Genomic DNA, 135,205 nt, shown 5'->3' on the forward strand with positions numbered 1-135,205 from the left:
GTTCCTACAGGAACAGGAGGAGGCCATTCAGTCCTTCCAGCCTGTTCCACTATTTAATTAGACCATGGCTGATCTGTACCTTAACTCCATCTACCCACCTTGGTTCCGTAACCCTTAAGACCCTGGCCTAACAAAAATCTATCAACTTCAGTTTTGAAATTTTCAATTGACCCCCAGCCTCGCAGCTTTTTTGTTTTGGGAGGGGAGGGGGAGGGGGGAAGAAAGAGTTCCAGATTTCCACCACCCTTTGTGTGAAGAAGTGCTTCCTGACATCACCCTAGCTCTAATTTTAAGGTTATGCCCCCTTGTCCTGGACTCCCCCACCAGAGGAAATAGTTTCTCTCTATGTACCCACTCAAATCCTTTGATCATCTCAAACACCTCAGTTAGGATATCACTGACTCGGTTACCGGTGGGGGAAGCGAGGTTTGGTCCACTTGGGAGGAGGGGGGGGGTCGATCTAGAGATTCGACCGACTTGGCAGGAGTGGGAAAGAGCTGGGAATTGAGGAATGTTGACTTACCTGGTCTGAAGGCTCGGCTGGGATCCACAGACTAGCAGGCCGAACCTGGAGGCTGAAGGTGGGGTGACAGAGGGTCCCAGGTGCGAGATGGAGCTGGATCTCCAAAGCCTCGTTGGCCGACCTCAAAATGATTTGGGTGGGGGGTGGGGCATGACTCCCTCTCTCCCCCCACCCCACTGGCTCTGGCACTCTAGGTTACATATAATATTTAGTTTATTTATATTACAAAGCCCCCTGCCACATTATTCAACTGCAAAAGGCCTCACCATCTTCCATTTATATAGTACCTGTAAGGTAAAAAGGCAAGGTGCTTTAGGGAGGAGAAAAGGGGCAAGCAGGCACCGAGAAGGCTAGGAGAGATGAACACAAACTTAGTCTAAATTGATTTTAAGAAATGATGTGGAGATGCCGGTGATGGACTGGGGTTGACAATTGTAAACAATTTTACAACACCAAGTTATAGTCCAGCAATTTTATTTTAAATTCACAAGCTTTCGGAGGCTACCTCCTTCCTCAGGTGAACGATGTGGAAAATTTTTCCACATCGTTCACCTGAGGAAGGAGGTAGCCTCCGAAAGCTTGTGAATTTAAAATAAAATTGCTGGACTATAACTTGGTGTTGTAAAATTGTTTACGATTTTAAGAAAGGTGGCGAGGGAGATCGAGAGCAGAGGGGCTTGGGGAGGGAATTCAGGCAATAGGGCCCAGGTAGCGAAAGGCTCAGCATCAAAGGTGGTGGAGGGAAGGGGTGACACACAGGAGGCTAGTGTCAGATAACATGGAAGGGTACGCAGGCTGGAGCAGGTTACAGAGGTAGGGTAGGCTGAGGCCGCGGAGCAAGGTGTGGATCAGGATTTTAAATTTGATTCATTGGGTACAGGCTGTTAATGTAAGTCAGGGGTGATGGGCAAGGAAGGGTTTTTGCGGGACAGGGTGCAGTCACATGGTTTGGATGCTTTGAAGTTTTGTGGAGATTGGAAGGCCGGCAAGGAAGATGCTGGAAAAGTCAATTCCAGAGGTGGCAAAGGAACAGATAAAGAGTTCTGGCAGCTGAGGGAGTAAGGTAGTGGCAGAGCATTGCAATGTCGCAAAGGTGAAGTAAGTAGTGGATCAGATATGATGTTTAAGCTTAACTCTGGGTCAAACGCAATACTGAGGTTACATGCAATCGGCCTCAGCCTGAGTGAGCAGGCAGCGAGGGGGATGGCGTTGATGGCAGGGTATGGAGGTTTGGGACATTTTTGCTACATTAAAGGTGCTATATAAATGCAAGTTGTTGTTTCGTGGGTCCAAAAACAATGACCTGTCTTCAAAGTGCTTAACTGCAGGAAATTCTGGCTGATCCACAATTTAGTGTCAGACAGGCAGTACTGAAGTAACACACCCTAATACTAAAATAACACACTCCTGATACTGAAGGGGACCTTGTGGATTCCATAGGTTAAAAAGCTGGTTGACATTCCCGCTCTCCACAATGAGGCTTCCTGCTCCAGATTGTTACCCTACGACTGTTATTTTAAAGTGCATTAATGTGCACGTCAGCTGAGGACAGGCATTGGATGGACCATGATGGCTCCCACAGTGGAACAGCCGACCAACAGTCACTGTCTACGCTCACACCTGGATGGAGTACTGGACAGCACCTGGTTCTTGTGCAATTGAAGGCCAGCAGCTCATTCAGTGCAAGTATTTTCATTGCTTTCCTTTGATTGATCAGTCGGTTTTAACTTTGTGGCTTTGTCTACTTTCTCTTCCAGCTCTTTTCCCTCTCATTCCCCTCTCCTAATTTCTCTAGGGTTTTACCAGGCTTTTTTCTGTCTCTTTTACAGAGATGTTCCAGTAGAATACACTTCAGTGGGCCAGAGAATGCCTTTGAGGAATTTCCAGTGGGCTTCAGATGGAATATTGTGTGCAACAGTCCATCCGAACTCAGCTCCACCCAAACACGGTGCTGTATCACATCAATCTCATCCAAGAAAACAAACACTCGTGGAATTTCACTCTCAGCTTCCCTCTTGCCTCAGTGAGGTTTTCCACTGAGTAGCTGGGCCCTAGAGCAGGGCGGCCAATACCCGTGGAAACGGAAACCAGCAACGGCTTACGAAGAGCAGGGGATGAAAACTTCGAAGGGGGGGGGAGGAAGGAATTTCAGGAATGCCATTTAAAGATGTGCCTCTCAGATGTTAACAAGCTGCTGGTTCAGTATTGGTAAACCACCATTATCATGCCAAGGATCTGGCCAGCTTTACAGGCCAAATCCGTGCAACTGATGAAAATTACAAGTTAGAGTAATGTTGAAATCCTACTGTGCTACAGGTATGAGTGCCAGAACCATTACACACTATCCACCAGGATAACACACACTGTCCACCACCCCAAAACACACACACACTGTCCACCACCCCAAAACACACACTCGCGCACTGTCCATCACCCCAAAACACACACTCGCGCACTGTCCATCACCCCAAAACACACACACACTGTCCACCACCCCAAAACACACACTCGCGCACTGTCCACCACCCCAAAACACACTCGCACACTGTCCATCACCCCAAAACACACACCCACTGTCCATCACCCCAAAACACACACTCGCGCACTGTCCACCACCCCAAAACACACACTCGCGCACTGTCCATCACCTCAAAACACACACGCACTGTCCATCACCCCAAAACACACACTCGCGCACTGTCCATCACCCCAAAACACACACTCGCGCACTCTCCACCACCCCAAAACACACACTCGCGCACTGTCCATCACCCCAAAACACACTCGCACTGTCCGTCACCCCAAAACACACACTCGCACTGTCCATCACCCCAAAACACACACTCGCGCACTGTCCTTCACCCCAAAACACACACTCGCGCACTGTCCATCACCCCAAAACACACACTCGCGCACTGTCCATCACCCCAAAACACACACTCGCGCACTGTCCATCACCCCAAAACACACACTCGCGCACTGTCCACCACCCCAAAACACACACTCGCGCACTGTCCATCACCCCAAAACACACTCGCACTGTCCGTCACCCCAAAACACACACGCACTGTCCGTCACCCCAAAACACACTCGCACTGTCCGTCACCCCAAAACACACTCGCACTGTCCTTCACCCCAAAACACACACTCGCGCACTGTCCATCACCTCAAAACACACTCGCACTGTCCACCACCCCAAAACACACACTCGCGCACTGTCCACCACCCCAAAACACACACTCGCGCACTGTCCACCACCCCAAAACACACACTCGCGCACTGTCCACCACCCCAAAACACACTCGCACTGTCCATCACCCCAAAACACACACTCGCACACTGTCCATCACCCCAAAACACACAAGCACTGTCCATCACCCCAAAACACACACTCGCACACTGTCCATCACCCCAAAACACACAAGCACTGTCCATCACCCCAAAACTCACACTCGCACACTGTCCATCACCCCAAAACACACACTCGCACACTGTCCATCACCCCAAAACACACAAGCACTGTCCATCACCCCAAAACACACACTCGCACACTGTCCATCACCCCAAAACACACACTCGCACACTGTCCATCACCCCAAAACACACAAGCACTGTCCATCACCCCAAAACACACACTCGCACACTGTCCATCACCCCAAAACACACACTCGCGCACTGTCCATCACCCCAAAACACACACTCGCGCACTGTCCATCACCCCAAAACACACACTCGCGCACTGTCCATCACCCCAAAACACACACTCGCGCACTGTCCATCACCCCAAAACACACACTCGCGCACTGTCCATCACCCCAAAACACACACTCGCACACTGTCCATCACCCCAAAACACACAAGCACTGTCCATCACCCCAAAACACACACTCGCGCACTGTCCTTCACCCCAAAACACACACTCGCGCACTGTCCATCACCCCAAAACACACACTCGCGCACTGTCCATCACCCCAAAACACACACTCGCGCACTGTCCACCACCCCAAAACACACTCGCACTGTCCATCACCCCAAAACACACAAGCACTGTCCATCACCCCAAAACACACACTCGCACACTGTCCATCACCCCAAAACACACACTCGCACACTGTCCATCACCCCAAAACACACAAGCACTGTCCATCACCCCAAAACACACACTCGCACACTGTCCATCACCCCAAAACACACACTCGCACACTGTCCATCACCCCAAAACACACAAGCACTGTCCATCACCCCAAAACACACACTCGCGCACTGTCCATCACCCCAAAACACACACTCGCGCACTGTCCATCACCCCAAAACACACACTCGCGCACTGTCCATCACCCCAAAACACACACTCGCGCACTGTCCATCACCCCAAAACACACACTCGCGCACTGTCCATCACCCCAAAACACACACTCGCGCACTGTCCATCACCCCAAAACACACACTCGCGCACTGTCCATCACCCCAAAACACACACTCGCACACTGTCCATCACCCCAAAACACACACTCGCGCACTGTCCTTCACCCCAAAACACACACTCGCGCACTGTCCATCACCCCAAAACACACACTCGCGCACTGTCCATCACCCCAAAACACACACTCGCACACTGTCCATCACCCCAAAACACACAAGCACTGTCCACACCCCAAAACACACTCGCGCACTGTCCATCACCCCAAAACACACACTCGCGCACTGTCCACCACCCCAAAACACACACTCGCGCACTGTCCACCACCCCAAAACACAAACTCGCGCACTGTCCACCACCCCAAAACACACACTCGCGCACTGTCCACCACCCCAAAACACACACTCGCGCACTGTCCACCACCCCAAAACACACACTCGCGCACTGTCCATCACCCCAAAACACACACTCGCGCACTGTCCATCACCCCAAAACACACACTCGCGCACTGTCCATCACCCCAAAACACACACTCGCACACTGTCCATCACCCCAAAACACACACTCGCGCACTGTCCTTCACCCCAAAACACACACTCGCGCACTGTCCATCACCCCAAAACACACACTCGCGCACTGTCCATCACCCCAAAACACACACTCGCACACTGTCCATCACCCCAAAACACACAAGCACTGTCCACACCCCAAAACACACTCGCGCACTGTCCATCACCCCAAAACACACACTCGCGCACTGTCCACCACCCCAAAACACACACTCGCGCACTGTCCACCACCCCAAAACACACACTCGCGCACTGTCCACCACCCCAAAACACACACTCGCGCACTGTCCACCACCCCAAAACACACACTCGCGCACTGTCCACCACCCCAAAACACACACTCGCGCACTGTCCACCACCCCAAAACACACTCGCACTGTCCATCACCCCAAAACACACACTCGCACACTGTCCATCACCCCAAAACACACACTCGCACACTGTCCATCACCCCAAAACACACACTCGCGCACTGTCCATCACCCCAAAACACACACTCGCGCACTGTCCATCACCCCAAAACACACACTCGCGCACTGTCCATCACCCCAAAACACACACTCGCCCACTGTCCATCACCCCAAAACACACAGTCGCACACTGTCCATCACCCCAAAACACACACTCGCACACTGTCCATCACCCCAAAACACACAAGCACTGTCCATCACCCCAAAACACACACTCGCACACTGTCCATCACCCCAAAACACACACTCGCACACTGTCCATCACCCCAAAACACACAAGCACTGTCCATCACCCCAAAACACACACTCGCACACTGTCCATCACCCCAAAACACACACTCGCGCACTGTCCATCACCCCAAAACACACACTCGCGCACTGTCCATCACCCCAAAACACACACTCGCGCACTGTCCATCACCCCAAAACACACACTCGCGCACTGTCCATCACCCCAAAACACACACTCGCACACTGTCCATCACCCCAAAACACACACTCGCACACTGTCCATCACCCCAAAACACACACTCACGCACTGTCCATCACCCCAAAACACACACTCGCGCACTGTCCATCACCCCAAAACACACACTCGCACACTGTCCATCACCCCAAAACACACAAGCACTGTCCATCACCCCAAAACACACACTCGCGCACTGTCCTTCACCCCAAAACACACACTCGCGCACTGTCCATCACCCCAAAACACACACTCGCGCACTGTCCATCACCCCAAAACACACACTCGCGCACTGTCCACCACCCCAAAACACACTCGCACTGTCCATCACCCCAAAACACACACTCGCACACTGTCCATCACCCCAAAACACACAAGCACTGTCCATCACCCCAAAACACACACTCGCACACTGTCCATCACCCCAAAACACACACTCGCACACTGTCCATCACCCCAAAACACACAAGCACTGTCCATCACCCCAAAACACACACTCGCACACTGTCCATCACCCCAAAACACACACTCGCACACTGTCCATCACCCCAAAACACACAAGCACTGTCCATCACCCCAAAACACACACTCGCGCACTGTCCATCACCCCAAAACACACACTCGCGCACTGTCCATCACCCCAAAACACACACTCGCGCACTGTCCATCACCCCAAAACACACACTCGCGCACTGTCCATCACCCCAAAACACACACTCGCACTGTCCATCACCCCAAAACACACACTCGCGCACTGTCCATCACCCCAAAACACACACTCGCACACTGTCCATCACCCCAAAACACACACTCGCGCACTGTCCTTCACCCCAAAACACACACTCGCGCACTGTCCATCACCCCAAAACACACACTCGCGCACTGTCCATCACCCCAAAACACACACTCGCACACTGTCCATCACCCCAAAACACACAAGCACTGTCCATCACCCCAAAACACACACTCGCACACTGTCCATCACCCCAAAACACACACTCGCGCACTGTCCATCACCCCAAAACACACACTCGCGCACTGTCCATCACCCCAAAACACACACTCGCACACTGTCCATCACCCCAAAACACACACTCGCGCACTGTCCTTCACCCCAAAACACACACTCGCGCACTGTCCATCACCCCAAAACACACACTCGCGCACTGTCCATCACCCCAAAACACACACTCGCGCACTGTCCATCACCCCAAAACACACACTCGCACACTGTCCATCACCCCAAAACACACAAGCACTGTCCACACCCCAAAACACACTCGCGCACTGTCCATCACCCCAAAACACACACTCGCGCACTGTCCACCACCCCAAAACACACACTCGCGCACTGTCCACCACCCCAAAACACACACTCGCGCACTGTCCACCACCCCAAAACACACACTCGCGCACTGTCCACCACCCCAAAACACACTCGCACTGTCCATCACCCCAAAACACACACTCGCACACTGTCCATCACCCCAAAACACACAAGCACTGTCCATCACCCCAAAACACACACTCGCACACTGTCCATCACCCCAAAACACACAAGCACTGTCCATCACCCCAAAACACACACTCGCACACTGTCCATCACCCCAAAACACACACTCGCACACTGTCCATCACCCCAAAACACACAAGCACTGTCCATCACCCCAAAACACACACTCGCACACTGTCCATCACCCCAAAACACACACTCGCACACTGTCCATCACCCCAAAACACACAAGCACTGTCCATCACCCCAAAACACACACTCGCACACTGTCCATCACCCCAAAACACACACTCGCACACTGTCCATCACCCCAAAACACACAAGCACTGTCCATCACCCCAAAACACACACTCGCACACTGTCCATCACCCCAAAACACACAAGCACTGTCCATCACCCCAAAACACACACTCGCACACTGTCCATCACCCCAAAACACACACTCGCGCACTGTCCATCACCCCAAAACACACACTCGCGCACTGTCCATCACCCCAAAACACACACTCGCGCACTGTCCATCACCCCAAAACACACACTCGCGCACTGTCCATCACCCCAAAACACACACTCGCACACTGTCCATCACCCCAAAACACACACTCACGCACTGTCCATCACCCCAAAACACACACTCGCGCACTGTCCATCACCCCAAAACACACACTCGCACACTGTCCATCACCCCAAAACACACAAGCACTGTCCATCACCCCAAAACACACACTCGCGCACTGTCCTTCACCCCAAAACACACACTCGCGCACTGTCCATCACCCCAAAACACACACTCGCACTGTCCATCACCCCAAAACACACACTCGCGCACTGTCCATCACCCCAAAACACACACTCGCACACTGTCCATCACCCCAAAACACACACTCGCGCACTGTCCTTCACCCCAAAACACACACTCGCGCACTGTCCATCACCCCAAAACACACACTCGCGCACTGTCCATCACCCCAAAACACACACTCGCACACTGTCCATCACCCCAAAACACACAAGCACTGTCCATCACCCCAAAACACACACTCGCACACTGTCCATCACCCCAAAACACACACTCGCGCACTGTCCATCACCCCAAAACACACACTCGCGCACTGTCCATCACCCCAAAACACACACTCGCACACTGTCCATCACCCCAAAACACACACTCGCGCACTGTCCTTCACCCCAAAACACACACTCGCGCACTGTCCATCACCCCAAAACACACACTCGCGCACTGTCCATCACCCCAAAACACACACTCGCACACTGTCCATCACCCCAAAACACACAAGCACTGTCCACACCCCAAAACACACTCGCGCACTGTCCATCACCCCAAAACACACACTCGCGCACTGTCCACCACCCCAAAACACACACTCGCGCACTGTCCACCACCCCAAAACACACACTCGCGCACTGTCCACCACCCCAAAACACACACTCGCGCACTGTCCACCACCCCAAAACACACTCGCACTGTCCATCACCCCAAAACACACACTCGCACACTGTCCATCACCCCAAAACACACAAGCACTGTCCATCACCCCAAAACACACACTCGCACACTGTCCATCACCCCAAAACACACAAGCACTGTCCATCACCCCAAAACACACACTCGCACACTGTCCATCACCCCAAAACACACACTCGCACACTGTCCATCACCCCAAAACACACAAGCACTGTCCATCACCCCAAAACACACACTCGCACACTGTCCATCACCCCAAAACACACACTCGCACACTGTCCATCACCCCAAAACACACAAGCACTGTCCATCACCCCAAAACACACACTCGCACACTGTCCATCACCCCAAAACACACACTCGCACACTGTCCATCACCCCAAAACACACAAGCACTGTCCATCACCCCAAAACACACACTCGCACACTGTCCATCACCCCAAAACACACAAGCACTGTCCATCACCCCAAAACACACACTCGCACACTGTCCATCACCCCAAAACACACACTCGCGCACTGTCCATCACCCCAAAACACACACTCGCGCACTGTCCATCACCCCAAAACACACACTCGCGCACTGTCCATCACCCCAAAACACACACTCGCGCACTGTCCATCACCCCAAAACACACACTCGCACACTGTCCATCACCCCAAAACACACACTCACGCACTGTCCATCACCCCAAAACACACACTCGCGCACTGTCCATCACCCCAAAACACACACTCGCACACTGTCCATCACCCCAAAACACACAAGCACTGTCCATCACCCCAAAACACACACTCGCGCACTGTCCTTCACCCCAAAACACACACTCGCGCACTGTCCATCACCCCAAAACACACACTCGCGCACTGTCCATCACCCCAAAACACACACTCGCGCACTGTCCACCACCCCAAAACACACTCGCACTGTCCATCACCCCAAAACACACACTCGCACACTGTCCATCACCCCAAAACACACAAGCACTGTCCATCACCCCAAAACACACACTCGCACACTGTCCATCACCCCAAAACACACAAGCACTGTCCATCACCCCAAAACACACACTCGCACACTGTCCATCACCCCAAAACACACACTCGCACACTGTCCATCACCCCAAAACACACACTCGCACACTGTCCATCACCCCAAAACACACAAGCACTGTCCATCACCCCAAAACACACACTCGCGCACTGTCCATCACCCCAAAACACACACTCGCGCACTGTCCATCACCCCAAAACACACACTCGCGCACTGTCCATCACCCCAAAACACACACTCGCGCACTGTCCATCACCCCAAAACACACACTCGCACTGTCCATCACCCCAAAACACACACTCGCGCACTGTCCATCACCCCAAAACACACACTCGCACACTGTCCATCACCCCAAAACACACACTCGCGCACTGTCCTTCACCCCAAAACACACACTCGCGCACTGTCCATCACCCCAAAACACACACTCGCGCACTGTCCATCACCCCAAAACACACACTCGCACACTGTCCATCACCCCAAAACACACAAGCACTGTCCATCACCCCAAAACACACACTCGCACACTGTCCATCACCCCAAAACACACACTCGCGCACTGTCCTTCACCCCAAAACACACACTCGCGCACTGTCCTTCACCCCAAAACACACACTCGCGCACTGTCGACCACCCCAAAACACACACTCGCGCACTGTCCACCACCCCAAAACACACACTCGCGCACTGTCCACCACCCCAAAACACACACTCGCGCACTGTCCACCACCCCAAAACACACACTCGCGCACTGTCCATCACCCCAAAACACACACTCGCGCACTGTCCATCACCCCAAAACACACACTTGCGCACTGTCCATCACCCCAAAACACACACTCGCGCACTGTCCACACCCCAAAACACACTCGCGCGCTGTCCATCACCCCAAAACACACACTCGCGCACTGTCCACCACCCCAAAACACACACTCGCGCACTGTCCACCACCCCAAAACACACACTCGCGCACTGTCCACCACCCCAAAACACACACTCGCGCACTGTCCACCACCCCAAAACACACTCGCACTGTCCATCACCCCAAAACACACACTCGCGCACTGTCCTTCACCCCAAAACACACACTCGCGCACTGTCCTTCACCCCAAAACACACACTCGCGCACTGTCCATCACCCCAAAACACACACTCGCGCACTGTCCATCACCCCAAAACACACACTCGCGCACTGTCCATCACCCCAAAACACACACTCGCGCACTGTCCTTCACCCCAAAACACACACTCGCGCACTGTCCTTCACCCCAAAACACACACTCGCGCACTGTCCATCACCCCAAAACACACACTCGCGCACTGTCCATCACCCCAAAACACACACTCGCGCACTGTCCATCACCCCAAAACACACACTCGCGCACTGTCCATCACCCCAAAACACACACGCGCGCACTGTCCATCACCCCAAAACACACACTCGCGCACTGTCCATCACCCCAAAACACACACTCGCGCACTGTCCATCACCCCAAAACACACACGCGCGCACTGTGCATCACCCCAAAACACACACTCGCGCACTGTCCATCACCCCAAATCACACACTCGCGCACTGTCCATCACCCCAAAACACACTCGCACTGTCCATCACCCCAAAACACACACTCGCGCACTGTCCGTCACCCCAAAACACACACTCGCGCACTGTCCTTCACCCCAAAACACACACTCGCGCACTGTCCATCACCCCAAAACACACACTCGCGCACTGTCCTTCACCCCAAAACACACACTCGCGCACTGTCCTTCACCCCAAAACACACACTCGCGCACTGTCCATCACCCCAAAACACACACTCGCGCACTGTCCACCACCCCAAAACACACACTCGCGCACTGTCCACCACCCCAAAACACACACTCGCGCACTGTCCACCACCCCAAAACACACACTCGCGCACTGTCCATCACCCCAAAACACACACTCGCGCACTGTCCATCACCCCAAAACACACACTTGCGCACTGTCCATCACCCCAAAACACACACTCGCGCACTGTCCACACCCCAAAACACACTCGCGCGCTGTCCATCACCCCAAAACACACTCGCGCGTTGTCCACCACCCCAAAACACACACTCGCGCACTGTCCACCACCCCAAAACACACACTCGCGCACTGTCCACCACCCCAAAACACACACTCGCGCACTGTCCACCACCCCAAAACACACACTCGCGCACTGTCCACCACCCCAAAACACACACTCGCGCACTGTCCACCACCCCAAAACACACTCGCACTGTCCATCACCCCAAAACACACACTCGCGCACTGTCCTTCACCCCAAAACACACACTCGCGCACTGTCCATCACCCCAAAACACACACTCGCGCACTGTCCATCACCCCAAAACACACACTCGCGCACTGTCCACCACCCCAAAACACACACTCGCGCACTGTCCGTCACCCCAAAACACACTCGCACTGTCCGTCACCCCAAAACACACACGCACTGTCCGTCACCCCAAAACACACTCGCACTGTCCGTCACCCCAAAACACACTCGCACTGTCCTTCACCCCAAAACACACACTCGCGCACTGTCCACCACCCCAAAACACACTCGCACTGTCCATCACCCCAAAACACACACTCGCGCACTGTCCTTCACCCCAAAACACACACTCGCGCACTGTCCATCACCCCAAAACACACACTCGCGCACTGTCCATCACCCCAAAACACACACTCGCGCACTGTCCATCACCCCAAAACACACACTCGCGCACTGTCCATCACCCCAAAACACACACTCGCGCACTGTCCACCACCCCAAAACACACACTCGCGCACTGTCCGTCACCCCAAAACACACTCGCACTGTCCGTCACCCCAAAACACACACGCACTGTCCGTCACCCCAAAACACACTCGCACTGTCCGTCACCCCAAAACACACTCGCACTGTCCTTCACCCCAAAACACACACTCGCGCACTGTCCATCACCCCAAAACACACACTCGCGCACTGTCCATCACCCCAAAACACACACTTGCGCACTGTCCATCACCCCAAAACACACTCGCGCACTGTCCACACCCCAAAACACACTCGCGCACTGTCCACACCCCAAAACACACTCGCGCACTGTCCATCACCCCAAAACACACACTCGCGCACTGTCCACCACCCCAAAACACACACTCGCGCACTGTCCACCACCCCAAAACACACACTCGCGCACTGTCCACCACCCCAAAACACACACTCGCGCACTGTCCACCACCCCAAAACACACTCGCACTGTCCATCACCCCAAAACACACACTCGCACACTGTCCATCACCCCAAAACACACAAGCACTGTCCATCACCCCAAAACACACACTCGCACACTGTCCATCACCCCAAAACACACACTCGCACACTGTCCATCACCCCAAAACACACAAGCACTGTCCATCACCCCAAAACACACACTCGCACACTGTCCATCACCCCAAAACACACACTCGCACACTGTCCATCACCCCAAAACACACAAGCACTGTCCATCACCCCAAAACACACACTCGCACACTGTCCATCACCCCAAAACACACACTCGCACACTGTCCATCACCCCAAAACACACACTCGCACACTGTCCATCACCCCAAAACACACACTCGCGCACTGTCCATCACCCCAAAACACACACTCGCGCACTGTCCATCACCCCAAAACACACACTCGCGCACTGTCCATCACCCCAAAACACACACTCGCGCACTGTCCATCACCCCAAAACACACACTCGCGCACTGTCCATCACCCCAAAACACACACTCGCGCACTGTCCATCACCCCAAAACACACACTCGCGCACTGTCCATCACCCCAAAACACACACTCGCGCACTGTCCATCACCCCAAAACACACACTCGCGCACTGTCCATCACCCCAAAACACACACTCGCGCACTGTCCATCACCCCAAAACACACACTCGCACACTGTCCATCACCCCAAAACATACACTCGTGCACTGTCCTTCACCCCAAAACACACACTCGCGCACTGTCCATCACCCCAAAACACACACTTGCGCACTGTCCATCACCCCAAAACACACACTCGCACACTGTCCATCACCCCAAAACACACAAGCACTGTCCATCACCCCAAAACACACACTCGCACACTGTCCATCACCCCAAAACACACACTCGCGCACTGTCCTTCACCCCAAAACACACACTCGCGCACTGTCCTTCACCCCAAAACACACACTCGCGCACTGTCCATCACCCCAAAACACACACTCGCGCACTGTCCATCACCCCAAAACACACACTCGCGCACTGTCCACCACCCCAAAACACACACTCGCGCACTGTCCACCACCCCAAAACACACACTCGCGCACTGTCCACCACCCCAAAACACACACTCGCGCACTGTCCATCACCCCAAAACACACTCGCGCACTGTCCATCACCCCAAAACACACACTTGCGCACTGTCCATCACCCCAAAAAACACACTCGCGCACTGTCCATCACCCCAAAACACACACTCGCGCACTCTCCACCACCCCAAAACACACACTCGCGCACTGTCCATCACCCCAAAACACACTCGCACTGTCCGTCACCCCAAAACACACACTCGCGCACTGTCCATCACCCCAAAACACACACTCGCGCACTGTCCACCACCCCAAAACACACACTCGCGCACTGTCCATCACCCCAAAACACACTCGCACTGTCCGTCACCCCAAAACACACACTCGCGCACTGTCCGTCACCCCAAAACACACACTCGCGCACTGTCCTTCACCCCAAAACACACACGCGCGCACTGTCCATCACCCCAAAACACACACTCGCGCACTGTCCATCACCCCAAAACACACACTTGCGCACTGTCCATCACCCCAAAACACACACTCGCGCACTGTCCATCACCCCAAAACACACACTTGCGCACTGTTCATCACCCCAAAACACACACTCGCGCACTGTCCATCACCCCAAAACACACACGCGCGCACTGTCCATCACCCCAAAACACACACTCGCGCACTGTCCATCACCCCAAAACACACACTCGCGCACTGTCCATCACCCCAAAACACACACGCGCGCACTGTCCATCACCCCAAAACACACACTCGCGCACTGTCCATCACCCCAAAACACACACTCGCGCACTGTCCATCACCCCAAAACACACTCGCACTGTCCATCACCCCAAAACACACACTCGCGCACTGTCCGTCACCCCAAAACACACACTCGCGCACTGTCCTTCACCCCAAAACACACACTCGCGCACTGTCCATCACCCCAAAACACACACTCGCGCACTGTCCATCACCCCAAAACACACACTCGCGCACTGTCCATCACCCCAAAACACACACTCGCGCACTGTCCATCACCCCAAAACACACACTCGCGCACTGTCCATCACCCCAAAACACACACTCGCGCACTGTCCACCACCCCAAAACACACACTCGCGCACTGTCCACCACCCCAAAACACACACTCGCGCACTGTCCATCACCCCAAAACACACACTCGCGCACTGTCCTTCACCCCAAAACACACACTCGCGCACTGTCCATCACCCCAAAACACACACTCGCGCACTGTCCATCACCCCAAAACACACACTCGCGCACTGTCCATCACCCCAAAACACACACTCGCGCACTGTCCATCACCCCAAAACACACACTCGCGCACTGTCCATCACCCCAAAACACACACTCGCGCACTGTCCACCACCCCAAAACACACACTCGCGCACTGTCCACCACCCCAAAACACACACTCGCGCACTGTCCATCACCCCAAAACACACACTCGCGCACTGTCCATCACCCCAAAACACACACTCGCGCACTGTCCACCACCCCAAAACACACACTCGCGCACTGTCCATCACCCCAAAACACACACTCGCACTGTCCATCACCCCAAAACACACACTCGCACTGTCCATCACCCCAAAACACACTCGCGCACTGTCCACCACCCCAAAACATACACTCGCGCACTGTCCTTCACCCCAAAACACACACTCGCGCACTGTCCATCACCCCAAAACACACACTTGCGCACTGTCCATCACCCCAAAACACACACTCGCACTGTCCATCACCCCAAAACACACACTCGCGCACTGTCCACCACCCCAAAACACACACTCGCGCACTGTCCATCACCCCAAAACACACACTTGCGCACTGTCCATCACCCCAAAACACACACTCGCGCACTGTCCACCACCCCAAAACACACTCGCACTGTCCATCACCCCAAAACACACACTCGCGCACTGTCCATCACCCCAAAACACACACTCGCACACTGTCCATCACCCCAAAACACACTCGCACTGTCCATCACCCCAAAACACACACTCGCGCACTGTCCACCACCCCAAAACACACTCGCACTGTCCATCACCCCAAAACACACACTCGCGCACTGTCCATCACCCCAAAACACACACTCGCGCACTGTCCACCACCCCAAAACACACTCGCACTGTCCATCACCCCAAAACACACACTCGCGCACTGTCCATCACCCCAAAACACACACTCGCACACTGTCCACCACCCCAAAACACACACTCGCACACTGTCCATCACCCCAAAACACACACTCGCGCACTGTCCATCACCCCAAAACACGCACTCGCGCACTGTCCATCACCCCAAAACACACACTCGCACACTGTCCATCACCCCAAAACACACACTCGCACTGTCCATCACCCCAAAACACACACTCGCACTGTCCATCACCCCAAAACACACACTCGCACTGTCCACCACCCCAAAACACACACTCGCACTGTCCATCACCCCAAAACACACACTCGCACTGTCCATCACCCCAAAACACACACTCGCACTGTCCATCACCCCAAAACACACACTCGCACTGTCCACCACCCCAAAACACACACTCGCACTGTCCACCACCCCAAAACACACACTCGCACTGTCCATCACCCCAAAACACACACTCGCACTGTCCACCACCCCAAAACACACACTCGCGCACTGTCCACCACCCCAAAACACACACTCGCGCACTGTCCACCACCCCAAAACACACACTCGCACTGTCCATCACCCCAAAACACACACGCACTGTCCATCACCCCAAAACACACACGCACTGTCCATCACCCCAAAACACACACTCGCACTGTCCATCACCCCAAAACACACTCGCACTGTCCATCACCCCAAAACACACTCGCACTGTCCATCACCCCAAAACACACACTCGCGCACTGTCCATCACCCCAAAACACACACTCGCACTGTCCATCACCCCAAAACACACTCGCACTGTCCATCACCCCAAAACACACACTCACGCACTGTCCGTCACCCCAAAACACACACTCACGCACTGTCCGTCACCCCAAAACACACTCGCGCACTGTCCATCACCCCAAAACACACACTCGCGCACTGTCCACCACCCCAAAACACACACTCGCACACTGTCCATCACCCCAAAACACACACCCGCGCACTGTCCATCACCCCAAAACACACACTCGCACACTGTCCATCACCCCAAAACACACACCCGCGCACTGTCCATCACCCCAAAACACACACTCGCACACTGTCCATCACCCCAAAACACACACTCGCGCACTGTCCACACCCCAAAACACACACTCGCGCACTGTCCATCACCCCAAAACACACACTCGCGCACTGTCCACCACCCCAAAACACACTCGCACTGTCCATCACCCCAAAACACACACTCGTGCACTGTCCATCACCCCAAAACACACAAGCACTGTCCACCACCCCAAAACACACACTCGCGCACTGTCCACACCCCAAAACACACTCGCGCACTGTCCATCACCCCAAAACACACACTCGCGCACTGTCCATCACCCCAAAACACACACTCGCGCACTGTCCATCACCCCAAAACACACACTCGCGCACTGTCCATCACCCCAAAACACACACTCGCACACTGTCCATCACCCCAAAACACACACTCGCACACTGTCCATCACCCCAAAACACACACTCGCACACTGTCCATCATCCCAAAACACACACTCGCACACTGTCCATCACCCCAAAACACACACTCGCACTGTCCATCACCCCAAAACACACACTCGCACTGTCCATCACCCCAAAACACACTCGCACTGTCCATCACCCCAAAACACACACTCGCACACTGTCCATCACCCCAAAACACACACTCGCACACTGTCCATCATCCCAAAACACACACTCGCACACTGTCCATCACCCCAAAACACACACTCGCACTGTCCATCACCCCAAAACACACTCGCACTGTCCATCACCCCAAAACACACACGCACTGTCCATCACCCCAAAACAGACACGCACTGTCCATCACAATTGATTATTGCTCTGTAACAGACATAATTTTATATATAAAAATATACATGTTTGTGAAAGGCAATATTAAGAGTTTTCTAATCGAGGCTCCGTCTTAAGGCCTGGTGGGCATGGATTTTCTTTTTCTGGATAAATTCCGACCTTCCTGTTTCTTTAGGTTCATTGGTGTTTCCTCTTCTTTTCATCCTGTGTAAAAAAATGTTATAAACTTAATACTGACAATGTCATCAAAATACAGACTGAATTACAAGGTGCTGGACTAACAGTCTCATCCCACAGACGGGCTGGTTTTACACCCGAGCTACAAACCCACTTTAGTTACCAAATCCGCCCAACTGATGAATATCGTGAGCTACAGTAACAGCATCATCTGATTATGGTATGAATGAAAGTGCCAGCGCCGTCCACAGCTGGCCAGTCAGTACAGTCCCCACCACAGAATATTTCTTAAATGGTGAAAAACTATTAAATGTTGTGTTCAGTGAGATTTGGATGTCCTTGTCCACGAAACACTGAAAGTTAACACGCGTACAGCAAGCAATTAGGAAGGCTAATGGTATGTTACCTTTATTGCAAGGGGGTTGGGATATAAGAGTAAGAAAATCTTGCTACAATTGTACAGGGCTTTGGTGAGACCACACCTGGAGTGCTGTGTACAGTTTTGGTCTCCTTACCTAAGAAAGGATATACTTGCCTTAGAGGCGGTGCAACGAAGGTTCACTAGATTGATTCTTGGGATGAGAAGGTTGTCCTATGAGGAGAGATTGTGTAAAATGGGCCTATACTCTCTGGAGTTTAGAAGAATGAGAGGTGATCTTATTGAAATGTATAAAATTCTTAGCGGGCTTGACAGGATAAATGCTGAGAGGCTGTTTCCCCCACTGGAGAGTCTAGAACTAGGAGGCATAGTCGCAGGACTGAGATGAGGAGAAATTTCTTCACTCAGAGGGTTGTGAATCTTTGGAATTCTCTCCCCCAGAGGACTGTGGATGCTCAGTCGTTGATTATATTCAAGGCTGAGGGTAGATTTTTGGACTCTAAGGGAATCAAGGGATATGGGGATCGGGCAGGAAAGTGGAGTTGAGGCCAAAGGTCAACCATGATCTTATTAAATGGCGGAGCAGACTTGAGGGGCTGTCTGGCCTACTCCTGCTCCTATTTCTTATGTTCTTATGTTACACCGTCCATAGCTGGCCAGTCAGTACAGGCCCTACCACTTACACTGTCCACAGCTGGCCAGTCAATATCTGAAGAGAGGACTCAAGTAAATGAATTGTTAACTTGGCTTCTCCCCATTCAAATGCTGACACACCTGTTGCGTATTTCCAGTTTCTTGTTTTTATTTCAGATTTCCATAATTCAAGGTTTTTCTTTTCATCAGTATTTTGTGCATCAATTCAATCCCCTTTATTTTTGAGGAAAAGACTCTCCTTTTAAAGTTAATTTTTTCTTATTTCCTTTTCTGCTGGTTTCTCTGTGCTACAGAGCGATCAGTTCTGAGATTTCCGCCACTTTCATGTGGATGAGTCAAAATTTCCTCCAACTAACAGCAGGAAGATGCAACGATTGTTTTCAGCCTCTGCCACAAATCCTGCTCCCTCGCCACTAACTTCACACCTTCTCCTGTCCGGACACGAGAAACCTCAGTGTTCTGTTTGACCCAGCGCTCAGCTTCAACTCTTGCATTAGTCAGCAACTCTCCCACTGTGGCTTGGGGGCTGCTCTTTTTTTTTTCAAAACTCATTTTGTCTTTCCCCACCCTTTGTAAAGCACCTTTGGATCTATTCGACCTCCTTATACAGTCTCCACCACTTACACCGTCCCCGCTTATCCCAGACAGCCGACTATATCGGGCAAATGGCACTAACCATTTGTCATTACCACAGGCATCAATTGCAACGGCGCTGCTTAAGTCGTATTAAGTCGACCCGGCTATTTCAAGCAGCTGTTTGCACCTCGTTAAAGTGCAATTATCTGTCATTAAGTCCTCTCTTACCCATTATTTCTCTCTCGCTTGCTTTGATTTATGCAGTACAATTAGGATTACTGTATATTTGGTTCCAGATCGTCGCTGGCATTAGATTTACCTTTGCAGATGTAGAGTAATAAATATATCATGTCCCACAACAAAGAACGCTTACGCATCTCCGCCATGCCAAACCTTTAACACTGTACAAACCAGGAGATGAGCAACTTGAAGAAGAAAATGCAGTACACAGTAACTTTTGTTTGCCTATAATAAAAACTTGGAAAATACATAGAAAGACATGCAACCTGGTTTAATAATTGAACTGTTGGTATTTTGTTTGTGCACACATTAAGTGATCCTGAATATCACGAAGGAATGCCAACACCACTTCATGTACCGAAGATCTTACTTTTAATTTTTTGGGGTGGGGGGTTGGGGGGAAGTAAACTTATTTGCTAGAGATTGAGATATGATCTAAATTTAAAATATAATTAACAGGCTTTCATTTGATTTCTTAAGTGTTCTGGATCTAACTGCTATTATTTGTTAGCTCTAAACTCGATGCCTCAATCAGGGTATTTGCTGCTTATCTGCAGATGTTTCGCATTGGTTTCCGTGCTGATCATCATTAATGAACTTCAGGAAGCTGCCCTTCTTATATTGGTGTTGCTCAGTACCTGGATCCCTTGTGGAAATTATTGGGGCGTCTGATGGATTTATCGTCCACTGCGTATAGCGAGCAAGTCGTGTTAGCACGAACGTGCCCCCTATATGCGGTGGGGACTGTACTGTATACAAGTGGTGTGAGTGTACCTCCTTATACTGTATACAAGTGGTATGCAAGTACCTCCTTATACGGTATACAAGTGGTATGTGAATACCTCCTTATACTGTAAACAAGTGTTGTGAGAACCTCCTTATACTGTGTACAAGTGGGGGGCACCACATCTCAGGAAGGTTATACTGGGCTTGGCGGGGATGCAGCTCAGATTCACCTGACTGATACCGGAGCTAGAAATTGTGAGGACACGTTACATAGACTAGGCTTGTATTGCCTTGAGTATAGAAGATGAAGGGGTGATCTAATTGAGGTGTTTAAGATGATTAAACGAGTTGATAGGGTAGATAGAAAGAAAATATTTTCTCTGGTGGGAGAGTCCAGAACAAGGGGGCATAACCTTAAAATTAGAGCTAGGCCGTTCAGGGGTGATGTCAGAAAGCACTTCTTCACACAAAGGGTAGTGGAAATCTGGAACTCTCTCTCCCCAAAAAGCTGTTGAGGCTGGGGGTCAATTGAAAATTTCAAAACTGAGATTGATAGATTTTTGTTAAACAAGGGTATTAAGAGTTACGGAACCAAAGAGGGTAAATGGAGTTAAGATACAGATCAGCCATGATCTAACTGAATAGCAGAACAGGCTCGAACGGCTGAATGGCCTCCTCCTGTTCCTATGACGGGAGAGTATCTCCTCCAGGTGGCCGTACGCGGTTGAGTGTCAAACCAGACCCCTCAGTATTATACTGCCACCTTCCAGTCGGTGCTCACCCAAGCCAATTACATTGACCCCGAAAGTGGCAGTAAAACTGCAGCCAGTAAAGCGGAGGGACACTAGAGGTACTTACCTACACGGAGTCTGAGTTACATTTTAACCCATTAATTGAGCTTGAAATAATACATAAGAAATAGGCGCAGGAGTGGGCCACATGGCCCCTCGAGCCTGCTCCATCATTCAATAAGATCATGGCTGATCTTTGGTCTCAACTCCACTTTCTTGCCCGATTCCCATATCCTTTGATTCCCTAGAGTCCAAAAATCTATCGATCTCAGTCTTGAATATACTCAATGACTCCGCATCCATAGCCCTCTGGGGTAGAGAATTCCAAAGATTCACAACCCTCTAAGTGAAGAAATTCCTCCTCATCTCAGTCTTAAATGGCCGACCCATTATCCTGTGACTATGCCTCCTAGTTCTAAACTCTCCAGCCAGGGGAAACAACAACATCTCAGTATCTACCATGTCAAGCCCTCTCGTAATTTTATATGTTTCAATGAGATCACCACTCATTCTTCTAAACTCTGGAGAGGATAGGCCCATTCTACTCTACCTCTCCTCATAGGACAGTCCTCTTATCCCAGGAATTAATCTAGTGAACCTTTGTTGCAACACCTCTAAGGCAAGTATATCCTTCCTCAGGTAAGGAGACCAAAACAGTACACAGTACTCCAGGTGTGGTCTCACCAAAGCCCTGTACAATTGTAGTAAGACTTCCCTACTCTTGTACTTCAACCTCCTTGCAATAAAGGCCAACACACCATTTGCTTTCCTAATTGCTTGCTGTACCTGCATGCTAACTTTTTGTGTTTCTTGTACGAGGACACCCAAGCCTCTCTGAACACCAACATTTAATAGTTTCTCACCATTTAAAAAATATTCTGCTTTTCTATTCTTCCTAACAAAGTGAATTACCTCACATTTCTCCACATTATACTCAATCTGCCATCTTCTTGCCCACTCACTTAACCTGTCTGTATCCCTTTGCAGCCTCTTTGCATCCTCCTCACAGCTTACTTTCCCACCTTGCTTTGTATCGCCAGCAAACTTGGATACATTACACTCGGTCCCTTCATCTAAGTCATTGATATAGATTGTAAACAGCTGAGGCCCAAGCACCAATCCTTGCGGTACCCCACTTGTTACAGCCTGCCAGCCTGAAAATGACCCGTTTATCCCTACTCTCTGATAAGATCCCATGTGCGCCCGATTTACCTTAAGGACCTGCTGAAGCTCTTGCAAAGCCCCCTCGTAGCGCTGGATGAGTGAGGTCAAGTATTCCTGTTTTACCAACTGCTTCTTCAGCTCTTTACTGCCTGCGTCTCTGAGCATCTGAAGAAACCTTTGTTCCTGCAAATACAACATCTGAACGTTCAACCCCTACAAGCCAGTAAAACACAGATAACTTCCACAGGCATGAATGGCAAGGCCGTATTGACACAAGGCCCCCTTTAAAACACAGAAAACAGAAACAGTGATTAGCTTTCACAGCCCCTTCAGCAGTTTGTTACAATATTTTTGATTTAAACTACATCCTACAACCAGGACCACAGTATTGATGTCACCGTGTGACCGGGAGCAGTGTACTGATGTCACCGTGTGACCGGGAGCAGTGTACTGATGTCACCGTGTGACCGGGAGCAGTGTACTGATGTCACCGTGTGACCGGGAGCAGTGTACTGATGTCACCGTGTGACCGGGAGCAGTGTACTGATGTCACCGTGTGACCGGGAGCAGTGTACTGATGTCACCGTGTGACCGGGAGCAGTGTACTGATGTCACCGTGTGACCGGGAGCAGTGTACTGATGTCACCGTGTGACCGGGAGCAGTGTACTGATGTCACCGTGTGACCGGGAGCAGTGTACTGATGTCACCGTGTGACCGGGAGCAGTGTACTGATGTCACCGTGTGACCGGGAGCAGTGTACTGATGTCACCGTGTGACCGGGAGCAGTGTACTGATGTCACCGTGTGACCGGGAGCAGTGTACTGATGTCACCGTGTGACCGGGAGCAGTGTACTGATGTCACCGTGTGACCGGGAGCAGTGTACTGACATCAGAGTGACCTGGAACGAAACGCTCTTACAGAAGGAAAAGTAAACCGGCCACATATCCGAGGAAAGTCGATAGCATTCAAAGGAGTCCGATAAATGAACTGTCTGTGGTAGGGAATCTAGGGACAGAATTCAGGGAGAGGAAATAAATGATGAAGTAAGCATGGATACAAAAGCGACATGGTCCATACCAGAGTAAAAGGGAAACCCGTTTATCCACCATTCCCTAAAAACCATGTACTGTTATCCCGGATATCACTTGCTGTCTCTAGCCCCTTCCTCCAACAGCTTTCCTTAAATTACGACTGATTATTCAGCATTGATTTTTCCTGCAGTTTATTTAACAGTGTAAGTAAACAGAGCGAACAACAAGAATGTGGATTTATTCCAGGACATGATTACTCTATTAACAAGTATAATCACATCTAAATCTCTCCCCAGCGTGACCTGTGTCGATCCTTGCCTGAGCTGGTGGCGTGGTTGCCAACCCTTCCAGATTGTCCAGGAGTCTCCAGGAATGAAGGATTAATCTCCCAGGCACTGCTGTGAGCAACCCGGGAGTTTAATGTACTTTGCACCTCAAGCATTCGCGGATCGCGTGCTGCTGTGGACTTTCTTCACCCGCTCGCGGTCGCCCACCCGTTCTCGGGGCAACAGCACCAGGCTCCAGCAAACGGACAAGGGCCGAGCAAGCACCTCCAGTCTGGCTGTGTTCAGGTAATCAAGTTCAGAGAGGAGAGAGGGGAGAACTGGAAGGGTGAGGATCCAGCGGAAAGAGAGGCAGCCTCAGAGTGTCATCTCGCAATGTCAGGGGAATCAGCGAGGGAGGGAGTGAACTGGCGAGAGTTTGAAGTGCTCGGAGAGCTGGTTATCCCTGTAGGAGGCTGCAATCGTCATGCTGAATCAGAGTCTATGCATCGCGCTGGGTATGTACATTGTACATGATACCAGGGAGTGGCACATAACTTTGAGTCAGAATCAGCAGAGCTAGACACTTCCTCGGGAATTAGGGGATGGGGAGGGAGGAGAGGGAGTTGGGATTAAAGCAATCCAGCACAGCCATGGCTAACAAGAAGCCAACTTAAGTACAGGCTGAAAGAAACTGCAAGCAAAGACACTCAACTACCGGGGACGGGGGTGGGGGGGCAACTTTTATAAGGTAAAAGCAATAACATTTGCAAACTGGGCAAATCATGTTACGTGATCAGATGAGACATTCGATCACTTATCAAACCTCCAGGAATAGGTTCAAAGTTGGCAAACCTAGCAGGTAGGCAGATCCGCTCCCAGTTATTTGGTGACACCATTTTTGACCTGACTTGAGTTTTCTGTCTGGCCTCCATTCAGCATCCTCTTCCCCAGTCTGAGCACATGTAATAGTAGCTCACCATGTGGCGCACAGTCCATCTCGCCCCCTCTTCACTGCCCCCCCTGCATCCCTCTCCTCACCCACCCACCCCACCCCCCCTCTCCTCACCGCCCCAAATGCAAACATTTTAAAGACTCGTCTGAATAAGTAAGCCCGGCGCTGTCATCTTAGTACAATTATACTCCCTCGTCCAGCACTGAATTATCCAGTTGCTGCTCAGAACAGATAACCCAGTGACTATAACTAGCTATAGGAACATAGGAACAGGAGTAGGCCATTCAGCCCCTCGTGCCTGCTCCGCCATTTGATAAGATCATGGCTGATCTGTGATCTAACTCCATATACCTGTCTTTGGCCCATATCCCTTAATACCTTTGATTGCAAAAAAGCTATCTATCTCAGATTTAAATTTAGCAATTGAGCTAGTATCAATTGCCGTTTGTGGAAGAGAGTTCCAAACTTCTACAACCCTTTGTGTGTAGAAATGTTTTCTAATCTCGCTCCTGAAAGGTCTGGCTCTAATTTTTAGACTGTGCCCCCTACTCCTAGAATCCCCAACCAGCGGAAATAGTTTCTCTCTATCCACCCTATCTGTTCCCCTTAATATCTTATAAACTTCATTCAGATCACCCCTTAACCTTCTAAACTCCAGAAAATACAACCCCAATTTTTGTAATCTCTCCTCGTAACTTAACCCTTGAAGTTCAGGTATCATTCTAGTAAACCTAGGCTGCACTCCCTCCAAGGCCAATATGTCCTTCCGAAGGTGCGGTGCCCAGAACTGCTCACAGTACTCCAGGTGCGGTCTAACCTTGTACTGTAGTCCTCTAGATATAAAGGCCAGCATTCCATTAGTTTTATTGATTATTTTCTGCACCTGTTCATGACACTTCAATGATCTATGTATCTGAACCCCTAGGTCCCTTTGGACATCCACTGTTTTTAACTTTTTACCATTTAGAAAGTACCCCGTTCTATCCTTTTTTGATCCAAAGTGGATGACCTCACATTTGTCTACATTGAATTCCATTTGCCACAGTTTTGCCCATTCACCTAATCTATCAATATCGCTTTGTAATTTTATGTTTTCATCTACACTGCTTACAATGCCACCAATCTTTGTGTCATCGGCAAACTTAGATATGAGACTTTCTATGCCTTCATCTAAGTCGTTAATAAATAGTGAATAATTGAGGCCCCAAGACAGATCCCTGCGGGACTCCACTAGTCACATCCTGCTAATGCGAGTACCTACCCATTATCCCTACTCTCTGTCGCCTTTTGCTCAGCCAACTTCCTAACCGAGTCCGTACTTTCCCCTCGATTCCATTGGCTTCTATAACTAGCTATAACTGTAAGAGGCTGATGAAAGGGTTAAAGGTTCATCAGTGACAACTTTAATAAAATGGGAAGCACAAGCAGCGAGCATGGCTCCCAGTAACTCACCTGCACTTTTAGGAGGAGTGTGAACGCCAGCCCAGCTTTCCCAGCTCGAGCAGTTCTACCAACTCTGAAAAACACAAGTCAGTGCAGAAACTTACAAGGAGCACAGGGAATACACAGCAGGATACAACGAGCACAGGACCAAATATGAACACAGGGAATACACAGCAGGATACAACGAGCACAGGACCAAATTTGAACACAGGGAATACACAGCAGGATACAACGAGCACAGGACCAAATTTGAACACAGGGAATACACAGCAGGATACAACGAGCAAAGGACCAAATATGAACACAGGAAATACACAGCAGGACCAGCAACATCTGAAAAGAAACGGGCCGAGACTGTCCAAAGCTCAAATTCGATCCAATTTGTCCAGCGTTCTGTCGATTCCTTTACCCCGCAATTATTTCAGGCAAAGACGAGGGCCTTCAAATTAAAGGCTTTCTGCAGGTAGCCATCAAAAGAACTTATGTCTCAATTATACGGCAGCCCAGAAGCACAGTATCAGCGACATCCTAGACAGCACTGTGAACTGCTTGCAACACTGCCTGCAGCTCCAAACTGCTTGTGATAGAAGGAATGTGACAGCGTGTTGTTCAAATTTAAAGCTGGTTTAGCACAGCACCTACATTCTTAAAATCCCCATATACTAACAATTTTCTCACCTGTTCTTTCTGAAAGCGCTGACTCTTACTGGGGTTCAGTTTCACATTTAATTTAATGTGAAATGCCTCACCCACATAGCCATTCTTTCTCCTTAACCCTTGAGACTGAAAACAGTCAGGCTATTTGACTGTAGGGTTTCACAGCTGAAACTGATTCTGGTGGCACCCAAAGTCCACACCCATGCACTTTCCAGCAGGGGTCACTGAACAGTGACCAGCGGTGCGACCTTTGCTGATTTGTTTTCTCTCCTCCCCCCAGCTATGGCAGTTGCCTCAAAAGTTTTAAGTTTAACTTTAGATTACTGCTCATTTCTGTGAAATCAGCAGCACTAATCAGCAGTGGCTCAGTAATGCAATGCAATACATTGCACTGCACTAACCCAAACAGGCAGTAAAACTGGAGCATCCAACAATTCCAGTTGTGGGGACTGGCACATACAGGAACTGTACCACATCCACTGTACTACTAAAGCTAATTTAGAGCTGTGAGCAGTTCTGAGTGTATCAGTGTTATAGAGGGGCTTGCTATATAGAAGATGCTTTATATCACTTCTATATTAGAGAGGGAGCCAGAAATATGGTCTGGGGAAGTCTGCACGACAACTTTCTGCCTTACAACCCCACCCCCCCACCCTTCGAACTCTCTGTGCCTCCAACCCTAGGTGGCTGTGCCTTCAGCTGCCTAGGTCCCACACTCTGGAATTCCCTCACTTAACCCCTCCACCTCCTTTCTCTTCCTTTAAAGCCCTCTTTAAAAAACCACTTCTTTTGACCAGGTTTATTATCAGCCCTCCTAATCTCTCCTCCTCTGGCATGATGTCCGTTTTCCTCAAATCCACATGAAGTGCCTTGGAATTTTTCCACATGAAAGTTGCCACAAGTTGTTATTTAAGTGAAATTACACATTAACGAAATATCTGCTCAATAATAAAAGTCAATTTAAATACTTGACTTGTGAACTGAAGGGCCGACAGCTTCTGGTACGGTCAGATTTAGGCACAAAAACAGATTTAGTGGTGCCCTGGGTTCATTACTGGATTCCAAAGGGTGAGAATATAAATTTAGGCACCTGCTGCATGATACAAGTTTACAATGTTCCATAACAACATCCTTTCAAAAGAATTTCCCAATTAAACAATTAGTGGCTAAAATGTAAACTACATCCTGCACAGTGCAAGGAACCAGGCCTATTGGAGCACTGACATCGAGGGGGGGGGGGGGCGACGCGGTGGGGGGGGGGGGGGGCCGACGCGGCGAGTGGGGGGGGGGGCCGACGCGGCGGGGGGGGGGGGGGGGGGCCGACGCGGCGAGGGGGGGGGGGGGCCGACGCGGCGAGGGGGGGGGGGGCCGACGCGGCGAGGGGGGGGGGGGCCGACGCGGCGAGGGGGGGGGGGGCCGACGCGGCGAGGGGGGGGGGGGCCGACGCGGCGAGGGGGGGGGGGGGCCGACGCGGCGAGGGGGGGGGGGGCCGACGCGGCGAGGGGGGGGGGGGGCCGACGCGGCGAGGGGGGGGGGGGCCGACGCGGCGAGGGGGGGGGGGGGCCGACGCGGCGAGGGGGGGGGGGGGCCGACGCGGCGAGGGGGGGGGGGGCCGACGCGGCGAGGGGGGGGGGGGGCCGACGCGGCGAGGGGGGGGGGGGGCCGACGCGGCGAGGGGGGGGGGGGGCCGACGCGGCGAGGGGGGGGGGGGCCGACGCGGCGAGGGGGGGGGGGGCCGACGCGGCGAGGGGGGGGGGGGCCGACGCGGCGAGGGGGGGGGGGGCCGACGCGGCGAGGGGGGGGGGGGCCGACGCGGCGAGGGGGGGGGGGGCCGACGCGGCGAGGGGGGGGGGCCGACGCGGCGAGGGGGGGGGGGCCGACGCGGCGAGGGGGGGGGGCCGACGCGGCGAGGCGGGGGGGGGGACTGACGCGGCGAGGGGGGGGGGGCGATGCGGCGAGGTGGGGGGGTTTCAGGCTGGACTGCTGCTTACCTGTGGACGTACGTCCTGATGAACTGTGGGGCATCATAATTAACCACGCACGTGACACCTTTAACATCAATTCCTCTGGCTGTTGCATCAGTGCTGATCAGTCTGTGAGAAAAATTATTCAAAACTGCGTGACTGCAATTGTTTGCACACATATACATTCAGTGTGGGTGACCGCAACAGCAAACATGTGACTGCAACAGCACGTGACTGCGAGAGCATAACAGTGTGTGAGTAACAGCTTGTGACACATAACTACAACAGCGTATGACTGCAACACATGTGACTACAACACCACGTGAGACAGGCTCAAAGAGAACGATTAGTTATTTTAGTGGCGAGACACAGAATTCCAGTAAACAAAAATCACACAATGATTCTTCGCACATCAGCATGTGAGATGAGCTAACCCACCCTCAACCCCTCTGTCCTCACAAACTACCACTCCATCTCCAACCTCTCATTCCTCTCCAAAGTCCTCGAATGCCCCAGATCCGGGCCCATCTCTTCAACACCTCCCTGTTTGAATCCCTCCAATCAGATTTCCGCCCCTGCCACAGCAATGAAACGGCCATTACCGAAGTCACAAACAACATTCTCTGTGACTGTGACCATAGTAAACTATCCCTCCTCATCCACTCTGCAGCGCTTTGACATGGTCGCCCACTCCATCCTCCTTAAACGTCTCTCTTCCATTGTCCAGCTCCGCGGGACTGCCCTCGCTTGGTTCCACTCTCGCCTATCAAATCCTCGGCAGAGCATTTCCAACAATGGCTTCTTTTCCCATCCCCACCCACCTTGTGAGTTTCCCAAGGTTCTATCCTTGGCCCCCATCTACATGCTGTCCCGTGCTGACATCATTCACAGACATAGGGTCAGTTTCACATGTACACTGATCACACTTAGCACTACCTCTCTCGACCCCTCCACTATTTATGCTGTCAGACTGTTTGTCCAACATCCAGTCTTGGATGAGCTGCAATTTCCTCCCGTTAAACATTGGGAAGATCAACGGTATTGTCTTTGATCCCCACCATAAACTCTGTACTCTTGCCACTGACTCCATTCCCTTACCACTGTCTCATGCTGTACCTGATTGCTCGCAATCTCGGCATCGTATTCAACCCAAGCTGAGCTTCTAACTCAGTTTCCTCCCCCATCACAAAGAAAGCCCACTTTCACCTCCATAACCTCGGCCGTCCCCAACCCTGCCTCAGCCCATCTGCTCCTGAAACCCTCATTGATGCCGTTGTCACTTACAGACTTGACTATTCCAATGCTCTCCTGGCCGGCCTCCCATCTTTCACCCTCTATAAACTTCAGCTCATCCAAAACTCTGCTGTCTATATCCTAACTCGCACCAAGTCCCATTCACCCATCACCTGTGTGCTCACTGGCCTACATCGGCTCAAATTTAAACTCATCATCCTCGTGTTTAGAACCCTTAATAGCCTTGCCCGTCCCTTTCTCTGTAATCACCTTCAGCCCTACAAAATCCCCTGAACTCGTTCCTCTGACTCTGGCCTCTTGTGCATCCTGCTCCCTTCATCTCACCATTGGCAGCTATGCTTTCAGTGACCTAGGACACATGCTCTGGAATTCCCGCCCTAAACTCTTCCACCTCTCGCTCATGCGTTAAGACCCTCCCTTAAAACCCAACTTTTTGACCAAACCACTGGTCACAGCTCATTATCGTTCCTTCATTGTCAAGCATCCTTTTTTTCTCACCATTCGCCTCTGTGAATCACCTTGGGATGTTATTCCACGTTAAAGTCGCTACATAAATGCAAACTGTGGTTGTGTCCTAAAGCATCCTTAATCCCAACCATATAAGCAATCAGTACAAAGGCACACGCACACAAACCACACAGACACACGCACACAAACTTACATTTGGAGCTTTCCTTGTTCAAACTCTTTCAGTATTTTTTGTCTTTCATTGGGGGAAAGTCTGGAAGAAAATTCTGCCACTTGGATACCACCAAAGGCACGGAGTAACAGGTACATCCTACGAAACATAAGAAACAGCTCACTGTCACATTGTTCATCCTGTGTAACACAGAGACCGTTTAATGGGAACCAAAATAAATAACTCACAAAAGTTACCAGGAGCTAGAACCTTAGCACAGACTGGTTACCTGTGAGATGCATCCCTGGAGTTAGTGAAACACAGGATACGACTGAATTTCATTCTCAGGACAAAGTAGAGGATTATCAGGGGCTTCTTGTTGAGGTGACACGGGACATAGAATTCCTGCACAAGTCAAAGAGAAATAACTTTTTTTTGGGACGATTTTACTTGTAACACATGTGAATACAAACAGGTTTGAAATACCAGCTGTACAGTAGCCCCATGGCCCATTACTTAGTCTAGCATATCTGTGGCAGGGAGGGAAGGAAAGTGGATTCAGAGTAAAGTTCTCCTACATTGGTTAAGTACAAAGAACTCCATAAAGGAATGCCTTAAAAACTAACTGGTAGCCCAACTCCAGGGGATCATAACAGAAACGCTGTCTCCCCACAGAACCCCTTGCTGGGCATATTGTCAAAAACTGCTCAACTATATCTCTGTGGCCACATCTCCTCTTCGATGGCATGTAACATTGATAGTTACAAAGCAAATGGGAACAAACGTGAGTTCCTCACGATGAAAAGCTCAAGAAGAACAGGGAGAAGTGGTGGTGGTGGGGGGGGGGGGGGGGTCGGGTGGTCAGCCTTGCCTCAGTAGTAGCACTCTTGCCTCTGAGTCAGAAGGTCGCGGATTCAAGTCCCACTCCAGACACTTGAGAACACAATTCAGGCCGACATTCCCAGTGCAGTACTGAGGGAGTGCTGCACTGTCGGAGGTGGTGCCTTTCAGATGAGACATTAAACCGAGGCCCCGTCTGACCTCTCAGATGGAAGTAAATGATCCCATGTCACTATTCTAAGAGGAGCAGGGGAATTCTCCCAGTGTCCTGGCCAACATTTATCCCTCAACCAATACCTAAAACAGATTATCTGGTTATTTATTTCATTGCTGCTTGTGGGATCTTACTGGCTGCTGCGTTTTCCACAATACAACAGTGACTACACTTCTAAAAATACTTAATTGGCTGGAAAGGGCAGTGGGATATCCTGAGGTTGTGAAACACAAGTTCTTTCTTTTTCTTTAGGGAGCCTAATTGCCACAACCTGCTCTTGCAGCAAAGATCAGCTCAAAATCACATATCTCACTCCGGTAAAACTCTACCCCCACGCTGACACACAGGAACTTCGGTTCAAAGGGCACGTGATTGTCCAGTTTCTGGTCCCTACCCCCACTCAAGCTCTTCTGGACCACAAGAGTCGAACCACCCCCACCCTACCCCACCCTGCCCCCAAGACACTGCTATGTTCACACATTTTACTGTGGAACAGGTTGGAGCTGTTTGCAGCACATAAACCCATACATTTCACAGCGCTCACAGCAACAAACTACATGTCCCAACTGTGATGCAACTCAAACACTCCCACTACAAGTGCTGGCAAAACACTAATGGGACATACATCAGTCTGAATGAGCAATACCCGGGCTGTGCCTGGAGCTGAAGAGGCTCCTTTTCTACAGGATCACTGTCCCCTACTTTGCTCCAACCCACCTCTGTTACAGGAAGTTCAAGAGTGAGACACCATGAACTACTCCCTTATCCAAGTACAATCCAAAGCCGTAGTGTATTAACACCAGCATTCATCCCCCCACTCCCCGATTTGTCCTGTGGTACCTACTAAGGAGAGACCTCAACTCTGCCTATGTGTTGTCCGTGTACAGAACTATCCATACACCTGCCGTTACTATACGTGCCACATGATCTGGCTCTACTGGCTGTCAATAATGACAGACACAGGGGATCCTGACATACTGACCTCCTGATCCATGCTGTGTTACCATAGAGAGGCCCTGAGTCTAGTGCCATCTCGCAGAGGGAGAGAGAAAACTGGAGACGAGTGCCTCCAGCCAGCCTCATCCCTCTAGATTGTCGGAGGCTGGGGCTAGGCATTCTGTCCTCCACCACCACCACCCCCCCCCCACCTCGCTTGCCCCTCATCTGCAGAGGCTCTGGAATTCCATCCCTAAACCTCTGCGCCTCTCCATCTCCCTTAAGACGGTCCTCAAAACCCACCTCTGACCCCTCCTAATGTAAATGTAAGCCGCGGCTCATTAAGTAGCACTCTCCCCTCTGAGTCAGAGGTTGTGGGTTCAAGTCCCACTCCAGAGACTTGAGCACATAATCCAGGCTGACAGTCCCAGTGCTGTACTGAGGGAGTGCTGCATTGTTGGAGGTGCCATCTTTCGGATGAGATGTTAAACCGAGGCTCTGTCTGCCCTCTCAGGTGGACATAAAAGGGACATCTTGAGCTCATGAAAGGCGCTGTATAAATGCAAGTTCTTTCTTTCCATGGCAAGAAAGAGGAAATTAGTCTGAACTTGTCAGTACGCACCGTCAGGCCCTCGGGCAAGGTGTACTTGTTTTCGATGGTGCCCGCTGGTTGTTGATGTTCAGTCTGGGTCACATGTTGCTTGCGCTGCAGCGATGTGTAATTGGAGGTGAAGAGCTGGGGCTGGTGCAGGGCCAACTGCTGCAGCTTCTCGGAATCCTGGGTGAGGGTGGCAGAGAACAGCAGCTTCTGCAGGGGCATCTGCAGGCGGGAGTGGCTGTGGAACAAAGCTCGAGGTTAATGCGCCACTCGATACTGACCGTAAATTTAATAGCAGTGCTAATATAGATACAGTGCTATAGATACGGAGTGAAGAGACAACAATTAGATGATAGGTGTACAAATCAACAAACCCTCCTGTAAAAAATAAAGTGACGCTGCAGAAGCCCATTAACAGTGACGTGTAGCTACACTATTAACGTCTAAACAAATTAAGGTTCCTGCTTTATCACACCGAGACACATTTTCATCTTCAAACAGAAACACAGCACCGAAAAAGTAGGAAACACTAGTTTAAAGTAGCTCACATCTGAAAGTTAGTCACAGTAACAATGGTTCACTGTTAAGTTCATACAGACTTAATCCTAGGGATCAGGCAGTGAGACTGCCCTTTCACTTTAATCAGAATCTGTCAAAGTGATTCTGGCCTGGTATTTCAGACAGCCATCCACTAGGTCCAAAGTGTCTCTACTTATACAAGGAATGTTGAAAGGCTTCTCTCTTGATTCAGAAACAAAAGCCAATTGTTCTGCATTGTATGGAACCAGCAAAAAAACTGAATTTGAAGAATTAAAATTTGATGGAGTCAGCCGTGGCTCAGTGGGTAACACTCTCACCTCAGAGTCAGAAGATTGTGAGTTCAAGTCCCACTCCAGAGACTTGAGCACATCATCTATGCTAACACTTCAGCATAGTATTGAGGGAGTGCTGCACTGTCGGAGGTGCTGTCTTTTGGATGAGACGTTAAACCGAGGCCCCGTCTGCCCTCTCAGGTGGACACGAAAGATCTCATGGCACCATTTTGAAGAAATGCAGGGGAGTTCTCCCTGGTGTCCTGGCCAATATTTATCCCTCAGCCAACATCACTAGCACAGATTATCTGGTAATCATCTCATTGCTGTTTGTGGGACCTTGCTGTGCGCAAACTGGCTGCCATGTTTCCTACATTACAACAGTGACCACACTTCATAAAAGAAGTACTTAATTGGCTGTAAAGCGCATTGGGACATCCTGAAAGATGCTGAATAAATGCAAGTTCTTTCTTTTTAAGGGAGGAAGTTGTTGTACATACCCCTCTGTCTGTATACTGCAGACACTGTGAACAGATCTGATGCATCTCATTAGTAAGGATGTCTGAACAGGAGGAAGTGTAATTGCTGCAGCATAAATTGCAGACCTTCGGAAACTGGCAAACTGTCTACGAGGGAGCCCATCTCAGCTTTCTTTTATTGTTCATGTTCTACTATCAAATTTGACCAGAACTGTCTGAATATCCAATCAGGAACAGTGAAGTCCACAAACGCTCAGATTCAATGGAATGTTGTGCGATCAGTTCCAGGAACATTTAACTAAAACAAGCTTTTAATTTTGTACAGATTATTGACAAGGCCACATTTGGAATACTGTGTAGAATTTTGGGCAACGTGCCTTTAAAAGGTCACTTACGCACTAGATAAGATTCAGAGGGGAGCAGCAGGGAATGATTCCAGAATTTGGGGATTCAAGTTATAAGGAGACTTAGGGAGTGGAATTTGTTTTCACTGCAATGAAGAAGTTTGTGTGCAGACGTGATCCAGGTCTTTAAAACGCTCAGAGGTAGGTGAAGATGGTCAACCTTAGTTTGTGAGGGCAGAACTACAAAACTAACAAACTTCATGCAAGGCAAGAAATATTTTTTAAGCCCCTCCCCTCCATCTGAGTTGTGCACATTAGAAAGACACCCAGCAGTAGAAGTTCATGCTGTGACAACTGACTCATTCAAAAGCAGCTGGATAAATATTTGGTTAGGATTAAAAGTGCAAATAGAGATGATTAAATAGCCCAGGCAACCAGTTGAGACTAAGGAAAGCAATGAATCAATCAGGGTAGGAAGCTAGTTAAATATTTCCTGGCTGCGGCCCAGCCCGACCCCAGCACCAGCCACTGGCCCCTGCCCCAATCCCAACCCCCAGCCCCAAACCTTAACCCCTGCCAGCCTGGGGCCCAGCCCTAGGACCCCAGCTCCATACCTTGCAGCTGTGCAGGCTCCTGGCTCCGTCCTCTGGAATAAGATGTCTGGAGCTGAATGTTCATCCACTCGGTACACAGCCTTCACCACCTGGTTCAGCCAGTCCTGGTGCAAACTGTCAATCATTCGATCCGCTTCATCAATTATCTGCAATGCAGCCGCACGACAGGTTACCAACCTCAAGCCCCACCACCACACCTTGGCTGTCACCTTTGACATATGTGTGCTTTTTAACAAGGGGCGGGGAAAGTTTCACATAATTCCCCAGGACAGGAACAAGCATTGTTGCTATCCAGTGACAAGCACCTGGCAGGACAACAGGTAAGGACCTCGACCAGGATGCCTCCCAGTCAAATATCCTGCCGACACTCGCCTCCTAGGCTTACGTGAAGAATGGCCACTCGGCGAGGTCCTGGAGGGCGGCCAGCCAGCACTTGTGAACCAAGCTGCAATTATTGAGACACGAGCTGGTTAAAGTCTTACCAGGTATCGGAGGTGTTGCAGGCTGAATCCGTCCGTTTTGGCAATGTGGTCAACCAAACGTCCCGGAGTTGCAACCACGATGTCTGCCAGGCTGCGGAAACCCATAACCCTGCGGCAATGAAAGCAGGAAAACTGTCTTATAATCACAGGCAGAGAGGAATCTCAGCTCCTCAATCACAGCAAGGCAACTACAATCAGGCATTAGTGTACATACGTCAGGAAACAGGAGGCTACACAGGTAATTAAAACTCAAGAGCATTATTTGAAAAGTCAAAGTTAACTGATAACTAGTGAAGCAATGGGCAGGTTAGGGTCCCAGTGTTTTACATCTCTGTTCAGGTAAAGTTAATGTTACAAGCCTAGCTTCTCTAGCTCTTCAATGGAGAGAGCATCTCCTGCAATGGCTTCTCTTCCTACCTTGCACCATTACCCCCAGAGTACCCCAAGTATCTATCCTTGTCTCCCTCATCTTCCTCATCTGCATGTTGCCTCTTAGCGACATCATCCGCAGACATGGGGTCAGTTTACACATGTACGCTGATGACACTTAGCTCTACCTCTCCACCACCTCTCTCGACCCCCTCCACTGCCTCCGTGCTGTCTGTTTGTCCAACATTCAGTCTTCGATGAACTGCAAATTCCTCCAAACATTGGAAAGACCAAAGCCATTCTCTTTGGCCCATTCCACAGACTTTGTACCCTTGCCAACTATTCCATTCCCTTCCCCGGCCACTGTCTCACGCTGAACCAGACTGTTCACAAGGCTAATTGCTTATTCAACCCTGAATTTCCCACCAATATCCACTCCTTACATAGACCGCCTACTTCCACCTCCATAACACTCCCCTCCACCCTTGAATCAGCCCATCCGCTTGAGGAATCCATGTCATTGTCACCTCCACACTCGATTATTACAATGCTCTCTTGGCCAGCCTCCCATTCTCTACTCTCTGTAAACTTCAGCTCATCCAAAACTATCTTAAGCCAAGACCCATTCATCTTTTCCTTGCTGATCTACATCGGCTCCCAATCCCCAACACCTCAAGTTTAAAATTCTCATCCTTCATCACCTCGCCCCTCATCCTCCGGGAGTGCTGCGTTCCTCCAACTCTGGCCTTTTGTGTATCTCCCCCTCTTCGTCCCACCATTGGCGGCCATGCCATCAGCCACCTAGGCCCCACCCTCTGGAATTCCCTTCCTAAACCCTTCTGCCCCTCCAGTTTTGGTCATCTCTCCTAATAGCTGCTTCTTTGGCTCATGGTCAATTTTTTTTCACCTACAGCCTCTGTGAAGGGCCTTGGGACGTTTTTCTATGTTAAAGGCTACGGACCAAATGCTGGAATATGGGATTAGAGTAGACAGGGCTGATGGCCGGCGCGGACACGATGGGCCGAAGGGCCTCTATCCGTGCTGTATGACTCTATGACTCTATGACTCTAAAGGCATGATCTAAATGCAAGTTGTTATTCCACTTTACTCTCCTCTCTCCCACCATTCTGCCATGGGAGCTGCTCATCATTAAATTGCAGCAACTGTCAGAAGTGTGTCTACCAAGCTGATTTTTCTGTTTATGGTGATAACTGAACAAGAGTATTGTTATTAAAAGCTGTCATGAATAATAATTATTACAGGGCAATTCTACTATCTGATGTCAGAAGCTCAAATATACCCAGCTTTTTCCCCAAAAGGAGAATGAGTCTGTCGTGTTAACATATGCAAACAGTGACCTGTGACTATGGTTCCAATTTGATTTAAAACTTTAAAACTATTTCAAACTTTCAATGTGCTGTTTTTTTTAATGCTTAATCTATCTTTCATATCAAAATTAGAATCAATTGTAAGGAAAATTAAATTAAGTGTCAGCTTGGCTCAGTGATAAATCTCTCACCAGTAGGTTGTGGGCTCAAGTTACATCCAGGTCGATACTTCAATGCAGTACTGAGGGAGCGTTGCACTGTCGGAGGTGGAAACCTTTGGATGAGACATTAGACAGAGGTCCCGCCTGCCTGTTCAGGTGAATGTTAAACGTCCTGAGGAACTATTTGAAGGTCTCCTGGTAGCCATTCCTCCCTCAGCCAACACCACCAAAAACAGACCACCATTACACTGCTGTTTGTGGGACCTTGCTGTGTGCAAAATGTCAGCCATGTTCACCTACATAACTGCACTTCAAAGTAATTCATTGTATATGAAGTGCTTTAGAATCTCCTGGGGATGAGGTACAGTGCTTTGTAAATACAACTGCTTTCTTTCTCTTTCCTTCTTAAATGTTTACTGTAATGATTATGATCGGGCTACTCTGTGTTACGGGTTAGTCCCCAGCACTGATACTTTCCTTGGTTTCAAAGATACTGGTGACGTACATTCAGCCTCAGTGAGCTACGTTAGAGAGTGGCAGGTGTCCCTCACCCTCACATTATCCCACACCAACTTCCTGACCATGCCATTGGGTGGGGCTGGGGGCAGCTAATGGCAACATCACTCTACAACATCTCCTAGTGCCCAGTTTCACAGCAGCACTGGCTGAGGCAGCGGTCACCCTTGGCCATGAATGGTGGGTGGGTTGAAGTGACCAATGAAGATGAAATGGATAAAAATCCCTTAGGAGGAAGGCTCACTGTCCAAAGAATGAGTGTCTCACGTTGCTGTCTCTGGGCATCCGGCTTTCTCTAGTGTTGGAAAATTGCCTTCCTCACTCGCGTTAGCCAGTCACACACAGGACCATGCAGCTATCAGATTTAACCCTAGAGCCCCTGAGAGGCACAAACCTGAGTTCGAGCTCAGAAGAGGGAAGGTGAATGGCTTAGATTTAACTACGTCACACAGTCAATCAGACTGCCAGGGGATACAGCGGAGGCAAATAGTGGCAACAAATCAGAGACGGAGCTGATTGGATTTTAGGCTAAAGAATGGTCGAGGGGCATTAAAAACAGAGCATAGCATGGTGTTTTTTTTAAATGGAACCAACCAGATTTAATGAAATGGTGTTTTCTGATCTTGTATTTTCCAATGACCTGGATCAGTTGCTCTGCTCCAGTTATATTACAATTACATAAGTCCTTCCAAGAACTGTCAGTGTAATTATTAAAAATCACAAAAAAGTAAGAATTACTTACGTCTGCTCAACGAGAGCGCTCTGCTCCACAGCAAATGGTTTCTGTCCAGCAATGATCACTACTCTCAGACCTGTGCCTTCAACATAACTACTGAAAATTTTACACACCTGAGGAAAATAATAGTATTTTAACTAAAGGGTACCTGGTTATTTGAGCCTTTCAAATCAATTGGTCAATCTAAAGGGGTTGTTTATTAGCCGGTTTTAGATACTGATCTGTTTCTATAAGGGGGCTGCAGTACACACGGGACATGAGCTGCAAGTTAGGACGAGGCAGACCCACATCGAGGAGTCTGAGCCCACAGAAGGCGGCTGTTCTTTTCTACAATTCGCTTGTGGCAAACATAAAACGATCCACCTGGCACTGCTGGAACTAAAGCCAACAGGTAGAGCTCTCGCACCATCTGCTCAAACACACTTTCCATCTTAGGCATGCTGTTATACTGGTAACAGCTTGGTAAAAGCACAGGCAGGCTTCCAAATCTGGAAGAGGCGGCGAGCGCCTAAAGGTGCTTGTTTGTGCCGGGGACACTTTATGCAGAAAGCTCCCGATGTTTGGGTTGCCAGAGCGGATCAACATAGACAGCTCTTAATGACTCCTAGTGGTTTCTTTGCAGAGTGGAATTGACAGAAGGCTGACAACAGTACAGGAAAATGCAACATGTGTTCAATTTTTGCACGCTCCCCAGTCAAGGAGTGCAAAGTTCAATGGAAACAGGAGGAATTCATTTTTACAAAATGGTTGTTTGTTTTTAAATAGAGGGGGAAGCAGCTACTTTTTAAAAGTATTCTGTTCTCTTCCCCGTTTCTGGGTCACTCATGGCTTTGAGTTCTCCACCAGTGCTGGTCTGAGCACCACAGTCAGGTGGTATGCAAGAAAGACCTGGGTAACTGTCCTTTCCTGCGGGTCTCTGCTCTGAGTTTTCCACAGTGACGCCGCCGAGCTGGGGAACTCAAACCCACGGCCTGCCCACTCCATGCCGTGGATCACCGGTATCCCAACCCTCCACTTGTCGAAATGGACCACAGAACCTGTGGTTTTCTCACTTCTCCCAAGCGGCCAGAACAGGATGGAAGCAGCTCCTTCCCCTTACCTGCTGAGCCAATTCTTTGGTGGGCAGTACGGCTAGGGCTCGAACTCTGCACACCACACGGTCCATCAGTGCCTGTGAAGGAAGCCAAGGTTTACTCGGGATGCACAGGACAAACATGCAAAGAAAAGAAAGACTTGAATGCATATAGTGCCTTTCACAATGTCCCAAAGCCAATTAAGTACTTCTGAAGTGTAGTCACTGGTGGAATGTAGGAAATGCAGCAGCCAATTTGCACACAGCAATGACCAGATAAGCTGCTTTTTCAGTGATGTTGATTGAGGGATAATTATTGGCCTGGACATCAGGGAGAACTCCCCTGCTCTTCTTCGAAATAGTGCCATGGGATCTTTTACATCCACCTGAGGGAGCAGAAGGAGCCTCGGTTTAACGTCTCATCCAAAAGACGGCACCTCCGTCAGTGCAGCACTCCCTCAGAACTGCGCTGGGCGTGTATGCCTAGATTTTATGCTCAAGTCTCTGAAGTGGATCTTGAACCCACAACCTTCTGACTCAGAGGCAAGAGTGCTACCCACAGAGTCACGGCTAATACATTCTGCTCAGCAGTACCACCGACAAAGGAGCACACACACTTTTCAGTCAGCAAGAAGCAGTGAGATATAATGGGACAGTGTTGCCAAAACAATATGACCAGTGACGCTGCAATCAGCTGCCAACTGATCACACTCAGTCTGCTGCCCTCCGTTTACTACAGTACCCATCTTCAGCCAGCTAACCACCAGAAAAGCATGTATCACGAAAGGATTTTCAGTCTACTGTCCCTCCCACAGACCACGGCCAAGCTGAGCCACGTGGAACCTGTCTAATTTAACTAATCTCCTGAGAGAGGCAAACACAGGCAAAACAGTCAAGAGAAACTCTGCAAAATTGCTGCCTTAGCTGAAGGTAACAGAACAGAAAAACTCCGCACTGAGAAATCGTCTCGGGATTCTGATTACTTGTGTTGCTGCTTTGCAGATGGTATTGAGGGGAATCCTTTGCACATTAACCCTAGGAGTGGGTATCACACAAATAGGATGAGCTTCATTTCTCACATGCTCAAAGGTATATGTGCAGTAAACAGAGGGTGGAAGAAAGTACTGATCCCCTTAATAGTGATTCTGAAAAGCTGTGGACGTGTAGGCAAAGAACCCATTAAATGTTTAGTCCAAATCTACCTTTACTCTGAAGAAGAGGGTTACCTGAGCCAGATATCAGATTTCCAGGCATTGCAAGAGAGTGGGGGGGGGGGGGGGGGGGAGTGAATAAACTGTCAACAAGACTAGAGTTTTAAAAAGAGCAAGTAAGGAACTAGGTTGTATTAACAGAGGGATAGAGTACAAATCCAAAGAGGTTGCTTCAGGTATGGTTCAGAAGCAACCCGTTTCTGGTCACCTAATCACATGAAGGATATTATTGAAAGTGTAGAGAGAGGAGCAAAAAGGTGACTCTGAATATCAGGAATTTAAGTTGAGGAAAGGTTAAGGAAGTTGGCGTTTTTCTTGGGGAAAGAGAGACTGAGGTGAACAAATTGAAGCTTTCAAGATTATGAAAGGAATTGACAAAACAGACCCAGGCAAAATTATTCACTGTAGTGAAGGGTTAAAATACCAGGGGATGCAAGTTAAAGCTTAGAGCATTAAAAACATGAGAATTCAAGTAGAACTTTTCTATTTAAAGGGCAATAGAGGTGTGGAATAAGTTACCAGGAAAGGCAATTGAAATGGACAGCATAAATGGCTCAAGAGGTAATTACATAGGTTTCTAGAGAGGGGGCAAATTGAGGGATATGGTGAGAAGATTAGATCTCTGAAAAAGGGAGTCTTGTTGGGCTTAATACTTCTTCCTGTTCCTAAAAATTCTCCAGTTGATCTTTTACTGGTGGACTGTGGCCAGTGTTACAGTGCCTCAGCGCTAGTGTAACACAGCAGTGTGACGCTGTCTGCTAGCGAGGTAGGGCATGCCTGGGGATGGTCTGACTTTGTGCCATGGCTGCCTCAAGCAGCCAGGGATTAAACCCCATCGCTATGCTAGAACTACTGTAAATACACAGGCACAACCTGGTTTTATATCACTGGCACAGCCTCTTCATATACCGTAGGTTACGGCAAAGCAAAGTACGATCTTTCAGGATATCCAGATTAATGAATGACCATTAATGGGGTTTAATCCCTGGCTGCTTGAGGCAGCCATGGCACAAAGTCAGACCATCCCAGGCATGCCCTACCTCGCTAGCAGACAGCGTCACACTGCTGTGTTACACTAGCGCTGAGGCACTGTAACACTGGCCACAGTCCACCAGTAAAAGATCAACTGGAGAATTTTTAGGAACAGGAAGAAGTATTAAGCCCAACAAGACTCCCTTTTTCAGAGATCTAATCTTCTCACCATATCCCTCAATTTGCCCCCTCTCTAGAAACCTATGTAATTACCTCTTGAGCCATTTATGCTGTCCATTTCAATTGCCTTTCCTGGTAACTTATTTCACACCTTTATTGCCCTTTAAATAGAAAAGTTCTACTTGAATTCTCATGTTTTTAATGCTCTAAGCTTTAACTTGCATCCCCTGGTATTTTAACAAGACATGGGTTAAAGGGCTCAAGTGAAAATGTTTCGATGAAGGCTCCTTGCCAAACTGGTGCAAACGCACACCCATCTATTATTCAAATAACAGAGAGTGGAACAGCCATGCTTTTTTAAAACATCAAACAAATGTATTTTTGTAAACTTCAGCAGAAGAAACTGGAAGACGCCACCTTTCAGACTCACCTGAACAATGGGGATAATGAATGCCAGGGTCTTGCCACTGCCGGTCGGTGCAGACACACAGATGTCGCTCGGCCTATAGCCCCCTCTGCCCAGCATCAGCCCGTGCTTTGTGCTCTCCAGCATGGTAGGGATCACCTCAGCCTGAACTGAAAGGGGCAAAGTAGAATAAAATAAAACAAACAGAAGTCAACAGCAGGACACTTGGGGTGATGTACTGGAATAGGTAACATACATAGTCTAGTGGGAAGAAACGATGCTGATCCTGCATAATACTGCGATACCTGTATGGCGAGCAAGGATTTCCCAGACATCAATCTGCAGGGCTATAGGGATAGAGCGGGGGAGTGGGACAAATTGGATAGTTCTTTCAAAGAGGTGGCACAGGCTCGATGAGCTGAATTCACCCCCTTCTGTGCTGTATGATTCTATCATTCCATCTAACCTGGAAATCGCAGCCATAGGAACACAAGGCGGCCATTCAGCCCCTCGAGCCTGTTCCATCGTTCAATTAGATCATGGCTGATCTGCATCTTAACTCCATTTATGGTTCCGTATCCTTTGATACCCTTACCTAACAAAAATCTATCAATCTCAGTTTTGAAATTTTCAATTGACCCCCAGCCTCAACAGCTTTTTGGTGGGGGGTACCAGGTTTCCACTACCCTTTATGTGAAGAAGAGCTTCTTGACATCACCCCTGAACAGCCTAGCTCTAATTTTAAGGTTACGTCCCCTTGTTCTGGACTTCCCCACCAGAGGAAATAGTTTCTCTATCCAGTCACAGATTACACAAAAACCGGACAGTTGTTAAGAAAATCCTCAACTCATTTTATTAATTTGTACAATACAGTTTCTACTCCATGGATGTTCCCCCAGTTCACTCACATACTCAAACTACAGCCAGCCTGTCAGTGGGCCCCGAGCATTCGTAATCGGTCTGTTCTTTCATACCCAGGCTCACTAATGGCTGTTCACACACGCATGATCTGAGCTACTGGCTCAATCACACGTACTAACCTACATTAGTCTGCTGAAAAATATCAAAACAGATCCCATATAGCCCAATCACATGTTTCAACTTGCATTTATATAGCACCTATAACGTAGTAAAACATCCCATGGCACTTCACAGGGGCGTTATCAAACACCGAGCCAAAGGAGGAGATATTAGGACTGATGACCAAAAGCTTGGTCAGAGAGGTAGGTTTTAAGGAGCGACTTAATGGAGGAGAGAGAGTTAGAGAGGCGGAGAGGTTTAGGGAGGGAATTCCAGAGCTCAGGGCCTAGGCAGCTGAAGGCACGGCCACTAATGGTGGAGCGATGAAAATCGGGGATGTGCAAGAGGCCAGTGTTGGAGGAGCGCAGAGATCTCGGAGGATTATAGGGCTGGAGGAGGTTACAGAGAAAGGGAGAGGCGAAGCCATGGAGGGATTTGAACACAAGGGTAAGAATTTTAAAATCGAGGCATTGCTGGGCCAATGTAGGTCAGTGAGCACAGTATAACATGCATGGCGACATCAGCATTCCTCTGCATTCTCACTGGGGAAAGGAAGAACGTGCGGTACCAGGGAGTGAGTTGCAAGGCTGGAGCCCACACTGCATGATGGGTTTGATTTAGCATCAATGGTGCATCAACATGCTCTGCCAGAGAGCCAGAGCAGTGCATTACCAAACGGAGAGAGTTTCCCCATGGTGGGGAAGGTACCAAGTGAGAGGCTAGGGACTTATCCCTGGTCGCAGCCTCGCATCAGGATACAATCGGGGAATAGTGTGTTAAAGGAAGACAAAAGAAATTTTTTTTTAAAAATGGGTGGTTCCGTTTTTAAGATTAATAAATCGTTTGAAAACACAATTTGCAAACTTTGTTTTGTTCTGTTCAATCCACCATGATTATTTAAATAATTTTGTTTAAACATCATGCTGATCACATCAGCAGCAGTACAGCCATCATAAATTATGATATCTCACCCAACTATGTATCGTTCACATGCTGGTCTAGACAATGAGTGCTGGTGGACTATTCGACTATGGAGTGCATCACAGCCAGGCCCGACTGCATCCAAAACATGTACTTTCTGACAGGAGTCACTGAATTTGGGAACCCTGGCTCATTTTTACCCCCTTCCTAGCCCAAAGGCACCGAAGCCAATTGTAGCACCCCAGATATTGGCCCAGCTGAGATCAGCTAACTTAGCACAGATCAGGAATCAAACCTGGGAGCTTCTATTCTGTATGGTTCAGTGTCACACCGGGGAGTGCATTTATTCACATTCATTTTGCTTTCAACAATGCGTTTGCAAGATTTCTGTTAACTACCAACTTTAGCACCAGTTTCACACTGATACAGTGGGACACAAGGGGATAGTTGCCATCTTTACCACTGAAGGAAAATCAAGCGTGTTCTGTAAGGGGCTTGTGAACCTCCCCAACTACATTTCCCTTTCCTCGCTACTCCCAGGCGATGCTCAACACCCAGGCAGTAAAGACAAGTCTCTACCCCCAGGTAATAGCCAGGCCCCAGTGCGCTCCACAGCAGCAGCAGTTCTCCGCCTGCAACACCATACCTCATAGAATCATACACCACAGAAGGAGGCCATTCGGCCCATCATGCCTGTGCCAACTCTGAAAAAACTATCCAATTAGACCCACTCCCCTGCTCTTTCCCCATATCCCTGCAATCTTTTCCTTTTTAAGCATATATCCAATTCCCTTTTGAAAGATACCACTGAATCTGCTTCCACCGCCCTTTCAGGCAGTGCATTCCAGATCATAACAACTCGCTGTGTAAAAACATTCTCATCTCCCCACCGGTTCTTTTGCCAATTATCTTAAACCAGTGTCCTCTGATTACTGACCCTCCTGCCAGTGGAAACAGTTTCTCCTTATTTACTCTATCAAAACCCTTCATAATTTTAAACACCTCTATTAAATCCCCCCATAACCTTCTCTGCTCTAAGAAGATCAACCCCAGCTTCTCCAGTCTCTCCTCGTAACTGAAGTTCCATCCTGGTAAATCTCCTCTGCACCCTCTCCAAGGCCTTGACATCCTTCCTAAAGTGTGGTGCCCACATACCTGGGAAGAAGGAATGGATACCATTGTCTCGAAGCTTCTGAAGCAGTTTGGGGTGGATTCCTGGAACATCCTCAATTGCTCTCAGATTCTGTTTGATGTCTTTGTTGACCAGCATGGGCTCAGACAGCCACTGAGGCAAGACCCGCTGCACCTGTGGAAAGATAAAATGGAGCTTAGGGGTGAGGAGACAAGACACACAGAGATCCAACTACCACCCTAGGCATCATTTAGGGTGATAGTCATCATCCTAGCCATGTTAGTCATATGCCTCAAACTCAATAGGGTTCAACCACTAGTGGCATCAAATACATGAGCACCTGATCAGTCGGGGAAGCAGAATTGTCACGCCGTTAATGATAGTACTGAGTTTGTCCCATCAGGCTCCATCATAGTCCCAGGGCAGGTACAGCAGGAGTTAGATACAGAGTAAAGCTCCCTCTACACAATCTCATCAAACTTTCCCGGGTAGGGTATAGCATGGATCAATTACCGAGTAAAGCTCCCTTTATACAAACCAAACAATGTGCTTCAATCCCAGCCTCAAGACAGCATCTTTCCCTGCCCTGTTGGTGATTACTTAATTGGTTTTGTATTCTGGGCTCACTGGGCTGACACTACCAAAATCCCTTTCAGTTTGTCCTCGAACAATCGTTTTTTTTTAAGGATACTAACCTTTTGAATCTTTTTCTTCTCGAAACCCCCTAGGATGGCCAGGCTGGATTTAGGAGCAGCTGGCGTTTGGTTCTGACCCTGTTTGTTTGCTCCCTTCACTCCTTCCTGCTCCACTTTCCCCAAATCTCCATCCCCCTTCTCTTCTTGTGACTCAGATGTGTCCAACAGCCTTGCCTCATGTTCAGTAGTTTCATCTGTTGTTTCTGTGGGACATTTTCAGCAAAGAAGCATCATTAGATCAATAGGAACACCAGTGCTGACATAGCATCTCATCATTATAAAACAACGCAAAGTGTTTCACGCAACAAATTTCATTTTTGATATTCATGTTGGCAAACACAATTGCCATTTTGTACCATAACATCCCACAAACAGCCATGAGATAAATGATTGGCAAATCTGTTTTGGTTGGTTGAGGGATGAATGTTGACCAGGAAACAGGAAAACTCCCTGCTCTTCTCCAAACAGGATCTTTTACATCCACCCGAACAGGGAGATGGTATTTCGGCTCAACATCTCATCCGAAGGGCAATATTTCCATCAGTACAGCACTCCCTCAGTACTGCAGGGAAGAGTCAGCCTAGATTATGAACTTGGAGTTGGGCTGAACCCACAACCTCTGACCCAGTGGCGAGAGTGACACCACAGCAAAGCTTACAGGGTAGAGTTCAGTAAATGACTGCTAACAGCTCCTCTGAGGTAAAGGAGTGGCTATTAGATTGGTTTTATTTAGGTATCAGCTTCGGCTCAGTGGTAGCATTCTTGTCTTGCAGTCAGGTTGTAGTTTCAATCCTCACCCCAGTGACTTGAGCACATAATCTAGGCTGACACCTCAGTGCAGTAGAGGGAGTGCTGCACTGTTGGAGGTGCCATCTTTCAGATGAGACATATAACTGAGGTCCCCTCCAGTGGACTTAAAAGATCGCATATCTCTATTTGAAGAGCTGGAGAGTTATCCCAGTGTGCTGGTTAACATTTACCCCTCAATTAACATCACTAAAACAGATGATCTCATCATTTATCTCATTGCTGTATGCAAACTGTTGCTGCGTGTCTTTATGTTACAAAAGTGAATATACTTAAAAAAAAAGTACTTCATTGACTGTAAAGCTCTTTGAGGCCTCCTGAGGTCATGGAAGGTGCGATATAAATGCAAGTTCTTTCTTTATGAAAAGTGCTGGTCATTTATGGCATAGGAACAGGAGTAGGCTATTCAGCCCCTCAAATCAATTCCGCCATTCAATTAGATCATGGCTGATCTGTACTCAACTCCATTTACCCGCCTTTGCTCTATAAAGCCTTGATACCCTCACCTAACAAAAATCTATCAATCTCAGTCTTGAAAGCTCCGATTATCTCAGCATCCCCTTAGATGAGGGGACTGAGTGTAATGTATCCAAGTTTGCCGACGATAGAAAGCTAGGTGGGAAAGTAAGCTGTAGGAGAACGCAAAGAGTGTGCAAAGGGATATAGACAGGTTAAGTGAGTGGGCAAGAAGGTGGCAGATGGAGTATAATGTGGGGAAATGCGAAATTATCCACTTTGGTAGGAAGAATAGAAAGCAGATTATTTTTTAAAAGGCGAGAGACTAAGAAATGTTGGTAGTCAGAGAGATTTGGGTGTCCTTGTAGACAAATCATAGAAAGTTACAGCAAACAATTAGGAAGGCAAATGGAATGCTAATGGAATATTGCAAGGGGGTTGGAGTATAAGAGTAAGGAGGTCTTGCTGTATTTATATAGGGCTCTGGTGAGACCACACCTGGAGTACTGTGTACAGTTTTGTTTTCCTACCTAAGGAAGGATATACTTGCCTTAGAGGCGGTGCAATGAAGGTTCACTAGATTGATTCCTGGGATTTGAGGGTTGTCCTATGAGGAGAGATTGAGTGGAATGGGCCTATATTCTCTGCAGTTTAGAAGAATGAGAGGCAATCTCATTGAAATATATAAAATTCTTAGAGGGCTTGACAGGGTAGATGCTGAGAGGCTGTTTCCCCTGGCTGGAGAGTCTAGAACTAGGAATCACAGTCTCAAGATAAGGGGCCGGACAGTTAGGAACGAGATGAGGAAAAATTTCTTCACTCAGAGGGTTGTGAATCTTTGGAATTCTCTACCCCACAGTGGATGCTCAGTCGTTGAGTATATTCAAGACTGAGATCGATGAATTTTTGGACGCTAAGGGAATCAAGGGATATGGGGATCGGGCGGGCAAGTGGAGTTGAGGTCGAAGATCAGCCATGATCTTATTGAATGGCGGAGCAGGCTCAAGGGGCCGTATGACCTACTCCTGCTCCTATTTCTTATATTCATCCACAGCTTTTTGAGGGAGAGAATTCAAGATTTCAGGTACCCTTTGTGTGGAAACGTGCTTCTTGATTTCGCTCCTAAATGGCCTAGCTTTAAATTTAAGATTTTGTCCCCTCATTCTTGATCGCCCTACCAGAGGAAACAGTTTCTCTGTATCTAACCTATCGAATCCTTTAAATATTTTAAACATCTTGATCAGATCACCCCTCAATCTTCTATACTGAAGGGACTACAAGCCAAGTTTGTGCAACCTGTCCACATAATGTAACTCTCCAAGTCCTAGTATCATTCTGATGACAACCTGTTTGAATCAGTGGTGGTGTGATGTCTTTGTTGTAAGTTATAGAGACAATATTTTCAATCTGAAGTCGGCAGAGACATCCAACAGGCACTGGTGCCCAGCTATCATCTGTGAGTGACTTTCCATGGGCTCCCTGCTGACCAACTCCCTGCCAGTCCCTAATCAGGAGGTCTTAGCCTTGACCAGCTCACTGCACCTCCTGTGATTTCTCTTCTTTCCGAGGCATCTTGATGGTATCACAACCTCTGACAAATTATCACCTTTATCCACAATAAATCCACTTTCCTTTTTTGTATCTTTCTTAAAATTGGAAATTTCTGTTTGTATCCTCAGTATAAACAGAAAGTACGCTGGATGCATTATTTATCTGACAGGTAGACCACCCTGAGTATCACATCAACGACAAACTCATCAGGCATCAAGTCAAGTTCAGGTCCCATATACCTATGATTATAGCCTCAGCCACATGTTATAGCTGTTCAGCTACGAGAAAACACATAGGAGACACTGTTTTGCACATGGGGATAGCAGCTGATTCAAGATCCAACAACTGCCCCATAAGCATCTGCCACAGAACAAACTCCACAATCTGACAGCCACAGAGGGCAGGCTGAACACATGAAGTTTTATATTTATATCCTCCACATAAGCAGACACACAATGGCCAACCATTAGTTACAATACTTATCCATAAACAGACACACAAAAAACAGCCACTAGATACAATACTCATCATACAGGCTGATCCAACCTCACAGTTGTTCCACTGACATTATTCAGGTGGCTCAGCCTGTTAGATAAAGGCAGGTTCGACAGGTCGCCATCTGCACTAACTCCCACCAGCACGCTGCCAGTGATTACTAGGTATCATAGGGATCCATTAATTGCATTTAAAAGTCAATGTGCATCATTACATTGGCCACTCTTACTTGTGCCTGGATTAGGGGGTACGAGGAGGCTGCCAACAGTGCTGGGATCCGCTACGCGTATAGTAGACCCACCCAAGATCCAGGTCAACATCACACGGATAAACTCCACCTCTTTGGTGTATGGTCACCAAGTGATGGTCAAAGGACAACAGCATAATAATGAGAAAATATATAGAGCGTGTACCTCTTGCCCCAAATCTCAGTGTCTCTACTCCCTGTTTAATCAGGAATCTGCCCGTTTCTGTTTTGAATCCTCTTTATCTGGGCATGCATTCAACTCACTGGGTGATCATTTCTCAGAATGCACGCTCCCTGCATCTGACAGCAGTCTGAGAGGCAAAGTATGTACCTGTTTCATTTGTGCCTTGATGCTTTCGTTTGCGTTTTCTCTCCTCTCTGACACCGTTCCTCATCACCTTCTTCTGTAACGGCTCAGTATTGAACCCAGCATCAACCTTCTCCTCTGGTTTCAGCACCTTGCAGTCGGGTTTTCTCCCACTTTTCTTGTGGTCTCCAGAATCACTAGAAATTCGCTTTGCTTTCTTTCCACTTTTCTCTGAACTTGTTGCCTCTTCCTTTGTTTTCCTTTTCCCCTTTCTGTCCTGCTCTCCTTCATTCTCATCTCTTCCCTGGTTCCTTCCCCCCTGTCCATCTGTGGGGCCTGTGCTGACTCCCAGCCGTTGCTGCCTGGCTTTGGCCTCTTGGTGAAGCCTCTGTAGCAAAGTTTGGGATCGGGACTCGTCGTGGAGACTGTTGGTGGGTTCGTCGTCGCCGAGATACCTGGAATGCAAGAGAAAGGCAATTAGAAATATAATTAGCCGGGGACCAGCAAAGGCAGAAACTGCTGGAGGTGAGAATCACCCACATTCAGCGGTGAATGGCAGTCTGTTCCATTAGATTCCCACATCACCCGGGAAACTGCTCCCACACACTTGTACACATAAAACACATTCTTCCACAAGTCACATCCTCCACATTCTGCCGGAGTGAACAATCACTGAAACACATATTCTGTGAAAACTCACATTAAGGGACGACATCGTTTCCAGATATTTTGTGAAACCATGATGTCAAGAAGTATCCCCCATGCAACCAGTCCTGCCTCTGTCCAGTATATTAGAACCTGCCCTGCCCTAAAACATCAGTTCATTTTTCCCAGCCACAGTGATACAGCCTTGCTCTCACATGCTCTTCGCCCTGCTGTTTTCAAATTCAAATTGGATTATGGTACCACTTGTACTGATCCACATTTTGGGCATACAAGACACTGGATAACATTTATTACTGTTAAAAATTGTTATGAATAAAGCAATTCAGAATAGCAAGGCCCCATTTATTGCCCATCCCTAGCTGCCCCGAGAAGGTGATGGTGGGTCTGCTCCTTGAACCGCTGCAATCCCTGTGGTGACTATGTTCCCATAGTGGTGTTAGGTAGGGGGATTGAAGGATTTTGACCAGCGACAATGAAGGAACAATGATATATGTCCAAGTTAGGAGGGTGTGTGGCTTGGAGGGGAACTTTAAGGTGATGGCGCTCCCACGACATTGCAGTTCTTGTCTTTCTCAGTGGTAGAGATCGGAAGAGAGGGAGGCGCTCTCGAAGTAAAGTGGGGAAAAGTCTGCCTCAGCTTTTCCTTCCACACCAGACTTTCTGAATGAGAAACAAGTTATTAGGGTGGAAAGCCAGAGGGATAGAAGTTCCCAAGGATGAAGAGTCAGTTTATATGGAACACTGGTTCGGCCCCATCCAGAGTAATGTAGAATTATTGTCACCGTACTACAGGGAGTATCCTGGCTTTAGAGAGGGGACAGAGGAGCTGATACTAAAGATAAGGCATCTGAGCTACAAGGAGAGACCGAGTAATCTGGGAATGTTTACACTGGAGAAAAAGCAGCTCATGGGAGACATTATTGAAGTTTTCAAAACTCCTAACGGGTAGAAATAAACTCTAATAAACTGACATTACCACAGACTCTGTAACCAGAAGCACCAATATGAGCTCAGAAGAGGAAAGATGAAGCAACATTTCAGATTTAAGCACTTCAGACATTGGTGTATATGCAGAACAGTGGACACCAGGAGACAGTTAAGGTGGATGTCAGGAAATTCAAAAGAGAGCAAGATAGTTTTTTCGTAATACAGTTGAGGGATGAGAGAGAAAGAGAAAGAGAAAGTTAGGTGTCTTCTGGGCCCGTGCATTGCGATGTTTCTCAATATGCCACTGCCTGCTGCCTTGGCTTTCCCTCCTCTGGCACTCACTGACGCCATTGAATGGCATGACTGTGACCACCAGCAGAAGGCCCCCACAGTTGTTCCACTGCATGTTTTAACAGCTTATTGCATTTTTGTTGAAAAAAAAAGTATTAAACTGGAATAAACTTTCTTCAGAACCCCACGTAAATTGGAAAAGCCTTCTCAATCGAACATGACACATGACTGAGGGGGATTTAAACACCACGAGAAATGTTCACATTGACAGTGACCGTCAGCATGGAGTTTCCAGTCTAGCAGCAGACTGAAGTCAAGCTGCAAACAAGGTTCCTGTGGATGTGCTGAGGCTGCTGGCACGGTCCAGCCGCAGCTTCAATACAATCCGGGGCCTCAAACACCCTCCAACCCGGGACCTGCTCATCAGTTCAACCTGCCGGAGACCCGACCTCTCACCGATAAGAATGCGAGCACCTCCCTCCTACCTGTTAATATAAAACAGCGCCATGTCCGGACCCGCTCTCTAACTGAGCCCGCTGCAGGCCTTGGCTCTCGGCTCTCGTCACCCAGCAACAGCACGCGGCACTCGTGCGGCGCAACCTAATGTCGTCAGAGCGACCACATCGGCAATAACAGCGCCCCCTGTCGGAGGGGAGGAGGGATCGACAGCGCCCCCTGTCGGAGGGGAGGAGGGATCGACAGCGCTCCCTGTCGGAGGGGAGGAGGGATCGACAGCGCCCCCTGTCGGAGGGGAGGAGGGATCGACAGCGCCCCCTGTCGGAGGGGAGGAGGGATCGATATCTGCCATGTGTCTGCCTATTTCACCAGTCTGTCTGTGTCCTCCTGAAGTCTGCTACTATCCTGCTCGCTCTTTACTACGTTGCCAAGTTTTGTATCATCCGCAAACTTCGAAATTGTACTCCCTATACCCAAGTCCAGGTCATTTATATATAACAAGAAAAGCAACAGTCCTAATACCAACCCCTGGGGGACCCCACTGCATACTTCTCTCCAGTCAGAAAAACATCCATTCACCACTACTCTCTGCCTCCTCCCTTAGCCAATTACATACCCAAGTTACCACTGTCCCTTTAATCCCATGTGCTTCTATTTTCCGAATATGTCTGTTATGTGGTACTTTATCAAATGCTTTTTGTAAGTATATATGTATATATACCATCTACTGCACTACCTTCAACAACCCTCTCTGTTACTTCATCAAAGAACTCAATTAGGTTAGGCAGACATGATTTGCTTTTAACAAACCCGCTGGCTGTCCCTTATTAACCCATGCTACTCCAAGTGAGAATTAATTTTGTCCTTGACAATGGTCTCTAGTAGTTTCCCACCACTGATGTTAGACTGATTGGCCTGTAGTTACTAGGTTTATCCCTCCTCTATTTTGATCAGGGGTGTAACATTTACAATCCTCCAGTCCTCTGGTACCTCTCCCATATCCAAGGAGGATTGAAAGATTGTGGTCAGAGCTTCTCCTATCTCCACCCTTGTTTCCCTCAGCAACCTAGGATGCATCCAATTTGGACCGGGGGACTTGTTAACTTTGAGTGATGCCAACCTATTTAACATCTCATTTCTATCTTTTTATCCTATCCAATATCTCTACTCCCCCCATCTCCACTGCAACATTAACTTCATCCTCTTGTGAAGACAGATGCAAAGTCCTCATTCAGTACCTCAGTCATGCCCTCTGCCTCCACAAGAAGATTTCCTTTTTTTGTCCCTAATTTGCCCCACCATTCCTTTAACTATCCTTTTACTTTTTATATGTTTGTAAAGGATTTTTGGGTTCCCTTTATGTTACCCGCTGATTCTTTTCTCATGCTCTCTCTTTGCCCGTCTTATATCCTTTTTCAATTTCCCCCTGCACTCTTGCATTCTGCCTGGTTTTCTACTGTATTCTGTACCAAACATTTGTCATTAAACCTCCTTTTACCTGTTTTATTTTAACCTCTATTTCTTTTGTCATCCAGGGAGTTCTAGCTTTGGATGCCCCATCTTTCCTCCTTACAGGACTATACTTGGTTTGTACCCAAACTGTCTCCACATTGAAGGCCTGCCATTGCTCGTTTACTGTTTTCCTGGACAGTCTTTGTTTCCAGTCGACCTGTACTAGATCCCTTCTCAAATCACTGCAATTGGCTCTCTTCCAGTTGGGTATTTTCATCGTTGATTTTTCTTTGTCCCTTTCCATAACTACTTGAAACCTAATTATATTATGATCACTCTTACCCAGATGTTCTCCAACTGAAACACACTCCATTTGCCCTACTTCATTCTTCAGAACTAGATCCAGCACTGCTTCCCTCCTCGTTGGGCTAGAAACATACTAATTAAGAAAGTTCTTCTGTCCACATTTTAGGAATTCTTCACCCTCTCGCCCTTTACTCTGTGTTTTCCCCAGTCTATATTAGAGTAATTGAAGTCCCCTAATATTACTGCTCTATTATTTTTACATTTCTCTGAAATTTGCCCACAGATTTGCTCATCGATCACCACCTCACTATCTGGGGATCTATAGTAACACCCAGCAATGTAACAGCTCCTTTTCTGTTCCTTAACTCCAACCAAATGGATTCAGTCTTTGAACCCTCTAATATATCGTCCCATTGTAGAACTGTAATATTATCCTTGATCAATACTACCATTCCCCCCCTGTCTTTTTCCCTTCCCCATTTCTTCCTGAATACATTGTAGCCAGTAATGTTTAGTTCCCATTCCTGCCCCTGTTTAAGCCAGGTCTCCGCTATAGCCACTGTATCATAACCCCATGTGGCAACTTGCACCTGGTAGCTCGTCAACTTTATTTGTAACACTCCTCGCATTAACGCACATGCATTCCAACACCATGCTGGTCGGCTTTGCTTTATTCCTTCATCTAATTCGAACTCTTTCTGCACCACACTGTCGGAGTGGAGGAGCGAGCAACAGCGCCACCTTGCGGGGAGAGGAGAGATCAACAACACCAATGTGCTGCTTGCAAGAAGGGGATTGAGAGAGAGCCTCATTGCTACCTGCCCAGGTCTAAGGTGGGGAAGCCACAGCACAACCAGAAAGATCCAGAACAACGACTTGCATTTACATAGTGCCTTTAACTAGAAAAAAGTCCCAAAGCTCTTCACAGAGGCGTAAGGAAAGATGATTACGAGGGGTGACGAAAAGCTTGGTCAAAGAGGTGGGTTTTAAGGAGGGTCTTAACGGAGGAGAGAGAGAGGTGGAGTGGCGGAGGATTGTAGGGAGGGAATTCCAGAGAGTGGGACTTGGACAGCATTGCCTGCAATAATGGGGTGAAAGGAGGGGTAATACACAAGAGGCCAGAGTTGGAGGAACAAAGAATTGGGGAACGGGGTAGGGTTTGTCGCGCCGGAGGAGGTTACAGAGGCAGGAAAAGACGAGGCCATGAAACACAAATTTAAAATTTGGGGGGTTGGGTGACCAGGAGCAAACGTAGGTCAGTGTGCAGTGGGTTGATGAACAAACAGGGCAATAGGTTCACGTCTGATTGAAGACGTAAATCTCTTGCAGAAAACTACATTTCAGTATGAATAAATAAAATGGGTTTCTTTAACACAAAGCACAAAATATCAGTGTAATTCACCCTCAGTATTTACTACATAACCATTCCAGAATATATTATTTTGGCTTCAAATGCTGAATCAACTAAAAAGCACATGTGGAACTGAAAATCATCCCACAACAAAGATTACTGCTTCATGGCAACTACATGGAATTACACAGTGGGGAATCTTAACCCCAAAGAACGGGTGGGTTGGAGGCAGGTGGGAGGTAAAAATAAGTTTTTTTGGAGCAGGACCGTAATCCGGCTCCAACACGCCCACTTCCGGGTTTAACCCAGGTGCATTTGAATGCTCGCATACATCCGAAACCCAGAAATCCCGTCCCCACTTAATACCAGCGGGCGGATTGTTAAAGGGGCAATTTATCTCATTGAAATAGTTGAGGTACTTAATTTTTTATTGATTCTAAAGCTGAAACAAATTTAAGCTCACCTAGAATCATAGAAAGGTTACAGCATGGAAGGAGGCCATTTGGCCCATCGAGTCCATGCCGGCTCTGTGCAAGAGCAATCCAGCTAGTCCCACTCCCCTGCCCTATACCCATAGCCCTGCAAATTTTTTCCTTTCAAGTACTTATCCAGTTCCCTTTTGAAGGCCATGATTGAATCTGCCTCCACCACTCCCTCCAGCAGTGCATTCCAGATCCTAACCACTCGCTGTGTAAAAAAGTTTTTCCTCATATCACCTTTGGTTCTTTTGCCAATCACCTTAAATCTATGTCCTCTGCTCCTTGACCCTTCCGCCAATGGGAACAGTTTCTCTCTATCCACTCTATCTAGACCCTTCATGATTTTGAATATCTCTATCAAATCTCCTCACAACCGTCTCTGTTCCAAGGAGAACAACCCCAGCTTCTCCAGTCTATCCACGTAACTAAAGTCCCTCATCCCTGGAATCATTCCAGTAAATCTCTTCTTCACCCTCTCTAAGGCCTTCACATCTTTCCTAAAGTGCAGTGCCCAGAACTGGACACAATACTCCAGTTGTGGCTGAACCAGTGTTTTATAAAGGTTCATCATAACTTCCATACTTTTGTACTCTATGCCTCTATTTATAAAGCCCAGGATCCCATGTGCTTTTTTAACCGCTTTCTCAACCTGCCCTGCCACCTTCAACGATTTGTGCACAGATACCCCCAGATATCTCTGTTCCTGTACCCCTGTTTGGGTTTCCTATGGCTTCTGATTCTCATCAGGTGAAAGCTGGTGAGAAGGGCTGAATATTTGAGGTGAGTGCCTTTATTGCACTGCTTGTGGGCCAGAAGAGCAGGAGTGTTCCCTCCAGGCCCAACAAGCTCACCTGGTGTGATCGGACTCCCGCAATTGGCCGACCCCCACCCTCCCCCCCCGATGGTAGACTAGTCCCCCTATGGTAGACCCCCGCCCCACGTCTGACTCTTTATCCAACTGCCTATCCATTCACTTCCCTGCCCCTGATCTTCTACAAGGCCCCCACCCCACCCTGATGACCTTCACAGGTCACGGTCTCTCCCTCCCTTCCTCCTCTCTGATTTGTGGCTCCTTTCCCTCCCGATAGGCAGACAGCCTGTCAATCTAGCTGGGAAACCCAGAAGCAAAACATAATGACCTCCAATTGAGTTGTGATCGCAGATTCCGACATGAACTTCTACCCACCCACTGGGTTTCTGGCTCCAAGTATAAGTCTACAAATACATAAAGGGCAAAAGGGTAACTAGGGAGAGAGTAGGGCCTCTTAAGGATCAACAAGGTCATCTATGTGCGGAACCACAAGAAATGGGTGAGATCCTGAATGAATATTTCACATCGGTATTTACGGTTGAGAAAGGCATGGATGTTAGGGAACTTGGGGAAATAAATAGTGATGTCTTGAGGAGTGTACATATTACAGAGAGGGAGGTGCTGGAAGTCTTAACGCGCATCAAGGTAGATAAATCTCCGGGACCTGATGAAATGTATCCCAGGACGTTATGGGAGGTTAGGGAGGAAATTGCGGGTCCCCTAGCAGAGATATTTGAATCATCCACCGCTACAGGTGAGGTGCCTGAAGATTGGAGGGTAGCAAATGTTGTGCCTTTGTTTAAGAAGGGCGGCAGGGAAAAGCCTGGGAACTACAGACCAGTGAGCCTGACATCTGTAGTGGGTAAGTTGTTAGAGGGTATTCTGAGGGACAGGATCTACAGGCATTTGGAGAGGCAGGGACTAATTAGGAACAGTCAGCATGGTTTTGTGAGAGGAAAATCATGTCTCACGAATTTGATTGAGTTTTTTGAAGGGGTAACCAAGAAGATAGATGAGGGCTGTGCAGTAGACGTGGTCTACATGGACTTCAGCAAAGCATTTGACAAGGTACCGCATGGTAGGTTGTTACATAAGGTTAAATCTCATGGGATCCAAGGTGAGGTAGCCAATTGGATACAAAATTGGCTTGACGACAGAAGACAGAGGGTGGTTGTAGAGGGTTGTTTTTCAAACTGGATGCCTGTGTCCAGCGGTGTGCCTCAGGGATCAGTGCTGGGTCCGCTGTTATTTGTTATTTATATTAATGATTTGGATGAGAATTTAGGAGGCATGGTTAGTAAGTTTGCAGATGACACCAAGATTGGTGGCATTGTGGACAGTGAAGAAGGTTATCTGGGATTGCAACGGGATCTTGATCAATTGGGCCAGTGGGCCGATGAATGGCAGATGGAGTTTAATTTAGATAAATGTGAGGTGATGCATTTTGGTAGATCGAATCGGGCCAGGACCTACTCCGTTAATGGTAGGGCGTTGGGGAGAGTTATAGAACAAAGAGATCTAGGAGTACAGATTCATAGCTCCTTGAAAGTGGAGTCACAGGTGGATAGGGTGGTGAAGAAGGCATTCGGCATGCTTGGTTTCATTGGTCAGAACATTGAATGCAGGAGTTGGGATGTCTTGTTGAAGTTGTACAGGGCATTGGTGAGGCCACACTTGGAGTACTGTGTACAGTTCTGGTCACCCTATTATAGAAAGGATATTATTAAACTAGAAAGAGTGCAGAAAAGATTTACTAGGATGCTACCGGGACTTGATGGTTTGACTTACAGGGAGAGGTTAGACAGACTGGGACTTTTTTCCCTGGAGAGTAGGAGGTTAAGGGGTGATCTTATAGAAGTCTATAAAATAATGAGGGGCATAGATAAGGTCGATAGTCAAAATCTTTTCCCAAAGGTAGGGGAGTCTATAACGAGGGGGCATAGATTTAAGGTGAGAGGGGAGAGATACAAAAGGGTCCAGAGGGGCAATTTTTTCACTCAAAGGGTGGTGAGTGTCTGGAACGAGCTGCCAGAGGCAGTAGTAGAGGCGGGTACAATTTTGTCTTTTAAAAAGCATTTGGACAGTTACATGGGTAAGATGGGTATCGAGGGATATGGGCCAAGTGCAGGCAATTGGGACTAGCTTAGTGGTATAAACTGGGCGACATGGACATGTTGGGCCGAAGGGCCTGTTTCCATGTTGTAACTTCTATGATTCTATGATTCTATACCCATAGAATCTACAGCATAGAAACAGGACATTTGGCCCAACTGGTCTATGCCGGTGTTTATGCTTCATGCGAGCCTCCTCCAACCTTCTTCATCCAATCCTATCCTATTCCTTTCTCTATCGTGTACTTATCTAGCTTCCCCTTAAATAGATCTATGCTATTGGCCTCAACTACTCCTTGTGGTAAATAAATTACATTTCTTTATTTTTTACTTTGAATTTCATTATTCATTCGTAATTTGGGATAACATTCCAGAATTTAGGTTACTTTTCTGTGGAAAGTGAGACCCAATGGCCTCATATATGACATACAAAAAGAAGTATTTACAATAGGAGTGCAGTGGGACATGAACTTGTCCTGACTTAAGAGGCAGCTACGCCCAATATCCCATCAATTGTATTAAAGAGAAAAATAGACTAAAGTGCACAAAAATGGAAATTTTTCAGTGGTGGATTTAGAAATTTTTGATGGGGGATGTGAACTCTAATGGTGCAAAATTTATTTCCTGGGGAGAATTTGGCAACATACTGGCCCCAGGAAATTTTGATACTTTTTTGGTGCATTTTCCAGCATTTTGAAGTGTACTACGATTCATAATTTGAAGCCAAAAATATTAACTTTGGTGTGGTTATAGAGTAAATACTAAGGCTGAACTATGCTATGTTTTTGTGCATTGTGTTAAAAAAACACAATTTTATTTATAGGCTTCATATTATTATTCACACTGAAGTGTTCAGTGTTCTGCCTGAGACTGAGAATCAGCCAAAGTAATTGAGAAACACCTATCCTTTCAGCCCCTGCCTTTACAGTAATTAACTGTAATTTAGTATTCAGACTTAATAAGATTCTGTAGACCACTGGCATCCATTTGCAGTTCTAGACATAATGACCTTTAAGGTTGGCAGTTAATGAATTGACAATACTCTATACAATCTGCATTGTAGTCAGAACTGCAAAATTTACCGCAAATTCCCTAAAATGTTTACTGTGAGAGGGAAAAATAACTCCAAATCGAGAATACTGTGGATTCCTGCGACCTTTGTCTCTGTAAATGTGGAACGGTTTTGCTGCCGAGGTTACTATTTCATTGATACCCTGGTATACACCTCACCTCATAAACTCTTGTCCTTGGGCTGATTTCGGTCCAAGGTTCGTTTGGAAGTATGATGTATATTTTAGCGCTCCAGAGTTGACAGTTAATAATTCATTGCAAACAAAATTAAATGCTGCAGCATTTGCAATCCTCGTCACCCAAAACAAATCGTACAAAGCTGTAGTCTCAACAAGCTAAAGAGGGTTAGGTTGAAAATAATTTTTTTATCTTTCAATCATAATTTCCTACATTACAACAGTGACTACATTTCAAAAGTACTTCATTGGCTATAAAGTGCTTTGGAATGTCCTGAGGTCATGAAAGGCGCTATATAAATGCAAATCTTTCTTTGTAACCTGGCACAGTAATTACATTTCAGTACACACCCATGAACACTACTGTTGAGAATCTTCATTTAACCCAAGTTTCTGCTCAGCAATGGTCAAAACTATTGGCTAATTTTTTTGTTTGCTAGGAAGTAGTTACCTGATAAACCACAGGAAGTTCAAAGTCATTTTTAAATGGCCATTTCAGGGAAAGAGGCGAAAGATGAACTGGTGACATTAATGGCTGTGAGGCTGTGTTTCTGAGTGTGCTCCAGTCAGATCACATAAATCGGTTTTGTAAATGACACATCTGTGATGATCACAATAATTATGGATGGGGAAAGCCGATCAGCCCATCTTAATCCATCCACCCAGAAGCACCCCACAGTCCCACACTGCAGGATCTAAATGGTTCTTCAATTGAACCTGGGTTTTTATTCCCACTATTTTATTCAGGTGTCTATTCCATGCGTTAATGACTGTGTGTGGAGAACTTCCCATCATTCCTAAATTTACCGTGTACTAGTTTGAGCTTGTGTCCCTTTGTCCGAGTCGCAGGACAATTATTACTTTAATTTAAAACAATATTCCAGATTTACCTTTTCCATTCTCTTAAATAGCTTGTATAAGATCACCTCTCAGAACTCTATAGCCATGTTTGAATGTCCTCAGGACGTCCCAAAGCACTTTACAACCAATTTTTTTTAAAGTATTTTTGAAATGTAGTCACTTTTTTTTATTCGTTCATGGGATGTGGGCGTCCCTGGCGAGGCTGGCATTTATTGCCCATCCCTAATTACCCTCGAGAAGGTGGTGGTGAGCCGTCTTCTTGAACCGCTGCAGTCCGTGTGGTGAAGGTTCTCCCACAGTGCTGTTAGGAAGGGAGTTCCAGGATTTTGACCCAGCGACGATGAAGGAACAGCGATATATTTCCAAGTCGGGATGGTGTGTGACTTGGAGGGGAACGTGCAGGTGGTGTTGTTCCCATGTGCCTGCTGCTATTGTCCTTCTAGGTGGTAGAGGTCGCGGGTTTGGGAGGTGCTGTTGAAGAAGCCTTGGCGAGTTGCTGCAGTGCATCCTGTGGATGGTACACACTGCAGCCACAGTGCGCCGGTGGTGAAGGGAGTGAATGTTTAGGGTGGTGGATGGGGTGCCAATCAAGCGGGCTGCTTTGTCCTGGATGGTGTCGAGCTTCTTGAGTGTTATTGGAGCTGCACTCATCCAGGCAAGTGGAGAGTATTCCATCACACTCCTGACTTGTGCCTTGTAGATGGTGGAAAGGCTTTAGGGAGTCAGGAGGTGAGTCACTCGCCTCAGAATACCCAGCCTCTGACCTGCTCTTGTAGTCACAGTATTTATATGGCTGGTCCAGTTAAGTTTCTGTTGTACTGTAGGAAACGCGACAGCAAACTCCCAAAAAAAGCAATGAAATGAATGGCCAGATAATCTGTTCTAGTTGAGGGATAAATATTGGCCAGAACACCTGCAGAACTCCCCTGCTCTTCTTCGAATGGTGCCGTGGGATCTTTTATATTCACCTGAAAGGGCAGACGGGGCCTCAGTTTAACGTCTCATCCAAAAGACGGCACCTCCGACAGTGCAGCGCTGGAGTGTCAGTCTGGAGTGGTACTTGGACCCACAATCTGCGGATTCAGAGGCGAGAATGCTACTACTGAGCTATGGCTGACACTGTGGTACATCCTGTTGACATTGATAAGAATCAAAAAATGATTCTTAATTAAATTCAGGAAGCTCCAGGGTTGCCAACTCTCCAGGATTGTCCTGGAGTCTCAAGGAATTAAAGATTAATCTCCCGGATACTACTGCAGGAAAAATCATAAGGGCATTAAAAAAAGTTTTGTTTACATTTTCTTCATACACTTTTTCGTTCATTGGTTATAAAAATATTGGAGATGGGGAGAAAAGGCTGTTTTATTAATCGGGGCGGCAGGTCACGTAGCGAATCCTCCAGGAATACGTCCAACCAGAGTTGGTAACCCTCGGAACCTCTGATGATATAAACATTGGAAACTTTCTTTTCATCGTATCATTTAAGAGGTGTAATGAGGCTAATGCTTATGTAAACGGACTGTGCGATCTAATCCAGTGCCCATTAGCCCAGGGAACCGATGAACTCACCCCATAATGTTTTGCACCTCATCTCCTCCGCGCTGAAACATGGCACATGGTGTTGTTGCGACAACCCCTGTTGTTGAGGTTGTCCGTTTTCGGAGCCCTCCCCCCTTCACCCCCTCTCTGTAGGTCGGTCACCATCTCCCTTGGCCAAGCTGCCTCAGTCTGGAGCTCGCAGATTTCTGCCTGTCACATTGACATCACTATGAACATTTAGCCCAGCTTTCTGATTTCCACAAGCCGCTCCACATTGCTGGGTGAGTTTTCCTAGGGTCTGGTGTCACTCCTTGGTGGGGGGAACTGGCAGGGTGGGTGTTGGGTGACACAAGTCGCCACAGTTTTAGTGGGTAGCAGCACAGCAGTTGTGATGGGCGTTCTTTTGTGCCCGTTCTCTCGTTTGTAACACACACACACATACACACGAGTAACAGAGTAATACACGCAAAGTAATGCACACACACGGTAATACATGCACAGTAATATAGTACACAGTAATAGAGTAATAAACACAGTAATACACTAATACACACACACACACAGAGTAAAACCCTGCAATAATCATGCACAGTAATAAACAGTCTCATATGTACTGTAAACACATTCACATTAAAACACACCTGTAACATATGCTCAGTAAGAGTCTAACACAGATATACTATATACACTAATAACCACACAGTAACAAACAGACAGCCTGTAATAAACACACAAACAATTGTTGAATCTGCATTATTACTTTATTGTTAAAACAGAAATAAGACTCACAATTTCAGGCATCTTCTCTCTAACTCATTGGCCTCTATTATTACTGATGAACACACTAAACACACGTTTACTACAGGGATCGTTCTGGAATTCCTGGGTCTGAACCTAAGCGAAGGTGTTGCTATTCCAGCCAACATTTGCAGCCTCCAGTTCTTGGAAGACGATGTACATCCTGTGAAACAAACACAAGGTGAAACCATCAGGAAGCGACTGTTCCAAAGGCCCCTGGGCCAGCTCCTGGCACCCGATCACTTCTTTTTAATCCATTCATGGGATGTGGGCGTCGCTGGCAAGGCCAGCATTTATTGCCCTCGAGAAAGTGGTGATGAGCCGCCTTCTTAAACTGCTGCAGTCCGTGTGGTGATGGTTCTCCCACAGTGCTGTTAGGAAGGAAGTTCCAGGATTTTGACCCAGCGACGATGAAGGAACTTCGATATATTTCCAAGTCGGGATAGTGTGTGACTTGGAGGGGAACGTGCAGGTTGTGTTGTTCCCATGCACCTGCTGCCCTTGTCCTTTTAGGTGGTAGAGGTCGCGGGTTTGGGAGGTGCTGTCGAAGAAGCCTTGGCGAGTTGCTGCAGTGCATCCTGTGGATGGTACACACTGCAGCCACTGTGCGCCGGTGGTGAAGGGAGTGAATGTTTAGGGTGGTGGATGGGGTGCTAATCAAGCGGGCTGCTTTGTCCTGGATGGTGTCGAGCTTCTTGAGTGTTGTTGGAGCTGCACTCATCCAGGCAAGTGGACAGCATTCCATCACACTCCTGACTTGTGCCTTGTAGATGGTGGAAAGGCTTTGGGGAGTCAGGAGGTGAGTCACTCGCCGCAGAATACCCAGCCTCTGACCTGCTCTTGTAGCCACAGTATTTATATGGCTGGTCCAGTTAAGTTTCTGGTCAATGGTGACCCCCCAGGACGTTGATGGTGGGGGATTCGGCGATGGTAATGCCGTTGAACGTCAAGGGGAGGTGGTTAGACTCTCTCTTGTTGGAGATGGTCATTGCCTGACACTTGTCTGGCGCAAATGTTACTTGCCACTTATCAGCCCAAGCCTGGATGTTGTCCAGGTCTTGCTGCATGTGGGCTCGGACTGCTTCATTATCTGAGGGGTTGCGAATGGAACTGAACACTGTGCAATCGTCAGCGAACATCCCCATTTCTGATCTTATAATGGAGGGTAGGTCACTGATGAAGCAGCTGAAGATGGTTGGGCCTAGGACACTGCCCTGAGGAACTAAACTAAAGCAGACCAGGTTCTGGCACCCAGTCACTCTCTTGGCAGAAAGAATGAGGAGAAGCAATATAAACTGAATGATACAATTCCATAGGGGGTGCAGGAACAGAGAGACCTGGGGGTATATGTGCACAAATCTTTGAAGGTTGCAGGACAGGTTGAGAAAGCAGTTAAAAAAGCATACGGGATCCTGGGCTTTATAAATAGAGGCATAGAGTACAAAAGCAAGGAAGTCATGATGAACCTTTATAAAACACTGGTTCGGCCACAACTAGAGTATTGTGTCCAATTCTGAGCACTGCACTTTAGGAAGGATGTGAAGGCCTTAGAGAGGGTGCAGAAAAGATTTACTAGAATGGTTCCAGGCATGGGAGACTTCAGTTATGTGGATAGACTGGAGAAGCTGGGGTTGTTCTCCTTGGAACAGAGAAGGTTGAGAGGAGATTTGATAGAGGTGTCCAAAATCATGAAGGGTTTAGATAAAGTAAATAAAGAGAAACTGTTCCCATTGGTGGAAGGGCCGAGAACCAGGGACACATTTAATAAGGTGATTGGCAAAAGAACCAAAGGCGACATGAGGAAAAACCTTTTTACGCAGCGAGTTGTTATGATCGGGAATGCACTGCCCGAGGGGGTGGAAGCAGATTCAATCATGACTTTCAGAAAGGAATTGGATAAATATTTGAAGGGAAAAAATCTGCAGGGCTACGGGGAAAGAGCAGGGGAGTGGGACTACCTGGATTGCCCTTTCAAAGAGCCGGCACGGGCTCGATGGGCCAAATGGCCTCCTTCTGTGTGGTTACCATTCTATGATTCTATAACCTAAAGCAGGCCAGGTTCACAGGCCAGCTTCCCCTAAAATCAATGTTTTCAATCTCTCTCAATTGTTTGTGCTCATCGACAAATATTCATCACTAACTTTACGCACATGGAATAGGGCTGAAACTCCAGTCCGTAAACAGAGGAGCGCGAGGGATGGACACCTGCAAGGGATTAGCTCACCCCTCAGCACCTGCTCCTGTCACCAGCCATTGAGGGGAAATGTTCACTAGGTCAGGCCACGGTCTTTACACAAACATCCCCACTGAACATATCCAAACACATCACACACCCCGACTCACTATAAGACCCCGGCTTTGTAAACTCACGCTAATTTATAGGAAACGGAACATAGGAACAGGAGGAGGCCATTCAGCCCCTCGAGCCTGTTCCGCCATTCAATTAGATTATGGCTGATCTCCATTTACTCTCCTTTGCTCCGTATCCATTAATACCCTTACCTAATAAAAATCCATCGATCTCAGTCTTGAACATTACGACTGACTCCCAGTATCCACAGCCTTTCTGGGGGAGAGAGTTCCAGATTCCCACTACCCTTTGTGTGAAAAATTGCTTCCTGATTTCACTCCTGAATGGCCTAGCTCTAATTGTAAGATTGAGTCCCCCTTGTTCTCAATTCCACAACCAAAGGAAATGGTTCCTCTGTATCTACTCCATTCAATCCTTTTATCATCTCACTCACTGCAGGGTTCGCGCTCTGCAATCACCCTCCTTCAGTGAGGGATACTGGATGTCTGAGAGTGATCTGTGTCACTCACCCACGAGCGTCAGGCTGTCTCCTTGAAGCCACAACTCATCTTTACAAGCTTTAATTGAAAGCCTTTCCGCAATTATTCAAAATAGATTAAGTGCTGCAATAAAGCACATTTAGAAAGCAGTCTGAGCTCGAGGAGCAGCCCAGCAGTAATTGTTAGGCTGGACAGCTGAGGCCAGTCTCTGACAGTCAGACCTCATCCCCTCAGTGCTATCTGAACCCTTCACCACCACAGCCACCCTCCCACTGCCCAATCACCCAGCCAAGCTCACACAGCCGTACCTGTCTGGAGAAATGTGCAAGTGCTTGTTCACCAGGTCAAACAGCACTTTGGAGTAGGTTTTGTTCTGCTTGTTGCCGATTTTGCCGATGCTGGAGAGACTGCCGAGAGCGCAGGGCTCTGTGGATCCGCCAAAATGGATCATCTGGTCCGGTATGATGTGCACTGCGATGTACTGGAAAAAACACAGAGCTTCCTGAGTACAGGAGAGCGCCAGATTCCCCGGGATAGGCACCAGCAGCAAGGGAAGGTGCCCAGAGGACAAAAACATACCACAAAGGGAAAGTCACCAAAACTGCAGAGAGAAAGAAGAAACGAGGGAAGGTCCAGGAAGAGGGGGAGCGGAAAGGGTGGAGGGGAGCAGAAGTGGGGGGGGGGGGCGGGAGCGGAAAGTGGGGGGGGGGGGGGGGGGGGGGGAAAAGAGAGCCCGGGAGCTTGTCACTGTGCCCCTTCGAGTCTCAGCTCCCACGAGCTGACTGACGTTCCTTATGTCGGAGCCAGGCCCTCCTTTGTGTGTGTTTTCACTGGGTCCTCCAACCACCGGAAATCAGCCCAGTGGGGGGGGGGGGGGATCAGGCGGTATTGGGGAGTGGGGGGAGAAAGGGAGGCTGTACCGGGATGTTCAGGTGCCTGGTGGGATGAGAGGAAGGAAGTTTTGTTGGAGCCAAAGTTCTCGAGGATGTTTGTCAATTTTTATGCGTTAATGATGTGATGGATTTTATTTTGAGAGGCGTCTGACTGGATGATATTGGTGGAATGTGAGGGGAAAGATTTCTCGTAATCTAATTGGTGAAAAATAAATGTAGAAAATAGAAAGTAGGAAAGTATAGAGACTTAAACATTAAACCAATGGAGAGAAGGCAGAACATCATCTCCAGTCAAGGTTAGCAACAAATGTTAATATAAACGTGCCCCTGTAACGGTACCAGACCGGCCCTGCTGTGCCCCTGTAACGGTACCAGACCGGCCCTGCTGTGCCCTTGTAACGGTACCAGACCGGCCCTGCTGTGCCCCTGTAACGGTACCAGACCGGCCCTGCTGTGCTGCCTGTAACGGTACCAGACCGGCCCTGCTGTGCTGCCTGTAACGGTACCAGACCGGCCCTGCTGTGCTGCCTGTAACGGTACCAGACCGGCCCTGCTGTGCTGCCTGTAACGGTACCAGACCGGCCCTGCTGTGCTGCCTGTAACGGTACTAGACCGGCCCTGCTGTGCTGCCTGTAACGGTACTAGACCGGCCCTGCTGTGCTGCCTGTAACGGTACCAGACCGGCCCTGCTGTGCTGCCTGTAACGGTACTAGACCGGCCCTGCTGTGCTGCCTGTAACGGTACCAGACCGGCCCTGCTGTGCTGCCTGTAACGGTACTAGACCGGCCCTGCTGTGCTGCCTGTAACGGTACCAGACCGGCCCTGCTGTGCTGCCTGTAACGGTACTAGACCGGCCCTGCTGTGTTCAGCACTAATTCCAGCCCATAGTCCTTCAGTAGGTAGGTGGAAATCTCCCTGCCTGGTGACCCACCTGGAACAGTCCTGGGCACAACACACTGAGCTGGAAACAATGCTGTACCCGGTGTGTTCCTCCCTAGGCCATTGTGTCGTCACTGCATTTATCAGTAAATTGGTACCAACACACCATAGGAAAAAACACTTGAACCAACACACTTATTAGTGTTGTGTGTGGTTCTCAATATATCCTCTCAAATTGCTCCCTCCACTAGTGAGAGTCCTGGACTCACCAATATCTCACTAGTGTTAGTTGGCCCAAAATACACTCTCCAGACACGACCCAAGTCCACAAGGACAGATCACAGTCCTGGGGGGGGGGTTTCATAGTCTGAACCTTTCACCCACCCATCATTATACGGCACTGGTCCCCATCCATCTCTCACTGCAGTCCGCGCACGTTCTGGATCACAGCTCCGGTGTGAGACTGTGGGCTACTGCCCTGCCACGGCCTGCATTCAGCAACAAGGCTGACAAGCCTGATCAGCCCAACACACCTCAGTGAACCCAGAGAGCAGCCATGAGTCACACATCATCGCCCTGGGACCCAGACAGTTAACACATTCCACACCGAGTCACAGAGTGACTGTGACCACCTCCCCCTCCTCACACTGCCACTTTATTCTTCTTAGAAAATATTCGATGAATCTCTTCATTTCTGATTGATGTAATTTGTGAAACGTCCCCATTGGTTATTCTGGGCACGTAGTTGAGACCGAGAGCAAGAGTTGGGAGTTTCCAGCCCTCTCTCAGTTCTTTGTGCTCATTCATCAATGGGTCGTTGTTTCTGAGCTCAGTTTCAATGTGAGTGGGACCCAGAGTTTCTGGTCAGTATTCCAGTCACACCAAAAAACTGGTGCTGTGTGCGACAGTCTGACTCAGTGGGTGGCATTCTCGCCCGAGTCAGAAAGTCATGGTTTCAAGTCCCACTCCGGAGACTTGAGCACAGAATCCAGGGCTGACACTCGAGTGCTGCACTGAGGGAGCGCTGCACTGAGGGAGCGCTGCACTGAGGGAGCGCTGCACTGAGGGAGCGCTGCACTGAGGGAGCGCTGCACTGAGGGAGCGCTGCACTGAGGGAGCGCTGCACTGAGGGAGCGCTGCACTGAGGGAGCGCTGCACTGAGGGAGCGCTGCACTGAGGGAGCGCTGCACTGAGGGAGCGCTGCACTGAGGGAGCGCTGCACTGAGGGAGCGCAGCACTGAGGGAGCGCAGCTTTGTCGGAGGCATCGTCCTCTGGTGAGATATTAAACCAAATAGACCAAACCTGCCTGTCCCAGTGTTTCTGGTTTGTTTGTTTTTGTATCTTTACTCTCTTTCCCTTGGAGAAGGATTCGCAGGCTGATTAACAGTCTGACAGGCCGTGACCTGAACACTCCTTCCACGGCTGCAACCATCTTTATACCAGCCAGCCAATCGAGCAGTTAGAACTGTACGGGGTAGGGGTTTTTTTGGGCACCCCCCCAACCCGTGACGGGGGACCACCCATACCCACTGGACACGAGTATCCCCACTGGATGTCAACACAGAATGCAGAGCCAGGATGTTCTGGAGAGGAGTCCAAACCCTGCACCTTCTAATTCAAAGGCGGAAATGCTGCTCCGAGTGACTCAGGTGGTCCAGTCACCCCATTTGAAGGACAGCAGTGGGAGTTCTCCCAGTATTTTGGCCGAGATTCCTCCCTCAGGCGACAGCATCAAAAACAGATTGTGTGGCTGTTTGTCTCACTGCAGTTTGTGGATTTTGCTTTATGTGCAAAACAGCAGACACTTCAGAGTGGTCAATGTACATTAAGTGATTTGGAATGTTCCGGAGATGTGATGAGGCACTGCATCAACGCAAGGTCTCCATCTGAACTCACCTCAGTAACTCCGCACACATTAGGGGAGTAAGAATAAGAGGTCAGCGAGGTAACAATGATAGCGACAGAGAACGAGACTGTGGGGAGGGAAGGGTTAAACAGTAGCTCACAGGCTCCAGTCCACTGAATGATCAGCTGATCCCCTGATGTAGGACACAGGCTGACTGTGGCATGACTGAACTGCAGAAAAATTCAACATCACACCATCTGCAGTGCTCCCTCTGATGGGGGAGGTGGCGGGGAGGCAGCTTCTGGGTCAGGCCAGTTTCAATCCCTCCCTGCGTCCTCTCTCATCAAAAGGCGAAGAAAATCAGTGAATATTAGATTTCGGGGGGAGGGGGAGGGGGAGGGGGGGAGGATTTGCTCCCAGTTATTCAACACTCTTTATCCAGTTAATCGATGGAACATTCCAGTCTAAGTAATCTGGTGTGCTCAGAGATTGCATGGGTCAATCCCCCCAGGGTCATTTGCAAACCTCAAATAGAAGGTGGCAGATAAGAGCACTGCAGCCGAGAAAGGAGGCACTTACATCAGTCAGGGCTCGGACAGTAATGCAGTCCTTGTGGGAGGAGCCCCTTCAGGCCCTTGCACCTCCCCACATCAACCCTCCTAGCGCTGAGCACTCTTTGCATCCGTGCCAATAGCAAAATGCTTTTCCCTGCTATGCACAGCTCCCCCAGACAGGGTCTCTTGCTCAGTATTCTGCCCAAGGTGCCAGGCAAAGCCAGATTTATGCAGCAGTAGGTGGGAATGGCGGGTATGAGTCTGTGCCACCCCACTCAAGGGCATTCGTGGGCTCCATGAGTCAGCCTGAAATAAGTTTATAACTGAGGATGTTATGGATGTTCGACGACAGCAAGAAGCATCCTACAACCTCCTATTTCCCCCACACAACCTCACTCAGTCATCAGTCACTCCTGCTGCACCGTGGGTGCAGTACTGGGGCTCAGAGAGAGCTCAGCGACCTCACACTGGGGTCTCGGCACTCAAAAGGGTTTCAGTGAGATCATTCATTTTGTTTGTGTATTGCTGAGAAGCGTGCATTTTTCGCAAGGATAGCACTGCTCTCCTTTGGGTAGCTGACGCTGCCTTTTGGGAGCCTGTTGGTACTCGGGGTCCCCAGAAACATGCATGTTTTTTTCAGGGAAACCTGGGAAGGAGGCATAATTCTCAGGGGGTCCCAGGGAAAAGCTAATATTCGGGGGAGGAGGGACCTCCCACCACTGCTCTCCATCCCTCTACTGATTCTGTGTTGCTTGTCTGACATTCAGTACTAGATGAGCAGAAATTTCCTTGAATTGAATATTAGGAAGACGAAAGCCAGTGTCTTTGGTCCCCACCACAAGCTCTATTCCCTAGTCACCGACCCCATCCCTCCCCGACCACCGCCTGAGGCTGAACCAGACCGTTCACAACCTTGCCGTCCTATTTGACCCTGAGCTGAGCTTCTGACCCCATATCTTCTCCATCACTAAGACCGCTGACTTCCACCTCCATAACATCGCCCGTCTCCACCCCGCCTCAGCTCATCTCCTGTTGAAACCCGCATCCTTGCCCTTGCCACCTCTAAACGCGCCTATTCCAATGCTCTCCTGGCCGGCCTCCCACCTTCCACCCTCCGAAAACTTGAGCTCATCCAAAATTCTGCTGCCGTATCCTAACTCGCACCAAGTCCCGTTCACCCATCACCCCCTGTGCTCGCTGACCTACATCGGCTCCCGATCCGGCAACGCCTCAATTTTAAAATTCTCATCCTTGTTTTCAAATCCCTCCATGGCCCTCGCCCCTCCCTATCTCTGTAACCTCCTCCAGCCCTACAACCCATCGAGATCTCTGCGCTCCTCCAATTCTGGCCTCTTGCACATCTCTGATTTTGATCGCTTCACCATTGGCGGCCGTGCCTTCAGCTGCCCAGAGCCTAAACCCTGGAATTCCCTCCCTAAACCTCTCCGCCTCTCTCCTCCTTTAAGATGCTCTTTAAAACCTGTCTCTTTGACCAATCTTTTGATTCCTGTCCTAATATCTCATTATGTGGCTCGGTGTTAAATTTTGTCTGATAATCGCTCCTGTGAAGCGCACTGGGACAATTTACTACATTAAAGGCGCTATATAAATGCACGTTATTGTTGTTGTAAGGGGGGGTCTGATATTCTCGGTCCCCCGCCCTCTCTAAGGGACAGGGTCCCGGCACTCTAACCGGCTCCCCATCATAGCTCAGGCCGCTTCATCCCCGCTCCAGGCCGCACTGGAGGGGAAGGGAGGGAAGGCCCCATGATGGGAGAGTGAAACCCTCCGGCCCCGGGCATTGTTTCAGTCACGGGGCCCTGGCTCTCTCTCCTGGCCCATCTCCCGCCTACCTGCTTGGGTTTGCCCAGCTCCTTGGCCAGCACCGCCGTCAGCTCCTCCCCCAGGACGTCCGGGATGGTGGAGCGGCTCAGGTTTGTGTTGAGCACGAAGGTTGGCATCTCTCCGGCAGCTGCAACGATCAGCGACTGCACCGGCTCCGCGTTACTGGAGTCAAAGCGCCCGCACCTCCTCCGGCCACCAGAGGGCGCCGCACTCGGAGGGTCCACCGCACCCTGCCCGCACCTCCTCCGGCCACCAGAGGGCGCCGCACTCGGAGGGTCTCCTACACCCTGCCCGCACCTCCTCCGGCCACCAGAGGGCGCCGCACTCGCAGGGCCCACCGCACTCTGCCCGCACCTCCTCCGACCACCAGAGGGCGCCGCGCGCGGAGGGTCCACCGCACCCTGCCCGCACCTCCTCCGGGCACCAGAGGGCGCCGCGCTCGGAGATTTTTCGACACCCTGCCCGCACTTCCTCCGGCCACCAGAGGGCGCCGCACTCGGAGGGTCCACCGCACCCTGTCCGCACCTCCTCCGGCCACCAGAGGGCGCCGCACTCGGAGGGTCTCCTACACCCTGCCCGCACCTCCTCCGGCCACCAGAGGGCGCTGTGGTGGGAGGTTGGGATGTCCAAGTGCCGGATTATTAGACAATGTTCCCGTTACACTCTGCACAGTTTCAACCCCCAAGTAAGAGGTGTTCTGATCTTTGACCTGCTGCTCAGTAAAGTGATCCTGTTTTTATTTTCTGGGAGGATCTCCCCAAGTCTGCCAGTAACATCCAGCCACCAGAGAGCGCTGTTTTTGGAGGTCTTACCCAGCCTGCCCGCACCTCCTCCGGCTGCCAGGGGGCGCTGGCCGAGAGAGGGAAACAGTCGGTCGAAATTACAAGAGGACAGGAGCTGCTGGGTAGGAAATGGTGTTTTCTGATATCACATAATTCACTCTCTTACATTGTGTATTTGCCAACAAACAATAAATAACCTATTCTGCATGAGGAGAGTACCTCAACACCCCATGGACCTTGAGGGTAAGTGGTGGGTATTTTTTCTCTCAGTATGACCCCCTCTCATTTATTTTGCCTGATGTCTCAGGATAAACCCCACCTTTCACCAGTGCTGCTATCAGGATCTATGAATTGGCGAGTGCAGCTTTCCCTCTGATCATTGGGAGATAGTGGGAAGCATTGTGTGTGTGTGTGGGGGGGTCCTCTGTGCCTCTGTGCCTCCCCCTCTTAAAGTGTCTTCTGGTAAAAGATCCCGTGACTCTATTTGAAGAGCTGGGCAGTTCTCCTGGCCCCAACATTCATCCCTCAACCAACACTGCCAAAAAAGCATGTTAACTGGTCGTTTGCAGTTTGTGGGATCTTGATGTGCACTTATTGGCCACCGTGTTTGCCTACATTACATCACTGACTGCATTTCAAAGTCATTCATTGCCTGTGAAACACTATGGGACATCCAGAGGTTGTGAAAGGTGCGACAGAAATGCAAACTTGTTCTTTCTGACCCAGAGGCAGGAGTGCTGACAACTGAGTCAAGCTGGAACTTGGAAAAAAAAGTCACAGCAAAACTCTGAGCTATTAATGAAAGGCAACCATTAAACATTAAATCCTAATGTACAATAAGAACTCACATACCTTACACGTTGCTTAAAAAAGTCTGTTTATTTTCTGATATATTTTCACAATAGATAAAAGTCATAGTTTGCCGTTTTAAGTAATAATGCTAAACTCTAAGTAACAAACAATAAACAATGAACACAGAGCGTGAATCAGAGCCCGGCGAGAGCTAAGCAGATGCTGGGACATGACGCAGTGTGCTGGGAATGCTGGAACTCCATGCACACTGAGCGCCTGATCCTAGCCACGTTGCTGTGGAGAGGATCCCAGCAGAGGCCTCTGGCTGCCCAACAGGTGACTGTTTCGGTCTGTTATTCAGAGTCAAATAAATAGACTTTAAAATGCCAAGCAAGATAGGGAGAGGGCTCCATGATAAATAAGAGGTTCCTGTCAAGGTTACCCTGTTGAGTTCAGAGTTCAGCGAGCATCTTCCAGGTGCCTACGTATTAAATTAATGAAAATTGAGGGGAGCTCTAGGCTCCCGTGAAGGTGTCGCAAGGATTCCCTTCAACACTCTCAATGTAAACGAGTACGTTAAGTTTTTGAGGGATGTCACATGTACCTGCATGTGCTCTATCAACTAAGACCAATCCTGCTACAGAGAGAGCTCAATCTGGTTGAGATAATGAAGAGTAACAGTGTGCTGAGAGGAGGCTTTCCTGGCACCACAATTTATCGACTCCTCAGCATAACAGCTGAGGTGAAATGACAGAGTTTGTTGCTAGTGTAATTTAAGCGTGAAGATATTTGTGTTGTAGTAGTGAAGATAGGAGAAGTAGTGGCAGGTGTAACTCATGGCCTACTAACAGGACCAGGTTTTATTAGGAGCTTGTAACAAAACTGGTATTCTCCCATTTTCATTAAGTGAAGTTTCACTCCAGTCTTGGGGCCTATTCTCTGGTCGTGTCCGCCATTTCCCAACCAGTGCTCCATGCGCACACCGCCCTATCAGGGAATCAGCCCTTTCAATAGTTTAATTAAGATTCAAATCCAACTGTAACTCTATTGCTCAAATGCACTGTCCCACCCAGACAATAAAGACATGGCAGAGCACAGCTCCATAAATAAACTGCACTGCTCCCCCAGCACTAAAGTGAATGAGGGGGAGAGGGGGGCAGGGAAGCCCAAGAAGAATTAACTGCAAGAAAGATGGCAAACTGCCCCCTCCCCCGAACCAGAAGGAACACATCCAGGCACAGTGAAAGAGCACTACCCTACAATCAAAATAAAATTATCAGGAAGCAAAAGACACCAAATAAATTAAAAGTAAACTAGAAATCAGTGAACCCCAGTTTGGATTCTGAGGTGTCCCCTGTTCACATTCTCCCACAGTTTTGAAATTTATATCGCTCCCTTAAGTTTCACTCCGGGGGTAGATTTTGACTTTGTGCGATTGAAGTCAATGGAAATACAAATAGGGAGAGATGTAAAAGGGGCTGCCGATTCGCTATCACCCATTTTACAAAGTCAAAATCTACCCCCTGTTCTCAACCAATGTCCATGCAGTGCCCAGTGCGAATAGCACGGGATCTAGTGGTTCTGATACAACTCACTGGCTCGCTGGACCATTTCAGAGGGCAGTTAAGAGTTAACCACGTAGGCGTGGGACTGGAGTCACTTATAGGGCAGACCCGGTAAGGACGGCAGGTTTCCATCCCTAAAGGACATTTAGGCCATAAAACCCAATATAAAATCAGCAAAAATATTACAGGTGCTTCAGTGGACACCCTGGGGGGCTTTCAAATGTTAAACATGCTGAACCAATGCTGTTCCGATCACACAGTCTGTATAACAGCATTGCTGTGCCCACGGTTAAGGGGTTAACACTTTTGTGTCCCCTTCCGGTCTGCCGTGGGTCAGTGGTAGCACTCTCACCTCTGAGTCAGAAGGTTGTGGGTTCAAGTCCCACTCCAGAGACTTGAGCTCAAAATCGAGGCTGATACTCCAGTGCAGTACTGAGGGAGTGCTGAACTGTCAGAGGTGCCGTCTTTCAGATGAGACATTAAACCGATGCCCCATCTGACCTCTCAGGTGGAAGTAAAAGATCCCATCGCATTAGTTCGAAGAAGGGGGGAGTTCTCCCCGGCGTCCTGCCCAATATTTATCCCTCAACCAACAACTAAAAACAGATGATCTGGACATCATCACATTGCCGTTTGTGGGATCTTGCTGTGCGCAAATTGGCTGCTGCGTTTCCAACATTACAACAGTGACTACACTTCATAAAGTACTTAATTGGCTGTGAAACGCCTTGGGACGTCCTGAGGTCGTAAAAGGAGCAGAATAAATGCAAGTCTTTCTTTCTTTGAACTGTTTTGATGGTAGGTCCTTTCAGTTTCATGTTAACCAGACACACCGACAATTGCACTGAGAATAAGGTAGAGCGAGAATCAAACCTGCTAACATTATCCAGCAAGGAACATAAGCAGCAAAACCACTTACAACCTCAAGACATTTTGGGCAAACTCTTCAAAACTGTTCAAAAATATAACACATCCATCACTCAGAGCCTCTGCACCTGGCTCCTATTCGCTTCCAGTTGTAGTGAGGGTTCCCACGGTGATAATAAGTAGACAGCTGTCCGCTGACTGACTGGAAATGCAGGTCGAAAGGTGCTGAGGTCACAGAGTTCGCCATGGCGATGAAGCTTCATCCTCCCCCCACCTCTCCGACGACCAGATCTGTCAGAACTTCTATCTCTTTAACCCGTTATAGTCTGGTAGCAATGACAAAGATTTCTGGAACATTCCGTGGTTTCCTGCGAACTGCCACAGAGCTGCCTCCCATCCTCTTCCGGTTTATTTTCCGAAACTCTTCAGTGATTTCCAGAATGGTTTTTCCCTTTGTTTCCGGCAGTATAATGAAGACGAATACTGCGATGATCAGGCAGTCACCCAGGAATATCAGGAAGCAGAATGGGCCCAATCCCTCCTGGAAGAGAAAGAAAAGTCGGACTGGGTCAGGCAGGGTAACTGAAGGGTCACACGTTAAACACACAAACTCACCTCCGTCTCTGGTCATCACAGTTATTTTGCTTGCTGTTATTTAAATAAAGACTTGTATCAATACATCACCGTATCACATCCCTCAGAAACATCTCAAAGTAATTCAGATACAAGTTCATTACTTTGAAAAGAAGCTGATAATATCAACCATTTTGCACATATGTAAGGAGTCCTACAACACCAGGTTATAGTCCAACAGCTTTATTTGAAGCTGTTGGACTATAACCTGGTGTTGTAAGACTCCTTGCATTTGTCCACCCCAGTCCATCACCGGCGTCTCCATATCATTTTGCACATAGCAAGGACCAATGGAATGAACGATCGGCTAATCTGTTCCTTATGCTGATGTTGGTTAAGGGATGAATATTGGCCAGTGGCAGAACTCCCTACTCCTGGAATAGTGCCTTGGGATCTTTTACATCCACCTAAGCAGGCAGACAGGGCCTCGTTTTTTTTTTATTCGTTCATGGGATGTGGGCGTCGCTGGCAAGGCCAGCATTTATTGCCCATCCCTAATTGCCCTTGAGAAGGTGGTGGTGAGCCGCTCTCTTGAACCGCTGCAGTGCGTGTGGTGAAGGTTCTCCCACAGTGCTGTTAGGAAGGGAGTTCCAAGATTTTGACCCAGCGACGATGAAGGAATGGCGATATATTTCCAAGTTGGGATGGTGTGTGACTTGGAGGGGAATGTGCAGGTGATGGTGTTCCCATGTGCCTGCTGCTCTTGTCCTTCTAGGTGGTAGAGGTCGTGGGTTTGGGAGGTGCTGTCGAAGAAGTCTTGGCGAGTTGCTGCAGTGCATCCTGTGGATGGTACACACTGCAGCCACTGTGCGCAGATGGTGAAGGGAGTGAATGTTTAGTGTGGTGGATGGGGTCCCAATCATGCGGGCTGCTTTGTCCTGGATGGTGTCGAGTTTCTTGAGTGTTGTTGGAGCTGCACTCATCCAAGCAAGTGGAGAGTATTCCATCACACTCCTGACTTGTGCCTTGTAGATGGTGGAAAGGCTTTGGGGAGTCAGGAGGTGAGTCACTCGCTGCAGAATACCCAGCCTCTGACCTGCTCTTGTAGCCACAGTATTTATATGGCTGGTCCAGTTAAGTTTCTGGTCAATGGTGACCCCCAGGATGTTGATGGTGGAGGATTCGGCGATGGTAATGCCATTAAATGTCAAGGGGAGGTGGTTAGACTCTCTCTTGTTGGAGATTGTCATTGTCTGGCACGAATGTTACTTGCCACTTCTCAGCCCAAGCCTGGATGTTGTCCAGGTCTTGCTGCATGTGGGCACGGACTGCTTCATTATCTGAGGGGTTGCGAATGGAACTGAACACTGTGCAATCGTCAGCGAACATCCCCATTTCTGACCTTATGATGGAGGGAAGGTCATTGATGAAGCAGCTGAAGATGGTTGGGCCGAGGACACTGCCCTGAGGAACTCCTGCAGCAATGTCCTGAGGCTGAGATGATTGGCCTCCAACAACCACTACCATCTTCCTTTGTGCTAGGTATGACTCCAGCCACTGGAGAGTTTTCACCCTGATTCCCATTGACTTCAATTTTACTAGGGCTCCTTGGTGCCACACTCGGTCAAATGTTGCCTTGATGTCAAGGGCAGTCACTCTCACCTCACCTCTGGAATTCAGCTCTTTTGTCCATGTTTGGACCAAGGCTGTAATGAGGTCTGGAGCCGAGTGGTCCTGGCGGAACCCAAACTGAGCATCGGTGAGCAGGTTATTGGTGAGTAAGTGCTGCTTGATTGCACTGTCGACGACAACTTCCATCACTTTTCTGATGATTGAGAGTAGACTGATGGGGCGGTAATTGGCCGGATTGGATTTGTCCTGCTCTTTGTGGACAGGACATACCTGGGCAATTTTCCACATTGTCGGGTAGATGCCAGTGTTGTATCTGTCCTGGAACAGCTTGGCTAGAGGCGCAGCTAGTTCTGGAGCACAAGTCTTCAGCACTACAGCTGGGATGTTGTCGGGGCCCATAGCCTTTGCTGTATCCAGTGCACTCAGCCATTTCTTGATATCACGTGGAGTGAATCGAATTGGCTGAAGACTGGCTTCTGTGATGGTGGGGATATCGGGAGGAGGCTGAGATGGATCATCCACTTGGCACTTCTGGCTGAAGATGGTTGCAAACGCTTCAGCCTTGTCTTTTGCACTCACGTGCTGGACTCCGCCATCATTGAGGATGGGGATGTTTCCAGAGCCTCCTCCTCCCGTTAGTTGTTTAATTGTCCACCACCATTCACGACTGGATGTGACAGGACTGCAGAGCTTTGATCTGATCCGTTGGTTTTGGAATCGCTTAGCTCTGTCTATAGCATGTTGCTTCCGCTGTTTAGCATGCATGTAGTCCTGAGTTGTAGCTTCACCAGGTTGGCACCTCATTTTTAGGTACGCCTGGTGCTGCTCCTGGCATGCTCTTCTACACTCCTCATTGAACCAGGGTTGATCCCTGGCTTATTGGTAATGGTAGAGTGAAGAATATACTGGGCCATGAGGTTACAGATTTCATTCGAAAGACAGCGCCTCCGACAGAGCAGCACTCCCTCAGTACTGCACTGGGAGTTGAACCCACGACCTTCTTACCCAGAGGTGAGAGTGCTACCACTGAGCCACAGCTGAGGTACCAAAAGCAGTGAGGACTGTTAAAAAATCAGATTCTTTGGTATTTCTATCCTTTTGGTCATTTTCTGTGTATCTTTTTCTTTAGTTTTTTAAAACAACATCTAAAACTTCACACCATGAATTCTTCTTCCTATTAATGTAATTGCCTCAAGTACTGGGGCTAAAAGGGTTAAATTATAAGGACAGGTTGCACAGACGAGGCTTGTGTTCCCCTGAGTGTAGAAGATGAAGGGGTGATCTAATTGAGGTGTTTAAGATGATTAAAGGATTTGATAGGGTAGATAGGGGGATAGGGGGAGTCCGGAACAAGGAGGTATTACCTTAAAATTAGAGCTAGGCCGTTCAAGGGTGATGTCAGGAAGCACTTCTTCACACAAAGGGGAGTGGAAATCTGGAACTCTCTCCCCAAAAAGCTGTTGAGGCTGCGGGTCAATTAAAAATTTCAAAACTGAGCTTGATCAATTTTTGTTGGGCCAGGGTATTAAGGGTTATGGAAGGCGGGTAGATGGAGTTAAGATACAGATCAGCCATGATCTAATTGAATGGCGGAACAGACGCGAGAGGATGAATGGCCTCCTCCTGTTCCTAGATACCAGGCACTGAAACCCATTCACAGTTTTCCCAAGTGAATGTTATATCAAAGTGTCTCCCATTTCTAAGATTTATTTGTGATCTTACTTACCACAATAAACGGGAAGATCATTCCCAGAAGGACCAGTCCCAGCCACTGGAAGGCGCCATTTATCACAAAGGCAACGGGTCGGTAGGACTGTGTGAAGATTTCAAATGGGATGATCGCAGTCACACCCGCTGGAAAATCAAACACATTCTCAGCATTAGCACAGACTGTCCTGGTACAGTGAGCGGCCGACTCAGTAAATAACCCCGGGGGCAAGACCCCACTGTGGTGGTACACTGCCCCCTCCCCCACTGTGGTGGTACACTGCCCCCTCCCCCTCCCCCTCCCCCACTGTGGTGGTACACTGCCCCCTCCCCCACTGTGGTGGTACACTGCCCCCTCCCCCACTGTGGTGGTACACTGCCCCCCTTCCCTCCCCCTCCCCCACTGTGGTGGTACACTGCCCCCCTCCCCCGCTGTAATAGGACACTGCCCCCTCCCCCTCCCCCTTCCCCGCTGTGGTGGTACACTGCCCCCTCCCCTCCCCCTCCCCCACTGTGGTGGTACACTGCCCCCTCCCCCGCTGTGGTGGTACACTGCCCCCTCCCCTCCCCCTCCCCTCCCCCTCCCCCACTGTGGTGGTACACTGCCCCCTCCCCCACTGTGGTGGTACACTGCCCCCCTCCCCCACTGTGGTGGTACACTGCCCCCCTCCCCCGCTGTAATAGGACACTGCCCCCTCCCCTCCCCCTCCCCCACTGTGGTGGTACACTGCCCCCTCCCCCACTGTGGTGGTACACTGCCCCCTCCCCTCCCCCTCCCCCACTGTGGTGGTACACTGCCCCCTCCCCTCCCCCTCCCCCACTGTGGTGGTACACTGCCCCCTCCCCCACTGTAATAGGACACTGCCCCCTCCCCCTCCCCCTCCCCCGCTGTGGTGGTACACTGCCCCCTCCCCCTCCCCCTCCCCCACTGTGGTGGTACACTGCCCCCTCCCCCTCCCCACTGTAATAGGACACTGCCCCCGCCCCCTCCCCCACTGTGGTGGTACACTGCCCCCTCCCCCACTGTAATAGGACACTGCCCCTCCCCCTCCCCCCTGTAATAGGACACTGCCCCTCCCCCGCTGAAATAGGACACTGCCCCTCCCCCGCTGAAATAGGACACTGCCCCTCCCCCGCTGAAATAGGACACTGCCCCTCCCCCGCTGTAATAGGACACTGCCCCTCCCCCACTGTAATAGGACACTGCCCCTCCCCCGCTGTAATAGGACACTGCCCCTCCCCCGCTGTAATAGGACACTGCCCCTCCCCCACTGTAATAGGACACTGCCCCTCCCCCTCCCCCGCTGTAATAGGACACTGCCCCTCCCCCGCTGTAATAGGACACTGCCCCCTCCCCCGCTGTAATAGGACACTGCCCCTCCCCCTCCCCCGCTGTAATAGGACACAGCCCCCCTCCCCTCCCCCGCTGTAATAGGACACTGCCCCTCCCCCTCCCCCACTGTAATAGGACATTGACCCTCCCCTCCCCCACTGTAATAGGACACTCCCCCTCCCCGCTGTAATAGGACACTGCCCCCCTCCCCTCCCCCGCTGTAATAGGACACAGCCCCCTCCCCTCCCCCGCTGTAATAGGACACTCCCCCTCCCCCGCTGTAATGGGACACTGCCCCCTCCCCCGCTGTAATAGGACACTGCCCCTCCCCCTCCCCCGCTGTAATAGGACACTGCCCCTCCCCCCCACTGTAATAGGACACTGCCCCCTCCCCCGCTGTAATAGGACACTGCCCCCTCCCCCGCTGTAATAGGACACTGCCCCCTCCCCCTCCCCCGCTGTAATAGGACACTGCCCCCTCCCCCTCCCCCGCTGTAATAGGACACTGCCCCTCCCCCTCCCCCACTGTAATAGGACACTGCCCCTCCCCCTCCCCCACTGTAATAGGACACTGCCCCCTCCCCCTCCCCCGCTGTAATAGGACACTGCCCCTCCCCCTCCCCCACTGTAATAGGACACAGCCCCCTCCCCTCCCCCACTGTAATAGGACACTGCCCCCTCCCCCTCCCCTTCCCCCGCTGTAATAGGACACCGCCCCCTCCCCCTCCCCCGCTGTAATAGGACACTGCCCCTCCCCCTCCCCCGCTGTAATAGGACACCGCCCCCTCCCCCTCCCCTTCCCCCGCTGTAATAGGACACCGCCCCCTCCCCCTCCCCCGCTGTAATAGGACACTGCCCCTCCCCCTCCCCCGCTGTAATAGGACACTGCCCCCTCCCCCACTGTAATAGGACACTGCCCCCTCCCCCTCCCCCACTGTAATAGGACACTGCCCCCCTCCCCCTCCCCTTCCCCCGCTGTAATAGGACACTGCCCCTCCCCCTCCCCCGCTGTAATAGGACACTGCCCCCTCCCCCACTGTAATAGGACACTGCCCCCTCCCCCTCCCCCACTGTAATAGGACACTGCCCCCTCCCCCTCCCCCACTGTAATAGGACACTGCCCCTCCCCCTCCCCCGCTGTAATAGGACACTGCCCCCTCCCCCACTGTAATAGGACACTGCCCCCTCCCCCTCCCCCACTGTAATAGGACACTGCCCCCTCCCCCTCCCCCACTGTAATAGGACACTGCCCCCCTCCCCCTCCCCCTCCCCCGCTGTAATAGGACACTGCCCCCTCCCCCTCCCCTGCTGTAATAGGACACTGCCCCCTCCCCCACCCCTGCTGTAATAGGACACTGCCCCCCTCCCCTGCTGTAATAGGACACCACCCCCTCCCCCACCCCCGCTGTAATAGGACACTGCCCCCTCCCCCGCTGTAATAGGACACCGCCCCCTCCCCCTCCCCCACTGTAATAGGACACTGCCCCCTCCCCCACTGTAATAGGACACTGCTCCCTCCCCCTGCCCCCCGTAATAGGACACTGCCCCTCCCCCTCCCCCACTGTAATAGGACACCGCCCCCTCCCCCACCCCCGCTGTAATAGGACACAGCCCCTCCCCCTCCTCCACTGTAATAGGACACCGCCCCCTCCCCCACTGTAATAGGACACTGCCCCTCCCCCTCCCCCGCTGTAATAGGACACTGCCCCCTCCCCCACTGTAATAGGACACTGCCCCCTCCCCCGCTGTAATAGGACACTGCCCCCTCCCCCACTGTAATAGGACACTGCCCCCTCCCCCTCCCCTGCTGTAATAGGACACTGCCCCCTCCTCCCCCCCACTGTAATGATTCAGCCCCTCCTCCTTGCAGCCACTTTAGCCCTGGGGAGGCCCTCACAGTCCCTGTCTGAGTGGAACAGCGACCTAATGTGAAATAAGCGGCTAGTTTGTCAGTGAATGTGACTGAACTCACCAGGGCCAATTCCATAGCTGAAGATATAAGCGAAGATGAAGAATATGCTGCAGTATGGCATCCAGGTGAACTGATGCTGGAAAACAAGAGGCCGATAGAGAATCGAACATTACACATTGGGAATATCAGAGCAGAGAAGGGTCTAATAATCCACTGAAGACGTGTTTTGTGATAATCTCTCAGTAACAGTATCACAAGTATTCACAGGAGCTGTGCGTTAGTGCACAGTCATATTGACAGGGACCACGGCCAGTCTATATATAAACCACCCGAAACCCCCGATTAGATTCCAGCCTGTAACTCTCTCCCCGGTATCTGTTATTCTATATATATTTGGGGGTTGTCTATAGGCCCCCAAACAGTAGTGGAGGTGTAGAGGAGGGCATTAAACAGGAAATTAGAGACGTATGCAAGAAGGGTACAACTATAATCATGGGTGACTTTAATCTACATATAGATTGGTCAAACCAAATTAGCAACAATACTGTGGGGGAGGAATTCCTGGAGTGTGCACGTGACGGTTTTCTAGACCAATACGTTGAGGAACCAAATAGAGAACAGGCGATCCTAGACTGGGTATTGTGCAATGAGAAAGGATTAATTAACAATCTTGTTGTGCGGGGTCCCTTAGGGAAGAGCGACCATAACATGATAGAATTCCTCATTAAGATGGAGAATGAAGTAGTTGAATCTGAAACTAGGGTCCTGAATCTAAATAAAGGAAATTATGAAAGTATGAGGTGCGAGTTTCTATGATAGATTGGGGAACTTTACTAAAAGGGGTGACGGTGGATAGGCAATGGCTAATATTTAAAGAACGTGTGCAGGAATTACAACAATTATTCATTCCTGTCTGGCGCAAAAATAAAACAGGAAAGGTGGCTCAACCGTGGCTTACAAAAGAAATTAGGGATAGTATTAGATCCAAAGAGGAGACATATAAAATTGCCAGAAAAAGCGGCAAGCCTGAGGATTGGGAGCAGTTCAGAATTCAGCAAAGGAGAACAAACAGATTGATTAAGAGGGGAAAAATACAGTGTGAGAGTAAACTAGCAGGGAACATAAAAACTGACTGTAAAAGCTTCTATAAATATGTCAAGAAAAAAAGATTAGTGAAGACAAATGTAGATCCCTTACAGTCAGAAATGGGGGAAATTATAATGGGGAACAAAGAAATGGCAGAACAATTAAACACATACTTTGGTTCTGTCTTCACAAAGGAGGACACAAATAACCTGCCAGAAATGTTAGGGAACCAAGGGTCTAGTGAGAGGGAGGAACTGAAGGAAACCAGTATTAGTAAAAAAAAATAGTGCTAGGGAAATTAATGGGGCTAAAGGCTGACAAATCCCCACGGCCTGATAATCTACATCCCAGAGTACTAAAGGAAGTGGCCCTGGAAATAGTGGATGCATTGGTGATCATCTTCCAAAATTCTATAGACTCTGGAACAGTTCCTACAGATTGGAGGGTGGCAAATGTAACCCCACTATTTAAAAAAGGAGGGAGAGAAAAAACAAGGAATTACAGACCAGTTAGCCTAACATCAGTAGTGGGGAAAATGCTAGAGTCTATTATAAAAGATGTGATAACAGAACACTTGGAAGGCATTAACGGGATTGGACAAAGTCAGCATGGGTTTATGAAAGGGAAATCATGCTTAACAAATCTACTGGAGTTTTTTGAGGATGTAACTAGTAGAATAGATAGGGGAGAACCAGTGGATGTGGTGTACTTGGATTTTCAGAAAGCTTTTGATAAGGTCCCACACAAGAAGTTAGTGTGCAAAATTAAAGCACATGGGATTGGGGGGAATATACTGGCATGGATTGAGAATTGGTTGACAGACAGGAAACAGAGAGTAGGAATAAACAGGTCTTTTTCCGGGTGGCAGGCAGTGACTAGTGGGGTACCGCAGGGATCAGTGCTTGGGCCCTAGCTATTCACAATATATATCAATGATTTGGATGAGGGAACTAAATGTAACATTTCCAAGTTTGCAGACGACACAAAGCTGGGGTGGAATGTGAGCTGTGAGGAGGATGCAAAGAGGCTCCAATGTGATTTAGACAAGTTGGGTGAGTGGGCAAGAACATGGCAGATGCAATATAACGTGGATAAATTTATTTATTTATTTTTTTATTCGTTCATGGGATGTGGGCGTTGCTGGCAAGGCCAGCATTTATTGCCCATCCCTAATTGCCCTTGAGAAGGTGGTGGTGAGCCGCCTTCTTGAACCGCTGCAGTCCATGTGCTGTTAGGAAGGGAGTTCCAGGATTTTGACCCAGCGACGATGAAGGAACGGCGATATATTTCCAAGCCGGAATGGTGTGTGACTTGGAGGGGGATGTGCAGGTGGTGGTGAGGTTAGCCACTTTGGTTATAAAAACAGAAAGGCAGATTATTATCTGAATGGTGATAGATTGGGAAAAGGGGAGGTGCAACGAGACCTGGGTGTCCTTGTACACCAGTCACTGAAAGTGAGCATTCAGGTGCAGCAAGCAGTTAGGAAGGCGAATGATATGTTGGCCTTCATTGCAAGAGGATTTGAGTTCAGGAGCAGGGATGTCTTACTGCAGTTATACAGGGCCTTGGTGAGACCACATCTGGAGTATAGTATGCAGTTTTGGTCTCCTTATCTGAGGAAGGATGTCCTCGCCATGGAGGGAGTGCAACGATTCCTGGGATGGCAGGACTGACGTATGAGGAGAGATTGGGTTGACTAGGCCTATATTCACTAGAGTTTAGAAGAATGAGAGGTGATCTCATCGAAACATATAAAATTCTAACAGGATTAGACAGACTAGATGCAGGGAGGATGTTCCCAAAGGCTGGGGAGTCCAGAACCAGGGGTCACAGTCTCAGGATACAGGGTATGCCATTTAGAACCGAGATGAGGAGAAATTTCTTCACTCAGAGGGTGGTGAACCTGTGGAATTCTCTACCACAGAAGGCAGTGGAGGCCAAGTCATTAAATATATTCAAGAAGGAGATAGATATATTTGTTAATGCTAAAGGGATCAAGGGATATGGGGAAAAAGCGGGAACAGGGTACTGAGTTAGACGATGAGCCATGATCATTTTGAATGGCGAAGCAGGCCCGAAGGGCCGAATGGCCTACTCTTACTCCTAATTTCTATGTTTCTATAAACCCCCTCGAACCCCTCGATTAGATTCCAGCCTGTAACTCTCTCCTGGGTATCTATTGTTCTATATATAAATGCACCAAACCCCTCGATTAGATTCCAGATTGTAACTCAATCCGTTATTCTAAAAATAAGTGTGAGGAACAATTAAAAATTCATTTAGGTGATAATGATTCATTATTATCGGAATATTAAGGGGAGAATTTCTGCCGGAGGAATGGAAAATTCCTGGCAGGTTGTGCACAGTTTTCCAAGATTGGCTCCCGACTTGTGGAAAACCTCCCCTTTAATTGCTTCTCCCAGACACAGTAACACTCACCTGCAGAGGCAGAGTAACACACAGGAGCGCTGCCCACAGAGTCATTAGGCTGTACCCTTTCCACAGCAGCGCCTTTCTGCCGTCTCGCTCGATGAAGAATCCCTGTCCAAAAACAACAAAAGAATTTCAGACACTTTAGTAAAACGACAGCTACTCAGCCAGAATGTGCGATCCCAACCCGTCCCCACATCACTCCGACCCGTCCCCACATCACTCCGACCCCTCCCCACATCACTCCCCTGTCGGACAGGTACTCACTCCACATCACTATGACCCTTCCCGCATCACTCCGATCCCTCTCTCCACATCCCTCCCCTAATGGCAGGTACTCACTCCACATCACTCTCCTATCTGACTGGTACTCATCACATCACTCCCCTATTTGATTGGTGCTCATCACATCACTCCCCTATTTGATTGGTGCTCATCACATCACTCCCCTATTTGATTGGTGCTCATCACATCACTCCCCTATTTGATTGGTGCTCATCACATCACTCCCCTATTTGATTGGTGCTCATCACATCACTCCCCTATTTGATTGGTGCTCATCACATCTCTCCCCTATTTGATTGGTGCTCATCACATCACTCCCCTATTTGATTGGTGCTCATCACATCACTCCCCTATTTGATTGGTGCTCATCACATCACTCCCCTATTTGATTGGTGCTCATCACATCACTCCCCTATTTGATTGGTGCTCATCACATCACTCCCCTATTTGATTGGTGCTCATCACATCACTCCCCTATTTGATTGGTGCTCATCACATCACTCCCCTATTTGATTGGTGCTCATCACATCACTCCCCTATTTGATTGGTGCTCATCACATCACTCCCCTATTTGATTGGTGCTCATCACATCACTCCCCTATTTGATTGGTGCTCATCACATCACTCCCCTATTTGATTGGTGCTCATCACATCACTCCCCTATTTGATTGGTGCTCATCACATCACTCCCCTATTTGATTGGTGCTCATCATATCACTCCCCTATTTGATTGGTGCTCATCACATCACTCCCCTATTTGATTGGTACTCATCACATCACTCCCCTATTTGATTGGTGCTCATCATATCACTCCCCTATTTGATTGGTGCTCATCACATCACTCCCCTATTTGATTGGTACTCATCACATCACTCCCCTATTTGATTGGTGCTCATCACATCACTCCCCTATTTGATTGGTACTCATCACATCACTCCCCTATTTGATTGGTGCTCATCATATCACTCCCCTATTTGATTGGTACTCATCACATCACTCCCCTATTTGATTGGTGCTCATCATATCACTCCCCTATTTGATTGGTGCTCATCACATCACTCCCCTATTTGATTGGTACTTACACAAGTCACTGACGTGAGCAAGAGTGTTGCACCTGCCCCTAACACCACATACGGTATCGTCCAATCAGGAATTCCAGCTTCCTGGAACACTTCAGAAGAGTAGAAATAAATCTAGGGAACAGGAAATCAAGTCAATCTTAGTATTGAGATCTTTATTTCACAGTGGCTGCACACATTCAGTGTGCCTTAATCTGATTCTCATTCTCTGCCCGTCTACTTGTCTGTCTGTGTCTTTCCCTCTGTCTCTGCGTCATCTCTCCTCCTGTCACTGTCTCTGCCTGTTTGTCAGCTCTCACTGCGTGTCTTTGCCTGTGCGTGTGACTCCTTCTCTCTGTTTCTGTCTCTCTGACTTTTTCTGTCTATCTGTTCTCGCTCTCTCTCTCTCTCTCTTCGTGTCTCTATTTATCTGTTCTCTTCCTCTCTCTCATCTGGTCTCTTTCTCTTTCCGCCCATGTGTCAGTCTATGTCACTCATTCTGCCTCCTGCACTGAGCTAAATACCAGCTGATGATTAACTTCCACCTCCACACAGCACCATACTCACCGCATTGATGCCACACAGCTGCATGGCGACGGTCAGCATGATGTTGGTAATGAGCTGCCATCGTACCGAGCGGTCTTGGAACAACTCCCGGGCGGTCTTTGCAAGTTCTCCCTGTGTCGCAGCCTGTTCAGCCTCCATGTCCTGAACCTCCTCGTAAAAGTCTCCCTGACCCCAGAGTCTCCGGAGCGCTGTGGGGCAAGTAACAAATACAGACAGTTATTTGGGGAAGTGGCTTCACTGCTGAGTCCGATGTCACCTCACAGACCTTAGTTTATAAATCCAGCCAAGGAAAAGGAAATTGAGGGCAGCGATGTGGGGAGTTTTACTCGAGAGAGGAGCTGACTCATTCCTGTCTACCTGATCTCAGCTGCTCCAATCGTTAACCCCGTCCAGCAACGCCTCAAATTTAAAGTTCTCATTCTTGTTTTCAAATCCCTCCATGCCCTTGCCTCTCCCGATCTCTGTAACCTCCTCCAGCCCTACAACCCTCCGAGATCCCTGCGCTCCTCCAACTCTGGCCTCTTGCGTATCCCCGATTTTAATCGTTCCCCCATTGGTGGCCATGGCTTTAGCTGCCTAGGCCCTAAGCTCTGGAATTCCCTCTCCACTTCTCTACCTCTCTCCTTCTTTAAAAAGTTCCTTAAAACCTACCTCTTTGACCAAGCTTTTGGTCACCTATCCTAATATCTCCTTATGCGGCTCGGTGTCAAATTTTGGTTGATAATCGCTCCTTTGAAGCACCTTGGGACGTTTTACTACATTAAAGGCGCTATATAAATGCAATTTGTTGTTGTTTTTTTCCCTTTACAGATGCTGACTGACCAGCTGTGTAATTCTAGCACTTTCTGTTTCAGTTTTCTGGCATTTACATTTTATTTTTTCCACCTCTTTTTACTCACAAGAAATAGTTTCAATATCCTGTTTTTTGGTGCATTTTTTTGGATAAGAGGTTAGCAATTGCCGAGAGGAATCCCTGGGCCACATGGTCTTTCGGGGTGGGCAACACTGTCAGTATTTATCGCCCATCCCTGATTGCCCTGAGGGCATTTAGTGTCAAACGTGCAGTGTGGGGCTGCGTAGGTCAGAGGTCATGACTAGGTCAGACCAGGTAAGGGGGTGGCAGGTTCCCTTCCCTGGAGAACATCGGTGAACCAATTGGGTTCTTACTGCAATTTTAATGGTAATTTTTTTCTGGTTCCAACCCACAAATGACCAGATTTTATTGAATCTATTTTCACAATTTGCCATGGTGGGATTTGAACTCACAACCTCTGGATTGCTAGTCCGGTATCAGAACCACTAGGCTACTGTACCCAAGTAGGAGTAGGTTCCCTGTCTGGGGTGCAGGTAACAAGATCATAGATGTACTTACGAAGAGCACGTTTACGACTTTGGTACACACGGCGCACGGAGGGAGACTTTCCCTGGTGTGAGGCAAATGAATCAATATCATTGAGGAGCCCCATCACCTCTGACCCATAAGTGCTGACCTGCACCAATGATTGAGGGAACGAGACTGAGGGGTGCAGCACCCTGAGACAGGCAGGACATTGGTGATTACAAATATCACCATTAATTGATTAGGTGTCTCTTACTTTCGCAGCAGTCAGGGTCGGGGTGGTCTGGATCCCCAAAATGGTGTGGGATTCTCACAGATTAAGGAGGGGCCGCCAATAGTACAGCACTACCCAACCAGTCACAGTTTATCTAAAAAGAGGAAGTGGCCTGGTTCAGACCAGTCCGACCCTGATTTAAGTTTCTCTGTTTGACCCTGTGTATATTTTGGGGTCACTGAATGTGTTCAATAATCTAATCGTAGCACCAACACCCAACCTGCCATTGGGACAAATGGCTATTTTGCCAAAATTGTTTTGAATAAATACAGCCCATGAGAAGCCCGCCCCTCCCCCATCCCGCTCCCACTCACCGTCCACACACAAGGCCTTATTGCCCCTGTCGATCAGCAGGTATCTGGGGCTCTCTGGGAACCAGGGCAGCAAGACAAGCTGAATGAGGGCAGGCAGGCCGCTGAAGGCCAGCAGCAATGGCCAGGCCTTCTCGGTGCCTAAAATCTCCCTGAGGAAAGAGAAAGAGAGAGAGAGAGACCGGTGTTAGAAAGCAGCAGACACTGGCCGTCACTGAGTATTCACAAAACCACACACACTTATAGCAGTGTCGGCCAATAGGAATCGCTGACAGGTATGGCTGCAGCAACACTGTTTCAGCCACATGCACTAATTTTAGTAGAAAATGCCTTGCACACAATCCAGGTAAATGTACTTCACACGAGTCTATTTACTTATCAAATATCTACCGCCAGTCAGTAACTAACGGAGTAAAGCAGTCACAACGATCAAAAAACACCCCCGCATTCTGCTTTTCATCTTACCATTATACAAACAAATGTACAAAAAGGTTAAAGTTCACATGTATACGTCGTGCTGAGATCACATGCCCACTGTCGATTATTCATTTTTTATTTTCTAATCAGAAATGCAATTAGCAGCATCCGGATTCCCAATTAGCAGCATCCTGATTCCCAATTAACAGCATCCGGATTCCCAATTAGCAACATCCCGATTCCCAATTAGCAATCAGCATGGTTGGAACTAACTAACAGGTTTGAAGCTAAGAGGAAGATCACACTCAGTGTCAGGAGCAGGGGAAGAGCCTTTAGTAACAGGGGCAAGGGAGAGACATTAGTGATGTTGGGAGTTGTGGGCAGTGATCAGTATAACTCTGGCCTCTTGCTCATCCCTGATTTCCTTCCCACCTCCATTGGCGGCCATGCCTCCAGCTGCCTAGGTCCCAAGCTCTGGAATTCCCTTCCTAAACCTCTCCGCCTCTCCGCCTCTCTCTCCTCCTTTAAGATGCTCCTTAAAACCTACCTCTTTGACCTAGCTTTTGATTGCCTGTTCTTATGTCTCCTTCTTTGGCTCAATGTCAATTTTTGTCTAATTATGCTCCCATGAAGCGCCTTGGGATGTTTTACTACATTAAAGGCATTATATAAATGGCACTGGGCCTACATGTGACTCCACTCCCACATTATGTGGTTGACTCTTGATTTCCCAAGGCCCCACTGTCAGTGTCACTCACATCCCAAGAATACATTTTAATTCTTTTATTTAAGCTGAGCCAAGGGACAAATTAAACCATCACCCATCCCTTGGCAGGAACCATGAGCTAACGACCGAAACTTGTCTGTACAAAGATTGAGAGTTTTACCTGAGTCCAACCACTTGTCCTATGAATTTACCAAAGGCAACAAACATCGCACGGGTCAGAGACACGAGTCCTCGCAGTTCCTTCGGCGCACTTTCCCCGAGGTACATACTGTGAACATTTAGGCCGATTCCTTTGAATACAGAATTAACACGGCCCAGTTTTACAAACCACTCCCAAGCATAAGATATAGTTTTGTCTCCTTAGCATGAGCCTCCCTCGATAACACACTCAACAGTACAGACATCGATAACACACACAACAGTACAGACATCGATAACACACCCAACAGTACAGACATCGATAACACACCCAACAGTACAGACATCGATAACACACCCAACAGTACAGACATCGATAACACACCCAACAGTACAGACATCGATAACACACACAACAGTACAGACATCGATAACACACACAACAGTACAGGTATCGATAACACACCCAACAGTACAGACATCGATAACACACCCAACAGTACAGACATCGATAACACACCCAACAGTACAGACATCGATAACACACACAACAGTACAGACATCGATAACACACCCAACAGTACAGACATCGATAACACACTCAACAGTACAGACATCGATAACACACCCAACAGTACAGACATCGATAACACACACAACAGTACAGACATCGATAACACACCCAACAGTACAGACATCGATAACACACCCAACAGTACAGACATCGATAACACACACAACAGTCCAGACATCGATAACACACTCAACAGTACAGACATCGATAACACACACAACAGTACAGACATCGATAACACACCCAACAGTACAGACATCGATAACACACACAACAGTACAGACATCGATAACACACCCAACAGTACAGACATCGATAACACACACAACAGTACAGACATCGATAACACACTCAACAGTACAGACATCGATAACACACTCAACAGTACAGACATCGATAACACACACAACAGTACAGACATCGATAACACACTCAACAGTACAGACATCGATAACACACACAACAGTACAGACATCGATAACACACACAACAGTACAGGTATCGATAACACACACAACAGTACAGACATCGATAACACACACAACAGTACAGGTATCGATAACACACACAACAGTACAGACATCGATAACACACACAACAGTACAGGTATCGATAACACACACAACAGTACAGACATCGATAACACACAACAGTACAGGTATCGATAACACACACAACAGTACAGACATCGATAACACACCCAATCGTTCAACCGTCGATAACACACACAACAGTAGAACCATCAATAACACATCCAACAGTACAACCATCGATAACGCACACAACAGCACAGGCATCGATAACACACACGACAGTACAGGCCATTGATAACACACCCAACAATGCAACCATTGATAACACACACAACAGTACAGGCCATCGTTAACACACCCAACAGTGCAACCATTGATAACACACACAACAGTACAGGCCATCGATAACACACACAACAGTACAGGTATCGATAACACACCCAACAGTACAGGCCATCGTTAACACACCCAACAGTACAGGTATCGATAACACACCCAACAGTGCAACCATCGATAACATACACAACAGTACAGACGTCAATAACACACCCAACATTACAGTGTCAGAGTGTAATTTGCCCGTAAATAAGTTGATGATGTAGCAGTTCAGCACCTTGGACAGCGCACGTGTGAAGCAGCAAGCCAGCATGATTTAAACAGTGGCCTGGTCCAGGAACCCAAAATTGCCCCAAAACTCACCACTGAAGCAGTGTGATATTCAAGCAGTACAGACAGAGGCTCAGTGCTTTGTCAAATCCATTCCATCGCTAAGATAAAACGAGGCTCAGTCTCACACCTTCCTGCTGATTGTAGTACATTGAAAACACTTACAGGGGTCAGGAATTCCTCTGGTCAAATGGGCACGTTCATCATTCAGATGGCCCACAGTCCCTGCCTAAAGTACCAGAGGGTGTACATTATTTCTCTTAAGGGCTGGACTCCTTTTTAAGGTGTTTTGTTGGCTTGTCTGTCTCGCCCTACCAACACTTCCTCCCCCTACCTGCCCCCCCACCCCATGTGGGCCAGATGTCACCACGCTATCTGTGACTAAACAGTCGAATTGCAGCTGTCAAAAATATTACAGCAGAACTAGAAAAACAAGCAAAGAAGGAGGAAATCATACTGCGGGTACCTGCATTGATTCCATACAGGAACCTCCCCACCAGGATCATCTCGAAGGACCGTACCACCTTGCTGAATATCATTATTACTGCAGCTATGATGGCCACAATGTTGTTGAAGAGCAGAGCTTTCTTCCTGGAACAGAGGAGCAGGAGCAATTCAGTAAAATCAAGTGTTCCTCTGCAGATTACTGGTGATGGTCGGGTCACAAATGAGAGACCCAGATTACTAGGTAAATCCCTGTGTGTCAGTCTGCCTCACCTCCGGGCTGGCTTAAGGGTGGTAACCGTCTCTAGACCTGAGGCAAGATAATAAAGAATCCACGGACAAGACATTGACACCTTGTGCATTTTGTAAGTGAATAAATTCCCGCTGATCCTTACCTCCCATACTTCACCGAGAGATGCCCGGCGTTCAGGGCTCCAAGCAGTCCTCCAATCGGATAAATCGAGACAATCACATACCAGAGGAGTTTGATGGCAGTTTCGTCCAGTGTCGTGCCAAAGCGCTCGATCCACGTCTCAGCAATGAATGCCTTAATAAACTGTGTAAAAAAACCCCACTCTGGATTAGCAACCTGAAATTCTGTGTATAAAATAATAGAAAGAATGACTTGCATTTCTATAGCGCCTTTCACTGCCTCAGGATGTCCCAGTGGGCTTTACAGCCAATGAAGTATTTTTGAAGTGTAGTCACTGTTGTAATGTAGGAAATGCAGCAACCAATTTGCGCATAGCAAGATCCCACAAACAGCAACGTGATAATGACCAGATAACCTTTTTTAGTGATGTCACACATATATCTATCTTTCAGATGAGATGTTAAACCGAGCCCTGTTTGTCCTCTCAGGTGGATGTAAAAGATCCCATGGTACTATTTCAAAGAAGAGCAGGGGAGTTCTCCCTGGTGTCCTGGCCAATATTTATCCTTCAACCAACATCACTGAAACAGATTATCTGGTCATTATCTCATTGCTGTTTGTGGGATCTTGCTGTGCGCAAATTGGCTGCTGCGTTTCCTACGTTACAAAAGTAATTGCATTTCAAAGAAGTACTTCATTGGCTGTAAAGTGCTTTGGGACGTCCTGAGGTTGTGAAAGGTGCTGTATAAATGCAAGTCTTTCTCCTTTATATATAAAACCTTGTTCTTATGCTGACCAGGTTCTTTTTGGTAAGTCAATTAGTAACTTTCGACATCACGCATCATATATCCAACCAAGGAGTTCAGCAGGTCACTTGTCTGGAGTCTCTCTGTACCAGTGTACTTCTGCATCCTGGGACAAACATAACTTTCAGGAACACTAAAAAAGAAATCAGAAAATGCTTGTTCCTATTGCTCTTTGCTTTCTGATTTTCCCTCCCTCTGTCCCATCTTGTAAAGCCTCATCCCCGAGCTTCAGACACTACCTTTCCCCACACTGACCATCGGCAGCCTCTCTTATGAGTGGAACTCTCAGCTCCATGGCAGACAGAGTGCTAAAGTATTTGTAGGTTCGGTGTTGTAGACACACCAGAAACTCGGTTCAGACTGCCCCGTAAACTGTTTCCAGGAGGATCGGTAACCAGAGGACAGAGGTTTAAGGTAATTGGCAAATAAGCCAGGTGGGAGATGAGAAGTTTTTTTTTGTTCAGCGAGTTGTTATGATCTGAAACGCACTGCCTGAAAGGGCAAATTTAAAAGTATCTTTCAAAAGGGAATTGGATAAATACTTGAAAAGGAAAAATTCGCAGGGCTAAGAGAAAAGAGCGGGTGAGTTGGACTAATTGGATAGCTCTTTCAAAGAATCGGCACTGGCATGATGGGCCGAATGGCCTCCTTCTGTGCTGTATGATTCTATGACTCGTTCCATGAAAGGTCTTTCAGCTTGCAGAGTGAGAGGATTTTCATCCTATCAATCTGGATGGGTTTACCTCCGAGGTCCCAGAGGTGAAAGGTCTTACCCACTGCACCATCCAGTCCCCAACATTCTTTCAAAGCAGTCGTTACCTCTGTCCTCTTGACGGAATTATATGAAAATGATCTGCACGACTAATGGGAGCTGCTTACCGTTGAAGGTGCGTTGATGGAAGACATGTTGAATCCATATTGGAAGCCACCTCCAATCCCGGTCACTAGGATCAATGGGAGAAGCATCCGTCCCTGGAGCTACAGTGTGAACAAAGGGAGACAGTGTTCACAGTCCAAACTCATACCAGTGAGAAGAGCCACTCAAAGGTATCACAGCAACAAAAGCCAAGAAAAGGTCCTATTAAACGTCATTCATTTATGAGTGGCAAGCACACACATTGGTTTACTTTGACATACGTCACTGAAAAATAAGCACAGCTTTGTGTTTGAATGGGGTTTGCAATCGGTGACCGTTGCTTGTCACATCTGATGTTGATAGTGATCATCTGTTACTGTACGTCCTCATTTCCAATAATATTCACATTTACAAAGCATCGTATCCTGTTGTCGAAATGACTCAAAGCACTTCACCTGAATTACTATTGAAGTGAAGTGGCAAGGGTGGTTCCAACTGAGCCACGCTGGCATCCAGAGCCAACCCAGTGCCTACAAATGCAAGAGGAAGCAGCGACATTCTGGTTGTAAATCATGGACTCCTTCAGTGTAAGTTATCGCCCTCTGTAAGTAGGACAGATGTTCACCACGCACCAATCCTATCACTGGGATTTGGACAGACACAGTCACCAACGGAATATTACTGGTGTCAAGTCCGAGCAAAGCGATGATCATTCTTGGCTCAAGTACATTCAGAGCAGTGAGCCCAGGTAACACCTGCTATCTCAGACAATATTTCAGTACTACATTTTCCTCACAGTGTTTCAGTGCCTCCCTTTCTGTTTAGAAGATATTCGTGATGAGCTGAACTGACCTGCAGCATTATTCAGCCAATTCCCTCCGAAATACTGACTCAAATCAAGTTAATAAGTTAATAGGACGGAAGTCAGAAGAGCTCGGACACTGTGAACCAACCATTATAACATGCACTCAGTACTGTTACAGAGATGGCTGTTGGCTGGCATAATTGTTGCCACTGTCCTTTCATCCCTGGGATCTGTCCTTCAATCCAGCCCACACCAATGGGATACAGGTGTCTTCCTCTGACAGCTGTAAGGGTTCTATACCAAATGTGTTTGAGCAATGATTATTGTCCCATCAAACACTCCCAGGTCATGCACAGCATTGGTTAGATACAGAGTAAAGCTCCCTCTACACTGTCCCATCAAACACTCCCAGGTCATGCACAGCATTGGTTAGATACAGAGTAAAGCTCCCTCTACACTGTCCCATCAAACACTCCCAGGTCATGCACAGCATTGGTTAGATACAGAGTAAAGCTCCCTCTACACTGTCCCATCAAACACTCCCAGGTCATGCACAGCATTGGTTAGATACAGAGTAAAGCTCCCTCTACACTGTCCCATCAAACACTCCCAGGGCAGGTACAGCACGGGATAGATACAGAGTAAAGCTCCCTCTACACTGTCCCATCAAACACTCCCAGGGCAGGTACAGCACAGGTTAGATACAGAGTAAAGCCCCCTTATTTGTGCCAACAGTGTGCCTTAGCCTCAGCCTCAGAATGGCAGCCCTTACTGCACCAGTGTGACATCTCCATTCCCGACAGCAGCCGTCCTTGGTGGTTTCTCGGAGTGAAAATTCTGTGAGAGTAATTCTGGCTCTTTGCACCACCCAAACTCATTCGTGTCAGCATCAGACATTAGATAGAAGAGAGCCACCTGTTAGATATACTGCATACTGCGAAGGACAGGATTACACAGGTAAAGTAATAAGCAGGAAGAATCCACGGATAGAACATACCAGTTTCTTCAGCATGGTGCCTTTTCAATATGTTGAATAGGAACTCCCTGTCCTGTGTAATTCCCGTTGGGTCTGGCTGTCTCTGGGTAGAAGCGAGGTATTTAAAGGTGGACACAAACATGAAGCAATCGGGCTTCACATGTCCATTGTTGTTTTTTAACCTGAGCTTAATTTATTAACTACCTTCTGCCAACAGTAAAATACCCAAAGCTTCAGTTTTCACAGGCCATTAATTATCTCGGCTGAAATTACGTTTCCATCAGAATCTCTGCGTCATGAAACCAGGGGTAAAATTAAACTTTAAACGTAACGAGAGTTGGTAGCCAGGAATCGTTCACTGCGCTAGTGTCACTCCGGAAATAGGCCACCTCGACAGCCCATGCTATGTCTGGATGCCATGGGAAAGCTGGAATGTGTCTTGTCTTTTCTCCTTAGTTTGGAATTAAAGAAAAAAAACCTTTTTTTTTTCATAAAGAGTAGATGAAATTGGTGGACTTGCATTTCTATAGCGCCATTCACATCCTCAGGATGTCCCAAAGCACCTCACAATCAATGAATTGCTTTTGAAGTACAGTCACGCTTATTAAGTCACCAAACACAGCAACCAATTTGTGCACAGCAAGATCCCAAAAACAGGAGCAGGAAAATGAGAGTTAAGAAGTTATGGTAGTTGTAGCGGTTACGTTACTGGACTAATAGAGGCCTCATCGTCCAAGGAGGGAAAATCAACCCCCAGCCACCCAACCATACAACTGGTTTTTGAGTTTTGCCTCCAATGTCCCACCTGGAAATCTATTCCAAATGTTGCTGTTATCCAGGTGTTGAGTAATCTTTGTTGAGGACACATTTTTTGGCATCATTCCTAAATTCCTCTTTCACCAGTTTGAACCAATGCCTGTGTCCAACCACCCTCACCCTCCCCCAGCTTGTGGCCTAACTCATTAGTACTCTGAATTTACCTTTTCTGTACCATTTAACATCATATCTTTCTAAAAGGTCCCCCTCTCAATCGTCTTCTTTCAAGGTGACAGGGCCCTAGTTTCTCCAGCTTCAATCCTCTGAGGTTAGGGATTCATCTTTACACCTCTTCACCTGCATTGCTTTCTAGTTTGACAGTCCTCCTTGTATCTCAGCGACCAGAACTGGATACAGTGTCCCAGGTGAGGCCTGACTGGAGCACTAAACAGGCTCAGTGCTACTTCCTCTGATTTATACTCTATTGTTCTGGCTACATAGTTCAGCAATCTTGGTGCTTTGTTGATTGATCCTCCATAGCACTTGGCATGTTAAATACCCGTTCTACCAACAGCCCGAGATCTCTTTCAACCTCATCTTTAGTCAGCTGGGCACCATTCACAGAGTACGCAGGTCACCCATTTTCCCTTCCAGTGGAGTATTTTGCACTGATCTATATTAGATTGCATAGGTCACTACTTCACACATTGAATCGTTCAGTGTGTAGTGTACCAGTTTTCCTCTTTTTAAATACATCCTTAAAAAGGTGATGGCTCAAAAAATATACTTGCACACAGCAGCTTGTTCTCCAACTCGCCCTCTCACTCTTTCTCTCCCTCATTCTCTCACTCCATCTCTTACGCTCCTCTCTCAGCTTTGCTCCTTCTTTCTCTCTTGCTCTCTCTCTCTCTCTCTCGAGTCCTCTCTCACCCTTTCTCTCTGGTTCTCTCCTGATCATTCGCTCTCTCACGCTCTTTCTCTCTGTTTTTCTCTTTCTCTCGTTCTGCCTCCGCACAGCAGGAATCCCAATTGACAAAGTCCAGGTTGGGGCATTGGGGAAGGAGAGGGGGTAGCAGGTGTAAGCCTGGACTGGAATGGGCTAAGTACAGACAAACTAAAGCACAGAGCGGGAAGGGAGCATCCAGAGGAAAACCCCAGGTTTGATTCCGCGCTGGCCCTTCCCTATAACCCACCTGCATTGGAGTACGTTGGACTGTGCCAGGTTTGCATGGGATAGAGAGCAAATTCTACAAGTGCATGCGCCCAGCTGAGAGCCTCATAGGAGGGAGAATCACCGGGGGACGGGTTGGAATTCTCGATATGTGCTTTCAGCAGAGGAGGCTCCACACTGGGAGCACGCATTCGTTAAATTCCAAATGGCTGGTGGAAAATCATGGAGATGTGTATGGACCAGGGAGGGTACAGGATTGTGTACCATAAGTGTGAGGGGGGTGCGAGAGGGGCTTAGAAAGAAAGATCTTGATTTATAGAGGGACTTTCATGACCTCAGGATGCCCTGAAGGGCTTTACAGCCAATTAATTACTTTTAAAGTGTAGTCACTGTTGTTATGCATGAAACGTGGCAGCCATTTGAACACAGCAGGATCCCACAAACTGCAATGTGATAATCTGTTTTTAGTGATGTTGGTTGAGGGATAAATATTGGCCAGGACACCAGGCAGCACTCCTTGCTCTTCTTCGAATAGATTCATGGGATCTTTTACATCCACGTGAGAGGGCAGACAGGATTTCAGTTTAACGTCTCATCCGAAAGACACCACCTCCGACAGTGAAGCACTCCCTCAGTACTGCACTGATATGTCAGCCTAGATTTTGTGTTCAATTTTCTGGAGTGGGACTTGAACCCATGACCTTCTGACTTAGAGGCGAGAGTGCTACCACTGAGCCACGGCTGACACCTTTCTCTCATTGACTCAATGGGTGTAAATAAATAAACTCCCACTGTTTGCGTCAGCAATTCTCTGTCTGTTTATTATTAGCTGTACCTTGATATAATTCAGCCTTGCTCTGTGGCTGGTTTTACAGAGGGTCTCAGCTTCCCTGCTGAACAGGTAAATAATGAAATATGTTCCCTTAACACATACAGCAACTGAAAACTTAAAAACAGGTTTAGGCATTTCTTGGTCTACCAAGTGACACTCAGATATGCGCTACTGTGAGGTATGTCCTACTGTGAGGTGTGTACTGTGAGGTGTGTACTGTGAGGTGTGTACTGTGAGGAACGTACTGTGAGGAACGTACTGTGAGGAACGTGCTGCACTGAGGTATGTGCTATTCAGGTACGTGCTACTGTGAAATATCTGCAACGCTGAGGTATGCACCACTGTGAGGTACATGCGACTCTGAACTACGTGCTACTGTGAGCTAAGTGCTACTGTGAGGTAATGCGATTCTCAGGTACATGCTACTCTGAGGCACATGCTTCTCTGAAGTACGTGCTACTGCGAGCTACGTGAACTGTGAGGTACACGTTACTATGGGCGAAGAGCTACTGTGAGTGCGTGCTATTCTAAAGTACGTGTTACTGCGAGCTAAGTGCAAGTGATGTACATACAACACTGAGATACGTGCTACTGTGAGATACGTACAACATTGAGATACGTGCTACTGTGAGGTACGTACAACACTGAGATACGTGCTACTGTGAGGTACGTACAACACTGAGATACGTGCTACTGTGAGGTACGTACAACACTGAGATACGTGCTACTGTGAGGTACGTACAACACTGAGATACGTGCTACTGTGAGATACATACAACACTGAGATACGTGCTACTGTGAGGTACGTACAACACTGAGATACGTGCTACTGTGAGGTACGTACAACACTGAGATACGTGCTACTATGAGGTACGTACAACACTGAGATACGTGCTACTGTGAGGTACGTACAACACTGAGATACGTGCTACTGTGAGGTACGTACAACACTGAGATACGTGCTACTGTGAGGTACGTACAACACTGAGATACGTGCTACTGTGAGATACATACAACACTGAGATACGTGCTACTGTGAGGTATGTACAACACTGAGATACGTGCTACTTTGAGGTACGTACAACATTGAGATACATGCTACTGTCAGGTACGTACAACATTGAGATATGTGCCACTATGAGGTACGTTCAACATTGAGATACGTGCTACTATGAGGTACGTACAACACTGAGATACGTGCTACTGTGAGGTACGTACAACACTGAGATACGTACAACACTGACATACGTGCTACTATGAGGTACGTACAACACTGAGATACGTGCTACTGTGAGGTACGTACAACACTGAGATACGTGCTACTGTGAGGTACGTACAACACTGAGATACGTGCTACTGTGAAGTACGTACAACACTGAGATACGTGCTACTATGAGGTACGTACAACACTGAGATACGTGCTACTGTGAGGTATGTACAACACTGAGATACGTGCTACTATGAGGTACGTTCAACACTGAGTTACGTGCTACTGTGAGGTACGTACAACACTGAGATACGTGCTACTATGAGGTACGTACAACACTGAGATACGTGCTACTATGAGGTACGTACAACACTGAGATACGTGCTACTGTGAGGTATGTACAACACTGAGATACGTGCTACTGTGAGGTACGTACAACACTGAGATACGTGCTACTGTGAGGTTCGTACAACACTGAGATACGTGCTACTATGAGGTACGTTCAACACTGAGTTACGTGCTACTGTGAGGTACGTACAACACTGAGATACGTGCTACTATGAGGTACGTACAACACTGAGATACGTGCTACTATGAGGTACGTACAACACTGAGATACGTGCTACTATGAGGTATATACAACACTGAGATACGTGCTACTATGAGGTACGTACAACACTGAGATACGTGCTACTATGAGGTACGTACAACACTGAGATACGTGCTACTGTGAGGTACGTACAACACTGAGATACGTGCTACTGTGAGGTACGTACAACACTGAGATACGTGCTATTATGAGGTACGTACAACACTGAGATACGTGCTACTATGAGGTACGTTCAACACTGAGTTACGTGCTACTATGAGGTACGTACAACACTGAGATACGTGCTACTATGAGGTACGTACAACACTGAGATACGTGCTACTATGAGGTACGTACAACACTGTGATACGTGCTACTATGAGGTACATACAACACTGAGATACGTGCTACTGTGAGGTATGTACAACACTGAGATACGTGCTACTTTGAGGTACGTACAACACTGAGATACATGCTACTATGAGGTATGTACAACACTGAGATACATGCTACTGTGAGGTACGTACAACACTGAGATACGTGCTACTATGAGGTACGTTCAACACTGAGATACGTGCTACTGTGAGGTACGTACAACACTGAGATACGTGCTACTGTGAGGTACGTTCAACACTGAGATACGTGCTACTATGAGGTACGTACAACACTGAGATACGTGCTACTGTGAGGTACGTACAACACTGAGATACGTGCTACTGTGAGGTACGTTCAACACTGAGATACGTGCTACTATGAGGTACGTACAACACTGAGATACGTGCTACTGTGAGGTATGTACAAGACTGAGATACGTGCTACTGTGAGGTACGTACAACACTGAGATACGTGCTACTGTGAGGTACGTACAACACTGAGATACGTGCTACTGTGAGGTACGTACAACACTGAGATACGTGCTACTGTGAGGTACGTACAACACTGAGATACGTGCTACTGTGAGGTACGTACAACACTGAGATACGTGCTACTGTGAGGTACGTACAACACTGAGATACATGCTACTGTGAGGTATGTACAACACTGAGATACCTGCTACTGTGAGGTACGTACAACACTGAGATACGTGCTACTATGAGGTACGTACAACACTGAGATACGTGCTACTGTGAGGTACGTACAACACTGAGATACGTGCTACTGTGAGGTACGTACAACACTGAGATACGTGCTACTGTGAGGTACGTACAACACTGAGATACGTGCTACTGTGAGGTACGTACAACACTGAGATACGTGCTACTGTGAGGTACGTACAACACTGAGATACGTGCTACTATGAGGTACGTACAACACTGAGATACGTGCTACTATGAGGTACGTACAACACTGAGATACGTGCTACTGTGAGGTACGTACAACACTGAGATACGTGCTACTGTGAGGTACGTACAACACTGAGATACGTGCTACTGTGAGGTACGTACAACACTGAGATACGTGCTACTATGAGGTACGTACAACACTGAGATACGTGCTACTGTGAGGTATGTACAACACTGAGATACGTGCTACTATGAGGTACGTACAACACTGAGATACGTGCTACTGTGAGGTACGTACAACACTGAGATACGTGCTACTGCGAGCTCCGTGCTCTGAAGGAGGTTTTAAAAGCCTGTTCATTACAAACCAAGAGAAGCAAGAAGTTCCAGAGTTGCAAGTTCCTGGGAAAGAATGAATTAGGATCAGACACTGTGTGATGTGTCTTGACGGCTAACTTTAAGAGAGTGTGATTTCCCATCAGGGGGTGAGGCTCCTGGACGGTACCGAGCATTTGGAAAGTCAGCCCTTTGATTCTCAACATAGTGAAGACAACATGGTTACTATCAGTGAGAAGCTGGTCCTTTAAGGCAGGTTACTTATGATAAATAAACAACACAACATCTTTACAGAGATCCATCAGGTCGGTGGACGGCTGGAGGCCCATAAAAATTATTAGGACCAGGAAAAGTCTTAGACTAAATAAATCTTCTTTTCTCAGAGATCAGTTTCACCGACTCGCCTTCTCACCATACCCCTCACTTTCTTCTTTCTCCAACAACTCTCTAGTTGACCCTTGAACCCATTTATATTGTTTGCTCAATATCCAGCCACAACTTGATTGCCCCTTTGGGTGAAAATGTCCCCCTCAATTTCCCTTCATTATCTTGATTTTTAAACTCGCATCCCCTGATATCTGAGTCCTTCACCGTAGTCAGCAATTTTCAATTTGGTCATCTTGAAGTCTCCTTTTCTCCCCCAAAGAGGACATTGCCGACTCCATTAACATCTCCTCATAACTTACATTCCTAATACATGGAACCATCTTTATTTCTCCCTCCGTCCCTTTGTCAAGGGTAATAATATCCTTTTTCTATGATTAGGTGCCCAGAAGTGTACACTGTTCTGGGTGAAGTCTGATCACCAGGTGATACAGCAACAGTTCAACCTCTATCGATCTGTACTCTATCCCTCTACTAATGGATTTTTAATAGTCCAGTCTGCCCTCTCAGGTGGACGTAAAAGATCCCATGGCACTATATGAAGAGCAGGAAGTTCTCCCCGGTGTCCTGGCCAAATATTTATCCCTCAATCAACATCACTAGAACAGGTGATCTGGTCATTTATCTCATTGCTGTTTGTGGGACCTTGCCGTGCACAAATTAGCTGCCGCATTTCCTACATTACAACAGTGACTCAAGTATTTAATTGGTTGTAAAGCGCTTTAGGACGTCCTGAGATCGTGAAAGGCTCCATATAAATGCAAGTCTTTCTTTTTCCAAACCCCAGCACAGTTTGATAGATTTATCCAGTATTATTATCCAGGTTATTTAATGTGAACTGTGATCACTGCACTAGAGGACTTGAGAGGAAAATTAACAAGCTTCAGGCAAGACTTGGTTTAGAAGGACTTTTTTCCTCACTGAATCATTGATAAATGGGATAGACTTCCAGCTAATGTTAATGTCAATTAACACCTTATAAAAACACCCATTTAGGAACAGGGTTGAGGGAGATGAGGATAAGAGAGATTGTCAAATACTAGGTGGAACTTTCAACTTCGTCAAGGCGTAAAACGGGTGGAAGCGAATCAGCTGCCTGTAATACACTCCATCGAATCGGGCAGTGCATATAACCGCGGCCAATTTGCTACCACTTGTTTTATGCTCCCGTCGAAGTTTAAAGTTCCGCTCACTGTGTGTTCCATGATGGCTCTTGAACTGCTGGAACTGTTCTAATGTCACATCAAGGAAGGCAGCTGGCTAGAAATTGCTCTCTGTGTTACATCTATCCCCTTGACAAACTCATGTACCTAATGTGACTTTGCCCATGGCATAAATGTCACACACGAGGAATTTCTACCCAGAGAAGGAAGGAGATGAGGACCGTTGGATATTCTGCAGCTTTGCGGGAACCTGTCCTCAAGAGATTGAATGGCTGGGGTCAAGTCCACAATGGAACAGGTTGCTCGTTGTTTGTGGCAGGTATGGGCTTGATGGGACAAATGACTTCCACTCATTCTGTGCTTTTTTATGTTGCAATCAGAGACTGTAACAAGCAACAGATCCGTGATGGACAAGAACATGTCATCCATTTTCTCACTCATTTTCTCAAAGGAATACTTACTATCATATATCTCACTGCCTGACATCTCTGTCAAGGATAGAGCTGCCATAAGTTAACATGAAGAATAGGACAAACTGTGGAACGTTGAGTTCTCTGGATATCCTTGATGTTTCACCCTTGTTGGATGAGTATTTCACTCTCTCTGATCTTCCTCTGCTGTCAGCAATGATTCGATCCTCCCTGGGAGGGTGGTGCAGTGGGATCACAGGCTCTGTTACTTAGGTACGTGGTAGGTATGGCACAGTACCACTTGCTGAATGCCCATCTACAGCCTCAGAGATTGCTCTACGCCATCTTCAATAGTTGTCTACAACGGTTGGTGCTCAGAGGCTGGCAAGGAGAGCTGCAGCTTGGATAATGTCCTCCAAATATCTGTTGATGGCACCTTCCATCTTCCACTGCTCATAGCCAACATCAACCCTCGTCCACATAAAACAGCAGGGCCACCTCCCTCCAGAATGTCATCTCTTTTTTTAAAAGCTTTGATCTCAGAAATGTCGAGTGACTCGTTTAATCACTACGCATAACATTCCTGATCAGGCATCTTTGATTGGCCAGAATTCCTTGATTATCCAAAACAATCTCCAGTCAGCTCCAATCTGAAAGGTAGTAGTGAGTCTATAGTGTTTGGAACGGACTAGAAGTTGTTGAGAAGATCAGGCTGTCTGGAAGAGAGGTGGGCACTCTAAAGAATGTGCAGGAACAGAGACTCCTCTGCTATGGATCCAGAATGGCGGTCTGCTGATTGAGAAGGAGTAGTCGCCTTTTTTTAAAAAAAAATCATTTTCCTGCCAAAATTGTCATTTTAGCATTTCCTTTCTTAAACCTTAATTTCCAACTAGATTGAGTTAAATATTCACATTAACATCCTCGTCGGCATGGTGATTAACCGTTACCTTTAACACCCATCAGCAGGGGCCTCCGTCATCTTACGGCTGTTCCGATGTCAGTTAGAAAAACAGTGATGAGCCCATCAGTCAATCATTAAACAAACCCACCTGTGGATCAGTGAACAGCTATCTGTTTATCACTTCAAAATATCCCCTTTTCTACATTTATTACCTCACCGCATATACCAAACACAATATAACCTCCTACCAAAAAATTCAAACAGGACAAAACAGCAGGTGAGTGAAAGAAGGCCTGGGCTTGAAGGGCTGGATTGCCAAGGCTGGGGGTGCCATATGTGGCCCATATGGACTGGACACGAGATGGAGGAATCACACGTAGACCTTGGGTGGGCCTACATGCAAGGACTTTAGCTGACGGGGGTGGCACACCATCAGGGAGAGACAGCCGTTTGTGTTCATGCACATGCCAGGATCAAGAACAGGGGGTGTTGGACTGGCCGTATCCGTGCAACTGATATCGCCCTGCACCTTGGAGTGGGGGTCGGTAATGAAAACCACGCTGGGTTCGAAAGGCTGTGGATTGTAGCTATTTTAAGCAACATCATAGAAAAATGTCCTAAGGTGCTTCACAGGAGCGTATGGATGCCAAGCCAAAGGTGGTGATATTAGAAGGACGTGACGAAAAGCTTCGTCAGAGGTGAGTTTTAAGGAAGGTCTGAAAGGAGGAGAGGGTGGTGGAGAAACTGAGAGGTTTGTGGAGGGAATTCCACGGCTTTAGGCCTAGACAGCTGAAGACAAGGCTGAAGGAAGTGGAGTTGCCCTAGAGGCCAGAGTCGGAAGAAAGCAGAGTTTTGTAAGGGGTTATAGGGCTGGAGGAGGTTACAGAGATAGGGAGGGGCGAGGCCATGGAGGGGGTTTAAACATGAGGATGAGAACTTTAAATTGGAGTCGATGACGGACTGAGAGCCAACGTAGATAAGCGAGCACATGAGGTGAGATTGAGATATTTTCAGAGCAGTAATTGTCCAATACTTAACACAAACAGTTACCCAGTCTTCCAGTGGCAATAATGTAGATGGTGGCTATATCCTACATAGTTTGATGAGTGTTAATAAATGCCATCTTTTGGTAGGGTATTATAAGAACACACGGCTGGAATGAATGCTGCATTTATTGCTAGTTCCCAGGATACACACCACCAATATATAGCAAATGCTTTGTTTTCACAATAGAGAATATTAATTCAATTAATATGAGTGCTAGCTTGGCTCAGTGGTAGCACTCTCACATTCTCATCACTGGCACCAGTGCAGGCAATGTAGGTCAGAGCTTGCACATGGAGTTAGCCTGGCTCAGTGGTAGCACTCTTGTCTCTGAGTGTTTCCCACTGTAAGTCCCACTCCAGAGACATGAGCACAAAATCAAGGCAGATACTTCAGTGCAGTATTGAGGGAGTGCTGCACTGTCGGAGGAGGCGCCTTTCACGAGTCATTAAACCGCAGCCCTGTCTGCCTGTTAAGGTGGACGTAAAAGATCCCACGGCACTATTCCAAGAAGAGAAGGGAGTTCTCCTGGTGTCCTGACCAATATACATCCCTCAACCAACATCACCAAAGCAGATTAACTGGTCATTTATTTAATTTGCTGTTTGTGAGGCCTTGTTGTGCACAACTTGGCTGCCGTGTTTGCCTGCATATCAACACTCCTTAAGTAATTCACTGGGTGTGAAGTGCTTTGGGACAGCCTGAGGACGTCAAAGGTGCCATATAGATGCACGTTCTTTCAATGTTGTATTTAGTAAAATATGTAAGGCTTAATAAAGAGTTATTAATACAAGAAAAGCTGTGCAATTCACTGGGAAAACTGCACGTGTAACAAATGAATTAATCAAGATTTCCCATGGAGAAGGAAATCAGTGTGTACTGGCTCTAATATATTGTCAGTCTTGGCTCAGTGGTAGCTCACCTCTGAGTCAGAAGGTTGTGGGTTCAAGCCCCATTTCAGAAACTTGAGCAGGCAATCTAGGCTGACAATCCAGTGCAGTACTGAAGGAGTGCTGCACTATCAGAGGTGCCATCTTTCAGATGAGACATTAAACCAAGGCCTCGTCTGCTATCTCAGGTCCCATGCCACTATTTCAAAGAAGAGTAGGGGAGTTCTCCCCAGTGTCCTGACCAATATTTATCCCTCAACCAACCAAAGCAGATTATCTGGTCATTTATCTCATTGTTGTTTGTGGGAGCTTGCTGTGCGCAAATTGGCTGCCGCGTTTCCTACATTACAATAGTAATTATACTTCAAAAAGTACTTCATTGGCTGTAAAGCACTTTGGGCATCCTGAGGACCTGAAAGGCAATGTATAAATGCAAATCTGTTCCTTTTCTTTTAAATGAACCACTTGAAATAATTATTAACGTAGTTTGAAAATGTTCCTTTCATTGGATGCAAAATCCGATGTAACTTTCCTATAAAGTTAAGCCTTTACCTTTCAAAGTTTGTGCTCAAATCACTATTAAAATTAATAAAGAAAAACACTTCAGCTCGCAGAGCGAGTTTGTGGGGATTGCGAGATGGACCGTTTTATTGTTTAATTCAGACACCGCAAAAAACTTCTGTTTACATCAGAAACAAAGTGTGAAAGAGCAGTCGGTGACACCATAGGTGAAATAAGATAACTGGCATCTTTCGCTTCTAACTCCTAAACCAGCATCGCATCCAAGTTACATTGTCGATCTGCGTCACTGGCAGCTAATATTTTATTTGCAGTTCAAATTTCACGTCCATGTTTGGAATATTTAGTACTTTTTAACCGGACCTTTGTACCCACTTTTCAAGAAGTTTGAGCTGCGTTTAGAAAGGCCCAGCAGAATGCAGCGAGTGGAACAATCTAAATATTGGACCAGTGCTCAGTCGGACCATTAATATTTGACAGTGTTTAAAATTAGAAAACAAGGAAGGGGGAGGAATGGAAAATGTCCAAAATTCCTACTTTGGAAATGTGAATTGCTAAACATTCATTGTCTTGTGAAACTGTCTGGTAATCCATTTACATTTTGTGGATAACTCTTTCACAGTGGTGACACCCCCACCCCACCGAATATCAATCATATAACAGTGTACACATTACTGGAGTGAATATAAAAGGTCACAGCATTTGGCCACCCAAATTAGTTTTAAAAAATGAACAGATTTAAAGGCCTATTTTAAACAAAAACTTGTCCTCGGGATGTGGGCCACTTTTATTACCCATCTCTAGTTGCCCTCAGAAGGCGTGGTGAGCCTTCTTTAAGAAGGTGTCAGTCTTGGCTCAGTGTCACCTCTGAGTCAGAAGGTTGTGGGTTCAAGCCCCACTCCAGAGCCATCACTAATTCCACTTTCTTTCACCTTTATAATATCAGTCGCTGCCCGAACCTCTTCCCGCCAGCTGCTGAAACCCGAATCCACGTCTGTATCACCTTGTGGTGGGACTTCTCCAACACTCTCCTTGCTGGCCTCATGGCTTCTACAATTCATAAAGCACGAGTCATTTAACATTCTGCAGCCCATGTCCTTGCCCACAGTAAGGCTGCTCCCCCATCACCCTGTCCTCACTCACAGTAAGGCTGCTCCCCCATCACCCTGTCCTCACTCACAGTAAGGCTGCTCCCCCATCACCCTGTCCTCACTCACAGTAAGGCTGCTCCCCCATCACCTATCCTCACCCACAGTAAGGCTGCTCCCCCATCACCCTGTCCTCACCCACAGTAAGGCTGCTCCCCCATCACCTATCCTCACCCACAGTAAGGCTGCTCCCCCATCACCCTGTCCTCACCCACAGTAAGGCTGCTCCCCCATCACTCTTTCCTCACCCACAGTAAGGCTGCTCCCCCATCACTCTTTCCTCACCCACAGTAAGGCTGCTCCCCCATCACCCTGTCCTCACCCACAGTAAGGCTGTTCCCCCATCACCCTGTCCTCACCCACAGTAAGGCTGTTCCCCCATCACCCTGTCCTCACCCACAGTAAGGCTGTTCCCCCATCACCCTGTCCTCACCCACAGTAAGGCTGTTCCCCCATCACCCTGTCCTCACCCACAGTAAGGCTGTTCCCCCATCACTCTTTCCTCACCCACAGTAAGGCTGCTCCCCCATCACCCTGTCCTCACCCACAGTAAGGCTGCTCCCCCATCACCCTGTCCTCACCCACAGTAAGGCTGCTCCCCCATCACCCTGTCCTCACCCACAGTAAGGCTGCTCCCCTATCACCCTGTCCTCACCCACAGTAAGGCTGCTCCCCTATCACCCTGTCCTCACCCACAGTAAGGCTGCTCCCCCATCACCCTGTCCTCACCCACAGTAAGGCTGCTCCCCCATCACCCTGTCCTCACCCACAGTAAGGCTGCTCCCCCATCACCCTGTCCTCACTCACACCAAGGCTGCTCCCCCATCACCCTGTCCTCACTCACAGTAAGGCTGCTCCCCCATCACCCTGTCCTCACTCACACCAAGGCTGCTCCCTATCACCCTGTCCTCACCCACAGTAAGGCTGTTCCCTCATCAGCAAGTTCCACTGAGAATCAACTTTCTCATTCATGACTTTGAATCCCTTCACCACTTCATCCGTCCCCACCTCCGTGATCTCCTTTAGCCCCAAGTGCCTGCACTGGAGAATGTGAAATTGCGGGTCCCCTAGCAGAGATATTTGAATCATCGACAGCTACAGGTGAGGTGCCTGAAGATTGGAGGGTAGCAAATGTTGTGCCTTTGTTTAAGAAGGGCGGCAGGGAAAAGCCTGGGAACTACAGACCGGTGAGCCTGACATCTGTAGTGGGTAAGTTGTTAGAGGGTATTCTGAGAGACAGGATCTACAGGCATTTGGAGAGGCAGGGACTGATTAGGAACAGTCAGCATGGTTTTGTGAGAGGAAAATCATGTCTCACGAATTTGATTGAGTTTTTTGAAGGGGTAACCAAGAAGATAGATGAGGGCTGTGCAGTAGACGTGGTCTACATAGACTTTAGCAAAGCCTTTGACAAGGTACCGCCTGGTAGGTTGTTACATAAGGTTAAATCTCACAGGATCCAAGGTGAGGTAGCCAATTGGATACAAAATTGGATTGACGGCAGAAGACAGAGGGTGGTTGTAGAGGGTTGTTTTTCAAACTGGATGCCTGTGTCCAGCGGTGTGCCTCAGGGATCGGTGCTGGGTCCGCTGTTATTTGTTATTTATATTAATGATTTGGATGAGAATTTAGGAGGCATGGTTAGTAAGTTTGCAGATGACACCAAGATTGGTGGCATTGTGGACAGTGAAGAAGGTTATCTAGGATTGCAACGGGATCTTGATAAATTGGGCCAGTGGGCCGATGAATGGCAGATGGAGTTTAATTTAGATAAATGTGAGGTGATGCATTTTGGTAGATCGAATCGGGCCAGGACCTACTCCGTTAATGGTAGGGCGTTGGGGAGAGTTATAGAACAAAGAGATCTAGGAGTACAGGTTCATAGCTCCTTGAAAGTGGAGTCACAGGTGGATAGGGTGGTGAAGAAGGCATTCGGCATGCTTGGTTTCATTGGTCAGAACATTGAATGCAGGAGTTGGGATGTCTTGTTGAAGTTGTACAAGACATTAGTAAGGCCACACTTGGAATACTGTGTACAGTTCTGGTCACCCTATTATAGAAAGGATATTATTAAACTAGAAAGAGTGCAGAAAAGATTTACTAGGATGCTACCGGGACTTGATGGTTTGACTTATAGGGAGAGGTTGGATAGACTGAGACTTTTTTCCCTGGAGAGTAGGAGGTTAAGGGGTGATCTTATAGAAGTCTATAAAATAATGAGGGGCATAGATAAGGTAGATAGTCAAAATCTTTTCCCAAAGGTAGGGGAGTCTATAACAAGGGGGCATAGATTTAAGGTGAGAGGGGAGAGATACAAAAGGGTCCAGAGGGGCAATTTTTTCACTCAAAGGGTGGTGAGTGTCTGGAACGAGCTGCCAGAGGCAGTAGTAGAGGCGGGTACAATTTTGTCTTTTAAAAAGCATTTGGACAGTTACATGGGTAAGATGGGTATAGAGGGATATGGGCCAAGTGCAGGCAATTGGGACTAGCTTAGTGGTATAAACTGGGCGACATGGACATGTTGGGCCGAAGGGCCTGTTACCATGTTGTAAACTTCTATGATTCTGTAATGTGCACAGAAGATTCATAAGGATGATTCCAGAACTGAGAGGTTATACCTATCAGGAAAGATTGAACAGGCTGGGGCTCTTTTATCGAGAAAAGAGAAGGCTGCGGGTTGGCCTGATAGAGGTCTTTAAGATTACGAAAGGATTTGATAGGGTAGACCTGGAGAAGTTTCCACTTGTGGGGGAGAACAAAACTAGGGGTCCATAAATATAAGATAGTCACTAATAAATCCAATAAGGAATTCAGGAGAAACTTCTTTATCCAAAGAGCGGTTAGAATTTGGAACTCGCAACGACAAGGAGTAGTTGAGGCGACTAGCATAGATGCATTTAAGGGGAATCTGGATAAACAGATGAAGGAGAAAGGAATAGAAGGCTAAGCTGATAGTGTTAGATGAAGTAGGGTGGGAGCATAAACACCGGCATAGACCAGTTGGGCCAAATGGCCTGTTCCTGTGCTGTAAATTCTAAGTAGTTATATATAAGGCAGAGACCATGTTGGAGGAAAAGGGAATAAAGGGATATGGGAACACGGGATTGGGACTATTGCTCATCGAAAGATAAACACTAACATGGATTGCTTGGGCTGAAAAGCCTATTGACGTGTTGTAATTTCTATGTAATAGTGTGACCCATTAAGAGGTGGTAATAAACAGCGCACAGAAGGAGCTAAACCCAGCAGGGCTTGTTTGAAGGCTGTAACAGTTATGATTGAGAGTACATTCAGAACGCTCTTGCAACTGATCACACTAGCCCCAAATTTCCTCTGCCCTGATCCACTGCGGGACAGGACATCCAGCCGCCCGTCAGTTGCTGTCGTAACCACGGCGCATTCCCCGCATCTAGGTCATCAGCATTTAAAGGGCAAACTTCCCTCTCAAGTGGGGGGTTGGGGGGAGGGTTGAGAAATTGTTGCAGGGTCACAGTGTAAGTTGGCTACCAAAACATTTGAAAAAAATTCTACATCCCCCCTCCAGTCGTGTTAAACCCGCATTCCCCCCAATTAATGATAAACCCACAACCCCCCCCATTCCTGATAAACCCCCCCCCCCAATTAATGATAAACCCACAACCCCCAATTAATGATAAACCCACATTCTCCTCCATTAATGATAAACCCACATTCCCCTCCATTAATGATAGACCCGCATTCCCCTCCATTAATGATAGACCTGCATTCCCCCCCATTAATGATAAACCCACAACCCCCCCCATTCCTGATAAACCCGCATTCCCCTCCATTAATGATAAACCTGCATTCTCCCCCATTAATGATAAACCCGCATTCCCCCCATTAATGATAAACCCGCATTCCCCCCCATTAATGATAAACCCGCATTCCCCCCCATTAATGATAAACCCGCATTCACCCCCATTAATGATAAACCCACAACCCCCCATTAATGATAAACCCACAACCCCCCCCCATTCCTGATAAACCCGCATTCCCCCCCATTAATGATAAACCCACAACCCCCCCATTCCTGATAAACCCGAATTCCCCTCCATTAATGATAAACCCGCATTCCCCCCATTAATGATAAACCCGCATTCCCCCCATTAATGATAAACCCGCATTCCCCCCATTAATGATAAACCCGCATTCCCCCCATTAATGATAAACCCGCATTCCCCCATTAATGATAAACCCACAACCCCCCCCATTCCTGATAAACCCGCATTCCCCTCCATTAATGATAAACCCGCATTCTCCCCCATTAATGATAAACCCGCATTCCCCCCATTAATGATAAACCCGCATTCCCCCATTAATGATAAACCCGCATTCCCCCATTAATGATAAACCCGCATTCCCCCCCATTAATGATAAACCCGCATTCCCCCCCATTAATGATAAACCCGCATTCCCCCCCATTAATGATAAACCCGCATTCACCCCCATTAATGATAAACCCACAACCCCCCCATTAATGATAAACCCACAACCCCCCCCCCATTCCTGATAAACCCGAATTCCCCTCCATTAATGATAAACCCGCATTCCCCCCCATTAATGATAAACCCGCATTCCCCCCCATTAATGATAAACCCGCATTCCCCCCATTAATGATAAACCCGCATTCCCCTCCATTAAAGATAAACCCGCATTCCCCCCCCATTCCTGATAAACCCGAATTCCCCTCCATTAATGATAAACCCGCATTCCCCCCCATTAATGATAAACCCGCATTCCCCCCATTAATGATAAACCCGCATTCCCCCCAGAACTGTAGGTGTTAGGTGGTGTCGGCTAAGACAATGAATGTGGGTCAATACCAAAAAAGTTTTTTTTGTAAAAAGTCATAACTATCTACGAAGAATTTTTCGAACACTACTAGCAAAAACTAGAACCGTCAGCTGAAAAAAAACCTCACAAACATTATCTATTAGATGCAGGGGTGGAGAACAATTAAAGAAAACAAGGAGTTTTTTTTAATGCAGCAAGCTGTTATGATCTGGAATGCACTGCCTGAAAGGGCGTTGGAAGTAGATTCAATCGTAACTTTCAAAAAGGAATTGGATATATATTTGAAAAGGAAAAATTTGGAGGGCTGTGGGTAAAAAATCAGGGGAGTGGGACTAATTGGATAGCTCTTTCAAAGAGCCGGCACAGGCACGATGGGCCGAATCGCCTCCTCCTGTGCTGTAAGATCCAACGGGATCTTGATAAATTGGGCCAGTGGGCCGATGAATGGCAGATGGAGTTTAATTTAGATAAATGTGAGGTGATGCATTTTGGTAGATCGAATCGGGCCAGGACCTACTCCGTTAATGGTAGGGCGTTGGGGAGAGTTATAGAACAAAGAGATCTAGGAGTACAGATTCATAGCTCCTTGAAAGTGGAGCCACAGGTGGATAGGGTGGTGAAGAAGGCATTCAGCATGCTTGGTTTCATTGGTCAGAACATTGAATGCAGGAGTTGGGATGTCTTGTTGAAGTTGTACAGGGCATTGGTGAGGCCACACTTGGAGTACTGTGTACAGTTCTGGTCACCCTATTATAGAAAGGATATTATTAAACTAGAAAGAGTGCAGAAAAGATTTACTAGGATGCTACCGGGACTTGATGGTTTGACTTACAGGGAGAGGTTAGACAGACTGGGACTTTATTCCCTGGAGAGTAGGAGGTTAAGGGGTGATCTTATAGAAGTCTATAAAATAATGAGGGGCATAGATAAGGTCGATAGTCAAAATCTTTTCCCAAAGGTAGGGGAGTCTATAACGAGGGGGCACAGATTTAAGGTGAGAGGGGAGAGATACAAAAGGATCCAGAGGGGCAATTTTTTCACTCAAAGGGTGGTGGGTGTCTGGAACGAGCTGCCAGAGGCAGTAGTAGAGGCGGGTACAATTTTGTCTTTTAAAAAGCATTTGGACAGTTACATGGGGAAGATGGGTATCGAGGGATATGGGCCAAGTGCAGGCAATTGGGACTAGCTTAGTGGTATAAACTGGGCGACATGGACATGTTGGGCCGAAGGGCCTGTTTCCATGTTGTAACTTCTATGATTCTATGATTCTATGAAAACACCACTCCATCACGTCCAGAGATGTTGTGCATTGTGTGGGAGCCGGGGAAATCCCATGGGTCACAGCTGCACGACATCAAAAAACCACATGCTTTCCGCAGAAGGTTGAGCAACTTGGCCTCAACTCCAGCAGTGTGTAGAGGTTGCTGAACGAACTGGGGCTTCAAACCGTCTCTTAACTCCTGGACAGATTAATTCATAGTATATTAAAAAGTTTTGAGCAGTCCTGTTTATGTCACCCTCTTTTTTCCTGTGTCACAACTTGTTACGATCTTTCAATCATGCCTGGCTGTCACATCTGGAAGTACTTTTATGCCATTAGACTTACCTTTCAGTCCTTCAGGAGCTAGGTGGTACATAGCACCATCCACTTCACTTTTACCCGCCAGCTTCCCAAAGTCTTGCCACAGATGTCTCCGAGGCCCTGTCTTGATGCTGGTTCGCCTCACCCACTCAGTGTATTCCTGATGCCCGCTCCTGCCAGCTATGTCGTTGCTCCTCTGTGCTATTCGCCAGGGCGACCCTTCCTGTCTCTGCCATCTTGAATCTTCGTGCTGGTTTCCAACAAGGTAGGAACCACCACTTCTGCTTTAAAGCACTTATACTGTAGAAATAGCTTTTTAAAAAAAAACTAAAAGCCTGTTTCCCAGCTCAGCGTTGGGAAACAGTCTCTTGGTCTTTTAAAGTTTTGGTGAGAGAGTGAGATGAGAAGTATGAGGAGAGAGAGACGGACAGCATGTAGAGGTGGGGGGGGGGTGGTGAAGGGAAGAGCTGGGCCGACACGGATGGTGTAGGAGTATGGATGGAGGACACGAGAAGGGGAAGATATAGTGGTCATGGTGGGGGCACAAGGATAGTTGAGGGAAAGAGACGATGAGGTAGGGGTGACAAAGACCGTTTGTGAGGGTGATAGTGAAAGACGGGGGGGGGGGGGGGAGACAAGGCAAAGGGGTGAGGGTGTAGGGGCGCAGGTTGAGAGGAGGGTAGGAGAGATGGCATAGTGGTAATCATGGGGCTGAAGGGAGCAGGAGTGGGGATCGACCAACTCTAAATACATTGTAAGCACTTTTCTTCCTTCTACCAACAACCCACCACTCAACTGAGAATGAGAGCACAGGCAGAAGCAGATGAGAGAGAGACAGAAGCAAAGAGGAGACACACACAGAGCGAGCACACGAGAGAGTGGTAAAGAGCGCGAGCACAAGCGAGATGACAGACAAGTAGAAGAAACACACAATGACTCATTGTGAGCAGCACCACAGGAGATCCACCAGGTGAAGAAATAAACACTCTGTATTAACTCTAGACATTTATTAATAAGTCATATGATTACATCCATCCCTGTAAGTACATGATACAGAGAATATAACTTGCAAGCTAGTACAAAAAGCAACACACGCCGGTGGGAGAGGCATGTACTCAAGTCACTTTACGAAACGGAAATAAAAACACTTCTAGTTTAGTAACAGACAATCAGGATAACATTGCTACAGTTTTAAAATCTGATTCAGAACAACTGGGATAAATGGTACAAAAAAAACTTAATGAACAGAATTCTTGCATATAAACTGTACTCCAATCAACAGTAATATACTGTATTTATATATATATATATATACACATTATTACATATTCATATATATATATATATATATATATAAATATCCCATTGAAGGCACATAGTAACAGGTCTGCAGCACATATTTATAGTCTGCACATACTTAACAATCAATATCAGAGTTTAACAAAATAAGATAAAGCAGGTGCATTTTTCTTACGTGGAACTAGAGTGTGGTCAGGTTTTTTTATATATATATATATATATATATATATAATACACACACGCACTCTGAGCTAAAAACATTCTTGCAGCTTAGCTTTATTTCAGTATTCTACATTATATTACCAGATAAGTCCAAAGTGGGAGCGGGGGGAAAGAAATAAAGGAAATTTCATCAAATTGATTCTATCTAAACTTCCAACAGTGACAAGTCATCTAACACCATCTGTTGGATCATTTATCACTGGGGTGCCCAGACTACATGCAGCCCCTGGACCCTGTCATGGCCACATGTAACTCAGGCAACTCACTCCTATTTGCACTTGTATCTCATATTTGTGGCTCCATGCTGTTTGAATACAGTGGCTCTGGAGGTTTGAAAGGGGCTGTTCTTAGTCCTGTCACCCCATGGTGGATGAATCAGAACACCAAGACCTATCGGTATCCGCAGGTCGGGTTATATGCAGGTTAATAGGAACTTTTATATGTGGCCCATGAGGCTCCATGGTACACACCCAAGTGACCCACGAAGGCAACAAGCTTGGACACCCGATAATTTGTCAGAAAAGATAGATAATGGCAGTTGGCGGGGTGGGGTGGAGAGAACATACAGGCTATACCATCAGTATCATGATACCATTAAAAATTCATTGGTTCTCTCTCCTTATTCATCATGGTTAAGCCTATAGGGGAATGGCATCACTGCAGCAAAGCAGCAGTACACTGAATGGACTTATTACATGATCGGAAAACCAACATATAATGGTTGATAAGACACAGCTTCTTCTCAGTATCAAAGCCATTCATGTACTAAAGGACTGATTGGGGCTGAGTTGCTAGTTCATTGGCATGTAACCATCATGTTTGCTATTTGAACTCCTTCCCCGTCCCTTCAATTCTCTAATAAACTGCCCCACATGGAGATCTCTGATTAAATTGAAACTCAATTAAGAGTTTGGGAAGGAGAGAGTGTTGCTACAGAATAAAAGGTTTGTTCGACAATTCTCTAATACTTTCAGCAACCAAGTACAATCAGAAATTCAAATCGTGATAAATGAAATAAAGACAAATCCTCACCGAGTGATTGATTGACTGTTTGTGAAATACCCTTACTGGTTCCTTGCTCGAGGTATCTTTTAGGCTGCTACAGAAAGTGGAGTTTCTACAGAGTGCAAGAAGGGGGCTGTGTACTGTGCAGAAGACATTGCATTGTTACAGTAAAGCCTGGTTTACTGTGCTGAAAAGCACAGCCTAATTGGCACAGGGAAAGGAGTGTACGTTACAATTACGACGCATTCAATTTCCTGCAGTAGAAACGGTGTTTGAAATTTCTGATCTGTCTCCTATGCCAAGTACATTACAAGCATCGTATTTCAGGGAGAGCTTAGCCAGGTCTCAGTTATAGTGCTAGAGAGAATATTGCATGTTTTGGATGGAGGGAGGTGGGGAAAACAGAAAGAAGTGGCATCATTCTGCATGCTCTGTTGGAGGCCCTGAGAGAGTGACTGTGCAGAAGGTTATGTCCCAGGCCAGCCTACCCTCCTGGGTAGGGGCTAGCATGTAAAGTATCTAGCATAAAAAAGGGCTCCCTCAAAAAATTCTGGTTGCAACACTTGCCCTGCTTCCACTCCCGATACAGTCTATGGCAATTACCACCCCGGCCCACACAGTACAATACTCCACCCAGCTGACTGCATACAATTGGCCAAAGCTTGCTCCTGTGCAATACATAAACTGGCTGCAAGCTGGAGCATTGTGACTCCTCTGGACCCTGGAGGCTGCCCTAGTATACTACAGCTTGAAATACTCTCTCTAGACGTAATCCAAAGCAGGAAGGGCAACATCTATAATTGTACTGTGGGGTGTCTTCAGTTCAAGTGAAGAATTTCCACATGCCCACTGTTACGCTTTATTGAAATCCTTGCAAAAACACTGTGTTGGCATATAAGTCAGTTCATAACTGTGAACGGCAGCAGATATCAGTGGATCTAAAACTCTAATTTACTAATAGTCAACTTAACAGAAACTGAAATGCGAAGGTACAGTAGTTGCTGCATTTCAAGTCTAATTAAAATACAACCCATTTAAATGGGAACAGTGGAATACATAGCTTATCTGAGTGCGCGAACCCTTCAATCCATGGAGGGAAGCCATGAATAAGGATTAATGGAATTGGTCTCTCCTGTGGGATAAACTCAATACCCCACTGCTCTAACAGTTTAAAACACAGTTAAAATAATTAAGACACACAGACCTATTAAACATATTTAAAAAGTTGCTTTTAATTACATGGAAACACAAACTAAAGGTAGTTCTTTAGGAGGTCATGAATACGCTAATCTGACTTCATAAAGCGTTACCCTCCTTCCCGACATCCACGGTATAAAAATATTGAACAGATTACATTACATCATCTACTTTAGCTTTCTACAGTTTACAAGCCATCATAGACCAGAACAAAGGCTCTTCTCTCAAGTAGCTTTGAAATCAAGTCAGGGTCTGTACATAGTACTGAATAACCCACTGAAAGAAAAAGTTAAGAACTTTCTAAACAGTCACATGATCAAGATAACACATTTGTTTGCATCACTGAGGCTTGAAGTTGGCACTCAGGAAATTTATCAAGTTCTACCAAACCTGTACACATTACAAAGGTAGCAAGCAGTTAAAGGTATTAACAGAAATGAAGGGTTCAGATATAGCATACAAAATGGCTCAAAGAGTTAGCATTTAAATGCCTGTGATTTCCCTTCCACCTACCCATTACTGTACATGTTAAGAATAAAAAGACCTACACGAATGTACATTTCCCCTCTGCCAAAAGTATTTGGAGCAAAACACTCCCAGGACACATTATCCGCCACTAATGGGGTTTACTGTACCTACTGGTGACACGGCCACGGGCTCCCCTCTACCGTTCTTTGCACCAGCCTTGAAATCCCGTTTTAATTCCCTAAGCGAAACCCTGTAGTTGGAGTGACCGCCCAGCTTACACTCTCTTACCTCGCTCTCGGCCGAGGTTGCTCGTTGCTGGAACTTCTCGTGGTGACGGAGCATTTCACGCTAAAGAAGACGGACACAATGGAAGCACACTCCCTGCCTCAGGGCCCCTAATCTGCTGCTCCTGTCCACTGACGAACTGCATGGCGTCAATGGCAGTGGCGTATGGGCCAATCCCACCAGCTGCAGTGGAAGTGACGGCATGCTGTCGAGTGCCAACCTTAGGGAAGGGAAAATGGGGGGGTCAAAAGAAAAATGACAGTAACTGCACTGAACTTTTTGCTTGGTCATGAGGAGTGAATAGTCCGATGGCATAGCAGGTGAGATCTGTATTCTTCTCACTGTAGTGTTGTCTCCAATGGCACATTTGCCAAGAGGAATTTTCATCAGCGATTTGCCAGCAATGCTGCCGAGGGCAGGCATCAAAAACTTCTTGGGAAGGTGATGAGGGGAAGAGTTTCCACTGCCTGCCGGAAAAAGGTAAACTTCCAATGGGTCCCCCATTTAGAAACCACCTGTAGACAGGCTGAGCCACCTACATCGGTCAGCAGAGCACTTACGACATTGCAGGACTACATAGATCGGGAGAGATCTGCAGCCGAGTGGGGTAGCTGCACAAGTTCTGCGCGCCTGGAGCTGTTCCACCACTGATGAATCTGTCCTGCACTGCAGAAAGAATTCAGCAGGATGGAAACCACGGTGCACACACTGTAGAACCAAATGGGTCGCTGAATGAACTGTCGCTTCAATAGCGAGTAAGTGAACTTTGCTGGACTCCAGCTCCTTCCAAGCAAATGGGAGATATATAGATCAATGATTTCTGTGAACAAAATCTTCACAAGCCTATTGTAATGTACAGAGAAAAGGGCAGTGTTGCAATATTTTGTGTCTTAGAAAACTGGTTCACCATTTACCCTACTTCCACGTATGACCCGTTGAGACTGGAGTCTCAGTGGCAGACTGACAGATGCCAACAGTGCAGAGTTTGTATTTCAAGCCATAATTGAAGTACACTCTCCCACGTCATGCTACTGGAGTTAACTTTGCCTGGTCCAGACTGATAAATTCCTGGGGCGAACTCTCTTGCCATTTTCTTCCCAATAAGCTGGCACCTGAATCAGGCTTGTAATGCAGTACCAACCAATGAATCAAGCTGGTAATGCAGTACCAACCAGTGAATCAAGCTGGTAATGCAGTACCAACCAATGAATCAAGCTGGTAATGCAGTACCAACCAATGAATCAAGCTGGTAATGCAGTACCAACCAATGAATCAAGCTGGCAATGCAGTACCAACCAATGAATCAAGCTGGTAATGCAGTACCAACCAATGAATCAAGCTGGTAATGCAGTACCAACCAGTGAATCAGGCTTGTAATGCAGTACCAACCAATGAATCAAGCTGGTAATGCAGTACCAACCAATGAATCAAGCTGGTAATGCAGTACCAACCAGTGAATCAGGCTTGTAATGCAGTACCAACCAATGAATCAAGTTGGTAATGCAGTACCAACCAATGAATCAAGCTGGTAATGCAGTACCAACCACCAAATCAGGCTTGTAATGCAGTACCAACCAGCAAATCAGGCTTGTAATGCAGTACCAACCACCAAATCAGGCTTGTAATGCAGTACCAACCACCAAATCAGGCTTGTAATGCAGTACCAACCAGCAAATCAGGCTTGTAATGCAGTACCAACCACCAAATCAGGCTTGTAATGCAGTACCAACCAGCAAATCAGGCTTGTAATGCAGTACCAAGCAGCGAATCAGGCTTGTGATGAAGTACCACTGAAGCTAAGCATTAAAGGGGAGGAGAGTTCATGAGGGAGATGGGATGGGGAGGTAGAGGGAGGGAGAAGAGGTGGAGGAAGGTGATTGCATGCAGTATGGACTAAAAAAAACCTCCATTTACCAGGCTATTGGTTTTAGTTTCTTCAGAAAATGCTGTAAATAAATCAATTGTCTGTACATTTCTGTAATACTATTTCATAATATTCACTGTTAATGAACAGGTCTACCAAATGGCACATCTGAGTAACTAGATCACCCGAGAAAAACCCATTCAACTTGGTGAAGTCACCTCCACCAGTAATAGCTTGGAGCTGGTAAATTAAAGCACCAGGAAATTCTACCTTTAACAACGAAATTTGTTAAATATTCAATTATAATATTATTTGCTAGTTATATATAATAGTAAAGAAATCATTCCAGTGTATTACAGCCCAAAAACAGACTCAACTGTTTCCTATTCCTCCATACAATATGCTGCAATATTGGTTTTGGCTATTTTAGAAACATAACAGTAAAATAACCTTTGCAAGCGTTTATCCGATAAGGAGGGCAAGTGATTGGCTAGTACTCAGAAACCAACATTTTTTATTGCTTCTCCCAGGAGATTACATGGCTGGGGAGGGAAGAAGTGTTTAGTCAGGATGCTCCGGCCATCATGGGGTGGGGCAGGCTTGATGGTCAATTTCCTGCCCAAATGTTCGTATGTCACTGCCTCCGGGACTTTTTTTTGCTGTAAAATTGCCGCACTGAGACAGCAAGTCACACTACACCTGGTATATGCAGAAGTATGCTGGATTTGCCATGCGTATCACAAACCGGCAGTAACTTACCCTCTTGATGGAAAAGATTCATCATCTTGAAAGAATTGCAATTTAATAGGTTAATTAAAATTCCAAGCTGCCTGACAATCTAGTGAGTAAATGCAGCATTGTAAATATCAGTAGTCATACAGACCAGGCTTGATTTCCTGTCTGTGCCGTTAGGACATTTCAGCTGCATATTATAAACAGCTTCAGCATCCCTGGATTCCTGCTCCTGATTCATATTCAATTATTCAATGACTCCTCCCCGCATTACAGAAAGTACACGGGGATGGATGCTGGGTGAGGACAGGATTGGGCTCAGGTATGATGCACTCCATGGTCAAACAGCATGCTGATACTCACCTGAAGGACTGCTTAGGTAAAGTACTGGAGGGCTGCTAGCACCAGCATGCAACAGAATCCTAACCTGAGTCAGCACCGGCAGGGAACAGTACCCCAGCCTGAGTCAGGACCAGCACAAAACTGTACCCCAGCCAGAGTCAGCACCAGCAAGGAACATACTCCAGCCTGAGTTAGCACCAGCAGGGAACATACTCCAGCTGGAGCCAGCACCAGCAGGGGACATATTCCAGCCTGAGTCAGCACCAGCAGGGAACATACTCCAGCCTGAGTCAGCACCAGCAGGGAATATACTCCAGCTGGAGTCAGCACCAACAGGGGACATATTCCAGCCTGAGTCAGCACCAGCAGGGAACATACTCCAACCTGAGTCACCACTAGCAGGAAACAGTATCCCTGCCGGAGTCAGCTCCTGCAGGGAACAGTATCCCTGCCTGAGTCAGCACCAGCAGGAAACATACTCCAGCCTGAGTCAGCACCAGCAGGAAACAATATCCCTGCCTGAGTCAGCACCAGCAGGAAACAGTACTCCAGCCTGGATCTTGGCTAGCATTCATTCCTGGTTTTCCCAGTAAGACGCAGTTCTTGAATAGGTCTCCCAATGCAGTGACAAACAGCAGCTGCCATGTGTATTCACACATCCTTCGCAGAAAGGCCTGTTGACTGTGGTTGGGTGACAGACAAATGTTGCCTGGGCCACAGGAGAGGAGGTAAGTGCCATTGGCTCTCCCTCAGGTTACACTCCACATCAGCTGGTTAAAGGACAGCAAACACTGGCACAAAGATTCAGTAGTCACATACCCAGCCAAAGAGACTATATATGGGCTAGGGTCGGGGCAGAAAAATTAGGTTAAATAAGGCAAAATCTGCTAGCTCAATGGGCGTAGTTCCCCTTCATGTCTCTCATACCATCTGCACCTCATACTGTCCATTGATGAAGTGACAACAGCCCTCACCAGTACAGTTACGCCAAGGGCCATATTGGGAGCTGGGGAGGGATAAAAGTCAAAATTTAGTAGGGGGAAGGGGAAAAAGATAATTTAGAAGGACAAGTGCACTATGTTAGAGATCAAGTGTCCCTTAGTTTCTGTAATGTTCTGAACACACTATTGCATGTTCAGTATCAGGGCTGGGATATCTGTTTGAAGCGAGCAGACAAGACGGTATAACTGCCAGTCAATAAGAGGAGTATAACAGCAGCCTGGCAGAATGCTTATTCACCAGTTTCAAACACAGGGATGTTGAGATTTCCTCTGGGTGCTATATCTAACAAAATCACATACCCGTTTATAAAGAACACATTCACAATTTTGCTACACAATGCAGGAAGATCCCCTCCTCTTTGTTTTGGGTAGATTTGAATAACGATAAACAGAGCAGGGGCACTCAAACATCCTGATGAAATATAAGTGCCTCTTTTTGTACTTTGGTTACAAATTTGCACTGCAGCCTAATTGCTCTTTCACAAATTCTGCAGAGGTCAAGTCCATAATTGATGTATATAAACAAAAATCCTCCATGCCCATTTTCTGCAGTAGTTCTGCCTCCACCACACCATTACTGAGAAAAACTGCAAACATCATCTCCAATCATGGCGAAGGGTCGCCACCTGGAACATTATCCTAGCTTTTCAGAGGCTGCATTTCTGGTTTGTTCACCCCTTCTGTCCCACTGCATGTCGGCTCTGCTACCAGTTGGCTGCTAGTATTCAGGAAGCCACTAGATGGTGCTGCAAAGCAAGGGAGGTTAACTCAACTCCCTTTATGCCTCACCGCACAGCCCAGCTGACGTCTACAACATACTGCGCCACTACATGAACACTTGCCTATTGCCCGCCCCGTCTTCAGAGATTTTAATTAATGTGAAATGAGGGAGAAAAGTAAACGACATGTTTGTATTTGGTTATCCTTCTTCTCCCCGCTTCTAAAGGCACCTGCAGCCCTCCTGGACCTGCTCAAGCAGTCATTTTTCACTTTCGAGTCTCGACGTGTCAGCAATTCCACCATGGGGGAGGGGAATTTCACTGCCATGCCTGATCCTGTCCTCATCCACGTTCACGCAGATGCAATTTCTAGTAGTAGTGAGTGGGTAGTGATCACGAGTGGAATCTGATTTTGGTCCTCCCTAGCTCAGGGCACTGAGGCCAATTGTAGCATTCCTACTGCCTCCCTTTGGTACAGACCAGGGATTAAACATGGAACCTCCCTGGTCTGTGTAGCTCAATACAGTACCAGATGGTGTCCTTACCAACGAAACCATTGGGGGCTCTTTTTTGTTGGTTTAGCCGCTACGTCACACCTGGGTGTGTTAGGGCCAGTGGTTTTATAGAGAACTTGTCAATCAACCGATTTTACAAGATTGGAAGTCGTGCACACCACTGCTCCTTCCTCAGCAGCAGTGTCTGATACAGCAGTGTCCTGACTAAAATAGAGCAATTTTCAGCTCAGGGTCAAACTGAAAGGTTTCAGTTTTCGTATTCGGACTGCATGGAACCAAGCTTAGCTTCACCAACAGTGTTGGACTGTGAGCTCTATGCAGCTCCAGGTACATTTCCAGAGATTAGGATTACAAGCTCCAGTCAGGAAAATTTCTAGAGGAATAGAATTGAAAAGCAGAGAAGTTATTTGTAGTTACTTGTATAGACCTTGGTTAAAGCACAGTTAGAGTACTGTGCACAGTTCTGGTCTCCATATTATAAAAAGAATATAGAAGCACTGGAGAAGGTGCAAAAAAGATTTACATGGATAATACCAGAACGGAGGGGTTATACCTATCAGGAAAGACTGAAAAGGCTAGGGCTCTTTTCACTAGAAAAGAGAAGACTGAGAGGTGACCTGATAGTGGTTTTTAAAATTATGAAGGCGTTTGATGGGGTAGACGTAGAGACGATGTTTCCATTTGTGGGGGAGTCCAAAACTAGGGGTCATTAACAAATCCAATAAGGAATTCAGAGGAAACTTTGCTCAGAGTGGTGAGAATGTGGAACATGCTGCTGCATGGATTGGTTGGGGTGAAGAGCATAGATGCATTTAAGGAGAAGTTAAATAAGTACATGAGGGAGAAAGGAATAGAAAGATATGCTGATAGGGTTAGATGAAGTTGGGTGGTAGGAGGCTCGTGTGGAGCATAAACACTGGCATGGACCAGTTGCACCGAATGGCCTGTTTCTGTGCTGTTAGTTCTATGCAAGAAACCTGACCTAGCAATCCAAAGTTAAGTTTCAGATGTACCTAATTATTGGCTTGTGAGTTTTAATTCCAGCAGAAAGTGAATTCCTCAATTCTAAAAGCATAATGCAGTTACATTATAAGCTGTCCAGTGGAGCTCTAGGAATTTCAACAGTTTGAAATAGTCCCAGAGACCGATTCCATCTTTGTATGCATGGTTAAATCAGTGTCCACCAAAAGTGTTGCGAACTCTGTCCTCACTCAATGTCCATACACACATGGGCTTTCTAGCAGGGGTCACTTGACAGCAAGCAGGAGCTGCAACCCAATTCATCTCCCAGCCTAGGAGAGCAGAGGCCAACTGTTGCCACCCTACAACTGCCCCGGCTGAGACCAGCTAGCTCAGCACAGACCAGGACTGAACACACCTGCAATCTGGCCGCACTATTTCAGTCCAAAGCCCCTTCAGCATAGTATTAAACTAATCCCAGTCACTTTAAAACAAAACAAAAGCAAAATACTATGGATGCTGGAAATCTGGAACAAGAATATAAAATGCTGAATGTAAGGTCATCGACCTGAAATGTTAACTGTTTCTCTCTCCACAGATGCTGCCTGACCTGCTGAGTGTTGCCTGCATTTTCTGTTTTTATTTCCAGTCACTTTAAATCCTGCTCGCTCTTTACTCTTTACTAAGAACCCCTTGCTGCAGACTGCAGGAGCTTTGGTCAGGTGCTCTGTCGTGGAGTTTGCGACGACTGCCACTGCTTTCTACTTGCGATTGGCGAACTGGCAGAAAGCAACTTGTAGTGGCTAGTTTTTCCCTTTCTGCAGAGTTGATGAACCTCACTCCCAGCCCCACACCTGCTGCAGTAATAGGCCAGTTATTAAATTTACGCCTGCGACAATCCGAATTGGAGGCAGGTGCCCTGGCATCATGCCACGGCCAAACTCCGCATCTGTTCTGGAGCCTTTCTGTGCCCCCAAGAGTAGGTTAATTTCAAAAGTGAAGGAGATGTTTTGGGTTTTTGGGGGGGATGACGACAGAGTTCTTTCTGCACAGAGTACCCTCTATCTCACTTAAAAGTGCCCCATACCTATTAAGAGATATGGTGGTTTAAGTAGTGTATCTCCAGCTTCATACATGATTGGAATTGTGCGTGCAGGCCCTTGCAATCCGCTCTGCAGGCACGGTGCATGGGAGCAGACTGCATGTGTCTCAGAACAGCCCCGTTGAATTGAATAAAAGTCAGTGTTTCAGACAGGTCAGCAGGCTGAACTGGAGGTATCCAGCATTCCGTGATCCCCCCCCCACCGAAGGCCTCCAGATTATTCTGAAGACCAGCTCCTATCTTCTGGGGTATGTTGACCCTCCATCTCTGTAATTTACATCACCACAGCAGCTCAGAAACCTGAAAAAAGCAGGTCCTACACAGCTGAGAATTTGCTATTGACACAAAAATATCTCCTAATGAAGCAGGAGATAAAAGGACACACCATCCAGTCCGAGCCTGCCCTGCATTCGTAGCCAAGGCAGCTCTAATTCTTTTAGCACTAATTCCCTGACTTTTCTCCTTAAAAGCCTCAGGAGATATTGTGGCTTCATTTTTTAATGTTAGAGATGGAGGGATACCCTGTTCCCCGCCCCACCCCTGCCCTGCCCCGCCCCTGCCCCACCCCCTCCCTCCCCTGGGCTTTATTTCTTCTCAAGGAACAGAGACAAACATACACTACGAGTTCCACACTGCGAAAATCGTCCAGATACCGAAAATATAATAAAGAGTAGTCAGCACGGATTTCAAAAGGGAAGTTCCTGCTTGACCAACCTTACTGAATGGGCGTGTAATTGGCAAATGAATTTCAATATAGATATACAAAAATCACAAAAATGAGCGACGCAGGTTAACAAGGCCATTAAAAAAAGCAAACCAAGCACTGGGGTTCACTTCTAGAGGGATAGAATTGAAAAGCAGAGACGTTATATTAAACTTGTATTGAACCTTCTTTAGACCACACTTGAAATATTGTGAACAATTCTGGTCTCCATATTATAAAAAGGCTTTGGAGAAGGTGCAAAAATGATTCACAAGGATGATAGCAGAACTGACAGGATATACTTATCAGGAAAGGCTGAACTGGCTGGGGCTCTTTTCTCTAGAAAAGAGAAGGCTGAGGGGTGACCTGATAGAGGTCTTTAAGGTTATGAAAGAGTTTGATAGGGTAGGTGTAGAGAAGATGTTTCCACTTGTGGGGGAGACCAAAACTAGAGGTCATAAATATAAAATAGTCACTAAAAAATCCAATAGCGAATTCAGGGAAAATTTCTTTACCCAAAGAGTGGTAAGAAGGTGGAACTCGATATCACAAGGAATAGTTGAGGTAAATGGTATAGATGCATTTAAGGGTAAGCTAGATAAGCACGAGGGAGAAAGGAAGGGTATGATGATGGGATTAGATGAAGAGAGGTGGGAGGAGGTTCGTGTGGAGCGTAAACGCTGGCATAGACCAGAAGGGCCGAATGGCCTGTTTCTGTGCTGTAGACTCGATGTAAAGTGGGCATCACTTTGCAGACTTCAGTACAAATAGGAATAAAATAATTTATCCAAAAGAAAACCCCACAAAATGATAAAACCCTCAGCATGCATCACACGGGACACTGATCCTGGAAAAGAAATCTTACCACGGCTCTTTAGAAGCCAGCACTTCATTCCTCTCCTCTAAAGCAACAACCCTAGTGGCAGCAAACCCTCAAAAACTCAGCGATTCACCTAATTGATCAAAGGTTACTGTAAACTTCAGGGCATTGGGTCTGTCCCTTCCTGGTTTGTTTTATAGCTACAGAGGCCCAGATCTCAACGTTCTAAGTAGCTCATGCCTGCCATCAGTGCTTTATGACAGACATGGCACCTGCCCAACTGCGAATCACCAGTCTCAAAAGCATCAAAGGGGCAATAGCTTGGTGGGGAGGTGAGAAATCACCAGTTTGGAAGAATACACTTACAAGTACTGCATAAACGATTTGGACTCGGGAACCGGAAGTACAATTTCAAAATTTGCGGACAACACCAAATTGGGAAGTATAGTTAATTCTGAGGAGGACTGTGACAAAATACAGGAAAACATTTATAAACTTGCAGAATGGATGTGTAATTGGCAAATGAATTTCAATATAGATAAGTGTGAGGTATTACATTTTGGCAAGAAGAATAAGGGGGCCACATACTGTTTGGATAATAATTCTAAATGGGGTAGACGAACAGAGGGATCTGGGGGTACAGATGCACAAATCACTAAAATGAGCGATTCAGGTTAATAAGGCCATAAAAAAAGCATGATGTGGAGATGCTGGTGATGGACTGGGGTTGACAATTGTAAACAATTTTACAACACCAAGTTATAGTCCAACAATTTTATTTTAAAATCCACAAGCTTTCGGAGGCTTCCTCCTTCCTCAGGTGAATGTGGAAATGAAATCCTCGAACCTATCGCATTTATAAATCACAGAACAATGCCTGGTGATTACAGATAGTCTTTTCAACTGCCCGTTGCCAAGGCAACCAAAGTGTTCAGACAGATAGGTGTTACCTACAGGGCCGCCGAATATACAAACGGCCAGAACTAAAAAAACAGATGATGTGGAGATGTCAATTAAAAAAAGAGCGAGAGAGGCAGAAACACAGAAACATCCGGAAGGAAAAGACAGCAATTGACCCGTTATATTAAAACAGATTGTTTTTAATATAACGGGTCAATTGCTGTCTTTTCCTTCCAGATGTTTCTATGTTTCTGCCTCTCTCGCTCTGTTTTTTTAATTGGCATCTCCACATCATCTGTTTTTTTAGTTCTGGCCGTTTGTATATTCGGTGGCCCTGTAGGTAACACCTATCTGTCTGAACACTTTGGTTGCCTTGGCAACGGGCAGTTGAAAAGACTATCTGTAATCACCAGGCATTGTTCTGTGATTTATAAATGCGATAGGTTCGAGGATTTCATTTCCACATTCACCTGAGGAAGGAGGAAGCCTCCAAAAGCTTGTGGATTTTAAAATAAAATTATTGGACTATAACTTGGTGTTGTAAAATTGTTTACAAATAAAAAAAGCAAACCAAGTACTGGAGCTCATTTCTAGAGGGACAGAATTGAAAAGCAGAGAAGTTATGTTAAATTTGTACAGAACCTTGGTTAGACCACACCTGGAGTACTGTGAACAGTTCTGGTCTCCAAATTATAAAAAGGATATATAGGCACTGGAGAAGGCGCAACAAAGATTTACTAGGATGATACCGGAACAGAGAGGTTATACCTATCAGGAAAGAATGAGCAGGCTGGGGCTCTTTTCTGTAGAAAAGAGAAGAATGAGAAGTGACCACATAGAGGTCTTTAAGATTATGAAAGGGTTTGATAGGGTGGATGTAGAGAAGATGTTTCCACTTGTGGGGGAGATCAGAACTAGGGGTCATAAATATAAGATAGTCACTAATAAATCCAATAGGGAATTCAGGAGAAACTTCTTCACCCAGAAAGCGACTGGAATGCAGAACTCGCTACCGCAAGGAGTAGTTGAGGCAAATAGCATAGATGCATTTAAGAGGAAGCTAGTTAAACACATGATGGAGAAAGGAATAGAAGGATATGCTGATAGGGTTAGATGAAACAAGGGAGGGAAGAAGCTCATGTGCAGCATAAACACTGGCATGGACCAGTTGGGCCGAATGGTCTGTTTCTGTGCTGTAAATTCTGTCATTCGATGTAATCTATGAATACATTTAAAATAGCCTCCCCGCAGACTGGAGGACAGCTCATTCCTAGAACCCAACCCTCCCCCCCCCAATATGAAATCTCTCCCTTGGCCTGCTGAAGCAAATAGGCTCCCATCTCCAATCTTATTCTCTAACGCAGAGAGCTTGTAAAAGCTGCCATCTTACAGTATGAACACAACTCAAATAAACTCCGACATGACTAAATCCCAGCTCAGTTCAACCCTTTCTTTGGTAACATCGAACTCCCATTAGGAGCTCATTTGTACAGCAACACTGTTGTTCCTCAAAGGTTAAGAGAGAAATTCAGGTTTTTTTTTTAAAAAGACACTTGCCTGATTAAATGTACTCCTTACATTATTCTCATCCACACTCAACAGTATTTCTGGGAAACTGCACAAACTAAATACTTCCACACAAATGCTTTATATCTGTGCAGCATCAATTCCTGCTAATCACATGCCTGGTTCAGGAATAGGCCTTCAATGTAACCCCTACTTTCCATCCACTCCTATTGTACAGAATTCCTAATTCAGATGTAAAATTCTCCCATTTGTTTGTGCTGCACAGCCTTTGTAAAAGATCAGTTTGTCCACTCGCCAATTTTCTCCCCATCACTCGTGAAGGTACTCAGCCTCGCTAGTGGTTCCACAGGTGCAGAGCAGCTTCCAGTACCTTGCCATCGCGGTGTGAGAACCTAGACAGCGAGTGCCTGGCAGGATTCTTAACTGGGGGGGGTGAAGCAAATATAGCCAACCCCGATCATGTCCTGACATGACCTCCACACACAAGCATTTTCTACCAGGGTCACTGCATAGTGATCAGGAATGGTGTCGGCAGGTTATTTACCTGTGGTTGGGGGGGGGGAATATCACAGCCGACCCTGATCCCTTCCAGACTCGACCTCCCCATGCACTTTCCAACAAGGGTCACTGAATAAGTAATCAGGAGCGGAGACCCTGGTTGATTTTCCCTTGTTAGCTCGGAGGATATCGTGAGGCCATTTACGACACCTATACTACCAATTGGCTGAGATTAGCCTAATCACCAATGACCAGGGTTCAAACCTGAGAGTAGAACAGGCCTCATTCAGATTTGGTGTCAACGGGAATAAGTAAGCAAGATTATGGGGAAAGAGCAGGAGAGTGGGACTAATTGGATAGCTCTTTCAAAGAGCTGGCACAGACACAATGGGTCAAATGGCTTCCT

At 47.7% G+C, this 135,205-nt stretch overlaps 3 protein-coding genes across 3 annotated transcripts; all 3 read right to left on the bottom strand.

The window, feature by feature from the left end:
• Positions 1 to 18,905: 18,905 nt before the first annotated feature.
• On the bottom strand, positions 18,906 to 54,158 carry ddx51 (DEAD (Asp-Glu-Ala-Asp) box polypeptide 51). The gene is made up of 16 exons (XM_068005493.1): positions 54,049 to 54,158; positions 51,704 to 52,134; positions 47,817 to 48,019; positions 47,145 to 47,295; positions 44,073 to 44,218; positions 41,307 to 41,378; positions 40,214 to 40,320; positions 37,098 to 37,206; positions 36,616 to 36,761; positions 34,391 to 34,604; positions 32,068 to 32,183; positions 31,821 to 31,937; positions 29,933 to 30,034; positions 27,294 to 27,357; positions 23,639 to 23,773; positions 18,906 to 19,087 (listed from the first exon to the last, which is right to left on the bottom strand). The coding sequence occupies exons 1-16, from the start codon at positions 54,069 to 54,071 to the stop codon at positions 19,061 to 19,063; spliced, it is 2,163 nt and encodes a 720-aa protein (XP_067861594.1). The 5' UTR covers positions 54,072 to 54,158; the 3' UTR covers positions 18,906 to 19,060.
• Positions 54,159 to 64,915: 10,757 nt separating this feature from the next.
• Positions 64,916 to 73,968, bottom strand: mif (macrophage migration inhibitory factor). The gene is made up of 3 exons (XM_068005494.1): positions 73,791 to 73,968; positions 68,073 to 68,245; positions 64,916 to 65,137 (listed from the first exon to the last, which is right to left on the bottom strand). Exons 1-3 carry the CDS (start codon positions 73,896 to 73,898, stop codon positions 65,071 to 65,073), a joined length of 348 nt encoding a protein of 115 aa, XP_067861595.1. The 5' UTR covers positions 73,899 to 73,968; the 3' UTR covers positions 64,916 to 65,070.
• A 1,456-nt stretch (positions 73,969 to 75,424) lies between these two features.
• LOC137341953 (solute carrier family 2, facilitated glucose transporter member 11-like) lies at positions 75,425 to 99,700 on the bottom strand. The gene is made up of 12 exons (XM_068005495.1): positions 99,632 to 99,700; positions 97,853 to 97,951; positions 96,190 to 96,350; positions 95,817 to 95,941; positions 93,600 to 93,729; positions 92,299 to 92,447; positions 90,372 to 90,559; positions 89,829 to 89,939; positions 88,471 to 88,572; positions 85,006 to 85,081; positions 81,720 to 81,847; positions 75,425 to 78,329 (listed from the first exon to the last, which is right to left on the bottom strand). Exons 1-12 carry the CDS (start codon positions 99,644 to 99,646, stop codon positions 78,108 to 78,110), a joined length of 1,506 nt encoding a protein of 501 aa, XP_067861596.1. The 5' UTR covers positions 99,647 to 99,700; the 3' UTR covers positions 75,425 to 78,107.
• Between the last annotated feature and the right edge of the window lie 35,505 nt (positions 99,701 to 135,205).

This window comes from Heptranchias perlo, chromosome 25, assembly GCF_035084215.1.
Source record: "Heptranchias perlo isolate sHepPer1 chromosome 25, sHepPer1.hap1, whole genome shotgun sequence".
NCBI classification, from domain to species: Eukaryota; Metazoa; Chordata; class Chondrichthyes; order Hexanchiformes; family Hexanchidae; genus Heptranchias; species Heptranchias perlo.

Coding starts and splice junctions, on each gene's coding strand:
- LOC137341953 (XM_068005495.1), bottom strand. Junction 90,560..92,298: donor TAAGGCCTTGTGTGTGGACG/GTGAGTGGGAGC, acceptor CTTGCCCCACAG/CGCTCCGGAGACTCTGGGGT. Junction 88,573..89,828: donor TGCTCACGTCAGTGACTTGT/GTAAGTACCAAT, acceptor GTTTTTGGACAG/GGATTCTTCATCGAGCGAGA.
- ddx51 (XM_068005493.1), bottom strand. CDS start 54,071: ATGGCGCTGTTTTATATTAACAG. Junction 30,035..31,820: donor GAACAAGGAAAGCTCCAAAT/GTAAGTTTGTGT, acceptor TTTTTCTCACAG/ACTGATCAGCACTGATGCAA. Junction 27,358..29,932: donor ATCAGGACGTACGTCCACAG/GTAAGCAGCAGT, acceptor TGTGTTTTTCAG/AGTTGGTAGAACTGCTCGAG.
- mif (XM_068005494.1), bottom strand. CDS start 73,898: ATGCCAACCTTCGTGCTCAACACAAACCTGAGCCGCTCCACCATCCCG. Junction 68,246..73,790: donor AGCTGGGCAAACCCAAGCAG/GTAGGCGGGAGA, acceptor TGTTTTTTCCAG/TACATCGCAGTGCACATCAT. Junction 65,138..68,072: donor TTGCACATTTCTCCAGACAG/GTACGGCTGTGT, acceptor TTTGTTTCACAG/GATGTACATCGTCTTCCAAG.